At 38.7% G+C, this 125,582-nt stretch overlaps 4 protein-coding genes and 1 long non-coding RNA gene across 7 annotated transcripts; 4 read left to right on the top strand and 1 right to left on the bottom strand.

The window, feature by feature from the left end:
- Nucleotides 1-3,751: 3,751 nt before the first annotated feature.
- cfap157 (cilia and flagella associated protein 157) lies at nucleotides 3,752-14,405 on the top strand. 2 transcript variants are annotated; one of them, XM_051951073.1, is made up of 9 exons: nucleotides 3,752-3,964; nucleotides 6,704-6,975; nucleotides 7,978-8,131; nucleotides 9,569-9,836; nucleotides 11,061-11,182; nucleotides 11,266-11,416; nucleotides 12,170-12,318; nucleotides 12,627-12,782; nucleotides 13,146-14,405. In XM_051951073.1, the coding sequence occupies exons 1-9, from the start codon at nucleotides 3,792-3,794 to the stop codon at nucleotides 13,234-13,236; spliced, it is 1,536 nt and encodes a 511-aa protein (XP_051807033.1). In that variant the 5' UTR covers nucleotides 3,752-3,791; the 3' UTR covers nucleotides 13,237-14,405. The 2 variants fall into 2 exon arrangements, with proteins under 2 accessions (XP_051807033.1, XP_022050738.1); XM_022195046.2 differs by lacking the exon at nucleotides 3,752-3,964 and adding an exon at nucleotides 5,326-5,547.
- Nucleotides 14,406-14,480: 75 nt separating this feature from the next.
- On the bottom strand, nucleotides 14,481-95,902 carry kank1a (KN motif and ankyrin repeat domains 1a). Of its 2 annotated transcripts, none has more exons than XM_051951068.1 (12): nucleotides 95,709-95,902; nucleotides 49,705-49,834; nucleotides 30,594-33,227; nucleotides 27,427-27,588; nucleotides 23,440-23,545; nucleotides 22,469-22,687; nucleotides 21,472-21,559; nucleotides 20,519-20,738; nucleotides 18,497-18,639; nucleotides 17,010-17,210; nucleotides 15,832-15,930; nucleotides 14,481-15,355 (listed from the first exon to the last, which is right to left on the bottom strand). In XM_051951068.1, exons 2-12 carry the CDS (start codon nucleotides 49,739-49,741, stop codon nucleotides 15,293-15,295), a joined length of 3,972 nt encoding a protein of 1,323 aa, XP_051807028.1. In that variant the 5' UTR covers nucleotides 49,742-49,834; nucleotides 95,709-95,902; the 3' UTR covers nucleotides 14,481-15,292. The 2 variants fall into 2 exon arrangements, with proteins under 2 accessions (XP_051807028.1, XP_022050737.2); XM_022195045.2 differs by lacking the exon at nucleotides 95,709-95,902 and adding an exon at nucleotides 85,500-85,600.
- LOC127534828 (uncharacterized) lies at nucleotides 17,108-20,390 on the top strand. Its single transcript, XR_007943405.1, has 2 exons — nucleotides 17,108-17,220; nucleotides 18,455-20,390. It is a non-coding gene; the product is annotated as an uncharacterized LOC127534828 (long non-coding RNA).
- Nucleotides 95,903-99,633: 3,731 nt separating the features above from the next.
- On the top strand, nucleotides 99,634-105,169 carry fbp1a (fructose-1,6-bisphosphatase 1a). The gene is given in 11 exon segments (XM_022195040.2): nucleotides 99,634-99,899; nucleotides 101,341-101,503; nucleotides 101,922-102,014; nucleotides 102,655-102,795; nucleotides 102,898-102,933; nucleotides 102,935-103,036; nucleotides 103,396-103,477; nucleotides 103,480-103,514; nucleotides 104,936-105,010; nucleotides 105,013-105,064; nucleotides 105,067-105,169. Coding segments are annotated over 11 exon segments (1,038 nt in total). The 5' UTR covers nucleotides 99,634-99,729; the 3' UTR covers nucleotides 105,156-105,169.
- Nucleotides 105,170-106,987: 1,818 nt separating this feature from the next.
- fbp2 (fructose-1,6-bisphosphatase 2) lies at nucleotides 106,988-122,774 on the top strand. Its single transcript, XM_022195047.2, has 7 exons — nucleotides 106,988-107,292; nucleotides 108,824-108,986; nucleotides 111,007-111,099; nucleotides 112,416-112,556; nucleotides 113,629-113,766; nucleotides 119,485-119,604; nucleotides 122,021-122,774. Exons 1-7 carry the CDS (start codon nucleotides 107,120-107,122, stop codon nucleotides 122,204-122,206), a joined length of 1,014 nt encoding a protein of 337 aa, XP_022050739.2. The 5' UTR covers nucleotides 106,988-107,119; the 3' UTR covers nucleotides 122,207-122,774.
- The last annotated feature ends 2,808 nt before the right edge of the window (nucleotides 122,775-125,582 follow it).

Genomic DNA, 125,582 nt, shown 5'->3' on the forward strand with positions numbered 1-125,582 from the left:
GATGAGATAAAATATTGATTGTTTGGATTTTGGGAAAACTTGAAGGGAAAACAGGAGACAACATATTTATGAACAAAATTTGCAACTCGGCATGGAAAACACAACAACAAACAAAAACAGAGGAGCTATTTTATAACATAAAATCACAACTCTTAAGGAAACAGAAACAGCAGAAGGCAACAATTTATTAAACATCACCTGAATAGAAACCCAGGTTTTTGGAAAAGTTTGACACAGAAAACAATAGTAAATACGCAACCTTTTACTAAACAACAAGAAAAAGGGAAAAAAACAACACAACATTATAAAAACAAGACAATCACAGTGACATTGCATAAAGCACAAATCAGAAAACCACACAGCATATGAGTAAACAGCTCTTAAACAAAATCAGAAAAACTATAAAAGAAAACCTTTTTTAATAAACAAAAAAGCTTAGTAAAAAGAAAATTGCACATATACAACATTTCTTAAAATACTGTGTCCGATTCTCCCATCATCAATATAACATCTTGGTAGAAAATGGATCAAACTGTGGACAATAATAAATGCTGTGACATTGCAGAAGCTTGTAAAAATGATGCCACAGTAAATGAGTGCCATAATCAAAGCTAAGGACAGTCCAAGGAAATATAAGTGTGTACAACTTTTTTTCTTGACCTGGCAGTGTTGTTTTAGAAAACAGTAATACAACCCATAAAACACCGTTCTAGAAAACAGAAAAAACAAGAAAGCACAGCACTCAAACACAACAATAAACAAACAAAAACTTCCTAGAAAAGAAATGTAAAAAAAAACCCAGCAACCTACAAAAGAAGTCCTTAAAAAGAAAACCACAAGAACATTTTAGAAATATGCAACAGCACTGCAGAAAACAGAAAAAAAGAACATGATTAAATTGCTGAATTTGAAATACCACTTTCAAAAAGTTCTCTCTTTTGTGCTTTGCTTTTTTTAATGTTAATGTTTCATTTTACACATCATGGCCATTGAACATAACACGGTAATTATGCAAATTTACTACATTACAATGTTTTAGATACTGTTTTTAAAAGCAAAATGAACTCAAACTCAATTTCACAAGTTAGAGAGTCAGAGGAGTAGGGACTCTTGACCTTTACCAACCAATTTAACGTCTGTGAATCAGTAGAGTTGCTCAAACTCTCTGGCATGGTTTATTTTTACTAAAATATCAGTACTTCCAAGTCCGCCATCAAATATAAACACATGATTCTGTTGTAAATCTCCAATTATTGGCAGCATTTCACACACTAAGTGTAGTTTTAACTTAACGAGTGCAAGTCACAATCATAAAAGCAGATTTTTTTACCTTAAACTTTTCTTCAAGTCTCTGAAGCTGTTAATTTGCAACAAATTTGGCCCTTCGTAACACATTGGATTCTAACAGAAACACATCAGATTTTATGTTTTTTAATGACATATTAATAAACGGCTGTGGATCAGGTGGTAGAGCGGGTCTTCCAATGATCGAAGGGTTGGAGGTTCAATTCCCACTCTGTTCTAGTCATGTGCTGTTGTGTCCTTGGGCAAGACACTTTACCTGCCTTGCCTCCAGTGCTGCTCTCACACTGGTGTGTGAATGTTGGTGGTGAAGGAGCAGCCATGCCTCGGTCAGTCTACCCCAGGGCAGCTGTGGCTACAAATGTAGATTACCACCACCAGAGTGAGAATGTGTGAGTGACTTAATAATGGATCCACTGGATTGGACCCAAGCGCTGTATAAATCTTATCCATTATTATTATAAACCTTCAGAGATCCCATTAAAAGCCACTCGTTCCCTATTGGGCTTTAGACAACATAATTACATTTGAGCTAACAAATTTAACTCCTCTCTTCTTTTTTAACTTCACTCTTGATGCTAAATAACTCCTATAGCAGCTATAGGAGTTATATATATATAGCCATGACTGGAATATCCCCCATGGGTTTGTAGCTTTGCTGTAGCTTCCTCCTAAACATACGAACTGTAGCTTTGTTTCCCCCCTTTAAATTTCTGCTCTGCTACATGGTGAATTAATACTCTCTTATTAATTTACTAAGCTTGACTGAGCTCCAACTGAATTAACCTCCACACCGGTTGCTCAGTCAGCTGAGTGGATTTATAGGCAGGGAGGTTCAATACAGAGGCGCCCAATTAAAACGCTTGCAGCCAAACGGAGGCCGTAAGAAAAGTTACCGATTATAAAAAGCAGCGTTTACGCAGCAGTGAATCTCCCAGTCAGGATAAATAACCGCCACGCCTCACTGGACCTGCTGCTGGAAGGTTACTGGGGTTGCAACACTGAGTTTAATTGCCTCTAAAGCACAAGGAAATAATGATAATTTTATCATAAATGCTCCAATAAAGTCTGCAGTTTAATACTTTTAACATTTCTATTACTGCTCCACAAGCCACCCTGTAACAAGCTGCAGACAAATAAAGAAATGGAAAGCATATGCAGTAGAAAGTTACTTTATCATGCACACATTATTTCCAGAGAACTGGGTCTTAACACCTGAGGGAGCCAGTGAGTTTGAGATCATCAGAAGGTAAAATAAACAGAAAGTTCAGTTAATGGAGAACAACTTTAGTTAGAGGCCATGAAGCTATCATATATAGTCTGTAAACTAATAGTAATTCATTTGCAGAGTGTTTTTTCTTTATTTACTGTCATTTCAAATTTTCCGTCACTTTAAGATGCATAAAAAATAATCTAGAAGCTTTTACTACCCATAATCAACATAAAACACGGAAATAGAAAATTAGTAGCCTTATTAAGTCATTCATTCTGAGCAGCGACTTAAACGTAAAGAACTGCATGCCTACAAATGTAATAAATTTTGCTTTATTACACTGAGAGACAATCATTTATTTGTTAAGTAATTGGGGAAAAAATGAACAGTGCAACTTTCAAACAGGCGTGAACTAACCGTGACGTCACCCGTTGGTTTCAACGCCGAGAAAATGAAGCCCGGATTTTGCTACTTCCTGGTCGCCGTTTTGGACTTTTTGGAGCCAGTGACGTAAAAAGCGTCATCAAACAGACTGGACCAGAGAGCAACTAGGGGCAGGATTGGCTGAGGACTCTCTTATCCCGCCCACATTTTACCGCAGAGGCTTCTGTTGCTGTCTATCAAGTATAGCCACGCCCCCTGGCTCTGCCAACTTTAACGATTTATTGAAAATTCAGTATTGATTTATTTTAACATCGGCCACCTGATCTCTCATTTTGACCATGAAAATTAATGGGAAAAAATCCTGAGCTGTAGAAAATCAGTCTATCAAATTTTATTTTTTCCAATAACGAATTGAGGTTTATGGAGAAAAAGCTTTTTGGAGCCAACCCGAGCGGACGGCGTGATATTGGAAGTTTTTGACACTTCCGGGTTGGCTTCAATTCTGGAGCCAGATGCTACGTCCACTATATAAACAGTCTATGGTTTCAAACCCACTTTTTCATTTGATTTATCTTGATGATGGAAAATTAAAGACCCACCGAGGAAGATTTTTATGCTCGTAACAAAGTCTCATATTAATGTGGATGAATCTTCGTTATTTACACTTATTAATGCCCCCATTTTCGATTCATTAATCATTTTGGTTTTGTAAATATTTGCATTTTATTAATATTTTGTCGACTCGTCTAGAATTTCCTGTGAGAGACGGAGCGATTTACAGCAAATACGGTGCGCGTGCGCTGACGGAGCGTAGCACAGCGGAGCTAGTTGTTTTTAGCCGAAGCAGAGCGGAGAGTTGGTTGCATAGACGTTGGTTGAGAAGACGGCACACATGGAGCGCAAATGGAAGCGAACGGAGCAAAGTCTGCAAGCAAAAAGGTTGTCAGATCGACAACGAAGCAAAAGAAAAGTTCATCTTGGACAGGCATTTCAGAGGTGGACAGAATTCCGGGAGCAAAAAGGAATCAAAACAGATGCCGAGCTGGCTGTGCTTCTCCTAGACAGGTACGTAACTTTAGCTCTTTGTAAGTTTAATACAATTCTTTTGTCTTTTGTGTGTGTTGCTTGCGATGTGTGGAAGGAATAGAACTACAAAATTTCGAATATTGATGAAAGTGGCATCATAGTAAAGTAAAACCCTCTCCATTGGGTTGACGTAAAAATAGGTGAGTGCTGCCAAAACGTGAGCTGCTTGCAAGTGTGAAAGTAACAATACTGGCTTCCATTTGTATAGCCTTTTTCAAGGTTATCTGCAGGCTCTATCCTGCAGATAAGCTTTGAAAAGACAGAGGGCTGACAAATATGGCATTAGCCAGCCCGTTATAGATAACGTAACCTAAGTAATTTCCGACTTTCCTCTGTATGCTTGTCCAAATAAGAAGCTTGGTAGTAAGTTATTCACAAACGCAACACAAAACAGAGGCTAAGTGCATTAAATTTCACGGATAAATGTATGAACTATGCAAAATTCCAGACAATATATACTGTCAAAACGTTATTAGTGTATAACCTCTTTGTGGCCATTGTTCAACAATGATTTCAATTCCGCCGGCTTTCCTGAGGCTCGCTCGCTCGTTTACGACGGTTTGCGACAGTACGCGCCGAGGCTCACGGGATTTCTGCTAAAATCTTCCTCGGTGGATCTTTAAACAAAGATCTACAAAATGTTACATTGATCATTACAGGATTACTTAAAATATTTTGACTTATGTGAGAAAAAAAACTGATTCAGTGCCTTCAATTTCTTACTCCTTTTAAATCACTTCTTTAAACACATTTTTATAGACTTGCTTTTATGCAATTGTCTGTTTTATTCTATTTATTAATTTTATTATCTTTTCCCCGTTATGTATGTACTTATTTACAAGTTTGACTTACTTATTTACTATTACTAACATCACAATTATTTCTTTTAGCTTTGTTTTTATAGTTTTATCCTCTATTTTGTTTTTTTCAACTTCTTCTATTTCTCCACCTTTGCCTGTCTGGTCTTTATCCTTCTATTTGAATTCAAATATAGTTCTTGTCATTATTTTTTTTGCATGATTTAAAGAATTAAAGTTACCAATAAAATGTTTAAATAATTGAATTATTACTGTTTTTTTGTGGTATTTTGTTAATTTTATCATTTGCTAACTTGATGATGCATTCAAGACTATCAGAGTTCGTTACATTCATTCAACAGGATGATATTAACCAACATAAATGCTACCTTAAACACAGTAACTGTAAGTTATAGCATATTGTAAGTCTATATTACCTAAAACGCATGTTATATGTATCCAACAAAACTACTGTGTACATATTTTTTTCTTGTCCTCAAAGTGTCAGTGAGAAGTTCGCTGTTTCGAGGCGTCTTTGAAGGCATCATTGCTTAGCAACGTAGAGTTTCTCCGGCGGAAACTTTCTCCGACTTTCTCTGACAAAATGCCGAAAAAGGAGAAGAAAACCGGCGAGAAACAAGGAGAAACCAAGAAAGCACCGAACAAGAGCAGTTCTGAAACTTCTGCAGATAAAACCGATCCTGACAACAAAGAAAAGGATTTATATCTGACTCAGATAAAGTATTTGACCGAGCAGTTGGAGAGGTAGGCTGTTTAAAGTTTACTACGACAACAAAACTGTTCTCCACATGGACATTTAAGTCATTTAAACGGGAACGTAATAATATTGTGATAATACGTGTGTTCTTGTGAGTAAATAGTTTTAAGAAAACTTTTTTACACACAAACTAAAAAAAAGCTCAACTAATTTGCATAATACCCTGTAATGCTGTATGCTGGGTTAGCTTGTCATTTGTTAGCCGTGCTAGCACTTTGAAATTAGCAACTTTATTAGCATAGAGACTTGCACCAAAACAACAGCTACAATAATCAAGCTGATTGATTTTAAAGGTTACATTGACCCAGTGGTTCATATTTAATAATGCTTGTAAAAACGACGGTAAAATTTCCCGGTTGATTACTTACAGTACTTACTGGCAACAGATTGACAGAAATTATATGTTTAAAAATGCAAATGACACCTAAAAATACCCTAATTTGCATATATTTCTGCAGTATAAAACTGAACATTACATACAGACAACTTAAAAATGAATAATTGTTTCATTTTATTGGTGTTTTAGTGAGGGTTTTTTGATATCTCGCTATACATTAAAAATTACATATTTTTTGCAGTGTTTGTAGGGATCATTCTATATTTCTAATTCTATAAATAAGATTATGAATGATGTATGAACCTTCAGAACATAGATATGGACAAAAATGTAAAGTTTAGTAAGTTCTATGTACATATAAGTGGAGATTTCTAGCTCATAGTATGAGAATAAACTCATTTTGTAACTCAAATCATGTTTTTCATTATTGTCTACTGAAACAAAGGCACAGAGAGCAGCAAAAATGAATGCATAAATGTGTATTTTGGACTTTTTCTTTCCACTAGTCTTAGATAAGATGTGTTTGGGAAAAAAATTAAAAATCTCTGAATTGACAAATGTTTGAAACTTTGAAGAGTTTTGGAAACTTGTTTAAGATATGACCATAAAGAATTATCATCAGTTTGAAATGAAACACCAGCTTCAATTACAATTTATTGTGGTGCACACTTACTTTTAGCCAGTCACATCTAAGCACCAAAATGAACTGAGAATCTTCACATACCTCTTTTGGACCACTTTGACTGAAATTTTCAAGAAGGAGACAGCAGGTTAATCATGAAACATGTTCTCTGGTTTTCTGTCAGATATCAGCTGAAATGTGACGAACTTGAGAGGCAGAAGAAGGACTTGATCTCCCAGAGCAGCACACTGGAGATGGAGAAGAAGGACGTTGTTGAGTACCTGAAACGATCTCTGCTGGAGAAGGAGGACGAGGTGGACGAGCTGCTGGAGCGGCTGGAGAATCAGCGACGGGCAGCAGATCAGGATAAAGACACTCTGCAGCTGCTGCAAAACCAGATGAGGAAGGAACTCCAAGACAGAATGGATGAACTCACTAAAGAAAACACGACACTTGGTGAGATTTTATTCTGCCGTCTGTGAGCTGAACCAGAGTCCAGCTTTTAGTGTGGCTTGTTATAGGTCCTTGTTACGGCCCTGGGCCTTTCAGTAAACCCACTTTTACTAAGATGACAGTATTGTCTCTGTTACAACAGGTACATTACAGTTCATACTAGGAAGTTAATCCATTAGGAATCTGGTTGGAGGAAGCCCATACAACTGTAGGTTTGCTCAAAATATCACTAATTATTTAAACATCTACATCAGAATTATGTTAATTCATTTACAAACTCTCAAACAAAAAAAGGAATAAATACAAAGTGACAAATGCTGTCATAATGGTGCTAATTCTTGTGTCATTACAAAACTTAAACTAATCTACTAAAACTGTAATAATTGATCTGTAGCTTGTAAAGTAACAGCAGTGTTACAATTTACAAACACTAAATTGTTCTGTACAATTTATAGTAATTATGAGATATTTTGAGTTTGAATATTTCACATACAAAATGTATAATCAATTAAAAAGTATAATACTTTTAATTAAACTAATGAACGGTACATAGAAAAGAAACATGTTTTGTCCTGACTAGCTCCAAGATGAAATTTCTCCTACTAATATAGTTAGTTACAGTTTTAGTTTTGATATTTTGAGCACATTTTGATGAAAACATGCTCTTCTGTACATACAAAACTTAAACTTTTCCAGGTTTTGTGGACATTGTCAGAAAGGTGATAATTCTACCGTATGTGTATTATTGAGGTCATAGTAGTGATATACTGGACTGCATTACCTAAATGCCTCTTTATATCATGTTATTTAACCTGACAGACTGAGGGGATTTAGCTGCTCTGTTTAGGAGCTTCACAAACTAAACACACAACAAACTACCTGGTTTAGTTTAACCTCAGTGAGCACAGCCAAAGAGTAAAAGATTTGCAGAAAAGAACTATATAAAGTCCAAATCTGGACTCTGAATGTAATCTAGACTCTCCTTCCCTCTTCTTCTCCTCCCAGTGGAGAGACTTTCTAGTCTGGAGGAGTTTCAGAGGCAGAAGGAGGAGCTGATGTCCAACATGGAGTCTCTGGAGAAGCAGCTGGAGAATCAGAAGGAGAAGCACAAAGACGACATCCACAGTCTGGAGATGAAAACACTGCTGGAAAAGATGAGGTTGAGCTCACTTAAGTTCTACTTTACTACCTCCATCAGTGACTGTAGCAGCTGTAGAATGTAACTAAGTACATTTACTCAAGTACTGTGCAAATTTGAGTGCTTATACTCTATGCAGGTTTATACTTCTAGAGCCCAACGTAGCACTGGTGCTATGAGTGCATATTTATTTTTGATTGGTGGTAGATTTGAAGCCAGATCAGATAGAGCCATCATTCTTTTTTTGCATATAACATCTGGGGGGTTCCGCTAACATTTCACACATTCACCAGGTCTCAAAGCGCTTTGTCATTGCAGTGATGGGTTTGTAAAAATACACAATAAAGCACACAGAACAAAAATCTTTATAAAGGAGACCACGGGATGATGTAACTGTTTTACATTCACAAATCTGAGGGATACAGCTGTGGAAATTCTGTATTTTGAAATATATCTGAAAAAACATTTTTTTTTTCATTTTTTTAGGTTTATTGCACTTTTAAGCAATTTGTTATAGTAGTTAAGACATAAGTTAGTACATATTATAACGTGGGATGAAAGGGTTGTTTTGATGTAAAGCAAACAAAAATAGTCCATAAAACTGCACTACAGTATGTAAAATTGTAAGAATATGTCCTGGTGGACAATGGTAGGTCTTAAAGGGTTACCCTCCAGTTCATCTCAGAGGTGAATACTTTTTACTAGATTACATTTTTTTGACAGATTCAGTTACTGGTAAGATTCCAAATTCCTAATGTTTAAATCACATAATGTGGTGATTTTGAATGTTTTGTGATAAAACTGAAGGATTAATGGTTCCTTTGCAAGAAACCTTTCAAACTAAATCAACTGTTTAATCATATTTAAGGATTAGCTTTAAAATACAAAACTGAAAACAGGGCTGTTTTTCTGAGCTCACGAAGAAATGGCAGTGATGCCATAAACGTATACAAATATTACCAAGAGTGAGGCATTCCTGTAGAGTAAATGAACCAGCAGCCTATAAAGTAATAAATGAGCTTTAACTTGAAACATCTACAGCAGTGAAATGAAAAACACTTTACAAAAGATTAGATATCACAGTAAAACACCACCAGGGACTATTTCAGTGAACAATCAGTACTTTTGATAACTAAAGTAAAGTTTGCTCTTAGTTCTTTCATACTTTTACTCGCGTATGTTTTTAAATACTCGACTTTTACTTGCAATAGAGCGTTTTCAGTGTGTTAATACTTTTACTACAGTCAAGGATCTAAATACATCTTTAAACCTGAAATCGTAGCACTGATATTACATCGTGTTCTACAGCTGATGATCAAATATATAGAAGAAAGTTGTGGCAGCAGTATAAATAAAAATCACATTTAAATATACAAAAACATAATCAAAAACATACCTACAGTTATTCACCTGTAAATGCCCACCTCTGTGTCTCTTCTTCCTGTTCCCTGATAAAAGACTGGAGCAGGAGATGAAGGAACACGTGGCGGTGATGGCAGCAGAAGTGCAGCAGCTGGTGGACCAGAAGGTTCCAGAGACCACCAGGTCGGTTCTGCAGGAGAACGTGGAGGTGAAGAACCGTCTCAGCCTGCTGTCAGAGCAGACGCAGGCCCTGATGGAGGAGAACGCTGCCCTGAAAGGTCAAAAGAGTCGGCTCAGCATCGACGTGGACATCCTGGAACAAATGCTGAGCGAGACGTCACGGACGAGCTGCGTCCGCAAGAAGGTAGGAGGACGACCGTATGGAAGAGCTCCTCAACTAATGCACCAACATTAGTCTGTCTGTGGAGATTTGGTTTTCTAATGTTACTTTTTAGATGCAAGATTTGTTCCTATTTTAAAAGCAACATATCCTATCAACCCTCATGTTGTCCTGTGGGTCAAAATTGACCCGTTTCAAAGTTTGAAAATGTGGAAAAAAAAATAATTTCACAGTGAAACTTCTGATGTCCACATTTTAAAAATTTTTGGGAAATCTTTGAACATTTTTTGGTGGAAAACAAAAAGAAATGTGAAAAATGTTTCTTAAGAATGTTTCCAAAAAAATCAACCAAAATCCAGTGAATTTGACTGGATTTGGTTGGTTTTTTGTGAATGTTCTTAAAGAAAATCTTAGAAGTTTTACTGATAAATATGTAATCACTTTAGATATTTTTAGGATTTTTCGGAACATTTTTACAATTTTTTTGAAACCACAAGAATTTTCTTGCCAAATTTGGGGAATTTTTTTAAATAAAACTTTTAAGGGAAACTTTTTAGGAATCATTGAAATTTTCTTCCTGAAGGTTTTACAAATTTTAAGAAATTTAGGGATTTTTTTCAGACAAGGAAACAATATTTTTTGGTGCCCATAAATGAAGACAACAGGAGGGTTAAACCTCTTTAGGGTTGCAGGAAGGCTGGAGTCTATCCCAACTAGTGAAGACAGGAAACACCTGGACAGGTCACCAGTCTGTCACCGGACTGCATATAGAGAAGCAATCACACTCACACTCACACCTACGGACAAATAGAATAATAAGTTAACCTCAGCATGTTTTTGGACTGTGTCTGCTGTAAAAATAACAAGCATGCTTTCAGAATAAAACAACTATCACAAAACCTTATTGAAATGCCTTTGATTTATGTAAACAAATATTTTAATGCAATTATTCCCAGTACAGATTTTAAAGGCAGCAGCATCAGAGACAAAACAGAAAATTTTAAAATAAAGGAATTTTAGAAGAAATCAGTTAAAAAAACAGTAGTGATAATCAGAAAACTGCTGAATATCAACACTGATGATTTACTACGCCCTAGTATTTATGCATTTCAGTTTGTTTTCTGTATCCAGTGAAAGCTCCTGTTTCATATTTAAACTAATATTGTAATAAATGCTGTCATTACCAAGTAAAAGATGCTTCATGAAGAAGTGATGGACGACAAACATTCACCGTCTCATCTCCTTCAGGCTGTGGAGCAGCTCACAGAAAAGTGTCAGCAGCTGCAAACGGAGCAGAAAGAATCCAGGCAGCAACTAGAGCAGCTTCAGAGCAAACACACAGCAGACCTGGCTCAGATGGAGACACTCAGGTCAAAGTTTGCTCTGAAAGATCAAGAATCATCAACCAGAGCACTCCGATGAGCTACGACTGAGATTTGCTTCCTGTTTTCAGACGGGACCGGGCCTCGCTGTCGGAGCAGTGCAGTGAAACCAGAGCTGAGGTGAGTCGTCTGGAGGCGGAGCTGCAGGAGGAGAGGAGGAGGAGGAGCAGGATGAAGAGCATCATGGAGGAAGCTGCCGACAACCTCAGAGAAGCCCTGATGGTAAAACAGTATTGTTGACCCCAATTTGCAAGAATTATAACGTGTTTTAGAACTAATTAGCCACATTTATGCCTAAAAATTCAATTTAAAGCATACAGTCTGACATTAATATCTTTATCTGCCTGAAGACTGTGGGGCAGCTTTGCCAGTTTGCATCATTAAATCCCATTTATTGATACAAGGATAGTCATTTTTGCTGCTAAACTAAGGGAGTTTTGCTCATGTAATGTAAGAAGATATAAATGTAACCCTGTAAACACAGAATAGGTCCCACAGATATTTATATGTATATTTAAATTACCAGCAGGAATTTAGTGACAGTTCATCTGTAGTGGCTAATCATTTAAACTTATTTAACCACCAGAGGTTAAGCCTTTACATAACTAAAATTATATTTATTAAATAATAATAAATTTATTTACATAGCACCCGTAAGAACAGCGTTCATAAGGTGCTTTGACAATTAAAACATGCAACACAAGGCAGACAGACGGACAGATTAACAGAATAAACAAAAGTACGCTGATTGTCACATAACTATCGCTTTAATTGGCAGAGTAATAAACAGGACATAATACAGGAAAGAAGCACTGCAACTAATTAAAGGTAAAAGTAAACTTCACATAAAAGCAGGTCTATGAAAGTGGGTTTTTAGAAGTTACTGAGTCTGCAAGCCTCATCTCCTCAGGCAGGTCGTTCCAAAGGTAAGAGGTCCTGATGGAGAAAGCTCGGTCACCTTTCTGTCTCCTGCAGGAGTCTATGGATCAGGACTCGGAGCAGAACTCGTGGAAGCAGCTGATGCAGAAGATGCTGGTGGTTTTGGAAAGACACAGATTCACCAAATCCACTGCCGAGAACGACGGACTGAACGAGAAGCAGAACTCAGACTCTGCAGCAGCCAAGTAATAAAATAAATCGCTCAGTGGACACTTTGTCAGCTACAGACGGATTAAAACCATCAGCTTACAGCCAGGTTTAACAGTGTTTCTTTGGGAGATGTTTTAGTGATTCAGTCACAGCAAAGGAGCTTAAAAGTGTTCACCTTTGTGCTTTGATTAGAGCATCATGGCTAACGTTCAGCTGAAGGCCTTCATTAATTAGCTACGGAGGCCGATTATTACATCAGTGCTGCTTTGAAAGAAACGTTCTTACTGCCAGTTAGAAACCAAAGCGGAGAACAATGTGAAATATTCCATGTGTGTCTTTACAGAGCATTACCTCCAGATCCAGAGTTGAGTTTCCAGTTCCACTTGGCTCGCTACAGACCAGGAGACCTCGGCTTTATCCCCCGACCTGCACCCAAACACAGAAACGCACTTTACAGGACGGGGCTTCCATCCAGCAGCACACATGTTCCTCTGCACAGGTCTGTTAGAACCACAAAACTCAACTTTATAGTCCTTTAGCAGCAGCACTGGGTTAGAAAAAGAAAATCAGTTACTTAATTAAAACTTCAGTATTTTCAGGACTTCAGTTAGAAGCTTTGAAAATGAACACAAGTCATGATAAACGTCAGGAGAAAGTAACTGAACTTTTCTTTAAAGGAGAGAAGTCCATTTACCTTCTACTGAACAGAACCTACACACAATATCAGTGGTTACTTTCACTCATTTAAAAAAAATACTAATCATTTACTGTTTTTTTTTGTAAATCTGCTCTTTAAAACGACTCTACTGACAAACTCCTCATATCTTTCATGTTTCGTGTCTCTGCTGCTCTGTTCACTCAGGAAACCTTCCAGCCAGAAGACCATGAGCTCTGTCAAACTGACCGACTCTGCTGTCGGGTTGTTGATCTCCAAACACTCCAAACTCAAATGAAAGTAACCGGACTCGTTACCTGAATGCTGTAGAAGACAAATGTTGTGCTATAAACGTTTGAAAAATGTCTCAGTTGTCTAAAGTGAAAACTGGAAATGATACCATGCAGCAGCCAACACAGAACACTCATATCTTTTTGTTGAGTCATCTTATTTCTTCCGTTTTCCATCCTCTCGATTGCAAACTAGAAATTCGTCACAAGGAAAGAGGAGTTTGGCCAAAGGAGGCATGATCGAGGACGTACAGGTTTATCCTCACGTACAAAAGAGGCGGAACACGAAGCAAAAACATGGTGGATACAGGACTTTCAAAATGTTGACTTTTTAGTGTCGCAACTCTTTTGTGGTTCATGGCAGCAAAAATCCACATTCTTGTCACATTAATCCTCGTTGTGAACCGAATCAGAAGTCTGCTAATCGTAGCAACAATAGATCACGCCGTATTTGCTGTACGTCTCTTTAAAATGCCCGTTCTGAAGCGAGGACGTCTCGTTCTGTTGAAGTTCGGTTTCCTCGACTGCTTAGAAGCAACGAGAGAGAAGTAGAGGAAAGAAAGCAAGAACATCTGAAGTGTTTTTGGTATTCTTTCTTTCTTTATCTCTCTGCCACGGGAAGGGGGATGTTTTGTTAGAAGATAAAATATGTTAAGTGGAAAACTGAAAAATGGGAGTGAATCTGCCTTCAGGCAACTGGATTTAGCATTGAACTGTCAGAGTAGGTTCATCATTATACTTTCGTGCTTCTGTAAAAACTATGATTTATAAATTAAAATAGTTTGTAAGAGCAGCTGTTCTGTTCGTTAGGCGTTCTTTAAAATTACATGTAACCGTTGACTGTTACCAAAAGGCCAATTACTGTGTAAAATATTTCTGCTTTCATTTGTGTTACTGGGCCTACATTTTTACTACTTTTTGTGCTTCACTTTATAAATCTGTTGTTTTTGTGTCTTGCGGTGAAATGCGGTTTTGTATTAGTTTGTTTTTGATCAGTTTAAATAATAAATCTGGTATAAAAGAGATAAATGTGCCGTTTTTAATGAGCATGTAGCCAGTTGCTGGATGTCAACCTTGTGCCTCAGAAATGAGTAGAAAATAGAACTTAACTGTCTCTTTTCTTCTACTCGGCAGACACGAAGATCCGTTCACAGCTGCAGCTTTTGCTCCACAGAGTGAAAACTGAATCATCAGGAGGTAAGAAAACAGCTACCGTGTGTTCATTCAGCAGCGACGACACTCAGCCTGAGGGTGTTTTTTTCCGATTTAGACTCTTTAATTGATGTTTGTTGTTACATGGCAAAGTTTCAGGCACTTCAATCCTCATTTGAAGATGACAGTCAGTACCTTGATGAATACTAGAGCAGGACAGACGGCTTATTTTACACGAGAGACAAAGACAAAAAAAAGGAGAATGACTAGACTGTGACCACCGTATGTACAATGAAATACATATCTGCATTAAAAACTATACTTTGATAAATATATAACTTCATGGATCGTTAAGTAGGAATAGGAAATATTCAAAATACTGTGATTCTTCTTTTTAAATAGATACAAAGGATTTGTATAAAAGTACAATTTGTCCAGTCTAGATGGCGCCTACTCATTGAGCTGTGGTGAAGAGCTGGATGTGGAGGCGAGTTAGCGATCTGTACAGGAAGTGTTTCCTCTAACGTGGGTGGATTATTCTCCATCTGCTGACGTACTCACAAAAAGAGAAAAAAAAAAAAAATCACAAATGAAGACGTGTTGGTGCTCTTAAATGATCAACACTGAGCTTTAAAAATAATAAAAAGGAAAGGAAATGATGGGAAAAAAACGGCATTTCTTAGTTGGATTTGCGTTGGTCTGAGGGGCTCCAGGCACCAGCTGGTTACATTCATGTTCAAAGGGCACTTTTAGGCAGGTGTGCTCAGAAATAAAAATGATTTCCAGGAATCTCATTGGGTGGTTGGGGTTCAGTCCCTCATCCAGCTGTGGGTTAAAAAAAAATAAAAAAAATAAAGGCGTCGTTCAGCGAGAACCAATAGCAGCGCTGGTTTGTGGGCAGAGGAGGGGCTTCTAGTCAAACGTGCTCCTCCGAGTGGGACTCGGTGACGTTTTCCTGCCGAGGCGAGGCGTCCCCTGGTGGAGACACGAACACATGACGGTCAACGTTGAACATCAATCCAACAGGAAGAGCAGTTTTATGGGGAGATTTTTCAACTAGACTTCAGCTATATTGTAATGCAGATACATTTAAACAAAATGACGTTTTCCTCATCCATTCCACAGTGCAGAAATTAAAGTGTTAATGCTATGAAAAATTAAGAATAAATTAAAAAAGACTAAACTAAAAAACAAGCATACATCAGACATGATCATACAGAAAATAATGTGACTGCAGTAATCTGTTATTATGCACAGTATAACGTACATGAGTCCTGAATGATCAGTTACTGGTGCTAATTTTACACGGTATAGTGCAGGTTTTCCTCACAATTTGAAGGTTTGAGCATAAAGGAGCTCATTCTGTCCAGATTTGACCCTCTGAACCCCCAGCAGTAGGAATTTTTTGCTCCCGTCTCAAAACTTTATTATAAAACTGAGCTGACACTTACAGGCGACTGGGCTTTGGAGAAGTTGACGTGTGCATAAAGTAACACTGCGATGTCTTTATGTCCTGCTTCCAGAGAAATGGACAGAGCGTTGCTCTCATCCTGCAGGGAGGAAAACGAGTCAACATGAGACAAGAAGTCAGAAAAACCGATGGAAGATTGGAACGTACACTGCTGTTCAGAAGTTTAGGGTCACTTAGAAATGTCCTTATTTTAGAAAGAAAAGCAATTTTTCCAATGAAAAGAACACTAAATGAATGATAAATCCAGTGTAGACATTGTTAATGTGGTAAATGACTTTTCTAGCTGGAACACTTCCAGCAACCATCACTCCTGTGTTCTAATGCTACATTGTGTTAGATAATGGTGCTGAAAGGCTCATTGATGATTAGAAAACCCTTGAGCAGTTATGTTAGCACATGAATAAAAGTGTGAGTTTTCACATGCATGACCCCAAACTTTAGAACGGTGGTGTAAATATTTACCAGCATAATCTCTAAATAAGTAGCACTTATATTAGATTTTCTGTACATCTTAATTGACTATTATATCTACCATCACTACTCACTAAACTAACAATTAAATACTGAAACTACAGTTAAATAAAATTTAAAAACTTAAATACTGCTTTAACCCTCATGTTGTCCTCATTTACAGGCACCAAGAAATATTTTCTTGTCTGAAAAAAATTCCCCCAATTTGTGAAAATTTGTAAAACCTTCGGGAAGAAAATTCCAATAATTTCTTATAAGTTTCCCTTAAAAGTTTTACTTAAAAAAATTCCCCAAATTTGGCAAGAAAATTCTTGTAAATATTTTTTAAAAAATGAGTAAATATCTTCCAAAAAAATCCTAAAAATATCTAAAGTGATTACATACACATCAGTAAAACTTGTAATATTTTCTTTAAGAACATTCACAAAAAAACAAAAAAAACCCAACCAAAATCCAGCGAATTCCAAAAAAAAAATGTTGAAAGATTTCCCAAAAATGTTGAAAATGTGGACATCAGAAGTTTCACTGTGATTCATTTTCAAACTTTAAAACGGGTCAATCTGACCAGCAGGACGACACGAGGGCTAATGATAATAATTTGGTTGGAAAACTGTATTTTTCCATCACACTTAGCTGTAAACATAAAAACCAGGTGAGCCTCCCTCCATCTCCTTCCTGTTTACTCACGCTGTCGCTGAGCGTGGCGTCACATCCAGGTTGGGCCAGCAGCAGTTTGACGATCTCTACGTGTCCGTGTTCGCTGGCACACATCAGCGCCGTGGATCCCTCGTCATCCTGGATGTTGACGTCGGCGCCGTGACCCAGCAGCGCCCGGACCATGTCCATCCTGCCATGACTGACCGCCAGCATCAGCCCCGTCTGACCCGCCTGCAGCCCGGTGAGACAAGACGTTTTAATTCCAACTTCAATTAAACAGAAAGAGAAAAGCTGCCGGTTCCTGATGGAATAAATTCAACTCCCAGCCTCCTTTAATACAGTTTAGGTTCAGATTTTAATGCAATTTTTACCAAAACATACCAATGTCACAACTAAAATAGAAAAGTAAGCGCCTTTTTCCAGATTAGTGGTTAATGAGAATCTTTTGTCTTCAGTAGAAAATTGTTTCAAATGTCTGGTAGAATTTCTGAGATCCTGAAACAACCCGTTTGTTTTTTCAAACCAAAAGTCAAAAAGCCTAAAATATCCACCTTACCATCATATCTCAGAGAAAAACATTAAGTTTTTAAAACTGAGAAGTTCAGACATTTGAATTTACAGTTTTTCTGTTAACAAAATGACATTTTGGTTGTCAAATTTATTGATCGCGCTTCAAACCTTGTGTTGGGAATTTCTCTCAATTTGTTACCTTAAAATGATCCTTTATAACATGTTAAAAATACAAAGATTACCCTTAAATCATACAGAATTTAAATACTGAAGAACTAATTATGTCTCACATATATTGAGTGAAACTTCACAGATTCATCCAGCTGAATCAGAACTAAACACAAAGCTTCGTCCTCTCACTTAAAGCACACGTCAACATCCTGACAACAAAAACTGGAACTATTTCAGAATTATGATTACACCTAAAATATTCACAGTGAGACACAAACTGATAGTTACCTTCATTTACCACTTGGTGGCACCAAAGTACGTGTTACTAAACTAAACTGTGTCCTCCTCTGTGTTTAACAAAAATAAAGAGACAGAAAATAAAATCTCATTTCAAGCATTTTACAGCAAAAACATTCCAGAATGTCCAGGCCTAGCTCTGCGTAATATCCTTCTTTTCCAATCATCAAAATGTTCAAAATCTGGTATAAAGTAAAAAATGCGTAAATATTTCAAATATGAAATCATTCTTATGTGGACTGAAATATAATGCAACTTTAATATTCTGAACCAAAAGGACAAAAGGCATTAAAATACATTGATTCTTATGCGGGCCATTTTTGTCCCACTTATGGACGAGTGTAGGGTCCAATCACTGGTGAATCTAAAGGTTAACAGCTGAATTTTATGCTTCTTTAATAAGCTTTTTTGTTGCTGCTGTGTCTGCATCTCTGTTAGCGTTTTGTCATCGTGACCTTCACATTCCCGCCATCTGAAACCTAAACTCTGCCCGTTAGCTGCTGCGTTCTGCCGCTGCCTCTTCACCTCTCGTTTCCTACCTGACTGGCTCTGGCGTTGACGTCTCCCTTGCTGAAGAGCTCCTCCACTATCCTCATGTCCCTGGGCGTCTCCACGGCAGCGAGGGCGGCGAGCATGATGGGCGTGTATCCCGCCTTGTTCTGCTGGTTCACGTTACACACATCTGAAACGGACACACAGCGGCGGGTTAAAGCAGCTCCCGGCTGACTTTTCTCTTTCCATCCTGGGTGGTCTGAGCGGGAATCAAACCCTTCAGGCTGCGATTGACTCGTCCGTGTCGCCGCCTGTCGCTCAGCAGCACAATAACGAACACGGCGTGGTGTCAGGACGGTGATGGACTGTCTGGACACTAAACAGCTCATCTTTACTCTATGAGCTGCCTCAGTGTCAGAGCTACGCAAAAAAAAGAAGAAAGCCTTGAGACATCAGAGCCGGGATGGAAGTGCAGCGAGGGGAGGCCTTAAGGAACTGGGACGGAGCGAGCACAAAGGCTACAATGGGACCAGGGGGGTGGATTTGCTGTCACAGAGGACAAGGACACAAAAGGGCGAGCAGACAAAAGGCTTTTGGAGCAGCGAGTGGCCGGGACCTCATCTCAGTCTATTGAGGGTTCAGAGGGATCTGAAGCTGCATGGATGAGGACGAAACCTGCTCCAGAACTTTAAACAGCAACTGTACTCTCCTTCTGTGCAGCTGCACAAACACCAGTGTGCATTAGTGTCCATTTCCTCTTTGTTTCCTTTTGCTTTTGAGATTTTCTGGCCTCTGAATAAGCTGCACAAATACGACATATTACATTACTAATCACAGTTTAACAGCTACAACCGGCTCTTTGTGACGTTCTTAAAGCTTCCACTCCACAGTTTTACACACTATTGTAGATTTACAGTACTGTTTAATGTTATTTTAGGATAAACTTTTTTGACCTTGAAAGTGAACTCAGTTTGTTTTGCAGTTCTGTCTACAGGTTTTGTAGGACACAGTACATATCTTATGTGTATTTAGATGTTTGTAGTTTGTTTTAGTAACATAAAAACCACTGATTAGATAGTTTGAGCCTTATTCTGTGAAAAACTCTCGACTACTAATCTACTATTTGAAGGTGACAGCAGAGATACAGACAGAAAATAAAGTTTTTTGCCCTTACGTGGACAGGTTTGGAGCACATGGTAAATATCTTGTGTTGTGCTTCTTATGCATGTCTTATATGTGTGTTTAGATGTTTTAATATGTCACAAATATAAGCACCATCGGTAAGACAGTTTTAGCTTTTTTTCCTTTTAAAACGACTGAAACTACTGACTACTCATGTAATATTTGAAGTGGAAATAGACAGAAAATGCAGGAAAGAACGAACAGTTGATAAATGTCTTGTATTTTATGTTCATTGTGTATGTTTTATTTACGTTTTAGCGATATATAAACCATCCATGAGACAGTGTGTGAAAAGTTCAGTAAAAATACTGAAACTACAGACTACTAATCTATTATTTGAAGCAGGGACACAGATAGAAAATGCAAAGAAGTAGAGGTTTTTTTTGGTAAATGGTAAATTTCTAATATGTTACTGTCCGTTGTGCACATCTTATATATACTTTCAATATGTTTTAGTAGTAGAACAACTGTTCAATAGACAGTGTGAGCCTTTGTTCTGTACAAAAAACACCTAAACTACTGACTACTCATCTATTATTTCGAGGTGACAGTAGAGATGCAGTCAGAAAATTCAGGAAGGATAAAGAGAGCAGACTTTGTAGTAACCTGATTAAAGATTACAAGAAGAGAAGGAGCAGTGTGGAGAGTTCAGGAAAAGAAAAGCTTCTGAACAAAAAAGCAAAAAAACAAAACCTTGGCTGCACTTTAAAACAAAACTCATAATCCCAAGATTGAATAAACCAGGAAGGCTTTCAAACATTTCAGTGTTTTCTTTCAACTCATGCCCTGAGCTCAGAACAAACGCGTTCCTTTTTGGGCCACATGACGACTAGAAAATGCTTTCTAAACTACATTTCTGCCGTTTGTCTTCATCCCACAGCTCTCACCTGCATCCAGCAGCTTCTTCACCACCTGGAAGTTGGAGTGCGACACGCTGTAGTGCAGCGCCGTGTTGCCGTTGCCGTCGGCCATGTTGACGATGTGACGGAGCACGGCGGGCGACACGGACCCGAAGGCTCCCAGGTAATCCTCCACCATCGCCGCCACCGCCGACTTCTGGCTGGACACTCGGAACCACTCGTGCTGCACCGTGTTGAGGCAGGCTCTCTGTGGAGGCAGCAGGCGATTACTGACCGGCTCTCACACAAAACACACCAAATAAACGACCACTAAACCTCCTGATGTTCTCATTTACAGCACCGAAAAGTAAGGTTCCCTGGGCTGAAAAATCCAGAAATTCAGGAAGAAAATTCCTCAAACGTTTCCCTTAAAAGTTTTATTTAAAAAAATAAATTATCCCCAAATTTGGCAAGAAATAAAAATTATAAATGTATTCAAACGACGAATAAAAATCTTCTAAAAAAAATCCTAAAAATATCTTAACCATCATGTTGATATTTTAAGGATTTTTTGGAAAAAAAATTTACTCATTTTTTGAAAATATTTACAAAACTTTTCTTGCCACATTTGGGGATTTTTTTTAAAATAAAACTTTTCAGGGAAAATTTTAGGGAATTTTTTTGAATTTTCTTCTTGAAGGTTTTGCAAATTTTCAGAAATTTTGGGAACTTTCTTGATGAATTTTTGCATTTTTTTCAGACAAGGAGAGAATATTTTTTGGTGCCCGTAAATGAGGGCAACAGGAGGGATAAGTGATTCCATTTATATCAGTAAAAGTTCTAATGCTTTCTTTAAGAACATTCGGGGGATCAGCAGAATGTTTCCCAAATGTTCTTAAAGAAACATTTTTTTCTAGCATTTCTTTTTTTCCCCACCAAAAAATGTTCAGAAATTTGCAGCATATTATATTATATATATCCAGACCAAAAGAAGTCCTCACCAGATCTTTACTGCTCACAGCTTTGGGGTCACTGAGGTGAGTTTTGAGAACGCTGCATGCTGACAGCATCTTCTCACTCAGCTCATACCTGTGGGTTAAAGGCAAAGAATGACATCTGTCATCATCGTAACCAAGCTAAATTACAGACAGAATAAGTGAAACATTTTGCAATTAATGCACCTTCTTTAGATTCTGCATTTCTAAGTTCATATCTGAATGTTGTGCTTGTCGTCTACCAGACAGACAGATACTTTATTATTAAAAGGGAAATTCAATTATTTAGGTTACATTTAACAAAAATAACAAAAAGACAAAACAGGCAGGTTAGTAACATTAACATTTAGTATATACTCTAGAAAAAACAATTGCTGTACAGTACTGTAAACAAAACGCTTCTAATTTTAAAATCTAAACAAATACTGATTGTATTAAAAGTCAACATACAGTATTTACACCTTTCAGCGCACAAGTTAAAGCTCTTAAAAAATGTGACTTTTGCAGATATTTTACCAGAATCTTAGTCAAACCAACTTGAAACCAAATGTCACTGAAGCACTAGAAATGGTAGAAATGTCAACAGATAAAAGTTAATGTAAAAGTCAGCACGGATTGTTGCTCAGGTAAAACAAAAGAAAGTGTCATTCCTTCATCTGCCTGTATAAACTTGAACCAGCAAAAGAAAACATTTCTAAAATATAAATATCCATAATAAATAATAATAAACTTTATTTATAGAGCACTTTTCAACAGAAAAAATGCTTCATGTTGGCAACAATTGTATCATCAAGTTTAAGGACAGGAAAAAAGTTACAGATAAAAACCAAAGCAGGGTAGGAAGGTCTAAAAAATAAACGGTAGGATGAAATAAACTGAAATCATCAAATAGCTCCTACAAACTCCCACTCATGCAGCAGAATACTGTGACATCTGAACCAGTTATTTACCAACAGCAGGTCAGTAAAAGCAGTGAGCTAACAGCAGATTAAATGTTCCTCACCTCTCTCTGGTCTCCTGCTTCTCTGAACTTTCCTCCTCGTCCTTCTTATCCACATCCTCGGCTCCTTCAGGCTGGAACTCCTCCCTGATGTTCTTCCCCTCCACGTCCTTGTATTCCTTCTTTTCTCTGAACTCCTTCTCCTCGTCCTCCTCTTCGTCCTCTGACCCAGAGGAGCTGCTGTCCTCCGAGCTCGAGTCGTCACTTGACGTAGTTTCATATCTGGACCATTAGGGGGCGACAAAGACACAGAAACTTTACATTAACCCTCATGTTTGTTTTAAAGTTTGGAAATGTGGAAAAAAAATTCACAGTGAAACTTCTGATGTCCACATTTTCAACATTTTTGGGAAATTTTTGAAAATTTTTTGGGCGGAAAATGAAATATTAAAAATGTTTAAGAACATTCACATAAAACTCAAAAATGTGAATGTTCTTAAGAAAATATTAAAAGTTTTACTGATATATATGGAATCACTTTAGATATTTTTTAGGATTTTCTTGAAGATTTTTACTCATTTTTTGACCATATTTACAAGAATTTTCTTGCCAAATTTGGGGAATTTTTTAAAATAAATTTTTTAGGGAATTATTGGAAATTTTTTCTTGAAGGTTTTGCAAATTTTGAGAAATTTGGGGGATTTTTTTCTGAATTTTTGGATTTTTTTTTTTAAACAAGGAGAAATTTTTTTTGGTGCCTCTAAATGAGGACAACAGGAGGATTAAAAAAAAAAAAAGAAGCCTGCAACATCTCAGGTTTCGTGACATTTGCATGAAACAAGCTCTCATCCGGAACGAGGCAACAGCAGCAACAGGAGCTGTGTCAACGTAAAACAACAGCATCACCTTTAACCTTGTCTGAGATCAAAACACAGGGCAGAATCACACAGGTAAAAATATAATCTACTGAAGTATTCATGGCTGTGAAGTTCAAACAGGAGCGTCTGTGAATACGTTCATATCTTCCGACTCACCCTCCGTTCACTCCGACGAACTGCAGGTTCTTCTTGGTGCCGTTGGAGTCGGGCCGGCCGTCCTTCTTCATGATGGACTTCAGGGTACTCTGGCTGCACGGCTGCCCTGAAAGAGACAAAAACAAACACGACAACATCACTGAGAGATAAAGACTAAATAGCAGTTTGTCATAAAGCTCCAGTATTAAAGTAAAAGTGACATTTATCTGCAGTTTATGCACCGACAAAATAAAACCGCCTTAATAAAAGTCAGTTGCTTCTGTAAGTTCTTAATGATGACAGCAGCTGCTTTTCAGACAGTTAAGGTGCAGTTTCTGGTTGTTTTTCGCACATTTTTAACAAGTAGGGTCGAATTTTTCACTGCAGTATAAACTCCTCCCCTCTATAGAAACAGAACGACGACGACCAGAAGCAGAGAGAACAAAAAAAGTAACAAAACACTAAAAAACACCTGGAATCAACATTTTTCCAAGTGCCCTTAGTTGCTACAAATACTGGAAACACTAAAGGTGTTTTATCAGTCGTATTTTAATCAGTTTTAGTCATCTACTCCATGTAAACACAGCCTGCAGTTCAGCTGAAAAACACCCATTTTTGTTGTTCAGAACTGCTTTTAGTACATGACACAAATTTATGTTTATGATGCGTTTTGTGACTTGTTTTATGATGTTGCTCTGTTTTAATGTTTGCTGATTTTATCATGGAACATGCAAAGTGGGAGTATTTTGAAAATGCTATACAAATATATTATTATTATTATTATTATTATTATTATTATGTGACTGTTGGTCGCAGCTGAGCCACTAAAGGCTTCACAGTTGATCTGAGAAGTGCAGGTTTTTTTTTTTTATGGAATCTTATTGGAGCTTGCGGTTTATTTTTGCCATTTTTTTAAAGGAGACATGTAGAATAAAGTGACTTTGATTAAACATGATTTTAATCTTCGGTTTGGTTACATTTCTGACAGAACGGCATGTCAAAGTGGAAAATCCTATGATAGCTTCTGTTTTTTTACAGTTACTTTCACTGATAAAGGGTGCGATTTTGGCAATTTTAAGAAAAATAACATGCCTTTTGGGGGGTTCAAATGGTTGAAATGCAAAATGAAAAGAAGAAAGATGGATAAGTTGTAAGATTTCTTTCATTTCATTAAAATTCTCTTTATACAGTCCCTGCTTTTACTTCTCTCCTGCATCATTATCACACAAACGAGCCCCATCGGTTCATTACAAGCGGCTGATAACGCCTCAAAGCGCCACTTTAGACCTCCGACATGATCAAGAGCTCTGGCTAAGAGGAAAGTAGCATTAAGTGTCCGTCTCGTCCGTCAGCGAGGAGCTGGAAGTCGCCCCAAAGCCTGAAGTATCTCAGTCATTTTAAGTACAGGCCTGGAAAACCAAAATACCAGCAGAGAGCCAGAAACACCGAGCACATCTGCCAGGACTTGCCCCGATGGAGGGGCCTCTTTACTGCTGCGGGGGACGACCCAGTGTGTGCTCATGCAGCGACATGCAGCTGCTGCACGTGTTGACGCTGAAGTAGCAGCAACACAGTCATCCACACCGTTTCCTCTGTTTTGACAGGTGGGAGCGTGAGCGGCTCACCAGCCTGATGATGTTGTTTTGCCCGTTGCCTGGTTTAGAAATGGAACTCCAGGTGAGGTTTTATACCTTTTGGAAGCCAAACTGGCTCCTGAAAGACGAATATCTCTGTAGAAATGTATCCGTTTTCTATTGAGAAGCTTCTTTTATCCACCAAACCACAGCCTGAACATGTGGTCAGATAACCATCACTGCCTCGACGCAGAAACATCAGATTTACATGCTACAGTGAAGGCGTGTTCTCACCGTTTTGGCTCTGCTGTCTGCACACTGGATATGAATCCAACATTAGCTGTGTTTCTGCACATTTTGAAGCATTACATGAGTTAATGGAAGCGTTTTTTTGGACAGTATTACGCCTTTTGTCAATAAGTTCTGACGGAGTGAACGTTTAACTGATCGTCTGACTCATTTTCTTTCACTGTCTTCACCTTTAGACAGAATGAAACATGATCAATACTCGCTGATATCAAAGAATAACTACAAATTGCCCATTTTAAAACAATTCCTGAAGATTTCTCTCTACATTTCTCATTTAGATGGGCAACATTTTCTTTGTTTATGGTTCTTCTAGATTTACTAGCAGTCAGTAAACTAATTTTCTTGTTTTGTTTATTGCAGTAGTCACATTTTCGTTTGCTTCAGATTTTGTTCGACAACTCCTTGGAAACGTGCCTTATGAGACGAGGAGGGTAGAGTTTAACAATCGTACAGGGTGAATTGAAAGCCACAAATCCTGAAAATAAAATACATTCTGCATCTGAATGATCCCTAAAGGCCTCTAATGTGAGGAAAAGCTGAGGATGGCTGCAGTGAAAGTCTGGCAGAGCATCTCCAGGGACGTCTGTGGACGACGTTTTCACAGTGACTAAAATACAGAATAATAATAATAATACAATTTATTTGTGAGCGCCTTTCTTGACACGCAAGGTCATTTTACAGGAAAAATACAACAGAACAGACAAAAAACAAAGATTAAACAAAAAACATACATAGAGATATGACTTTACCTCAAGTTAAGTCACTATAACCAGGAATATGATGACTTTACTTGAGTTTAATTTCAGTTTTTGCCCTCTAAGAGTAGTGAACTGTGTAACTAAAGCTACATTTCATAAAGAGCTAGGCTCATGTGGAGTGAAAACCCCTCACATTAAAGTAATATTCACCTCTTTAACCTCAGAGTTGAAGCACAAACAACAGAAACGTGTGTCACCGTCGCAGTACATCATGACTGCAGTGAATCTATTACAATCTTTACTTTTTGCTGGGTGATACTTCAAATAAAGCAGCTCTGAAATAAATTAGAAAAAAGACAGGAAGCAAAGGACTGAAGGGTTGAAGAAGACCCACAAATTTGGATGTAAAACGACATGTATCGTATTATTTTAGACCCAAAATGCAGCTGACCTACAGCTCCTTCAGCCAGACCTTTAACTCATTCGCAGCCATTGACGTCTATAGACGTCAATTAAAATCCGAACGTTCGCTGCCAATGACGTCTATAGACGTCAATCATGTTTTTTGACTGGGGGGGCGGCAGGATAGTCTGTCGGAGCTTGTCGGTGAAAATCCTGGAGTTTTGGAACGTGAGAGTGTTGTGGTGGGCCAAAAGAATGACAAAGACAGTGACCATGGTGGGCCACAGCAAAAAGTGCCGTTGACAACAGCCGCTGTCGATCAAAGCTGCGCTAGTTTTCGTTTTCGCCACCACCGCTCTCTTGAGCTCATCTGACGAAGCCGAGTCAGATGAGTTTAGAGAGAGCACACATAAACACACAGAGACACACACACACCTAAAAATAGATGGCTTATATTTTGTAAGATGTATTGTTCTGAACCAAAATGTTGACTTGAGTTGTTTGTTTGTAAATAAATGATTTAGCTAACAAAAGGTTAAAAAGTTGACCTCAAAATGCTTTTTCCGAGTTGTTTTTGTTGTTTCATATAAGTACACAACTGTTCAGTTGTGTGGGATGTCACTAAACTAAAAAGTATTGGCATCAAAGTAATTGATGTGCCTCTCTGTACAAAAAGCTCGTTATCTCTGTTTTTTGGTCAAAAACAGGTGTTTTTGCTGAAACGACCCTATGTTCTGCTGCCAATAACTTTAGAACCGAAAATACTAGAAACAAACTTTTTTTTTCCTGATGAAAGAAGAGAATCTACACTTTCTTTCGATAGTTTCAATGTTTATGTAGTCTTAAAACTTGATGTTCTGTAGATCTTGAAAAATCTGTCAAAATTCTTAAAAACTCTGGCAGTAGGGGGCTCTTTGCTCTGAAAACAGCTGGCAGCCAATGAGTTAGTAGTCATTCAGCTCTTCAAGTGTTTTCACTCTGCTGTTAATGACATTATGATCGTTGTGTTGTGATTGCGGTCGTACCGTGGAGCGCCGTCGACATCTGCAGGTCCATTCGGCTCTTCTGCTCGGCCGCACTGATCTGCTGCTGCGTGTTTGCAGGTTTGTCTGCTGCCGTCAGGCCCAAAGAAGTCCTCTCCATCTGGGACCATTCTGTCCGGACCGACTGGAGCTGCTGGCTGCTCCCTGAAGGAGGAATGGTAGAAAAAGGTTGGTGTCCAAATGCACAGGTAAGTCAGCCTGAATGCTAGTACTGATGTGCAGAAATGATCAGAACCCCCATTTTCTTATTTAGGGGTTTAACATGAACACTAAAACTGGATACAGTGGGTGAGATTTCTGTATTTATCAGGATCTGCCTTTTTATTTCTGATATTTTTCACATATTTGCACAGAAATTTGACGGCAGTTTGTTCAGACACACATACTGAATCAGATTAGCTAATTATAACGATTCTTTTTTAAACTATGCCTTTGATTGCTGCTTAATGTGTCATGACTGTATAAGAAAAAGCAGCACTTAGAAGCTCCAAACGTTCCAGTTTTATTCCTGCTTGTATTCTGAAGCTTTTTGCTCAGAGGTTTCTACATACATCATTAAAAACTTGACTTATGGAGCATTTTATCCTTCAAACTGTGGTAAAAATATGTATTTTCTTCCATCTGTTAACAATATTTTCTGATTTATTGAGTTTTCAGTAAAAACTTTGACTTGAACACGTCAACAGATGAAACAACAAATTTAAAGATGACTTTATCCAATTTTGGGGTCTGTATTTTCGAAATTATTACAAATTAGGGAATTTTTAGATCAATAATGCCTCATTTTGCACATTCAAACTAAAATTTCCTGAAAACTTTTAATAAAAAAAATCAATAATTATTGGATATAATCAGCTGGGGAAGTTAAATGTTGAGATCTGTTAAAGTTTGTACCTTTTTTCCCCCTTTATGTCTGCCCTTACAACAACAAAAAGTTTACATTTATGGACATTTTCCTGCTGTAACTACAAGTACACAGACATTTAACATCAATCGTTACTATTACAGACACTTTTTTATAGCCTGACTGTGTCCAACACTGTGAAATACACTGGATATAGTTGCTTCAACAGGAACCAAGTCTGGTTAGTGAGTCGGCGTTCCAAAAAAAAGGCCAGAAACTGACCAGAAACCGGCTCAGACGCAGCACAGACAATCAGCCTGCATTCTTCTGGCTGCCGGCATGAATGCCTGTTATGTAACTGAGAAGGAGCCATGAATCAGCATCAACAGCGAGGTGTTGGAGAAGGCAGGGCGGCCCGGCAAAAACAACAAGCGGCCCATCGGTGCAGCGTTACTGGCTCCCGAAAAGAAATGAGCTCATTGTTGGTTCATATCCAAAGCCCCCGGCGCATTTTTCAGGGTCAGAGATAACTTTGGGCTGTCTGATCCTATCAGGGTTCTCTGCAGACCGTGTGTGAACGCTCTGACCACAACCCCGACAACCCGCACAGGGTCCTCCACAGGGCAAATCAGCGGCCTTTATTCCTGAGCTGCCTCTTACATCAGATGGTATTTCATTAAAAAGAAGCAGAAAGCAGCCATCTAAACTCATGACAAGGCTGATATAATGAATTAAAATGTATTTTGGAGAGCTTTTAACCCTCTCAACCTTACAACCCCCGAGTTTTTTTTTAACAAAATCACCAAAAATGACATCATTTATCAGAACTAGAAGCTTTAAAAGTAAAGTGTGACATCCAGTTCCATCAGAAAAATGAACTAAATCTGGGCTTTAAATCATTATATTCCATCAAAATCATTTCATTCTACATGTCTGGTTTTAAAAAATGTGCCAATTTCACATACGCATATTGTGTAAAAAAATAGAAATTCTTTGCTCATCGATGTAACCGAGAAGCCACGTAGCTGCGATCAACAGAGACTATTTGGCTGAACAGGAGGCAAATTAGAGATACTGAGAGTAAAATAAAACATCCTTGGTCCATAAAATAAATGCAGCATGGTTCCAAAATGGTGCACAGAGGACTAAGTTGTCAGCAAGTTGTAGAAAGATGCATTCATTGTGGGTACATATCTGAATTATTTGCAAATGTCATCAAGAATGCAGAGTTTTTAGACGCTAAAAATGCAGTAGAAATATTTATTGTATGTGGATTCAGCAGAGTTTCCTGTTTTAGTAACAAAATGCTATATATGCTAATTGCAGTTAATATCAATTGAATTTACTTGTCCTTTTTTTTAACAATTTGAGGCATTAGAACATCCTCAATCTGCACAAAAACATTTTCTAAACTCTGTCATGGTTGTGTTGTTTCTAAAGAGGAGCAGAACTTCATACTGTGTTGAAAAAAATGAGCCCACAGCTTGTTAAAATGTGACAAGAGCAAAAAAAAATGCTTAGAATCTGTTAAAACAAACAATATAGAATGATTCTATTAGGTTCAGACTTAAAGTTCATTCTTTCAAACCCAACTTTAAAGTAAACAAGGACAGAAAAAAAGGAAAACTGATCTCTGAAAACTCTACAACCTGAGAAAGAGCACGTAGCATGATAACAAGCTCCAGATTAGACTGAAGGATTTTCAGCTGAAGGTTCAGCTTAAAACCTTCTAGAGATGAAATAAAAAACATTCAGTTCTTTTTAAGGATAAACAGTGGAGAAAAAAAAAGCCTAAATCTCTCTAGCTGCAGGATTTTTACCGTGATAATTGACCTTCATACTTTCTAATCACTTCTTTTAAAGGAATATATTTCTTATTGCTGCTGGTCAGACAGTTTGAAGACTTGTTTTTTTGTACTTTTCGAGCTCCAAACAGCTAATTGTTCCTCATTAGTTGCAGCCTTAAATTACTCCTCTGTAATGAGTCCAGCCTATAAAACCAGTTTAATCTATTGAGTAATAAACCGCGGGAGAGAAAAGGAACATAAATCAGCCTCAGCACTGTCTTCAGGGCCCCACAGGCACTAAATACATGACAGCCTGTTTGCCAGCTTTTTTTTTTCTTTGCTTGAGCAACACATTGTGTCTATGTGAGTCTGTGTGTGTTTTTAGCTGTGTGTCCTTGAAACTATGCGTTGATTGCAGGGACCGACTCGAAGCATGTATGTTATTGAAACGCTTGTGGAGGAAGAGGAATGTGTTGTTGTGGACGTGATGCGAGGATCACGAGGAGCCGTTGTCTCACCTTTGCTGGAGGTCACGGTGTCGGACTGCAGCTTCAGGATGTCCTCAGAGCTGCCGTACTTCATGACGGAGTTGATGGACGACAGCGTGCTGACCAGCTGACTGTTGATGGAGCCGAACTGGGACTGGGGCTGACCGAACGCCTCTGCTAACTCGCTGTAGTTCTCCGCCAGCAGCATCTGTTGCTCCTGCAGCAGCTTCTGGACCCTCTCGATGTAATGGTCCAGCCCGACGCCGTCCTGCAAGGATGCAGCCTCGGTCTTCACCTCCACCGTCTCCTTGCTGCTGCTCGTCACAGGTTCAGTGAGCTGGGAGGGTCCACACGCTATGTTTCTCGTTTTTAAACCCACCAAGAAGTTCTCGTGGATGTTAACTGGTCCCACCCCACATTCTTTGGTTTTGGTTGAGCTCGGTTTGCAGAGGAACGACTCCACATCTGTGCTCGTCCCAACTGCGACTGAACGCATCTTAGCCGTGGAGTGAACGTCTTTAACGAGTCCGTCCCCAGCAGCGACCGTCCTGGTTTCAGGAGCAGCCGTGTTGGTGTGTTTATCACAGGTAGTTAACGCCATGTCAGTGAACGAGTCGGTCAGAGCGGCTGTTTGAGTGTTGGTCGACTTGCTTGCTACGTCCGTCTCAGTGCTGGTCTGCTGAGTTGCTGACTCAGGAGCAGCCATGACTCCAGAGTCCACTTTACTGACAACATCTGGGTCGGTTCCTCGTGACATCAGCGTCTTCACAGGACTGACGACCACATCCACTGAACAATCTCCACAGCCCACTGACCTGGACTCTTTGCTCAGCTCCGTCATGGGTTTGCAGAGAGCCAGACTGTCCACTGACTCCTCTGTGTTCACTCCCACCTCACAGACACTCAGCTCCACTCCGACCTGCTGGCTGCTCGTCTCCACCCGCCTCCCGACACACTGGTCATTTACCTCCACACGTTCACGCACCACCCACCGGTCCATGGGGGTCTCTGGTCCTGTGGCGACGCTCTGCACGCTGGGGTGACAGGACACGCCGACAGTGTGGGTCTGCAGAGTTTGATCTGTGCTGACATGGCTGAACTCCAGATGGTCGCCCACCCCCTGACTGCGCATCTGGACTTTGGCCTCCACGCAGGCGTTGTACATTTCTGGCCTGACCATCAAACCTTTGTCCGCTTTTTTCTTGTTTGAGCCACCAGCTGCTTGGAGCTCCAGTTTCAGCTTTCCCATCTCCATCTGATGAGTAGTTTCTTTGAGCTGCACCTCCAGGCGGTAGATCTTCTCTTTCAGGGCTTCGATGGTCTGCTGCTGGAGCTCGATCTCTCTCTCAGCTTCACTGCTCATGCCCAGCATGGCCTCGGTCACACCGACTGCAGCGCTCCGCAGCTCCAGCTGCTCCGTTTCTACTCCTGCATCCCGGAAACAAAGTTCTTTTTGTGTCTTCCTCTGACTGACAGGAAGGCTGTTCATATTTTCATCAGTAACGACACCAACAGACTTCCGGTGGGCTTGGTTCTGAACAAGGTTGTGAGGCTGGATTTCAGTAACGTTATTGTCATCAGTCGTCTTCTGCAGAGCTTGAACCTCAGCAGCCAGACGTCTGAACTCCTCCAGCCGCTGAGCGTTCTGCTCCTGGGCTTCAGGCTCCATGATGTGAAGTTCTGTTTCCTTTTGGATCGGGCTGGCGTTCTCCATTTGGTCAGCGCTGCCTACACTGTAGGAGCGCTTGCGGAAACCACCAGGACCTTGATTTTTGGACTGAGCAGCCATTTGTCTTTTCTCCTCCTGCAGAACGGCAATCTTAACCTGTAAGATAGGAATGGTCTTCACCTGCTCCTCCAGCTCTTTGAGCCTCTTCAGGGCCACAACCATCTGCTCCCGGATCTGCTGCAGGTGCAGCGGGCTGACGTTGGTTACCGGGGTGGCCATGCCGGAGCTCATGGGGCTGTGGCGGATGGAGCTGCCCATGGATGCTGGGTAGTAGGGGTTGTACTCTCCGTTAGGTAGATGCCCGTTGATGGGCAGAGGCTGATGGGTGCTGGGGGAGATCTGGCTCGGGGCCATGGAGCCCGAGTACGAGGACAGCGAGCTGCTGGAGCCCATCCCACCGAAGCTGGCGAGGCGGCGGCGGGGCATCGGAGGCTCGCTGGGCGGCTGCATGAGCAGACGCTCCTGTTCGAGCCGACGGCGGGTCTCCATCAGAGTCTTCTCCACCTGGGGGTTGTGGCGAGGGGCGAACCTGGGCGAGGGCGGAGGAAGCAGCTGTTTCTGCTCAGTGATGCTGGAGTAGGGGGCTTCAGAGGACGCCTTGGAGAGGGTGGGGGTCAGCGGAGCGGCGACGTGGGGCCTGGAGGTGAAGAAGACGGGGGACTGCTTGTCGTCGCTGTTGGAGGAGGACAGGGAGTCTGTGGAGGCCCATTCAGCCTGAGCGCTGACCCCGCCAGTGCTGCCCCGAGGCACCGCCACGGGTTTGGTCACTTTGGGCTTCCTCTGGATGCTCAGCTTCTTAATGGTGTTGCCCCTCTCAATATCGTCAACATATTTGAGGAAATCCAGGTCTAACTGATAACCATAAGGAGTCTCAACATAGTAGGGGGCCACGGAGTCCTTCTCGTCTTCTGTGCTTGGGCATCTTTGTCCTCTTTCTGAAACAGACGCCACAAGAACACAACGTTAGGATCACTTTGTAAGGACCAGAAAATGCATTAAATGACATTTGTTTCCCAAAAATGTGACATAAAGAAGAGACATATTTCTTGAGGTGAAAGTTAGTTCTGATGCTCCTGAAGTATTAAATGTTTCTCGGTCACTGACAGTCGTCATAATTCAACAGTACAAGTGCAAACATGCCTCAGATTTCTCACCTCTCTGCTGGAGAAGTGTGAGTGATAATCATTTTGGCATGGAATGCCTTAAGTCAGCTCAAAACTATGTGAGATCCAACTACTGACGCCAATAAAAAACACAAAGTGGCACAGAGAGCTTCAAAATTAAAAACAAATGTTGGGTATTGTTGTGGAATTCAGCCTGGTGTGGTGAGTGGAAACCAGAATGAGACTGACAGATAAACAGTCTGTTGTTTACAAAGCATGGATAAGAGAAGACCCACAGGGCTCAGGGAGACAGAAACACTCCGTGTCAATATTTTCTAGTCCAAAATCCATCCCAGTGTCAACACTTCAGCACTTACAAGCAAAAAATGCACCACAAACTATCACATCTTGAGCAGAGGAATAAAATGCGAGCTGCAGGTCAATCAAAGCTGCTTAAATCAAAGTCCAAACTCCACATGTTCTGCTGAGAATATCTGATCTGCGTCTCCAGCCAGGCCGTTAGGAGACGCCACTACATTCACACTGTTGGCTAAATGCAGCGTCTTGTTCTTGGTATGCCTGGAACTCTCCCCGACTAAAGCAAACACAGGCTGGAAATAAACAGCCCCGCTCTTCCTTTCCAGTCCGCCCAGCTCCGGCAAACTTCTCCCGTCAATCCTTTCCATTCAGCTAAAACAGAGGAGGGAATTACAAGACTAAGCCTGCTGCTAAAACCTCAGAGCTTCACTCACCTCAGAGCTGCAGCATTTCTACCGTTCCTCCTTCACTCCTCGCTCTGCAGGCTGGTTTAGAAGAGATCTCAGCTACAGAGCTGCTGTTTCCCTGCACTCTTTCTCAATCCTCTCTCCATAAGGGGGGGGAAGAAAAAAAAAGTTCCACTATTGGTGTAAACTAAGCAGCAGCAGCACTGCTCTGGCGCACTATTGGACAGCTGCTTCCTCCAATCCTGCAAGGCTCTGAGCCGGGCGCTTCCCTACCCAAATAAGAGTCCAGTTCTTCAGCGCTCCACAATAGCAGTCTGTTCTCCAGACAAACAGCTGAACCCATGTACATGTCAAACTTTTACACTCTGGTTAACTCTCTGATCCAGTTTGCAGCTTTCCAGAGACTGTCGCCAACACAAATCACAACTGGTTTATGTAGGATTATAACTCTTGATGAGGCTCAGATTTATTTTTAAGAAATCATCTAGAATTTTAGACTCATAAAATACAGTTGGAAATACTTAATTACAAGTTTCCAGAGTACAAAGAGATGTTTAAAACAGCTTATTTTGTTAATTTTAATTCCGTTTACAAAAATATAATTCTAAATAAATAAAAAAAGCATCAAATCTATCCCAGTTCAAAAGCTAAAATCGAACCCATTTTTGGCATTTTTGCTTGAAAAATGACTAAAATGATCACTCAGTCATCAAAATAGCAGAAGATATAGATAATTTAATGTCAATAAGATAAGAATTTCACCCTCAATAATTAAAACTCCACCAAATTATGAGTTTAAAGTTTTGGTAAACAAACAAGTAAGTCAACTGGCAGACAATCAAAGCTAAATATGAAATGTATAGCATTATATTTGTTAATATAGTTGTTCAAAGTGTGTTTATATCTCGACAATCAATAAATGTGTTTTAAATGAGAGTCTTTGGAAAACAACCTGAAGGAAGTCGGTGAATTTTATTTGGCTGCATGCTTTCAAAATGTAACTTGTTCTTGCTGGCTTCTAAAATCCTACATTTCAACTTTATTTAATCATTAATTAATTGGTTTTAGATTATTAGAAGTATATACTCTACAGATTTTAGAAAAGTTGTTGACTACTTTGGTCCTGACAACATTTATTCTGCTTACAGCTTGTAAAAGGTGAAAATATTCTGCTTTTCTTTGTCAGACATGATGGTAAAGTGAAATCTTTGGGTTTTAGATGGTTTTCCAGACAAAATGAGACATCTGAAGATACCCCCCTAGTCTCTGGGAAATGATCTTTTGCTGCCAAAATAATAATAATAATAATGATAAACTGCAGAAAAATATCCTCAGCTGCAGCCCTCAACCAAATCCACTACTAATAAAAAGTCAGTTTTAACCACACTGTACTATGTATTCTTGCTGGTTGTTTTGCGCATTAATAAAGCTAATTTCCTTTATTTTCATAGAAAGTAATATTAAATTATCACCTTCAAGACAAAGCCATGGCTGTGTTTTCTGCTGTACGTCCCGTTTTGTTTTTTCTTTCCTGGTATAAATAAAGTGTGAGGCAGCACAGTCACAGTCTTGTGCTCTGGAGGATTCCCCTCGTGGCACGAGTTACTGAGCGCTGACCGGCCACGTCTCATCCACAGAGGAGTGACAGGCGGCGCCGTGGCACCAACGAGACCCCCGACAGCTGGGCGATGACCTCATCAACACGGGACAACTGACGGGGTCACGAAGCCCTGGAAGTTATCAGCAGCTGCTACGCTGTCAATGTGACAGGGATTATTACACAACAGGGAGACGCTGATCTGCAGGATTCGGTTTCCTCCATTAAAGAGCAGCTCAGAACAGGGAGGCTGTTATTTGTTGCCGATTGTGAGGAGTCATATTTTTACGTCTTCTTCTAAAAGCAGCCCTGCCTAAAGCTGGACTGTTTGCACGACCAAGAAAGGAGGCATTTTTTGTGCATGAAGTGAAACTTTTCCCAAACAGCATGACTAAGCCCTCAGAGTATTTAAGGAACTCCAAAAGAGACCTCCGCCCACATTAGACCCCTCTGTTCAGTCCCAGCAGCAGAAAATCATCTAATCAGCTGTTTGCTGCACATCCAAAGATCTTCTACTGTTTGTCCCCTGAGCTGCACATTTATTACAGTATCCTGGTAAAAGTACATACAGTAGTAGTGCTGGTAGTAGAAGTAGTACTTGTAGTCGTGGTTGTAGTAGTATTAGCAAGAGGAGTAGCAGTAGCAGCAGTAGTAGGAGCAACAGGAGTAATAGTAGTAGTAGGCGAAAGTTGCGAGAGACAAATAATTTTCCATTTCGGTTTGAACTGTGCCATAAATTACACATTTGTTGTTTTTTTTACCTCTGAACCCCAAAACCCACCGATAGTATTAAAAGTCAGGTTACCTCTAAAAAAAATTTGCCAAATTTTTACCATTTCTCTGAGCCACAAACTGTAAAAACAGGAAAAATTCTCTGAATTAAACTTCCTGACAGTCCTTGAATTAATCATGTGTGATGTGTGGCTCCATGGGGAAAAATAATCAAATCTCAGCTTAAAATTCAGATTTTTCATCAAAATCACTTCATTCTACACATCTCATTTAACATTTTTTTTTGCCTAAAATAAACCATTTACACCAGATTTTGTAAAAAATGAGTAAAATTCTGCTCTCCTCAGCACAACAAAGAAGCAGTGAGTAAATAAGCTAAAGATTTAAAAATATAAAAATAATCCTTTGCTTTTTCATATAGAAGATACATTTTATAATTTTCACAAATACATAATGTAAGCCCAGATAATTGCCTTAAATATTGAAGCTCATGGTTTGTTGTACGTCCAGTTTGTTCATCCCAGTATTGTTCCAAACATCCTGAGTTTACATACAGACTGGATCATACAACTCTATTAAAACAATAATTAAAAAACTAATAAAAATACCTTTTCTGGTCAATAGGAGCTGAAGAATTCTAATTGCTTCTCTAAACATTATTTAAAGGCGAAGTCAGCAGCTTAAAAATAACATTCAGAGCTTGGCATGCTGCGGTTCTCCTCTCAGCTGGGATATTAAAATATTTCGGACCAATTATCTGATATTAGCTGCATGTTCAATCCGACAACTTGTTCTGTACGAGCTCGGATGTTAGAACACGTCTTCCACAGGCTGTAACAGGAACCACGGTTCTTTAAATCAAGTCTAATTCTTCACACTTTGCTGTGCGGCCAAATTCAACAACTGATGTGACGGAGGGTCCCACATGTTTTATCCATTTCCACTTCAACAAACGTCCTTCAAAACATCCAAACCTCCTCTGGATGCGTCTAAATTTTAGCATTAATTCACTCAAAATGCTGCACCGACTCTCATATTCAGTTGAACTCGTGAACTCTCTCCCTGTTTGCTCTTTTAATATTGCGCTGAAAGCCTTGATGTTGAATCTCGGATGCAAAATATACAAGCAGGGCTTTGCTTATTTTACACTGGCTGCTGTGTAAAAGTTTAAATTTAGAGCTCACAAAAGCCTTTTAACATCCACAGCGACCTCAGAGACAGTAAATTAGACTACTGGTCTAAATGTGTCTGCCAGTTGTTTGCTATCCAACCAGAGGACACGAGTTTCTCTCAGTTTGAAATCACTGATTCAATCTGTGTTTGTTCAGAAAGGTGAACTACTCACTTAATCATGGCTGAATTATCACATCATGCAGATAAAGAAAGCACTTTATACACGTATACTCCAAAATATACAGGTTTTAATGAACTGATGGCCACTTTCAACCCATAATTACTCAACTGTAAAACTTTAGATCTCTTATTTTCTACATTAAGTGTTTTTGTATATAGATGTCATTAATATAAAATAAAAATGTCAGTTTTGACCATCAACTAATTGTTTGGGTCATTTATAAAGAAAAAAAGCCCTAATCTGAGGGATTTTTGCTGCTTTTCATCATTAGAATTTGTAGATTTTGGGGTTTTGTGTCAGTTTGGGCTTTAGAAAATTGTGAGGGAACCTTATCTGTGATTTCTTACTTGCCAGTTGGTTAGTCTGTCTGTGTGCAACATCACTCAAAAACGGACTAACGGATTTGAATGAAATTTTCAGGGAAGGTCAGAAATGACACAAGGATCAAGTGATTAGATTTTGGCAGTGATGCAGCTTATAGTCTCATTGCAAGATAGCGGTGACGGCGTCACTGTAACCATGACAACAAGTGAACACTACGCCTGCTGACGATCACATGATTGTGATCCTACAACAAATCCACCGCTTATCAGGACTCATCTGTCGGAAATGATACAACAAACAATCAATTAAATTCTAGGGGTGTTTCTGAGTCCCATGAATTTCTGCCACCTGCTACATATTTAGGTCACGTGATTTGGTATCCGTACATAACGTACGCCTGTGCTCAGTGCAAGATCATTTTGTTTGTGTTTACATCTATACTAAATGACCACATTCTATGGCGCTGTGATTTCCGCCTTTAATTTCATCAACATTTCATCCGTCCGAAATCATTTGACTGACAGCTTTGGCGGAGTATTCAAAAACTCCGACTTATTTATTGTATTTTACGCTTTAACTATCTTTTCAATATAATTTTATTGCAGACAGGTGACAAATTTAAGTAAAATACCTGAATAAATGACAGGAGAAGCCTCAGAAATAAACACTTTCAAACAGGACATCGCTGAATGATTTGATGAGTAGAAGAATGTTTTAAATCTCCAGATCTCAGCCTAGTTTGATCCTTATAGGAGGTTCAGAACTAAGAAGTGAGACACCGTACTCGACTCAGTCACCAAAACAGCACGGAAAGCCGTCAGGAAGCTTTTAAAACCACCTCCATTTACCTGGCTGAATCTGCTGAACTGAGCATGTGGGTGTGTCCTTAAACAACAACACAGATCCACGTGCAAAACTCTGCAAGTCTGAGCCAGGTGAGATACACACGTGGACAAAATTGTTGGTACCCCTCAGTTAAAGAAGGAAAAACCCACAATTCTCACTGAAATCACTTGAAACTCACAAAAGCAACAATAAATAAAAATTTATTGAAAATTAAATAATCAAAAACAGCCATTACTTTTGAATTGTTGATTAACATAATTATTTAAAAAAAACAAACTAATGAAACAGGCCTGGACAAAAATGATGGTACCTCTATAAAAGATTGAAAACTATTTGACCAGAGTGACATGATTAACTCAGGTGTGTCATTTAATTGACATCACAGGTGTTTCCAAACTCATAATCAGTCAGTCTGCCTATTTAAAGGGAGACAAGTAGTCACCCTGCTGTTTGGTGAAAAGGTGTGTACCACACTGAACATGGACAACAGAAAGCGAAGGAGAGAATTGTCCCAGGACATCCGAAAAAAAATTATAGACAAACATCTTAAAGGTAAAGGCTATAAGACCATCTCTAAACAGCTTGAAGTTCCTGTGACAACAGTGGCTCATATTATTCAGAAGTTCAAGACCCACGGGACAGTAGCCAACCTCCCTGGACGTGGCCGCAAGAGGAAAATTGATGACAAATTGAAGAGACGGATCGTTGGAATTGTATCCAAAGAGCCCAGAGCAACCTCCAAAGAAATTAAAGGTGAACTCCAAGGCCAAGGTACATCAGTGTCAGATGGCACCATTCGTCGTTGTTTGAGCCAAAGTGGACTTCATGGGAGACGACCAAGGAGGACACCACTGCTGAAAAAAACTCATAAAAAAGCCAGACTGGAATTTGCAAAAATGCATGTTGACAAGCCACAAAGCTTCTGGGAGAATGTCCTTTGGACAGATGAGACCAAACTGGAGCTTTTTGGTAAGGCACATCAACTCTATGTTCATAGACTCAAAAACCAAGCATACGAAGAAAAGAACACTGTCCCTACGGTGAAACATGGAGGAGGCTCAGTAATGTTTTGGGGCTGCTTTGCTGCATCTGGCACAGGGTGTCTTGAAAGTGTGCAAGGTACGATGAAATCTGAAGACTATCAAGGCATTCTGGAGAGAAATGTGCTGCCTTGTGTCAGAAAGCTTGGTCTCAGTCACAGGTCATTGGTCTTCCAACAGGACAACGATCCAAAACACACAGCCAAAAACACCCAAGAATGGCTGAGAGAAAAGCGTTGGACTATTCTAAAGTGGCCTTCTATGAGCCCAGATCTGAATCCCATTGAACATATGTGGAAGGAGCTGAAACATGCCATTTGGAGAAGACACCCATCAAACCTGAGACAACTGGAGCTGTTTGCTCATGAGGAGTGGGCCAAAATACCTGTTGACAGCTGCAGAACGCTCATTGACAAATACAGAAATGGTTTAATTGCAGTGATTGCCTCAAAAGGTTGTGCAACAAAATATTAAGTTATGGGTACCATCATTTTTGTCCAGCCCTATTTCATTAGTTTGTTTTTTTAAATAATTATGTTAATCAACAATTCAAAAGTGATGGCTGATTTTGATTATTTAATTTTCAATAAATTTTTATTTATTGTTACTTTTGTGAGTTTCAAGTGATTTCAGTGAGAATTGTGGGTTTTTCCTTCTTTAACTGAGGGGTACCAACAATTTTGTCCACGTGTGTATTTGAATGCACGTGAGCGTATCCAGCAGCATGCCAGACAATGAATCAAGGTCCAACCTGAACAAGGTAAAGAGTCTGACGACATCTGCCAGCGTCTACAAACACAGGAAAGCACTAAAATGTTCAGGTTCAAACTGCAGAAGACATCTAAAGTATTAAACAGAGGATCTTCAAGGTTCATTTGCGACCTTTAATTATCACGTAAAGTTCAATTCAATACTTAGTTCACCACAAAACTAGCCAAAGTAACCACAACTATTCGTCAATGTTAGATTTTTGTTTAAAGTTTGAATGCTTACTTGTCTGTGACGACCTCTCTACTTGTGCACGACGTGTTCCAGGTTCTGTTTTTTAAGGAGCAGGGTTATTACCTGCACTAGTTACACTTTTACCCAGTGTGTTCCGCCCTATAAAACCTGCTTTTATTATGGATTCTGGTTCTCCCTCTGAGGCCCTGCAACACAACACCGTCTAGTCTACAGACATACTGATTTATGCACGTTATTTGACTGACTGGTTTTTTGGGGTTAAAAAAAAAAAAAGACATTTCTCATTAGAGACTTTTTTATGAATGAAACCGGTTGTAGTATCAGTACTTGGTTGTGGTTTATTATGCGTTTCACTTTTCTGAATGAGTGTTCAGTCTGGTTGTTTGGAGAGACTTTAACGAGTGTGGTCACTAGACGTTTTAGGGTTGAGGTAACCTGGAGGGAATAATGAGTCCGAGTTGTTTTGAGGAGGAATGTTTGTGTCGTAAAGCTGTAATGACGGTGACTTCGTGGCTCCGTTGGTCCCGTAGCCTGCGTGGTTTACAGGAAACTGTTTCTGTTATGTCTCTGATTAGACTGAACTTCCTTTGGAAATCGTTGGTGGGTGTCGGAGGAATTAGGAAGTAGCCGTGGCCTCATTGTTTACACCAGTGATCAGCTGTTAGCGCTCATAGAGGTGCTACCTGATTAGAGCAGAGATAAGGAGGAAAAGATGGAAAAGTGGAGCCAAGACTGAGACACTATGAACTTGTTCTTCCATCGATTATTCTGGGCATTGTGAGATTTATCCAGTGTAATTTGGGGAAGTCAGTGGCACCACTGGGGACAACCAGCAATGTGGCATCATGCTGTTTACAGAAATATGGCTAACGGCGCCAATTTATTTGTTTATTCTTTAAATTTATACAATATCAGCAGTAGTTTTTGTATATTACTCATGCTCCAAACGTTTTGCATCGTTCCCACTGCTGTTGTAACTCTGCAAATGTTCCTGCTGGTGGATAAATAAAGGATATTTCATCTGATTAGGCAACTATCCTTTTGATTATTACTCAAGCAAACATGTCAAACATTCAGTGGTTCTCCAACTAAGAGACGTTTTGCACAGTCAAGCCTTACAGCACAGAAAACTGAATATCTTTGCAGTTTTGTTTTTTTTAACACCGTTTTTGGACAAAACAAGACAATTGATGACATCACTTCAGGCTTTAGAAAATAGCATTTGTTTACCTGATTTCCAATGTTATATAAACGAACCAATTGTGAACTCATCTATGTTGCAGCACTAACAATAATGACATCTAACATTATCTGTTTGCTGTTATACACAGCTTGGTTAAGCAGCAGAGAATGGATGAATGATTGAATAAACCAATTCACTTACAAATCTCAGGTCTATATGACTTTATATAAGGTCAGACGTAGATTTTCCAGAAAGCTTTTGCTCAAATAAGTCACATTTTATACCAAACATTACCATCTACAACAGGAAAGACAGAATATATACAACTTTTTAAAACACTCCAATCCAAATTCAAAGCTTCAAGACTTTTCAAGAGCTGCTGAAAGCCTCAACAAATATAGGTTTCCTTTAAAAACGCACAATGCAGCATTCACACTCTGCTTTACCCTGAATGCCAAGCATGATGCAAGCGGCAGGGTGGAGGAGACTCCAGTGGTCTGAAACACAAACGCACACACACAGCGTTGTGTTTCCATCACTTCAGAGGGAATTCCACTGACTTACATTCATTTCCTGGAGACCAATTTCCCCCCAACTCTACACCCTACTTAACTAAAACTAACCTTAAACGAAGTCTTCATGGTAGAATGTAATGCTTGACCTCACTGGGGCTTGGGTTTTGTCTACATAACGCATGTAATGTCAGTATATGCACACACACACACACGTCCCTTTCTCATACACTCAGCCTGGTATTTCCTGGCTCGGCCTCAGAGCTTAATTACTCCAGAGAGAAGCAGAGCCAGCGTTTGATCAACTCTCACACTGCAGCAGCTCAGCACAACGGCAGTGAACACATCCGTCCTCATTCCAGGCCGGGAAACAAAGCGAAGAACAATAATAATAAGAGAACAGGAGCTGGACAGGGCCGAGCAGAGCCGATAACTGGGATCCATTAGCCTCTTCTAGAAACTCTCGGGACTGTGCCAGACGCCGCTGCCAAATTCAACAACTTAACGCTGAACATGATGATGCAGACCGGAGGAAATGTTTGGGCTTCCTCTGCAAACAGTGAGGCAGCTTGAAAAACGGTGCCCATTGCAGGCTTTTCTCATAGATGGTCAAGAAAAACAAGCAGAGTGTACGGGCTGGTTTCACTCTACTGCTATAAATGAAGAGTATGACTAAACGAAGTACAAAATAGTGAACAGAAAAAGTGTTTCACGGTCAGTGTGGGTGTGAGAGTTAATGCAGCGTTTTGGGGATGTTTTGTTGTGGTGGATTTAGTTTCTTCTCCATTTTTCCTCAATGTTGGGCCCCAACCTCAAATTAGAGAAAACTTCAGGAAGAACCAAACAATATTGAGGGTTTTTCTGAAAATGCTCGACTTCTTCAGACATATACAACAAAAAAGAACTGTTTACAGTCTGCATCATCGCTTCAAGTCATTCTAGCAGCTCTGCAAGGTCGTACTGAGGCAAAGGGCCGCCCTGAGCTAAATGCTAACATCATGCTAGCATGCTCACAATTACAAAGCCAAGATGTTTAGTAGGCAAGCTAGGCAATGTTAGCATGCTAACATTTAGTTTTGCAGGTGTTTGGGCATGAAACTAATTCTTGTACTGTTTGAGCGACTGTCAGTCATTCAGGTTGTGGTAATAAGTGCTTCAGTAGATACTTGAAGATGTTTCACCTTCATCAAAGAAGTTCTAGAAGACTGACGAGGAGCTCCAAGCATTTATCATCACTCATGGAGAAGCATTAATGGTGCTGAAACTGAAGAAGGTTCTCAAGACTGCTGTAAGTACCTGATAAGTGGTGTCGCACAATTTGATATTTGTACACATTAAAAAGATTAAACATTGTGATAATTATTAAGCTTTAGAGGTGTTGGTAGGTGGACTTCACCTTAAAGTGAGTCGCAAAAGATTCCAGTTCCTTTGCTATGAACTAACTAGGAGCTTTAATGCAAAAATCCATCCATTTCACATTTAGCTTTGTTGATATTTGGGCAAAAAACGAATTTCTGTACTGTTTGATTGACAGTGTAGATTCTCAGTCATCTAGGTTGTGCTAACAAGGGCTTGACTGATGAGGAGTCCAAAGTATTTACTATCATCACTCTTGGGGAAGCGTTAATGGTGCCGAAACTTCCTGAGGAAGGATCTCAAGACTGTGCTGTAAATACCTGATAAGTGGTGTCATAGAACTTTATATTTGTATGCATTAAAAAGTTGAGACAGTGCCTGATAATTAAGCTTTAGAGGTGTTGGTAGGTGGGCTTCATCACCTTAAAGTGACTCGTAAAAGACTTCTGCTATAAGCCAACTGGGAGTTTTATTGCAAAACTCTATACAACACCAAGATTCTGGACATCTTTTCTTGGAAATTTCCAGTGTAGCCACAGAGGCTACATCCACAATAATACGTTTTCATTCTTACAATGCAATGTTTTAGGACTTTTTGGAAGTGCTCCCTATCAGGACGATTTTAGTCTGAAAGGCTGAAATGGACACTTTTGGAAAAAGATGACAGACACGTGTTTGCCTCCTGATTGGATTTTATCAGTCATGTGTCCTCCTCTGATTCATCAAGAACCTGTTTTCCAGAATAAATCAGTCACCAGCCAAAATAACTAATTGCAACCATTACTGACCTTGTTCTCTTTTTTTAGCAACTGGCATGCAGTTAAATTCTGCTCATCTAGATGGATTTTTTTGTTTTAAACTAAAATCATAGTGTGAATGCAGCCATAGTGTGTTTAAATACTAATAGCAAAAATGTTGTTTATAATTCATGTTAATTCTCAAATGGATGGATGAAAACGGGAACTTCCTGCATCCTGCTTTTGTTCACAATCACTTCACTATTCTGGCTTAATGTAGAAGCACATTTCAGATACCAGCAATTAACGCACAGTGGGACACAGCCACACTTCACAAATCCACACTGTTGTGTAAAGACAGTAAGAGTCCGGAGCAGTCGGGACCAGCGAGCGAAAAACAATTATCCTGTTTAGTTTACAAAGACGCAGCGTCCAGCCCCCTTTGGCACACATCATTATAACAACCTCATAGCTCTTACACAAACACTCGCACACAATGGGAAAGTGACTGAATGGTACCACGGGGGTGTTTTAAGTGGCAGCTGGGTCCATTACTGCTGCAGACACAAAACCACTTCAGTGGGTTCGAATGGGCTGCAGGGGGTCGACTCATTGGAACATGGATCTCTGGACTTTGTCTACAAACTGGAGGCATTCAAGCAAACATTCCATTATAATTTGCTGCTATTTTGCCAAAATGTCAGCTTTATGAAAGCTGTTTCCTCACTGATGTTGCTCAGAACGCAGTTTTTATACTCTCAGGTTTTGAGGCCACATTCAGTAAATATTTGTGGAATAGTATTTTAAGATTGTGGGATCAGTTTTGCAGTAGAGAATAATTGACATCAGCTGAGGTTTTATTAGAAAAATGTGCTTGATGCTCCGCTGCTCAACGCACTGAGGCGCCCATAATCCCACACTGGGCAGTAATTTCATCTGAGAGAAGCCTCACTGCACAAACTGGCTCAAATGTATAAAAAGACCAACATTCTCATGTGCAGATGCTAAAACTACCAACTACCTGCTCAGGACTTGGTTGAGCTAGAATGTATTATACGCCACACAAGTAAAATAGTCCCACTGCACACACATTTCAAACGGTATAGGGTGTTTAAAATTACATTTGTTGTGGACAAAATGCTTACATATATTCTTTTTAGCTGTTATCTTGCACTTTAAGTTGATTATTTCCACTTCCAGCAGTTAAAGACCAACTTTATCGGTCATATTTGTGTCCATCTGAGGATCCAAGTCCACTATTCGCTCTTTTTTTAGCTCCAGTTTTGGTCTCTACCAGCTTCTGACAGAAAATAATTGACTCATTAGTTGCTTAGGGTGACACTGTGTTCACCAGATAGTAACTAACTGTTTGTACCTTCTGTTTTGTGCAGAGCAGGGAGTGCTACTGTGGGATTTTGGTGAAAACAGCTGCAGTAAGGATGAACCAAAACAGTAAAATTAGACCAAACAGTTGATCACAGCAGCTGCAGGTTATTATTTCCATGGTCAGAACTTCTGAATATGTAATTTTGATAGAAAAAAAAAAAGATTTTTAGGAGTTTAATCAATGACCAGGGAAGGACTTCAAATGTGGCTTTCAAAAATCTGTGTATTAGAAATTATCTTTATAGCAACATTTAACATTTGTGAAGATGTTACAAATATGTATATTTTGTCATTACTAAGCTTTATTCTTTCTAAATCACAATTTTTAAAATATATTATTCCAATAATTTACACTGATTACATCTGAATCACTACTTTGTTAAAATAGACCGCAAACATGTTAACTTGTCATTGCAGACACAAAAGGCTTTTCAATAAAATAAATCAGGCGGATGTCACCCTAACAAGATTAAACATTAAGGTTAGAAAGCCAAAAGATTATGAAACAAATATATCTGATCGATTTAAATATGAATGTTAAAACCCTACAAAATTACACATAATTTAAACCACCTGACTAACATAACCGAGCAGGTGTAATTATGACGTTGGCTGAGTTCCACCAAGTGTCTGTCAGCCCAGAAAGAGCTCAGCTAAATGGAATGCAGCGGTCGTTCCTGTTATCAGGTGCACCTGTGGTTTACCTGATATGATCTGGTAAAATATCTGCTGTAAAAAAAAAATAAAAAAAAGTCTATAACCACGAAGAAACAGCAAGTAAAGCAGAAAATGGTGAAAAATGTGAAACGTGTTTTCCAGATCCCATAACGTTCTCAAATGCCTTGTTTTTGCCAAAAAAACAAAAATTCCTGTTACAGAGGAGGAAAGAAACAAGAAAATAATCTAATTTAGGAAGCTAGAATCTGACAATTTCAGACATGTAAAAAAAAACAAAACAAAAAACACCTGGTTTGAGCTATTCTCGACAACATCTTCAGGGATTATTTCCTCAGACTTAATAGAGCTCCTTCAGTAGAAGGAGACGACGTATAAATGTTTCACAGGCTGAGCACCTCCTCATAAACAACAAACTGAACTTAACGTAAAACTGGTGGTAAATCTTCCACTAAACACCTTCAGCTTTGAAAAATCAATCTCAAAGGTCCCCGTTCTGATCACTGACTTAATTTCCAGTCCTTTGTAGCAGCTACACTGAACCATCTCCACATTAAAAGGTTAAACATCACTGTCTTCTTCAGATTCTTTCACCGCAGCAGGTGACCACTTGGGCCTGTTAACGGCCAACTCTGCAGAGGAGCTATTTTTACAGTTTGCCGGAGGATGAGGTTAGCAGTGCTAGCGTAGCATTCCTCAGAATTTTTTACATTCTGCAAAATTGGACAATAAAACTCTTCAGCCCTTTGAAGTGAATCTGCAGTGAAGTTATCGGAGTCGTGTGCTCTGTGGCGGAGGGACGACGCTCGGTACGGCGTTGGAGCGTCTTAAAAAGCATCCGTCCTGCGTGCTGCACATTCCGGGAGGGATTTGGAAGTAAGAAGCTTCACTCTCTCCTGTTAGTCTGAGCAGGAATGCGAGCCGTCTGCAGGTGTGTGTTCAGAGCGGCTGACAGCGATCGTTTCACACCGAAGCGTGGAAATCTCTACATGTGCACCGCGTGAACACAACCACACTGTTTCAGATTGAAGCCAGAAGAAGAAATAATTTAAACAAAATGTGACTTTTTATCCACTTTAAACTAATGTTTAACATTATTTGATCCATACAGCACAGATAGAAATGTGCTTTAGATATCATTTAACTCTCTGAGCCTCTCCTGAGACTATTTTCTGGGTGATTTCACCACCTGTACATCTACCTTGATCATTATAAGCCACACATGCACACATACATGCTGTATCTAGTTTTCACAAACAGTCTGGGCTTTGCAGATCTTCTATCATTTGAAGTGAGAATATCTGCAGATTTGCATATCAGCCTATAAAACTATAACATTCCTTCAGTGAAACTGGCATGTTTTTATTTGCATCTTGCTATAGAATACTGGCAGTACAGATGTCTTTTGGTAACTCTGTTGGGGAGATCATCAGGAATCTGAAAATGTCAGAATCGTGATGGTTGGATACTCCAAGACTATCGCAAATAAATGTCTTACATGCAGACCATGCAAACGAGACCCCTAACATTCTGGAATTGCCACCATCTTCTAGCACACGTTACCTCTGCTCATCTTTTGACCACAACTTTTGATTTTCATTACAATGAAGAGCAAATTCTGTGTTTTTTCTTCATACAAAGTGGAGTATAACGAGAGCCCCATACTGTTGAAAAAGCTAATATTTGCTGTATATTCACAGCTGGTTTGCTGTACAGGGCACAGAGGAGCAACTAGTGTCATCAGAAAGAGAAAGTTCTGTTTATTCTGATATGCAGTAGGCTGATGAAACGATAAAGATCTTCATGATTTAATAAACCAGGAAGCAGAGAAAGTAAAAGATGAGTAAAGAAACTAGTGGCGGTATTACTTTGCTGAAATTTGACATGTCTTCATACCATTATTACTCCAGTATGTACAAACCTCCTGATCTGCTCTTTCTTGTCATATATTATTAAAATATCTATGCAGCGACTAGTTACTGAGTAATTCAAGCAGGAGTAACAGGTGTGGAGTTATGAGTAAATCTGATGTAAAATCTAATTTATTTTTCTTATGTCCAACATATCGCTGTGATAAATACTTTCAGCTCAACAGAGAAGAAGGGATGTAAGTTTGGTGTAAAGTGCATCCGTCAAACTTTAAGGGTTCATTTGTTTATTAAGCTGAAGTAACTGCTGTTAAATTACCTCCTCTAGATAAATATAACTTGGTTCTAGTCAGTAGCATGTGACTTTGCATGCTTTTCAACATCATATCAGCCACAAGGATGCAAAAATAACCTAAAAAGAATATGAAAGAATAAAAATCTACTATTCATATTCAAAGCTTAAGCTCAGCTGCTCACTCATTCTGAATATACCCCCACTGATACATTTAGCATGCTAACAATACTAGCCATCCTGATTTTATCATGATTTAATCATATAGCAAATATACGTAAATTTGGATTTGGATGCTTGAAATGGTACTGAATGAGTCAGCTAAAATAAAATCTTTCAGATCACGGCGTTAAGACACAAACAGATATGATGCAGGACCAGTTAAATATACCTCCATGACGAGCCTGAAATGGGACACCTAATCCAACTTTACCCCCATTGTATCCCCATCCTGCTCCGTTTTATTTAGCCAGGATGACCACATGTTACTCACAAGACAGCCTGACTTCTCATGATAGTTAACAGTGGATTAACTTGTCCTACAAGCTAAACCACATCTGTGATGATTCAGATGAGGAAAAAAAACCAACAAAATCACACAAGACAGAGAACAAGAAGAAATGTTGTCATGTTACTGCATCACAAACACACTCAGAATCCAAATTAAAAGAACAAAAAAGCAGGTGTGATTTAAATAATGTAACATAAATGCTGGTTACCTGGTCCATTGCCGTTCACGTGCATGGTTTGAGCCATGGCTGCAGCTGTGTGTTCTCAGTCCCACAACAAGACTCAGTGCAGTCATGCAACTGCCATGCATCAAGTCCAGACTACCATGCAACCTGCAGCCTGAGACAAAACACAGGAGACATTCATCAGGTTAGTGATGCACACAGGTCAGCAGCCACTCCCAAAAACAAAACAAATCTGCTAATTTAAACACGAAAACTCTCATTTTATCAGGACTCCATCACTTTGACAGCCTGTTGACCTTACAGCACGACTTAAAAACGTACAACTTCATCCCAAGTTCGACATGAAATTCCTCCATCCGACGTTTATTTTTTGATCCGATACACAAAAGCGTTTCTTTGTTAGACCTGAAGCCCACTAAAAGTGAGCGGCGGTGCAGACCTCTGCTTTTCCACAGGTGTGTTTGCATCTGACATTTATGAGCACAGAGCTCCAGTGTGCTCATTTCCAATGGAAACATTATGAGAGGAACAAAAGAGCTGCTGTTTTCTGACAACACGGGTCGACTTCACGGCCACAGAGACGGTCGGTTTGTTAAATCTGGAGGACTAAAGATGCAGACGAGGTTCACAAAGGCGACACAGCCGAGTTGTTTTTATAGACCCTGAAGACTTTTGACCTCAGGCCCTCTGATCTCTTGATTGTTGGTTTCCAAAGTGAGATTTCAGCCATCTAGTGGCCTCTAGCCATGTACGACTTCTACCTTAGCTGGTAACTTTTCCTCACACTTAATAAAAGTTAGTGAGGGAGGAACACGTTAAACAACGGTCTGTTCTCTACCCGAATATGCAATTATGTTCATCTTTTGAGTAGAGATGTCAGACCTCCACCTGTACCTGTTGTATTCTGCTCTGATCAGCTAATGTGTCCGAGGCCACATGTGAGGTCGTTCTGTCAGTAGCCACTTTGCAGAAGAGCTTTCACTCAGCAGCAGCACATGTAAATCCTTGTTTACAGTATGCGACTAAATAAAGCAGCGCAGCAATGTCATTAGGCCGATGTTTCTGAGGAGCTGCTATTATAGATGTGACACGGAGAAGGGAGGCGCGAACCAACCATTACGGAGCAGATGAACTGTTCCAACACCCAAATAGACTGCAGTCTGAAGACCTCCTCCTCCCTCTGACCTGCTTCCACAATTAAAATTAGACACCGCACATCTAATTTGTTATTTTTAAAAATCATTGAGGCCTATAAAGTGAATTTTACATGGTGATATTAGGTCATTTAGGGCAAATAAACAGCAGAAGAATGCCGTTTTTTCCAGAGCAAAACGCCAAAAAGCCTTTGAAGTTTTATGCTGAAATGTAAGATGGACCAAGATGAAAAGGAATAAAACTGAGGGATGAGGTTCAGACTCTGAAAAAACACTAATATTACAGTAAAAACACCACAATCAGTCAGAGAGATGCTAACAATAAATGAAAAAAGGTCATGCTGGCGTTTGCCTTTACTGTCTTGACCGGAATCTTGATGTTTCTGGTGAGAAGTTGTTGCAGCTGTTTCACATCTGGATCCAAACTGACACTGAGGGTCTCCAGTCAGCAGGATCAAAGCTACTGAAACTAAAATGAAGAAACAGAAAAACAAACAAATGGCCAACTTCCATGCAGCTGCTCCCTTAATCTTATTGTATATCTAGATTTTGTTAGGGATGAGTTGAAGCAACATAAACCGACGGGCAGAGCTGTTTTTGACAAATTCATGCAATGTTTGTGAACTTTGAACAAAAAGCACACCGGACTGACCCAACATCTCCCAGGTTTCCTGTTCCATGAGCTGCCAGAACGCAAACCTGCAGGAAGGAGCAGCAAATCCTCAGAAAAACTACAAATATGGACGCCATGAATTCTTCAGCGTTCCACAGGAAGCTTGTAAGAAAACTATGAATAAAGACCAGGATATAAATCAACTAAACGTAAGATTATTTTGCATTTGTGGCCTAATGAGCCTGTCACATAGAAAACAAAACACAAATTTAACACAAACAATAAAAAGAAACTTATATTTTTCAGATTTTTCTTGCCACTAGCCATAATTAACGGCTATTTTTAAATCACTGATTAATCTGCTAATTATCATCTCTACATAAATAATTCAATTGCATGATCTATAAAACTATATATACTTTTATAGACTATATATAGTCATATTTTATTTATAAAATGAAAAAAAACCCTTTCACATTATCCCAGAGCACAGAAATTATTTAAAAATGTTTAATTTTTTGTTAAATGAACACAAAAGCTAATTTTCTTTAACGTCAGAACAATAAAAACAGTAAATTCTCGTACTTGAGAATCAAGAACAAGAAAAAGTCGTGTTCTGACATTAAAAATATTCATCAATTAATGTGATTAACTGATAAGTGATTATCAAAGCAGCTGCTCAATAATTGTTTTTCTTTTAACTAATCAATTGTTTGGTCTCTAAAACATCAGTAAGCATAAAAGAAATCCTATCATAGTACCCCAGAGCAAAAAAAAAAAATCTATTTTTGATTGTCTGATTTTGTCAGTATTTATTTTAAAATTGATTTAGTTTAACATAAGACCAAGAAAAGCAGTGAAATCTTGTAATTGATTTTAAGAAACAAAGATTTTTAGTGTTTTTGCCTAAAAAGTAAGACACGAGTTAGTGATATTCAGTCAGCTGCTCAACAGTGGTCTTTCAGTTGACTAATAAACTGATAATTGCAGCTCTAAAAAGCACATTCAGGATTTTCCTGTGCTGCATCTACAGTAAGAAAACATATAAAAGTGACATTAATGATGTTATAGAAACTTTAGAAGTGCATTTTCAAAGTTAAAAACTGAAAAAGTACATCTATAAACTTAAACTTCCTGCCCTATTAAGATCTTAAAGGATTAGTCTGCACTTTTTTGTTGCCGTTTTTCTCTCTGGAAAACATATTTAGGAATTTCTTCTACATTTCTCATAATTTACACCTCAGCCTTCAGCATTTCTAATAATACTTGCAAACCCGAGCTTCCAGCGTGTTGCATAATAACTTTGTAAAACTGGGTGGAATCTCTAAAGTTTTTAAGATTTCAATGCAATGTTTAAAGAGGTCAGTGGAGCTCATCGGTTTGCATTCCTGGACCTTTAATCCAACAAACGTTTAAGCGGCTGATTCAGTGAAAACACTGTGCTACTCCAGCTTGTTAAACAGCTGCAGAATCTGATGCACATTGACAGCAAATGCCACACTTCTTTGGTTGTTATAAATTAACTGCAACACTTAGATCTGCTCTCCCAACACTCAGCTCATGCAGCTTACCTGTAACTCTCATTCTAACTTCCTGCCGCAGTTCGCAGGTAGCAAACACGACTGAAGCCTCGGACCGAGCCTCTACCCAGCAGCCCTCAGAGCTGGAGGGGGGGGTAAGTTTCACGGCTAAGATTAGACAACTTCCTCAGATGACAGCCAAACGATCTGTGTCCTATAAGAGGAAACAGGACTTTGAGGCGGTTTGGGTAGAAGTGACCCCTCCGCTGGGCCTCCAGGTGAAACACATTAACGAGCTAATGCGGTTAACAACCTCCAGTCAGTCTCCGGCTGAAACGCAGCTAATGAGGCCGACGGCAGAGCGCAGTGGAAAGACTCTTCACCAATAGTTACATATCAACCAGAGCAGCAGCGATTCCCTGAAGGTGAAGACGGAAAGTAAACAAAATCAACAAATCTCAGCAAGCTGAGCCAGCGGCGCCTCGTTTACCTGAGATGAGCTTTCAACAGAAACGACGAGTTAATCAGGTTTATCTGAGCAGCAAGATTAGACTTCTAGAAACTTACTGTGGTCGTTTAAACATTTAACAGATATAGACAACAGGCTATAGAGTATTTGTCCTTATAGTCACTAAGATACGCACAAAAACATTTAGATGAAACATTTATTTAACCACAAATCCCAAATATTCTTCCTCTACGTGCGAGAATTTGCTGCTTTGCTCATTTTTAACATAACTATACAAGGGTTTTCTAATCATCAATCAGCCTTTCAACACCATTAGCTAACACAATGTAGCATTAGAACACAGGAGTGATGGTTGATGGAAATGTTCCTCTGTACCCCTATGGAGATACTCCATTAGAAATGTCCAGCTAGAATAGTCATTTACCACATTAACAATGTCTAGATTTGATTTATGATTCATTTAATTTATCTTCATTGAAAAAAAAAAACTGCTTTTCTTTCAAAAATCAGAACATTTCCACGTGACCCAAAACTTTTGAATGGTAGTAAGTAATAGTTGTCAGCAATGAATTTTTTTTTTTTTTTTTTTTTTTTTTTAAATAAAAGGCAAAATTCTTTGATTCCAGCTTCTTTAATGTGAACATTTTTGGGTTTGTTTACATCTCCATGACAGTAAATAGAATATCTTTGGGAGAAAACAAGACATTTGTCATCTTTGGAAATACTGAATGATATTTTTCACCAAACAGCTAACTGATGAATCGAGAAAATAAAAGACAGCTCATCAACGACAAAAGCAATCATTAGTTGATAACTAATTGCAATGAGAATATTATATTTACATATAAACATCTTGAGGCTTTCAGAAAAATGATTATTTAAAAGAAGACAAAAAAAACACTTTCTGATCATATTAGAATAATTAAACGCCACAAGGTGTATTTTCACATGCTCACTAAATACAAAAATACTATTTAGTTTTAGTAAATCAGCTGCAACAACCAATCGGTAAAACAACTTACTGGCAACTGGAGCAACACCAAAGAGATAAATCTGTGAATTAGAGCTGAACAATTTGGAGTAAAACACCTACTTATGACTTTTCTGACATACATTGTAGCTTGACTGATGGTACAGTTCCTAAAATTTAGCTATAGTAATAAATTAAAAATGTGATGGAGCTTTAGAACATGAGATACCATCAGAAGTGTGACTGAAACAAGGATGATGGAAAGAAAATTGTAAAACCAGCACTGAGACCAAAGTTTAAAGGTGTTGCATGACCCTGACTACAACTGTAAATGCACCAAATGTTACATTACCAGTGAAAAGTTTGGACACACCTCGTCATTCTGTGGTTTTTGTTTAATTATTTTATACATTGTAGATTAATACTGAAGACACCAAGACTATAAAATACACACGTGGACAAAATTGTTGGTACCCCTCAGTTAAAGAAGGAAAAACCCACAATTCTCACTGAAATCACTTGAAACTCACAAAAGTAACAATAAATTAAAATTTATTGAAAATTAAATAATCAAAATCAGCCATCACTTTTGAATTGTTGATTAACATAATTATTTAAAAAAACAAACTAATGAAATAGGGCTGGACAAAAATGATGGTACCCATAACTTAATATTTTGTTGCACAACCTTTTGAGGCAATCACTGCAATTAAACCATTTCTGTATTTGTCAATGAGCGTTCTGCAGCTGTCAACAGGTATTTTGGTCCACTCCTCATGAGCAAACAGCTCCAGTTGTCTCAGGTTTGATGGGCGTCTTCTCCAAATGGCATGTTTCAGCTCCTTCCACATATGTTCAATGGGATTCAGATCTGGGCTCACAGAAGGCCACGTTAGAATAGTCCAACGCTTTTCTCTCAGCCATTCTTGGGTGTTTTTGGCTGTGTGTTTTGGATCGTTGTCCTGTTGGAAGACCCATGACCTGCGACTGAGACCAAGCTTTCTGACACTAGGCAGCACATTTCTCTCCAGAATGCCTTGATAGTCTTCAGATTTCATCGTACCTTGCACACTTTCAAGACACCCTGTGCCAGATGCAGCAAAGCAGCCCCAAAACATTACTGAGCCTCCTCCATGTTTCACCGTAGGGACAGTGTTCTTTTCTTCGTATGCTTGGTTTTTGAGTCTATGAACATAGAGTTGATGTGCCTTACCAAAAAGCTCCAGTTTGGTCTCATCTGTCCAAAGGACATTCTCCCAGAAGCTTTGTGGCTTGTCAACATGCATTTTTGCAAATTCCAGTCTGGCTTTTTTATGAGTTTTTTTCAGCAGTGGTGTCCTCCTTGGTCGTCTCCCATGAAGTCCACTTTGGCTCAAACAACGACGAATGGTGCGATCTGACACTGATGTACCTTGGCCTTGGAGTTCACCTTTAATTTCTTTGGAGGTTGCTCTGGGCTCTTTGGATACAATTCCAATGATCCGTCTCTTCAATTTGTCATCAATTTTCCTCTTGCGGCCACGTCCAGGGAGGTTGGCTACTGTCCCGTGGGTCTTGAACTTCTGAATAATATGAGCCACTGTTGTCACAGGAACTTCAAGCTGTTTAGAGATGGTCTTATAGCCTTTACCTTTAAGATGTTTGTCTATCATTTTTTTTCGGATGTCCTGGGACAATTCTCTCCTTCGCTTTCTGTTGTCCATGTTCAGTGTGGTACACACCTTTTCACCAAACAGCAGGGTGACTACTTGTCTCCCTTTAAATAGGCAGACTGACTGATTATGAGTTTGGAAACACCTGTGATGTCAATTAAATGACACACCTGAGTTAATCATGTCACTCTGGTCAAATAGTTTTCAATCTTTTATAGAGGTACCATCATTTTTGTCCAGGCCTGTTTCATTAGTTTGTTTTTTTAAATAATTATGTTAATCAACAATTCAAAAGTAATGGCTGTTTTTGATTATTTAATTTTCAATAATTTTTTATTTATTGTTACTTTTGTGAGTTTCAAGTGATTTCAGTGAGAATTGTGGGTTTTTCCTTCTTTAACTGAGGGGTACCAACAATTTTGTCCACGTGTGTACATAAGGAATTATGTTGTAAACAAAAAAGTGTTAGTCTTCAGTATTAATTTACAATGCAGATAATAATACAAATAAAAGCATCAAATAAGAAGGTGTGTCCAAACTTTTGACTGGTAGTGTATTTCTCCCAACCAAAAAGCAATGTTATGCAATGCTTAGTTAACTAAATTAGAATTATCTACCAATTAAACCATCAACAATGTCTCGACAGTGCAGATCTGTCCTTGTGTAGGAAGAAGTGGCCACAAATACATGAAAAAACATGTTTTATTTCACTGTATATGTTAGAAAAAATATTAATTTCATGATTTTTAAGAGACTATAAGGTTAGAACTAACTAATATTTTCAATGTCAAGTAATCTTTTGATAACATTCTTGATTAGTCGCTGCTTTATAAGATACAAAAAGTGATAATCAGTGTTTTTCCAAAGCCGACGACCTTGAACGTCTTGTTTTGTCCACAGCCCAAACATACCCACTTATAACTGTCAGAGAGCAGAAAAACAACAGAGCTGGAATGAATTTCTCCTCCAAAATTATCTCACTGATAATCAAAATAGTAGGTCATTAATTAATAATTGACTACCAATTGATTCATCATTCTAGTTCTGGTTCAGTAAGGGACAGTTTGTACAGAAAAGACACTAGTTCCAAATGTGTGAACCACAGTCGACCTAAAGTGGCTGAGAAAGCGCTGCCAAAAGCCAAAACTCCAACGTGTCATTATATTAATAACACCTCTACTCGCTCGCTGTAGCTCACAGTAGGTTTTAATTCTGCTTTCTGGCGTCTTGAAGCAATCATTCAGCTCAGAGAGTCAGCAGTTTCATTGTGTAAACACGGCAAAGCGAACTATCAGCCTGTTCCTTTGACCTTTCAGAGTAATCCAAAGCACTTGAAGGAAGATAAAGAACTCACCACAATTTACTCCGAACCGAAAACGATCAAAGACGCTCATAAGCTGATCTGATCCGAGCTCCACACGGCCGAGGGATGAAAAATAAAAACAAACGGGGTAGCGACATCGGCCGAACCGGAAGAACTCGTTTGGTGGAGCCGTTACATAAATATGACAGGAGCTGCAGGTGTGTGTCGGCTGATTTGCAGTGTCTCAGGTCAGGTTGCTCTTTACTTGGAGGTGTGCCGCCGCGTTCAGAAAACACCCGACTAAATGATTAATTTTGATACCAGACGCTCGGCGTGTATGACAAAGAAAAACAGATGCAAAGGAGCGCCGCTGCGGGAATCAAATACAGCCGTCCATCATGCTGCTTTTCTGTTTGTCATTGTTTAAAACTGAAAATCACACAAGCGAAAAGTAGGAAAACACTCACATTTATAGCTAATTGGACATAAATAGTGTATTCTCAAGAATTTTGGAGCACTTTGCCACAACAGATTGATTCACAATACATGCGAAAAAAAGCACAGTATAATAAAATAGACATTGAAAAATCTATTTGCAATTAATCATCAGATTAAGTCATTTTTAATGCACTGCTCTATTTTAAGTTTAAAATCAATGCATTGTTTTATATTTAATCATCTATATTTTGTGTGATCTATTGTTTTTAATTTACATTCCTGTTTTTTCATGCATTTCTGTGTGTTTTTTGTGTTGCTTGTAAAGCATTTTGCAACATTATTTTAATTATTATCAAAATAGTGCCGTGTTGTGGCTTTAAAAAATAAATATTCACTGCTTTTCTGTGTCATACAGTTATACTATGAATATCTTTTGGTATTATTAGATGGATAGAACAAGAAATCTGGGTTAAGACCGCTCTATATCGGCACAAAAATTGCCCAACATGACAGACGTAGGCTCAGAAATGAGTGCCGGACGTGACAAACAAAGCCACAACTGGACGACAAAAACACCAAACACAGATTTTTTTTGTACCTTCTCTCCTATTGTGGCATAATGAATGTACTGCTTGAGTCATTTTTACAGCTAAAAAAGCCAAATATTACCAGATTCCAGCCTACTACTTGTAAGATTCCCCTGCTTTTGTCACTCAGGTTAAAGCTTCACCTTTCACACATTTTATCAACATTATTATATTGAAATTAAGAAAGTAATCATCAGATGAAGTGTTGCAGCTCTGCACTGAAGTAAAACTCATCATTCAGCTACTCAAGGACACAAATTAGTGACTTGTTTGTCCAGTTTTATAATTAGCCAACCCAAACTGAGTACAAAGGAGAAGGAGGAGAAACAAATCAGGAGCATTAAATAAACCGGTCGTAACTTTAGTGGCTAAAGATGAATCACTGTCATCATAAACCTTTAAACCATGTTATGACAAATAAGAAGGGATGACCTGACAGAGTTAATAATTAACGTAAGAGGAGTTTGATGAGTCAGGTAATGAACAGAGTGACCGTAAAGCCAAAGCAGAAAGGAATCTGTGTCGTATTTTCCAAAAATCTTAGAATGTAACCCCAAAGTCTTCAAACTGAGGGTCAGCAGTGTTTCCAAAAGCCTTTAAAATGCTAAAGTAGAGATGCTAGGAGTAAAGGTAGCAGAAGTTTAGAATAAAAAAAGCATTACTGTGGATGTAGCTAAAGGTTGCCTCTTGTTGACTGAAATACAGCATGAAAAAAAAAAAAAAAAATCAAAGGCGAAGAGGAGTTCTGCTTCCCCAAAGTCAAGCAAACATCCCAACAATCAGCACTGTTCCTGTGAAGACATGAGCACAGACCTAAACACCATCCAGTGCGTCTAGACTCGTATAAAGTGGCCCACTTAAGAAAAAAACACTCGTCAGGATGTGGTGCGACCGTTCACATTTTCCACTGTGAACTTCAGCTTTGGTAATTTGTGTGTCAACACTAAACAGCACGAAACATTCAGCTGTGAAGGCTTCAAACCCGCTGCGCTGAATATTCAACGGGGCTGTTTTTCCCCTAATAAAAGCAGCGGCTGCAGCTTTAATGGAGGGAAAAAGCCTCAAGAGAAGCTTTTTATTTATTTGGAGCATCAGAAGAAGCTCAGCAGCATGAAAACAAAATATGTGAGCAGCAAGTAGAGCGTTTTATCCCTCTGGGGTTTACAGATGTAACCGTTTTGACCCTGTAAAAAAAAAATGCAAAAAGATGTAAATGTGGCAGCAGAAGAAAAAAATGGGTTAAAAAAACTGTAAAAATAACAGTGTATATCAGAATTATATTTTATCTGATTTAAACATGGTAAAAGGATGTAATTTTATAGTACTATGCTGACAAAAAATTCATTACCATTTGCAAAAATACAGACTTGTTATAATTGTTTTCTTCAATTGCTTTTACAGTCAAAATGTAAATTAATACTTTTTAAGATGAGATTTCACTGTATATTAACTATAATTTAACACAACTAGAGACTGTAAATGACATGTAAAAGGTAAAATAACAGCTATCACCTTTTTTAAATCCTAAAATATACATGTTTTTATCAAATTTTTTAAAATAGTTTATGTTGGTATAAATACAGCAAAAAAAAGTTTAGGGTGAAAAATTGTAAAATTAATAATTTCTAAAAACACAGATTTTATGATGTGGACTTTTGGTCTTTGTTAAAAAAATTATTTAACACTTAAAATGATTTTATAACATCTGTAAGACGTAAAAAGAATATTTGGACAGATTTAAAATAAAAATAGTGTAACTTAATGGAAAAAAAAATAAATTAAAAAGAACAAATTACTTTTTGTAAAAATACAGATTTTTTGTTGTGGACTATTTTTTTTAACAGTCCACATGTAAATTATGTTAAAACTCTGGTTATATGGGGATATGATTTGTAATTTAAAACACAGAAAATCTGTGAAATAAAAAAATTATTGAAACAATTATTCACCATTTTAAACAATTTCAATAATCTACATTATTTTTCTATCTGTAAAATGTTAAAAAAAAAATAAGATTTTTGGCAGATTTAAATTCAGCAAAACAGTGCAATTTAATGGTAAAAAGTTTGTAAAAGAACAAATTAGTATTTATAAATATATATTTAAAAAATATATTTTGTTGTGGACATTTTTTTACAGTCAAATAAATTATGGCAATACTCCATATGATTTTACTGGATATCATTTGTAATTCAACAAAACAAGGAAAATCTGTAAAATAAAAAAATAATTAAAAAAATTATTCAACACTTTTCAACCCTGCCTGGCAGAATTTTTCTCTCAAATAATGCCAAACATCTGTTAAAAAAAAGTTGATTTGAATATAGTTAAAAATAATGTACTTTCATTGTCAAACACTGTAAAAGAACAAATCACTATTTATATAAATACTAATTTTTAATATAGACATCATGTACAGCTTTTGCCTATTTTTAAGTTGTAAATTTACACCTTTTTCTGTGCATTTTATCAAAACAGGTGAGTAAATTGTTAAAAGAAAATAGAAACAAACTAGAAGTTTTACCAAACTTGGACCGCCCAGAGACAAAGATGACCCCTGTGACCTTGAAATTGAGGTCATGGTCACCAAATGCGAACTTGACCTGTGTCTTATTATGGTAGACCTGTGTACCAAATATGGTGAGGCTACATCAATATTTTATGGAGTTATCGCGCGGAAACCAAAGTGTTACAGACTAACAAGCAAGCAAGCAAGACCATGCAGGTGAAACCAATACCTTCCGGCAAACGCAGTTTTGCCGGGCGGTAAAAACCCTCCAAAAGCAGGGGAATAGAAGAACACGACCTCCAGAACTCTGTATGTTTCAGTGCTGGCAGTAACATACGTGTGCTGATGCGTACATGTGTGGATGTTGTCAACTGTAAAACAAGCAGTGGCTACTTGTCGTCTCGGCTCTGCATCTGGGCCTCATTAGGAAATGCCTTTGAAGCTTTGGAGGAGAAGCTGCTGTGCCGACTGTGGAGAAGGCCGGGCGAGGAAAAACGCCTCAGCGCCGACGTTCTCCACCGTTTGGCAGCGACGGTCGCAGCGCTGACCTCGTACTGTTCTGTCCGACGGTTCGCTTCCCTTTGAAGTGCCGCGTGAGGCCGCTGGGTTCAGCTGCCCCAAAGCCTTTCAATTATCCCGGAAAGGAGGCAGGAACACGCAGGAATGAAAGGATTGTGTCTTCCACTTTATGAGTTTACTGTCAGGAGGGTGGTATTTTCCCCTGAGAAGGAGTCGCAGGGTCAGAGGCAGAAAAGAAAACGCTCCCAGCTACATCTGGCTCAAAGTAAAGACTTCCCATCTTCAGGGAGGATGAGGAGGCTGTTTCCCAGCAGAACTTTAATATAAAACTGTCTGCTCTGATGTTGCAGTGAATACAAATAAAGTTGGAGGCATTTTATGAAAGAAAGGAGAATTTAGCTGCAGTCTACATCCATGCTAGCAGCTCATTGAGCCACCATTAAGGAGAACAGCACGTCTTCCCACTAATCTCATAATGAAGCGCACATTTCTAGACGTTTTATTTAAAATTCATGGCGGATAGGGTAAAAACAGACCTCGTTTTGAGTTTGTGGTGACCCATCAACAGTTTTACAGAATGATTTTAGGACCACAGTGGAAAATTAGCAGCAGGATCCAGATCTCTTAATCCACCTATTGGCTGTTGTTTTTATTCTCAGTGGAGCTTTGAGCTAAATGCTAACAGGCTAATGTTCAGCAGATGTATTGCTACCAAATTCACCATCTTATTTTCAGGTTTTAGCACACAAACATTAGCTAATGAGCAGTAAACAGTGGATCTGAAAACTTCTTGTTTGTACCAAAAGGTTTTCTTATCAAATTCATTTTTACATCTATATTCATTCACATCTGTCTTCTTAAACTATATTGTATAGTTTATTAGATTTTTTTTAGAGTTTGTATGAGTACGTTGTACTTAAATGATACTGCATTAGAGTTTTTGTGGTTTAAACTGTTTCATATTACTTTAATTCGAATTTAAATCAACCCATCCTTTTATATTCTATCATTTGTGTTCTACTTCATGTTTGTTTCACTAGTCACTGTTTGATTCCTACATGTATGACTGTATATTATTGTGTTTTTTCTGTTCACTGTAAAGCACTATGTAATGCTGGTTTGGCAAGTACAATACCAAAATTATTTTGATTTTTGGTTATTTAAAGAATGCCTGCATATGGCTTCTCAGATGTGAATATTAACTGCTTTATATCATTATAGACCGATTATTTTTGCATATTTAGATACAGACATAGAAATTCCACATTTCAACTACACAATATTAGCACAAAAATAGCCTGACATAAAAGAAAAGGAAAACTGAGCATCTGCTAGTATAATGGACAACAACTAATACCATGACTGGGACAGCAAAGGACAAAAACAAATGCACAAAGTTATTTTTTTCAACGTTTTCTTGCATTGGTATGATGACTTTCACACCAAAAGGAGGACATGTAGGAACCAGACAACCCAGACTGTCCACAGCTGGCTTTTCTTTTTTTTCTTTTTTTTTTTCATGCTTTTCTGAGTACACAACTACTGATACCACACATAGTTGTATCTTTACATTCCTGTTTTTCCATTGTTTGGTCCATGCCACTTCTTTTTCTGATGACTCATGACCAATACAGATTTATGCCAAGTCATGGTGACAAAATGTGACTTTACAATCACCAAATCTGGTCTCACAATGAGTATTGTATCAGACAGGAATACTGCGTAGACTGAACCAAGCACAAAACATCACCACAGACGTTATTTGGGACTTTGACATTTGACAAAGCTGAATTTATGGAATAATCAAGATAATGATAAGATTAACCGGTACAACTAAACCTGCGTCATAATCAGCCTATTGTGGTTAATGACCATCTTAATAATGTTCTAAAGCAAAATCAAAGTAGCTTGTTCTCTGTACTGCATCCAACAGTAATGAGCGTTAAAGACAGATTGCACAAATCCCAAAAGAAAACACTCCTGTCTGTAGCCACTGTAGAAAAATGCACACTAAAAGTTAAAAACCTGCATGCAAAACATTCAAAAGAACCACTGTACCTCTACAAATGGGTCCAAAACAAGAAAAACAAAATCTGCAGCTCCAAAAATGTAATATTAGCCTAATTTCCTCGTAAAACCATCGGGAAGACGCTTTTGATTGTTCACAAGTCGCCTGAAATCAGTACAGAAGTCCACAAAGTCAGATGATGAGTCAACCTTCAGTCTGTCCGGCTGCTGTATAATCACACATCGAGTTATTTCTGGTCCTATCACTTTCAACTCACTGCTATTCTTCCTCCACTGCAGCCACAGGCCTCGTGCACGAGGATAAACACAGGATTCAAGAACGACAAGCATTTGCTCAATTAAGACTATAATTATGGAAATCAAAGGGAATTATACATACACTACGGTCATTATGTTCCCAAACATCATTCATTCCTGACTATTTCTACGTCATTTTATCTCTTTCAATAAATTTGTGCAGCTTGTGTCTGGAAATAGATGCTTGGAAACAGATCCTTGTTATTTGGAGCATTTCAGCATAAATTTTCCTGCTTCTGAGCAAAGATTGAAAATTACAGAGCTTCACATTGAGCCATCTGGGAGACACATGCAGGGAGACCCAAATCCAGCTGAATTTTAAATCTACAACACACTGCACTTCTGAAAATCCAGCAGCAGTTCAAATGCTTTGCAAATGTGGGAAAGCTTTAGGTTGGATTGAGAAGAAGCAAAAGGAGGTCATTTACTCAGAGGTTAATTTGTGGGCTTGGAGCAGGTTAACCTGTAGTTAACGCACAGACAGCAAGAAAGACGACAACGCTGGAGGTTCTGAAGGACTGGAAACCAGAAATACTGAAATCACCACACATTTACACTCAAATAAGTCAGACAGGGCTAAGAGGAAATATTCAGATCCTCTGCTCTTAGCACAAGTTCAGTATTCACTTTAAGTAAACAGCAACTGAAATGACCTTTTTCACTTCCTGCATTTTAATAAATAAGGTGTTTTGATTTCTCATTTCAATTTAAGTATTACTTCGTTTTAAACTTTTAGGGTGAAAATGCCACACTGCAGCTACTTAAGAGTCTAGAAATTTGTGCAATCATCCTTCTACAATACTGCAATCTTTGATATGTATGACAGCAATTTAGCAGTGGCGTTTTCCTCTTGATACTGTGTTGGGTATATTTTCCATAAAGTGACTTTAACTTTTGACATAACTCCATAGATTCCAGAGGTAATGTAACATCTCCACTGCAAGCCTGCAGTATAGGTGTACCGCAGAGCTCTATTCTTGGGCCACTGCTGTTCACTCTCTATATTAATGATCTTCCAAAGATCTGCAATGCCAAAATAATAATGTATGCTGATGACACTGTTGTGTATACACATGGTAATACTGTGGAAGAGGTGGCTCAAAAACTTACAATAGAGATGAGAAGTTTCAAATTGGCTAAAAAATTCTTGCTTAACTTTAAATGTTGAAAAAATGATCCAAATGATCGCTTTAAATCTTAAAATTGTCCCAATGTCATGATAGAAGGTCTACCTATTCAAAATGTTGAACAATACAAGTATCTAGGTGTAATTCTTGATCTGAACTTAAATTTTAAGAAACATATTAAAAGACTAACACACTTTAAAATTTAATCTTTCAACTTATCGGTATATTAGAAACTCGCTAACCACTGAAGCATCATATGTGTATTTAAATGCAATGATTTTTCCACATTTCCGATATTGTATGACAATTTGGTCACAGGCATGTGCAACTTCTCTTAAGCCTCTTGAATCATTATACAAAACTTCTCTTAAAATTCATGATTAAAAAAAACACGAATATATCATCACTGCAAAATTCTAATTAAACATGGTATTTTAAGCTTTGAAAATTGTATTAGATTTTCTAATTTATGTCTATTGTTTAGGATAATTCATGGTACTGTTGCACCACCGCTAAAGACTTTCATCCCTCTGTGTTATGAAGTCTCTTCTCGAGACACTCGGACATCTCTTCGGGGCGAGTGTTATAAGAAAACTCGACTCCGCTTTTGGAAGAGCAACATTTTCATACGTTGCAATGAACCAATGGAACAAATTACCTACGGAGCTTTTGAAATGTACACATTTCAGTGAGTTTTCACGCTTGCTGAAGTGATGGTTGCTCTTGGGTCAATCTTGTACCCATTAATGATGATTTTGAAAGTGCTTTGGTGGTCGTATCTTTTGTAGAGTCGTTGGACTTTAATTTTATGAGTTTCTGTGCGTTTAATGTTGGGAAATGTTTATTTGTTATGCTCATGTATGTTGATGTATGTCCTTGCCTACTCTGGGACTACAGGTGGAAATTAGCATTCGTGCTATAACCTGGCATAATGCATCTCTCCCTTTGGGGTTAATGTTTATTTGTGCAATGTCCCATGGATCAAATAAATAAAAGAAAAAAAAAAAAGGTCAGACTCCTTAGCGCTTATATTTCACAGTTAAATATGAAATTAATTAAAAAGAAAAAGCATCATGATTTTTTTTCGGAAGTTAAATGAGAGTTTTGTTGTAGAGCTGCCTCTCTTTAGTTTAAATATACTTTAAATAGTCAAAAATTTTGGTAAATGATAGGAAGAAACCAAATTCTCAAAGCATGAAAGTAACTCTGGCTCAGAAATCTTCGAATATTTATAAAGACTAAACACAACAACTACAGTTTCTTCACTTTTCATATGATGTATAGCTAAAGAAAACGGAGAATGTGCTTTTCATCAGTCAGTGTTTTTGTTCGGTTTTTCCTCAGACTGTTATTCAGATTAGAGAAACAAGTGGAAACGATAACACTTGCAAGAAGCCGGCCTCTATTTTCATTGCAAATAACTGCATGCATTAAGTCTGTACTGGTGCTTTTAAATGCATCAGTCTAATAAGAGAATCCATTTATGTCTTAGTCTCCTCTTAGGTAAACTCAGCAGAGGAGGGCACATTTCAGAAAGGTGTCTTTGCCTGCTGTTGCTCTATTTTAGGAATGTGCTTTATCTGGTTCCACCATTTATCTTGACAGCTGCTCTCCAGAGGTTCAGTCGTAAGAATTTGGCGCGAGACTGTCGAATGCAAACAGAACGGCAGCAAAAATCTGCAGGTCTAACAGAAAACTCCCTCCATCTTTCCTCAGCGATGTACGAACAAGTGAAGCTGAGACTTCAAAGGCAGCAATAAAATACGTGAAAGGAAGATGATAAAAACATCATCAGTATCTCACGCTGCTTTATTCCACGGTATCTTCGCCTGAGTTCTTTGAAGATGTGGTTGTGATTACTCTGACATGCTTCTGCAGCTGGATCATCGCCTGGTGGGATAAAAATGTGGCAGATTTATCACCCGGAGATTAGTTTTTTCGCCTGCAGCCAAATCAGCTACTTCTGACATGCTACAACTAAAGTTTGGCCAGCTTGTCTCATTGTTGATTGCTTCGATCACTTTTAGCCGTCGGCTCATTTGAGATAACAATTTAACAGAACAAAACAGACGACATTTATCTGCATGATTAACTACTTCTGGAGGACGTTCTTTGGATAATGCATCCGCTTACTGTCAGGTATTATTTTAACAAGACTTTCCTGCTCTTCTTTCACTGCGGTAATGATCAATCCTCAGACGTCCAGGGTTTGTTTTCACCGTTCTCACTCCCCGTTCCTCGGTCTAGAAAGGGAAGGATAACTTTACCCTTAACCGCAGACACTGTACGGTGTATCATTAATCAGCCTATTCAGCTCACTGCACTGAAGTTGCCTTGAGCAGAGATTTAGGAGGTCATTCACTCAGTGCAGGACACAACTCTGCACAGCTTTTCCTCTGAACACATTCATTTCTTCTGCTGACAACATCGCCCCCTAGGGGAAAAAGACGGCTCAGATCTAAAGAGCGTGGGGCTCCGTTTGAAAAAATGTGCATTTCCAACACCAGCAACAGTAGAAAAGTCATCTGCAAGTCATCTAACTTGTAAAATGCCTCAGTAGATCTTAAATCTAGGTCCCAAACTGAACAACAGCTTTATTTAATATATTAAGCAACCCGCTGCATAATTAATCGTTTCATTCATTGATCTGTTTCTGATCGATAAAATTTTCCGTTTTGTTGCAGCAGCAGGTCCAGATAGCAGATTTAATTATTGTGCAATGATATAAAACATAAAAAAAGGCAAAAATCCTTAATTAGGCTTAATTATTTTAGAGACCAATAATTGTTTACCAGATTCAATTTTCTGTCTGACTAAATAAGAAGCCATCCAACAAGTTCCACCAGAGAAAACTGATTAAATAACCAACACTTTTAATGTCACCGTCTTAACATGTGACTAAACTTAATAGATTTTTCAACTTTTGTCTTGTTTCTGGTCAATAAAATCACTCATCTTATCCTAGCAATGGGTCCAAATCAAAGAGATAATCAATGTGCAATGATATAAAACATCTGAAAGAGTAATTTGGGATTTTGGAGACACCTAATTCTTCAGCAGATGTTGCCTGATGTTGAACTTTTGAACTTCTGTGTTGTTTCTTGTGAATAAAAATTGCTTGTTTTGTGCAAGAAACAGGTCCAAGCCCCAGAGATAGTCACACAAAATACAAAAAAAACCCACGAAATATTGCAACTTAAAGGCTTATTTAACATTTTAACCTTTTATCAAAATGCTGACTGAATTTCTGCCAGATTGGAGTAACCATCCAATAAGCTCTAGTCCAGATGAAAAAGCAAATTAAATTAGAAACATTTTTAGTTTCACTGAACTTTATCGATACATTTTAAAAGGTCCGTTTTGTCTCTGGTAAATAAAATTGCTTCTTTTGTGTGAGCAACAGGTTCAAACCCCAGCAGTGGAATGACATAAAACTCAAAAAACAAAACGCCAGCTGATTCATTTTTCTGTTTGATTAAAGAAGTAGTCATCCAAGAAGCTCTAGTCCAGATGGGAAAACTGATTATATAATAATGAATGTTTTTTTAGACATTTTGAACCGTTTTGCGCATCTTCAAAAGAGTTTTAAAGCCCTCAGGGAAACCTAATAAAGACACAGCACAACTCTTTAAGCTTCTCTTACCAACAAAGAGTTGAGTTTTGACCTGGCTTTCCAAACAGCAGCCGATCTACAAAAGCATCCTCTGGGGATTAATCCATCATTTTGCGTCTTTAGTTCTGCTGTTGCTTCTCTCCATCATCCTCTTCCTGAATCACCTGACCAGTCTGGTTTGGCCTATTTTCTGTCTCTTCATCTGTCCCCTTAAACCGATTCAGACTGTCTTCCTCCCCCACATGTCCTCCTCCGTCCAGCCTGTACTTGACCAAGGACAAGCTGGAGCCATTTGTTTGTTTAGCTCTTGAGTGGAGTCACTAAGGCGGAGGGGAGCGATGGGCGGGTTAACACCACCCACAGCTCCATGCAGGGGACCCTCCTCTATGGGCCACCATTAAATCTACACTCAAAATGTCTCTGCAGTTTGTCAGTTTGAGCAGCCTGCTACGGTGCAAGTTGCTCCTTTTGGTGTCATTTAGATTTATGTTGAGCATTTCCACAAGAAAAAAAAAATCTATTTGTCCACAGAGCACAACGGGTAACCGGTGTTATTATATAAGAGAAAATAAAAGCATAACACTGACCAAACATGCATATCTTAATGTAGAAAAACAACAGGCAACTTTACACAAACATACACTCCCTGGCCACTTTTTTCACTGTAAAGTAATTTAATACAACTCTTATGCCATAATAAATCCATGATTATCTATAATTGCATATCTTGATTACTGTCGATTCTTATCTCAAGTGATTAGCCGTTTATGAAATGCCAAAAAAAGGGAAAAAATACTGACCCGTTAATTATAAAAAAGTTGGCAATTTATTAACAAATAGTCAATTATTCTTTGCAGCTTTGAAGAACAAAAAATTATAAACACTGCTCTATATAATGCAGTCTGCCACTTTTAACTAGGATCAAAATAACAACAATATTAATAATCCATCAGCAAAAGTACACAATTCGAACAAGGTCAAATAACTGAATATTTTACATTTTTATAAATTTATGCAGGTCTTCCAGTAGTGAACTACAACAGATTATACCTACATAATAACCTTAATATAATGGGTACTAAAAGTATTTTGGCAGTCCAGGTTTATGATTATGTATCATATCAAATTTTAATATAAATATTTCACCCATCGTGCTATCAATCTTTACAAATCTGTCAAAATAAACATGAAGTGATTTTAAGTAAACGTGTTGAGTTTTGTCAAATGCATTAAGAACGTTCAGACTCCTGCACTCACACGTGATGAATAAATGTATTTTTGGAAGTTAAACAGAATGCAGGAGTCCGTTTGCAACTTTGTGATATGCTCATTCCTCTTTTAAGCGCCTCTCCAATGAAATAAAAGCACTAAGAGTTCATTTGTCTTACACTTCTACCTAAACTTTCAATCTAGCCAGCTACCTTAAATTTACTTCAATTAAGCAAAACCAAATAGCGTGTCTGAAAAAAATAGACAAGACAGCACTGACCAACTGCTGTAACGAAATTGAGAAGCTAAGGTCGTCCATCACACACACTGTAGCACAATCCAGCCTTTAGCTTTCATGACAAAAGCCAGAAAAGGAAAATCCACTTTAAATTAGGCATATACTGTCTGCATCATGTTTACAGCTTCATCTACAAGTGCTTCAACTCTGTAGCTCCGGTGGGAGACCGTCACTCCCCAACGCTTTCACTTGTGTTGTCAACTCGCTCAAAGAGGCATTGTGGGAGAAATTCCCCATCTTAAGTGCTCCCATGTTTGCTTTTGTGCCAAGTGAGCCCACTCTGCTGACCTTTTGGAGACGGACCAATGAGATCCTCCGCTGCCCTTCTCTGACAGCAGCCAGACAATGAAGAACAAGCTAATTAAAGCGATGACAGCATGAAGGGGAGCAAGGAAGGCTTCACTGAACTTTGAACCAACAGACACTGAACACCTTAAAAAGAAACTACAAGCTCATTAACCACTAATAACTGATACTGTACATCCACATGTTCCCCTTTACATACATTAATCTGTGGTATTTGTGCTAATGTGTCTGCAGCACTGACATCCTGCTGGTTGAACAGATAACTGTGTCAGGAATGTTTTGTGTGCATTGATTAGACGTTTTTTTTTGTTCTGCTCTGCCCCAGACACTTGAGCTGCTGGACCAATTATGGTGTTAATGAGTCACACTGTGCTGGATTACTGCCAGAGGAAGACGGAGGGATGCTGGAGGTGGTGGGCTTCCACTAATGCGTAGAGAGGCTCCGGCACCAACAACGACCAAAAGCTGCAAGTGGGAGACACTGTTTTGTTGCAAGTTGTCACGCAAGCATGCAACTGGTTGTACTGCATGTAGCGGAGGCAATGCAGTGGATAATGCAGAGTGTTTGTGACACTTTGAAGCATCACAGCACATCTTTGTCATTTTAAATGGATATGGATCATTCTGCATTTTGTACTTGACTGGGCAAGCTTCAAAACTGATGCAGAAATACAAAGCAGAAATGACTTTGACCTGCTGCACATTATGAAATCCATGTCGCACAGTTCTCCCCTTAGTTAACTCTCTGACATACAGTCCTTCCATTTTGTTTTCCCGTAAATAGCTTTAAAGATGTTTAAATCATTTGACAGCATCAACTTGTTCCAACCATTTAGTCAATCTGAATTACGACTATGGAGAGGAAAACTACAACCGGCTGACCAGTTCATGGTTTCTGTATCCCCATGTGCACAACATTCCATTCAAACAACACTAAGTATATGTTGGTCTGCTACAAAGACAGTCACGTTGCCTCTCATATCGAAGCCAAGAGAGCAAACTAAGCTCTTGTGGATGTTTCTGAAAGGCTGTGACTTTGCACTTTTTACAGGATACTTACAGACTGGGCTGCAGTACCATGTTGGAGATTATTCCTGAGGTGTGTCAGATTCTACGGACAAGAGTTTGTTGTTCAGTGAGTCAACATAGCGCAGAATTTCTGCAGAATTTGTAACTTCCCACCATGTACCTTCAAATTTCAACTGTGACTTTTTGAATAATTCTTAATGATGAATGATAAAAGGTGTGGATGACAGTACATCTCGTTGCAAAGCCTCACCCTACAAACAAGTATTTGCTTTGGGTTTCGTTTGTTTTCTTCATCTTGTCACAAATTTCTGCTGCACACAGATGTCTGCAGACAGATCCATGTGGACCATTGCAAGCAGAGAAAGCATGAATTGGAATTTTAGAACTTCTTTAAGCATTCACTGCAGAATAAACACCGTATAGGATGCCCTTTAGAGAGCAGCAGTGAGTTTATGTCAGAATGAAGCATTGCAGCTTTGGAAAACTCAGTAAGTGATGCAATATTTGTACAGGATGAGAAGATACAGCTTCATATAACCTTATATACTAGTACAATCACACACAGGGAGCCAAACTGAGATTTAAAGACGTTATTCTGGAAAATGAAAATGATCAGCACTCAAAAACTATAAATTTAGGTTTCAGGATGTGTACAGACAAAGAAAAAGTTGAAACTGCATTTTTGTCATTTTATGATCATGCATTGTGGTATTTATGAGCAAGAAGCTTGTTTGTGGAAAGCTTAAAGGACCCTACAGTTTAAGGACACAGCTCCAAGTTCAGGTTGACTGAGAGGACATTTTTTTGGAAAACACATGAAAGAGAGCTTCAGAGATAAAACAACTCTTTCAGGGTCAGACGCAGCAGGAATACACCCACACATACTTCTTGGTTTGTTATTTTCCCTGGTAGCCTGTTTTTGCTTTCTTCCCCAGCTTATCTTTAAGCAAAATATGAACAACAAACTTTTCCTCGGTTGAGGACATCAACATCCTTTCGGATGCTTTTTAGGTTCAGCTGTACATCAGCAGAATGACAAGAATTACTAGAAGCAGCATGAAGTCTTACAAGTCCCTTATTTTTACATCAAAATAAAGAAACAACGCTCATCTCCCATGAAGAACAAGTGTGATAATCATAAATAACCAACAATTACAGCCAAATTCCTACAAAATTACAAAGCAGATGTGATTTTAAATTAGTAACAGGTCATGTATTTATGGAGCTCACTTTCAAAATCAATCAGGACTCCCTCAGGAGCCTGATTTTTATCTCCAAGGTCTCCATCTGTGTCATGGTCCAGGTCCTGGGAACAAAAGACACCTGCCACATTCAGCGGCTTTCAACCGCAAGACGAGCATGAAACAGCTCCATAGATAGCGTGTTTTCCATTTAAAATGTTATCTGAACCATTAAACCGCTTGGCTTCTGAGAAGCAGTCGGCCGTTCAGTTTGATCAAAATCTCCTGACCAGTGTCATCACCCAGACGTGAACAAAAGGTAGCAACTGACTGTGCAAACAAAAAATATGTAGGTTTAGACCAGACACATTAAAGCAGCTTTAAAAATTGCTTAAAAGGGTTCTACATAAGGTCCGTTTTGAATTTTCCACCTGCTCATTATGTTTCACGACAAATCATGTCCATAACATCGAAACTTGTTGTTGTTGTATTTCACAATTTTATTTACATTCATATTATATGTTGTTTTTTAAGTTGTGAAAAATGAACTCCCAAAAAGCTTGCGCTTACTCTCAGAGCTAAAGCTACAAAAACATTCCTTAAGCTCCAAGTTGAAAGGATTTGTTGACAATAAAAACCTAAAATAATGACTTTAAACTCTAAAAATCATTCTTTTAAACCGGCTAAAAGAAGATTCATTCACAAAGAGAGAGTAAATTCACTTGAATCTTTCGCTTTAGTTAAACTTCAGTGAACTCTGACACATGAATATGCACCTTTCTAAAAAAGGAAGCCACTACAGTTGGCTAAAATGTTAAATGTTTCCAATTGGTCATCATCAGATCTAACAAGCCGTGATTGCCGATGTATTTGCAGAGGTATAGAACACTACTTGAAAGAGCCCGATGGCGCCAGATCAGCGTTTCCCACAGAGTGATGGATTTCTTGGCAGACTGCAACAATATCAAAAGTGACTGCCACATATTGATCTTCTGATATTTTACCATTTACAGCTGGTATAACTTCCTCTTTGTGCACACTGTGAATATAAACATGTGTGGGAGGAGCAATTGCTGCTAAAGTGCTGTGGTACCCTTCCATATCTGTATTTCCAAATAATGGCAGGGAGACCTCTGGATCTAAGCCAAGTCTGTTTATTCTTGGGTGACTCATAGTCGCTAACTAGCCTTTGCTGTTCGGACCAACTCTGCAGAGATAAGAGGCAGAGATGCTGTTGTATTGATGCAAAAACTGGGATTTTCTTTGATTTTGCAACCACGAACACCAAACATCTGAATACCTGTTACAGTGAAATTAGGACTTACCTAATTGCAGAGAGCAGTAATTTGATCACCTCCACAAACATGCAACTACAGCTGCCAGTTCCTGTAAGTGTTTGCTTTAAATTGTGTTTTAAAGTTAACCATTTACCCAAGTTGAATTCTCAGTGAGGCAGACCAATAAAATGACAAAAATTGACCTCAAAAGAAAACACTCAACCAAAAAAAAAAACCAGCCGCTAATAGCCGATATATTCAGCCAACTGACCAATCCTAAAAGCAACCACTAAACAAAACCCAACAGCACAATTATGTCTTACATAAGAATTATAAATTGTCCTGTCCTGAAACAGTTGACAAGCTGGCGAGCTAGCTTTAGGAGCCTTTTCAATAACTATTAATGAATGATATTGACAATACTGACAACAAAATCCCAGTTGACGGTCTGTGTTAGCATGTTTCCTGCTTAAACTAGTCCTCAGTAGTCAATACATCAAAAAGAATGCAGGTTTGCGCTCTCAGTAAGCTACTTAACTTCGAAAAAAACAAATATTTCTTGAAGAGATCAAGGCGGCACATTATCAAAGTGACCAATACTTGAAGAAGTTAACATTTTGTCTAATTCAAAGCAATGTTTCTCCATAACCAAGCTTCTAACAGATCTTATTTTGCGAAGAAACAGAGCTGAACTTCCCCATGCTGCTTGCTTTTATTGTAGGCTGCTTTGTATTAAAAAAAACCATCCAATTTAAATGTAATGTGAAACGTATTCACGTCCATCTGTTGAGCACGTCGTCCCCAGCTGGCCTCGACGCTGGCTGGCTTTTGTGATGCTCTCAGCTGGCCTCATTGTTTATCACAGAGAGGGTCATGAGCGTACTGCTTAATGTGGTGACATCAGTGGTTCGGTCTGATTAACTGGCTTCAGTGTCGTTTGTTATCAGGGATATCAAGCATGCTAATCTGGGGGACTCGGCGTTATCCCCGCTCAGCTGCTGGGACGCCTCGTGACGATAAAGCAACCAAACTGCAGCGATTAGGAGTTTATTTGGCCTTCAGAGGGAGCGCCGGTCACCTTATCCATAAGATCACAGCAACGGAAAGTTTAACAGTGAATTCTGCAAACAGCAAGCGGCCGAGAAAGGTGACTGCAGCTCTAAAACCCTCCAGTTAGCCCTTATTAATTCACAGCTTTCCCTCTCTAAACCTCCTCATTGACATGAACCTCTCGTGTTTTTCCAGGAAAAAGGAGACTAACTCAAGGATGGACTTGAGAAAAGAAAGACGACAAGAGACGAAGGGAGGCAGAGAGAGAGAGGACTAATCCCATTAGCTAAATGATTTGTTCCACTGAGAGAGGGGGAGACATGGGGGAGGAAGGGGGGATGTTTAGGGGGAATGACAGTAGCAAAGAGGCACAAACTTCCTCCAAAAAGGAATCCCCTCTTTTCTTTCTCCCCGTTAGCATTGACAGCGCTGAAAGCTGTCTACATGCCACTTTATTCCCAAATTTGAAAGTCTAATTTATTCCCAAGAGGGGAAACGATGAGGAAATACAAGAACAAAGAAAAGAAAGAGGGAAATAGGACACACCAGATTCAGAGAAAACACTGACCCACTAATGATAAATTAAAGAAAGTCTCATTATGTGCCTATAGAGAAGAACCTTAATGATTAAAAACAAATTACTGCACATAATAAACAAGATTAAGACTGTCTAGAACTATTATGAAGACAAAAGACGGCCAACATCAGCAGTCTGAAACAAAACTGCAGAACAAAATTTAAATTTGACCATTTTTTGGTACTTTTGGTATAGACTAACAATTAGTGGTCAATTATTAAATTAATTGCCAATTATTTTTGATAATTTATCAGTTTGAGTCATTTTAAGAGAAAAATCTAAATTCTTTGATTCTAGCTTCATAAACTTGAATATTTTTTATTTTGTTTTACTCCTCTATCACCATAAACTGACTATCTTTGGGTTGTGGACTAAAAGTATTTGTAATCATCATCTTGGGCTTTGGAAATACACATTTTAAAGACCAAGCAACCAAATAATCAAATGAGCTAATAATTGACAGTGTAACTGACCAAACATGACTGCAGCTCTGATACTTGACAGTGTGTCTTGCAGACACCCAGTCGTGCACGTACACATAGAAAACACTGCATCAAGCTCAAATCAAACACCCAAACAATCTGAGACAGTTCCTGACAGACACTTGGGCTGTTTCCAATCAACAGGAACAACAACAAAGAGGCTCCCTGTCTTTTTACAGTAAAACTTCAACAGGTTCAGGAAGTCGTTAAAACAGCAAATGGCTGTTTGACTCAGCGGGTAAGGAAAGACAACCAAAGGAGTGTTGCATGAAAGCTCAAATTTTTTAGGCTGTTTCTCTGCCGAACCAATAAGCTTTACCTGCAAAGCCAATAAAAATAAAAACGTAGTCATTTTATGTCACATCTGATTAACCCCTTTCTATAGTGATAAACTGCTAATGGAGGTATTTTTACAGCAACAGTGTTAGCCAAAGAGACACATTTATAAAACACTTTTATGACATAAAACATTAACCTTTAAAGTAATTGGGCAGGGTCAGTAGTTTACACAGCCATTTCTACACATTTAAAAGGACCATGGAGTGTTTAGGTTTCCTCTGCTATCCAAATGTTACTTATGTGAGCTAAACGACTAAAAAAAATGAAAGGTTACACACCATTAGACTGACTCCAGATACTTGCAGGGGCCTGACATGTGCAGGACTCGTGCTTGATTTAATAGAAACAAAGATATATTGTTGACTTTTGTGTTAAATAAGACTTTACTTTGAGAGGTTTATGGGATTACAGCCACAGTGAGTTACTAGGTTCATTTCAATTTCTTATCCTTTAGGTCAGAAATACATTGTGTCAATATCAGTCCTGGTAAAGCCACTGTTAATCTGTGGATCGTCAACATAATTGCTAAACTTTTCTGACGTTGAATCTGTTAGATGAAATTACATACAGTATATAAAAAAGCCAAGTATTTGCTCTTAATAGCTTCTCAAAATGTGACAGTTTGCAGCTTTTCTCTTTGATAGGACAATAAATGGGGGTATTTAGTGGTTTATGACACCAAAATAAGAAATTTGACATCACAAGACGTCAACCTGGGCAAATTTTAATGTGCGTTGAAGTTTTTTGAACATTTATACACGATATCTTTAATAAATTAGCTTCATAGATTATTGACAGGTTAACAGATTTTTAAAACATTTAACTCTCTAGATAAACAAAACACTGTCTTACAGTCCTGTGTTATACTCTGAAGTGCATTAGATTGATGTTGGAACATTTACAAATTAAACATTAAATAAATTAAAGTCATATATAGATTCGTCAATTATAAACTGTTTTTAGCTCTTTCGCTTCAATGATAGTTTTGCAGTCTTGTGTTATACTCTGATGTTCAGTAGACCTATGTTGGAACCTTTATAAATTAATTTCCTAATAAAATAAGTACGTTGACAAATATATAGATTAAAAAGTGCATCTCTCTCTAGATTCACCAAATACTCAGTTTTAAAATCTTGTGCTCGACCAAAATGGATTACAGAACAAGTTGTGGATATTGGTTGACATGACATACCGTAGTTGTGTATTCCCACATATTTCATGATAAAAACATCCCCCGGACATGTTTAGTCTCCGTGTTTGAATAAAAAAAAATGACAGCTTGGATTGGTTGAGCAGAGGAAGCTGTAATAACTGTGGGACTAACTAATGACTTCCGTGTCATCCTTTTCATCATCCTGGCCTCAGCTTGCGGTCACAGGGTCAGAGGCTACGAAAACAGTAGCATGCCTTCATAGGTATAATGCAACACATTGTATTGTGTGGCAGAGGAGGGCTGAGAGGAGGCGAGGGGGAGTCTTCTTCCCAGTGGGACTCATGCCGGCCGACAATAGCGGCAACATTCCACTGGAAACACTGTGGCATTATGGCCGCCCCCTGTTTGCCGGGAGGATCGCCACTTCCACCAAAACAAAGGGATTAACTCACTGGGTATTCTGGGAATTTTTAATGTCAGCTTTGGTAATGATTCAGAGAAAAAAAAAAAAAGGAAAAAACAATTTCTGCGGTGCTGTCAAAATGATTCAGCTCATGAAATGCCATGTTTTGTTGGACAAAAGGGTTTTTTTTGTTTTTTTTAGACACAAAACCACGACCAACATGAGCTAAATTTAAAAATGTCTTATTATGTGCCTTTGGAGAAAACCTATGATTAAAAACAAATTTAACACAAGTAGTCTAAAGTAAAACTACTAAAGAAAATTATCTAAATCTACCCACCTTCTGTTACTTTGCCACCATTACTCGATTAGTTGTCAGCTATAATCCTGATAATACATTAATTTGTCTGATTTGGTGGACTGGTATGATTTTGCGTAGCCGTTATTGCTCAAGAAAAATGTAATTCGACAAAAGATCGTTTTCAAGCAATAAGTCAAATTCTCACATTTTAACAACCAAATGCATTCAGATGCAATGCAAAAATATGATTACATAAGTGCCTTTAGTTTCCCTTTGGCTTGCTAAACACGGATTGTCGAGGACATTAAAGTAAATTCTGACAGATCGTCGATGCCAAGACGAGTCAATTTAAGCAATTTTTTACAAGACAAAGTATAAATTCCGATTTCAGCTTTAAATTTGAATATTTTACTCTTTCTTAACAGTAAATTGAGTTTTTGAAGGCATCACGTTGAACTTTTTACAAGATTTTTGGATATTTTAGTTCCGAAACGACTAATACTCTGAGAAAGAAATCGACAGAAGACAAGTGTTGGTTGGGGCCCTGTTTATGAAAAAACAAAATTAAAACCTAAATACTTGTTTTAGTAGACAGGGGTAAAATGAAAACAAATAGCTGCAATAATGGAATCAGTTTAACGCTAATACACTAGAATACAAAATTCGGTTATGTGAAATGGTCTAAGGCTCCTGAACATTACAACAAATACTAACTGAGGAACCGTCTTTAATTACACGCTATGAAATATTTTTTTTCTATTTTAGAAGTAGCATCTCTAATGTGGCTTAGTTTGTAGAAAACATCCATACATGTATGTTTTGTATCACCAGGGCAGCTCCTGGCCAGAAGGTATCATCCATTAACAAATATTGACCTGAGCTCTGCTATTATTTCAGCTCCACTGGAGGCCCAGAACAATCAGCATTTGCCGGAGCAGTTTTTTGGTGACAGATGTCGCTAAATATGCAAAACAGACGAGAGAGGAAGGCAGCGTGGCTGAATCAACAATGAATAAGAGATAAAACTGATACCATCAGATATCATTTATTCCATCTGTGGTCAAAACCTGGCAAGAAAACAGTTCACCTCCATGTTTGTTTGTTTTTTTTAAATGCCCCAAATATGAGCTCATTGGAAAACCGACCTCCATCAACCTGCAACTCTGAAAAGTCCAAAAATAAAAACATATTTTCAGACCAGAGAGGCCCCATACACACATGTGAAGGAACTAACCACCCTGATGGGGCTTGTGAGCTGCAAGATTAACTTCACTTTTTATTGTTAATATGAAAATATCTTTGGCTGAGCAAAAACAAAAGTTATATAGCACACAGATTTTTGAACACAGATAGTAGAAAATCCATTTTAAAAAGATCACATTTGAAAGATGACCACATTTTATTTTGTTATTTAGTTAACCTCTGGTATTAACATTAATTAGTCAATTACAGATTAAAAAAATCTGTTATTTTAACTGGACAATCAATGATTACTGGCTCAAAATGAGGTCTGTATTTTGTTGTCATAAATAAATCCAAACAACAACATAACAGCATAGCAGTGTAGAATATGACTTTAAAATAATTTAGAACATCTTTTTAAAGCGTCCAAATCACAGAGGCGTCGTCCTAATTCCAGTCTGCTAAGAAGATAGTTCCTGTTAGCAGCAACAGAAACAAACATCTTGTTCTAGCAGAACAGGAAGAGGCTGTTTATTTTATCTGGACTGTTTATTTAGAACAACACTAATTCACAGGTAGCTGCTTCGCCATTATTGTGTGAACAGGAGCTAGCTTTGGTAGAGTTTGCAAAACCTGTAAAATCCTCAACACTTGAAGGGGATTTAGTGTTCTGTATTTAATAATACAAGTATTAATTTAATAAACTCTTGTTGATTTTATGTAATCGTGTTGTTTCAGGGATGCGCTCGTAGCACCTGTTACAACGTGTCAACGATGTCTTGTATCCCAACAAGACATAAAAGCTGGGTGAGTTATTGAAAGAGCGAGCACTATCTGCAATTTGAATAAACAAAATAAACTGCCATGCAGCTGCCAGTTAAACTGGTTTGGTGATAATGTACCTCAGTGGCACTGAGTCTATCATTTGCAGATAGTTTTAAAATCCACCCTGAACGTATTGTCACTGCGTGCGACTCGTAAGATGGAATATTTACAGTAAGATTAGAAAGTCCTTGTGACTGCTGGGACAACACATCCAGTAAGTAAAGGCTAATGAGCCCTGAGAATATTAAACAATGATGTGATAAGAGCTCTAGTTCACGGAGCACAAACATAAAACAACTCAATTACTGTTTTGAAGAAACATATCAACTAAACAGCCTACAAATCAGTAATCTGCCTTTCCCAGAGTGTTATTAAGTTATCGCTTTACGTGTTTATAAAGAAGTTTCATGATTACAAAATACATCTTCCAACACATGGGATAAAAACTAAATAATTATTGGCTGTCAAATATCTTCAGTCAACATAAATTATTCTAAGCCAAGTCAGTTTTTAATGAAGTGTATTGTAGTTTTAGGAGAATTGATGGATATTTTACTTTTGCCTTCTACATAAAAGCAAAACTGTGGATAAAAGTAGAAAATCAGCTATTTTTTCAGAATTACTGCATCTCAAATCATCAAAGTTTTACAGAAATTTATACTTGACCATCTCTGATTTACCTGAAAATGCTACAGCATAACATTTTAATATTTATGAAGACATTAATGAAATTTTGGATTGATATATCAAATGCAAGATGAAAGTTTTCTGCCCAATTACCTACTTTCAGGACATTTTTTGCGCATTGAAATTTAAGGTCATCTTCCAGTGACATCATCTCAGGAACTATTAAAGCTAAAGACTGAAAATTTTCAACAGTATTTCCCAGAATCTGCAATATTACACCAGTAGATCAAATAGTCTGATTGTGGAAGAGCTGAAATTTGAAAAATAAATTAGACTGTCTTGGAAAATTGCATATTTGTGCCCACATTAACCAAAAAAAATAAATTCGCAGACGTAACCAGTGATATTTTCTGAATCATATACACTACAACTCAAAAGTTTACGGTTTAATATTTTTTAATTCCAGCTTGTTAAATGGCAAATTTTACTATATTGTTTATCAGATGTGGTACCAAGTAAGAAATATGCAAATTAAGGAACGATAAACTCCATGTGACTCATTGTATGTAAATAACTTGTGGCATGGCTGTGTCTGTATTGACCAAAAGTCTCATTTTCATCAGTAAAGCTAAAACATGCGCTGAACAATCGGACCTCTTTGTCGCCTCTGACTTTTGAACGATAGTGTACATCATTGCATGTCACAATAAAACAAAACTACTGATATAGAATGCTTCTTAATATGAAATACTTGGCCACAAAAGTGAAAAAAAAACCAACATTATTTTGCTGATGGCACAGGTACGACAACTTGCACTACAAAAACAAAAATATTGCTAGATAGCCTGATCCAATTCAAACAGATTTCTGGAGTTTTATGATGGTTTCAAATATTCTGTGTTCCACGTATCAAAGAAGCACGTAGTTCTAACTTTTCTTGGCCTAACAAACCTTCCATCCTTCAAATCAGAGGCGCCAGAGCGAGGAAGCCACCTCGTGCTCTCGACTCCTCAGAACAGAGCGTGGGATTGGTCAGGGCACCTGTGGACGACGTTGCCATGGCGACCTGCCCCTCACTTTGTGGAAACTGAAACCCGAGAGGATGCCGAGCCGAATTCACCACAGCTCGGTGATGAGGTCTAAAGTCACACAGGCAAACGCTACGGGCATCGCTCACTGAAGTAACCACTGATTTCCATACTTTAGAGCAAAATAAACACATGAAAGTATTAATATAATACTTTACTGCTATGAAAGAGGGAGTCATTATACATTCAATCCCCTATGTGCTGATTACAGATCATGCATGTATTTTTTCACTGTAATTAATCAGGAATATTGTTGCTTTGTGTAAATGCAGCCTCATATTAAAACGCTCTCCATGTGGTGCGCTGACAGCAGGCCTTTATGTGCACAGAAGCTTTAACCGGAGCAGATAAGATCAGTGGTGTCACCAGGGAGTCAATCTGCACTGTAAACAAAACCCCACTGACCACAAGAGGAAATAATTTACTGCTGCAGTTAACAGTTTACTGAGAAACGCCCGACCCTCTTCCAGAAGATTATATAGCAAAATCAAAGGCATGTGGCCACAGACAGGTTTTATGAGAGACCTCTTGCTAGAAAAGCATTTTTGCTTCCGATTCGAGGACCACTTGAGTGTTTTTGTCTTCACCTGACTGTGGTGACTTCCTATGAGTGTCACATGGCCAGTGGAAATTAGAAGTCTACTTTAATTATAAGAAAAACTCGAAAACTGGTGCAATGATAATTTGCTGCCACAACACTGAAGAGCTCATTTTAACTCAATGGAAGCCCCACGTTCAAAGCAGGATGCTCAACAGATGTGACAACCGTCCTCTGTGTGTATTTTACAGTGATGTGAACATATAATGGGTTTGTGGTTGAAATCGCCGCAATTTGTAAGGCCCCAAAAGTTCCCTGAGCATCCCAGCTAATTACTTCCACAAGAACGCAAAACACGCGCAGACTTTCTTCCCCAGTCGGCAGCTTGCAATTACAGAAAATCTGATATGAAGTGACCTGATACACACCAAAAGGACAGCTGGTCTGCATGTTCTGGTAGGACTGTGTGCAGAAAACCTCCTGCTCTTATTACAATCTACATACTGCATATTATTCTCTAAAAATGCCAATTTAATGATTTAGAACATTTGAAGTTGTAGACATTTTGATGGTTCAGCTTGAAACAATAATGTTGGTAATTGCATTAATTTAATATTGCACACAACTTAATCAGAAATGTCCACATTGGTCAATTTTAAGCTAAATTCAAGTTAAGGTAACTTAATGAAATTGGCTTGACTTCACCCTGATGTTAGGAATTCATGTCCCCTCCCCTACCGACATATTACTGGAGCAACATGTTTTTGTTTAAACTTGCAAACTTAAAAATGTATAATTAAGGTACATAACACAAAATATTTTTGTTTTAAAACATGGGAATACTAATTCTAGGAACAAGAGCCTTTTTATGAGTAAAATGTAGCTTTTTATGCTGCCAAACATTAAATAACTAAAAACACCTTTAATTGTCGAGGAAAAGTCAATTCCAGCTCAATATAGTTTGTTGGTTGAACATAATTTTAATAAGAGTTGTCATAGCTTAAAGAAAACTGATGCAAACTGTTGCACTATTTTGTTGTTGTTGAGCCTGAACACTAGTTTTGAGAGTGTATATCACATCCAGAATTTAAGGCACATCAGCGACCATCTGGTGTTTCTTTGGTATCATAGCTAAAGTTTAATTCGTTTGTACCAGACCAAAGGCCGTTTTTATTGTCGATGCATCATGAGAACTGGATGCTGGACTCAAAGATGCCGACCACTTACTTGAAAGAGAACTGCTCAGTAAACAAACAATTCAATAAAAGTTTTCTAGCTTCCAGGTAAGTCGTGCAGGACATATTTTACAGATCTTTAAAAAAAAAAAAAAAAAAGGTTGAATGGTACAGCAGTATGAAGATCTCTGAATATAACATTGGTTTATATTTAAACAGACCAAAGAGGAGGAAACATTACGTCAGTTTTGATGACCTTCATCCTTAATCACCAGCACAACATTGTCCCATGTGAGGAAATAGCAGCTTCACCTATCTTCTCCTCATTAGTTATTCATCTTTGGTTGTGCCACAGACATAACTGATTACAAGCATTTTTAATCCTGAGGCTGAAACATGTTGCAACTGATGAAGAGCACACAGAAAAGGAAGAAGAGTTTGCACAATCACACTTTTGGCTTCCAACCACTAAATGAACACAACTTGAAATGCTGCACCTTCACAGAAACTGCAGTGATAGAAAAAAGCCCATATAGATAGAATCAGTTGGTTTCAATTTTGGTAAATGGAGTATTAGAATGGCTAGTTTTGCAATTTTCCCAAGTAATTTTTGGTCATATTTCTTTGAGTTGCCAGCCCGGTAAACTGTAGTGACTATTGATTTTGTCTGCAGCAGTGGCACTAAAAATGAAGTCTTATTTTGATGCAAAGTTTTGCACATTAGCAGGAATGTAGCACAGCATGGCAATGAAAGCAGTGCACCTTTCATTCGAATGTGAAATAAGAAATTTTGTCCTCTAAAAATCTATCAATAATAAACTCAATGTTGATCAAAATACTCATGGTTATCGCTTTGGTAACAATCCTGTAGCCCTAATCGGAAAAAACACACTAAGTGCATGGTAAAAATCACATCTAGATCCACGAGATCTCTGCTCTGCTAAAACCAACAGTAATAAAATCTGTGATAAAACTAAGACTTCCTCAAAATGCTGGTCTGCACCAGAGCCTAAATGAAACAATCCAAACACAGCAAACATGTTATGAGTGAAAGCACCTACAAAAAAAAAAAAAAGCCCCTAAAACAAGCAACATCAGCCGGTGTCTTGTTAAAAAGGCCACAACATATTAATTTTTGGACAGCTGCACATGCCAGACAGAAAGGTGGAGCCCTGGTCAGAGTTTAGGTCAGAGTGATTGGATCTTTACTGGGAATGTGTAGAGCAGCAGCTGTAGACACAACAAACACCCCCTCACTCATAAAACCCTGACCAGACCCTTGAACCAGTCCACAACACCTCACATATCTAAAATGCGAGACTCTGGTTCAGCAGTATTTCCTTTGGATGCTTCCAGGAATCAGAACAGCAGTAATCATAACGGAGTGTGAGGCAGATATATCTTAGATGGTCATGTTTGCAAAAATGGCACAACTGCAGAAATAATATTGCCAAGAGTAAAACTTTCCACCTGTGCATGTTTGTACTGGGTAACTTTTTAAAAAAAACAAAAAGTGTCTTTACATGCACACTAGGATCCCAGCTTCGATCACATTCAAAGTATGAAACATGAGATCTGGCTATTTAGCTCCCTATACATTTCATTTTATCCATGTTTTGATCATTTGTGTGTATACTACATGCCACAGTATCTTGGTTTCTACCGGAGCACTTCAGGTAGCATATCCAGGTTTCTCAAAAACAAGATAAGATGCACAAAACTTGTCGAAAACTCCAAAATCCAGTTAAAAGCAGGACTGGTGCATATGGAAATCTACTCAATGGCGCACCACTAAGGACACAAAGCGTTATCTACATATTTAGTGCATTTTTTACGGAAGTTTGTCGCTACTTTTTGCATGCAAACTGTGATTAAAGCAAAATCACCATAAAAAGGTTATCTAAATCCAGTGCAACTTCAAATATGGACACATCTTCAGTAAACACATTGTATTAGCAACTCAGCACTTTCTGCACTCACCTCCCTCAGGACTTGAAAGCCTCAAAGTTATCCCGTAAATGCATTTCACCCACACACAGCAGCCAGCACAACCAGAGTGAACACATCCCAGCGAGAAACGAGGGATTAGCATGGAGACGTCACCCGGCGCTGTCTCACACGGCAGAGCGTGGGCCAATCGCAGCGCGGCCGCTCAGACACCAAACACACACACATTGTAACCTGACAATAGGGGCGGCTGTAATATGAGCAGCCTGGTGGCTAGTGGGCCGAGGCTCTGAGGTTCTCTCAGCCGTAAACAGTGGCATCCCTGGCAGGAGACAAACTCAGCAGCTCTTTCTGTGGTGCACAGGATTATGGAAGTGTGGATAAACTCAGGGAGTTTCCAGTAGCCCTAGGGTAAAAACTTTGATGTTAAAGTGCACCTTGGCTCTTGTTGAAAAAGGACTGAAATTATTCAAATAGCAGCTTTTTCTTGAACGTAAAAACCAGGGCTGTCTTCAATGATCATTTTGTCTTTAAAGAAAGATAAATCAACTCTGGATTTGTTGAGCCAACAGCCCAAACTGAAAGACATTCACTCACACACAACCAACAAATAATATACTGAGAAGCTGGATCTAATGAATATTTGACATCATTGGTTAAAAAAAAAAAAAAAGTCTCCGATTAACCTCCTGGCCATCGACTGACTACTTGTTTCAGTGGAAAACAATGACAAAGATGTGAGAGGACTCTTGATGAATAGATCAGTATTTTCAGAAATCAATCATCAGGTTTCTCTCCAAAAATTAGAAAAGAACATATCAATCTCATGTCTGTATGTTAAGGACAAAGCTACAGTTAAACAGCACAATTAGGGCATACGTTGTCTTTTTAATCTGTACATTACCAGAAATACAAAATGGACCATTTCTTGTTTCAGGGAATTATGTGATGTAAATATTTTCTGGTAAACAACAGCAATGCATGGTGACTTCCTGGAAGCTTGCTACAGAAGTGCCCCCCCCCCCCCATTTGACATTATCCTGCTTATACGGGGAGTCAAACCAAGTTATCGAGTCATCATAATCACATGCCTTGGGTCTGCTGTTTTGTTTACAGAAACAGTAGCTGGTTGAGTCATACGCCCATTAAACTACCAAAGGAACTCAAACTAAAATGCAAGCCTGCCTGTAAGACTGACATCAAAAATAGTAAGATGACATCATTGTATCACATTATATTACCAAGCAGGGCTCCAGAGTGAAACCACCGTGGTCAAAAATGCAACCCAAAAAAAAAAAAAATCAGCCGAGTGCAACTAAAACTGGTTCACTTGATATCAAGGAGGATGTTTGAGAGTGTCTCTGGGTGATCATTTGGTTTCAAATTTGGTATATTTTCCATTAAATCATTTTACACACCTGTCTGAGTTGCTGTGCTGCAGGAACTGAGTGGAGACTAGAGGCTTCTCTGTGCACAGCAATCTAGCTAGCATCTACTGACGGTCTGCATGTGATGCATTTAGGAAACATTGGTAAATTGTAGCATCTATTAATACACAAATCTGTAAACTGTAAGTAAAGAATATTACCTGGTTTAGTTTCTCCCTCCCTAGGCTGCTTCATTCTTGCATGATATCACTCATGTTGCATCACCCATCACCATAACAGTGCAAAGATGCATATAAAGCATGGCTGGGAACAGAGCTGTTGCTATCGGATATCCTCAAAAGAAACGTTAAATATGCATTGTGCACTCCAAAAAAAACCAACAAAAAACACACATTCCATGTTGTGATACACAGCTGGCTGGCAGAGCAGCTCCCCTTTCAGCAGCATTTCACTACCAGGCAACAACAAACTGAAGCTAGGATGATTCAGGAATGTCAATAAAATCTAACACACTGCTTACAACACATCCAAAGAACAGCAACCTTTTGCTACCTTTAGGCCCCAGCTTAAAATAAGTGATACCACACCAAAACCATGGTGCACCTAAACTATGTGTTGGTGCACCTAAATGAAATAGTTAGGCGCATGGGTGCAACCAGTGTAAACAGTTAGTCTGGAGCTCTGTCAGGATGTAAAAATTACAGGAATTTACTGTAACAGATGTGAATCCAAGCTGCCTACAGTTTCTGATCTCTGAAGAAGAAAATTACAAACTTTTTAAAGCCACCATTGAAGTCCACAGAGGATGAGCTTACAGAAACTGTGTCTGTCTTAATTAAAGGCACACATGCACCTACTGAAGGTGGCCAATCAAACCTACGAATTTTCAATCAAATGGCCGCAAGAGAGACTCCTAAATCTGGCCTTGACTGTTTAACCTTACATGAAAGTATCATATTTTGGGTAAACAAGGCTTGTAGGTGACCCGTTTACAGCTGGTTAGCTTTCCAAAGACAGGTTGAGTTCTGGCTAAATTGAATCGGTGCCCAAACTGCCTTCTTGAGGAATGTCTCAACTTGACAAGCAAAGTCTGTGCACGTCTGCATAGCTGAGGGATTATCACAGTATCAGTTGAGCCCTGAATTCCCTTTGCACCTGCCTTGTCCTGCTTAACGTACAAGAAACAGGCGGGATTTTTCACCCCAGTTTTTTTTTTAAACCACACCACTCGTCTTTCATTCACAAGTGGATCTGAAGAGATAATGACAAGCCGGGGGTGAGCTGTTTCTATAAACTGACACTTCCATCTGACATGCACAGCACTGGATGTTTCTGTGTACAGAAGTGTTTAACGTTTCGCCGATCCCTATCATTTCTGCAGCTCTGCAGATCCACCAAAGCTCCACGTTTTGTGGTACTCTTGTGGTTACAACAAGAACACTGCTGGGTTGATCCCTGGCCCTGTGTGGCGGATGCTTGTTATTGATCGATGACACACAACACCACGAGGAAGGCGGTGACTGCCTCCGCCTGCTGCAGCTGGTTGATGGTTACTTTGGGCATCATGAAACAGAATGCAATGACATCCAAGCCAAAGTATGAAAAAGGGAGTAAAGCCAAGAAGTATTCACAGTAAAGCCAAGAACTATTTCAGTCCAATTTCATGGCCTGAAATTGGACTAAAAAGCAAAGAAATCTCACCACCAGAGCAAATAATCACAGGTATTGCTCAGTAACCCAATCAACTCTCAGCAGATGTATGGACATTGTCTCTTATTGGGCAGTAAAATTCTAACTCATTGCACCTTCTGAGCTACAGGTCTGTTTATCTTGAGTAAAAGGTGTTTTGGACAATTCACTTAAGAAAATTGCTCTTACAGTGTGCTTAGCCAATAAATGAAGCTTTACGTTAGTAAGAACTTCTATATGTTAAATAAAAACAGTAGCAAAGAAAACCAGTAGTCCCTGATAAAATAATTCATGAAACACAACCTGGGTAAGCAGCAGACGGATAAATGCATGGATTTATGGACAAATTAAATATTTAACCAATTTAAGGTCTACTAACAGGAGAGAGGCAAGTTAAATTCAAGTAGTCTTTAAGTTTTGGCTAAAATCACACATTTAAAAAAAAACTTAGCACATTTTTTATGATCAGATTTACATGTTTTCCTCAATAAACATCTCTGGAAAACATTGCAACTAAAAATTACTACATTTAAGGGTTAATGACCAGAAATATGTCAGTTTCTGTCTAAAACAGAGCTGCAGCATGAAGATAAATACTTATTGGGATTCTAAAACTACAAGTGTTGCAGGAGTTTTGACATCAATTCTGATTCCCGTCATGTTCATTGCACGCAGAAACTAACTCACTCCCCTCCTTCCTATAAACAAAACATATCGCCCATTCTATAGTCAATAAGGCGTCTACAATCAAAATGAATAATCTGCTTTCCCCGTTAAGGCAGTGAAAGATAATTAGGTGCTTTGGGGTTCCTTGCGTCATTACATCAGTTTTTTTTTCTGCCACTCCTCCCATTGTGGTCAAAATATCAAAACAATAATTATAGCAAGCCTCGTCAAGCAGCGAGCCTTTTCATCGAGCCGTCTTTCTTTCCACCATGCAATTAATTCAATTCACAGGATCGCTCCATTAGCTCTGGCAGAGATCATGAAAGTGACGTCCTACACAGTTAACAAGCACGATAAATGCTGATGCTCCTTTATAAAACAGCAATCATAAAAACATTTATTACAGCCGCTTAAAACTGGCATTATATGCATTTTGTGTAAACATATTGGATAAATAATCAGACAAAGAAAGAAATTCATGACTCTACTTTAAAGTACATAAATGCAAAAATGGCAAATGTCAGTGATCCCTGTTGATCATCTCTGATACAAAGAGCACATGATGACTGAGAGGAGGCACGAATGAAAGAAAGGGATTAACATACCAGGAAACAAAACATCTTTGTGGAACACACTTTAAGGTTTAGCCAGGGTTAATCCCAGCCACACACAGCACTACCTTCACTCATTCATGTTTGCTGTGACAATTTTCTTCCCAAAAAAAAAAAAAAAACTTGCACAAGTCGAAGCACGCAGGAATGAATCATCCAACATTTCTCCATGTGGTTAGAAAGAAGTGGATGAAAGCTTATCCGGGTTACAAGGACAACAGTTCAGTCAAGAATTCGGATATTTAACATGATCGTTTGTGAGTTTTGCAAACGTATCCGGTTGTTCTTTAGTAATTCCTCAGTGTCAAAAAGTGATGTGCTTGCTGAAATGCAAGCTTGAAAGAGTTTCACTTCGTTCTGTTTATATCTTCAGCAGATGCCGCTGACATGGAGTTCAGCTCCACATGCCTCCAAAGCAAAAAGGGGGTTATCAAGTCTACCATCAGCTACACAACAGCTTCCGCGGTTTTTGTACACAAAGGCGGTCAGAGCTATTTAACAAGCCAGAATGAAAGTTAACAGTTTGAAACCTGAGCTCTTCAGACATTTAGCCGTTGTACATTATGTACAATGTCTTTGAGGATCACTTTAAGTGGTTTGATAAATTGCAAAAGTCTCATCTCATGTTTCCTTATGGCATAAGAAAGCAACATGTTGAGCCTACAGTCACATTAGAGACCCTGTAGGACAACAACAAAGCATAGCTGGGAAAAAGCTGCAAAATCTACCGAAGGAAAAGGGACCAGAGATCCAAAAAACATCTAATATGCCATTTATCGTTTAGTTTTGAGCTCCATCGGTGTACAAAACATATCAAAAAGCTCTCCCTACTGTTGTATGCTACCAAAACTTAGAGTGTATAAACCACCTTCTTGTTGTGCAGAAATTTAAAGTATTCCCACACTTTAAAAACCTTGGATCTTTAGAAACTTCTACACTGGACTGACTCTGCTGCAGGTGGCATTTTCTAAAATTGCCACCCAGTCAATAACAAAACAAAAAAAAAATGCACATATTTGGAAAATGGATTCATTTAGAAGTGTTGCATTATAAAAAGTCAATGGAAATTGATGTAGTTTTGATCTTTTCAGAGGAGTCACTCATGACTGATCGGCTGTCCCTCTTGTTTCGTTGTTTGCATCCCCTGACAGAATGAAACATGACCGATAGCAGCTGAAATGAAACAATACTTACAGCTTGCCCAACTGAAAACAACTCCCTAAGACATCTGTTCATTTTCAAGGACTTTTAGCAGTTGGCAAACAGTAAGTTCTGTTTCCAGCTTCTTCTACTCTATTTATTTTACAGTCATATGTAATGTTGTCTTTACCGCCACCTTCTGATGGCTCTACATAGCCAAGTTTATTTGCTTAATAGAAACAAGACTAACATGCATTTTCTCCATTTTTGGGACATTACAAAAGTTTGCTTCAAATGCTAATGTTAGCTGTAAACGTAATAAACATGTCCAGGTCACTTTATGCTTGGAGCTGGGTGTACCACAAAGGAAAATCCTTTATGAATACAGCAAAACAATGACAGGTTCTCGTATGTAAACATATCCAGTGACCGAGCAATCAAAACTGCACCTCAAATGTTTGCCCAAAACACTCAGTGGCATCTTATATAATGTTTGTGATCAGTCATGAAAAAGTCAGACACAGCCAACACAAATGTCTCCCAATCCATCTCAGCCCACTCTGACTCCGTTAAGCCTCTAAACCCTGCAAGAACTCATTTAAAATGATTTTTGAGCAGTTCTGCCAAAGCTTTGATCACTCCAATAAGAACTTCCTTACAAATTTGCAAACTGTGTGGCGCTGGCCTGGCAGCTGGCCCAGGCTGCTAGAAATCTTTTAGGAGGATTCCCTGAAGCTTGATTTTCTTTATTACATTCACCAAGTCTTCCATTTAAAACCTGCAGTGCAGCCATTGTTATTGCAGATATTTCAGGTTCATGCCCGGAGGCTATTTAGGCGATATCTAATCTGATATCTCACTAAACATATGTAGCTTTCATCAAATATGTACTCGTGTGCAGTTTATCTGAAGGGTTTGGTCTTTGCAGGGCAGCTCTAATTGTTCAGTGTCAGTGGATCTACTATTCAAAGTAGATGTGATCTTGTAATAACAGGGCAGTTCCTGAGGCTCATGTGGGTCTTCATTCCACACTTTAAAACCTGAGCAGCTGTAACAACTCATTCACCTCCAACCAAACCAGTAAGAGTGGTTTCTTTGGGGTTATCTGGCAGTGAAGTTCTCACACAAAAATTCATCTTTTCAAGTCAACAGCGCCAAAGAAGTATTATTTTTAGCACTAAAATGTGCAAGTGCAGCACAAACGGGACAGAAGCATGCGCAGATGTTCGACCGAAACTAAAATTACAACTCAGCACCCCCTCAACATTAAATTACAGAGAAAACTTCATCGCAAGGGTTTCACAAAAACTGTACACCCACAAGAAAAGCAAGTCCAGATCTGACGTACAAACTGCTCATGTGAGGCTGTGGAGTGGAAGTCATTTTCTCTAAACAAACATTGGAGGGATGGGAGTACTAATCACAGGGAGGCGGTGGCAAGGGGTGACACATCTGAGCGGCAGAGGCCCAGCTTTGATCTCGTGGACAGCAGGGTCATCTCACTAAGGTGTTAATTGAGAGACCTCTGCCATATGTCCACAGAGGCTGACCGACCGGCCTGCCTGATGATGTGGACCCAGAGCGCCGCTAAGCCTGATGTACCAAGCGACGCCAGGCTGCGTTTCCACCAGATCTGCTTATGTGTTGGTGTGAAACCAGTGAGAGGCCGTGAAATGCAATGAGTGGTGCAGTAAGACATGCACAATGTACAGATTTGGCACAAAGCTTCATGAAGCATGAACAAGTTGGAGCTCAGAGAATGAAATGAAGTACTGATAAACAAGAAGCTTGCACGCTAGAATGACTGAGAAAAGTCAATAAAGTAGCATCGTTTGCTGGTTTTGTTTGTCTTGTAAGATACTAAATCGAATATATTTTGAGTTTTAGACAAACCAAACACTTGAATGTCAGCGTTTTCTGACATGTTACGGTGTAGACAGGTAGTTGATTAACCATTTAAAGTCACAACTGGATTCTTAGCAATACACATCTTAATTTTAGATTGAACTGAAGTAGTCACAAAATAATTTTCTTCAATGTACAGATGTAGCACTAAACTTGATGAAGCATGAACAAGTTGGAGCTCAGAAACTGATGTGAAATATCAGTAAACAAGAGGCCTGCACTTTACAATGACTGAAATAAGCCAAAAAAGTTGCAAAGTTTGCTGGGTTTTCAGGTTTTGTTCATCCTTTATGACTGTAAACTGAATTTCTTTTGAGTCTTAGACAAGACCAAATACTTGCACGCTTGCTTCTCTGACATTTTATGACCCAACAGGTAATCGATTAACTACTTAAAATTATAATCATATTCATAGAAATACACATCCAAACATTACACTGAATTACTAGAGTGATAAAGTACAGATTTAGTACTAAGCTTGATGAAGCATGAACAAGTTGGAGCTCAGAAAGTGAAGTGAAATGCTGGCAAACAAGAGGCTCGTATGTTATAATCACTGAAAAAAAGCCAATGAAGTAGCAAAGTTGCTGGGTATTCTGGTTTTATTAGTCTCTTATGCTAGTAAATTGAACATTTTGAGTTTCAACACTTCCATGTTAGCTTCTCTGACATTTTACAGCCCAAACAGGTGACCAATCAATTAGTTGAAGTCATAATCATGTTCTCAGCAATATACAGCTCAGAATTAAAACACTCACTACATCAGTTTCCTTAATATTGGTGCTGAGACTGGAGTTACAGCAATTATTCCATTAGTTGTCAATTACCAGCTATTTAGATAGTCAATATGACATTTTTTTTTAACAAAATGTTTCTGGTTTCTTTATTTTTATCTGACAGAAAACTGAATATCATCGGTTTGTGGTCAAAATAACACATTTTAAGATGTCATCTTGGGCTTTAAGAACCACCAATTGACTTTTTTCACCAAATAGTAGAGATAATCATCAACCGATTTATCAGCTATGAAAATAATTATTAGTTGCAGCTCTAACAGAGATCTTGAGAAACTAATACATCTCTCGGAACTTCAACATAAAGTTTCTTTGCATGCATTACTTTCTGAATATTGCTTCTGAAGAATGTGCAGACACACCGATAGACAGAAAACACCTTGAAGACAGAAAATCTTGCATAAAGATGTTGTGCCATTATAGTGGCAGCGCAAAACACGTCTGAGCTGTTGTCTGCAAGACCCAAAACAAACTTTTAGGCACCACCACCAAAGTATACTAAGCTACAAAAACGTCTTCCATGAAAAATAATCCAATTTATTAGGGACAACTTGCATTTAACATAAAAGAACCTATTTTAAATGCAGTATTTCAACATTGAAATCATATAAAAGGATGTAACTTGAGTTACTGAGAGGTGTTTCACTTTGGGGAAATACGGAAGTCAACTCAACTTTGGAGTCAAAAAAAAGCTTCAGTGCCAGTGTGTCTGTAATCACTGATATGGAGGCACTAAATGCTTCCATGCCTTTATGAACGAAGCAATTAAAACATGACTTACAGCTACAAATAAGAACAACAGATGAATGGCACACAAGAAAACGCACTCAAGAAAATCAGCATTATGAAAATTATTTCTAGAAATAATAATGTTCTCCCAAAGTGACTTCACAAAAGGTCACCAGTTTCACCAAAGCCACACCAGGTTGGGGCTGAAGAAAAGCTTTGTTTGGCCTGGATGAAAGCACTGCTTGAAATCTGTACTTATTATACCCAAGTGTAGAAAAATGGATTCAGGGATATGCCAGAAGTGCCACACTGGAAGCCAAAGAATTTCATTAAACCGCCTTCACAATGCTCATATTCTTCCCCTTGAAATATCAATTCGGCGCTTTATCTCTGAAGAAAAGTGGAAAAGCCTTGAGTCCTGAGAAGATGAAGAGCCCTCTGTTTGACCCCAGCTCCTTACCGGCACAATAGGGACCACCATCCAGGTCTGCATCCCCTCTATTCTGACCCCAAAATGCCTCAGCTCCCCACCACAACTTCTGTCAGTGGAGAAGATGGAGAAACATAACTCGGCTTTATGATTTGGATACCAGATATGACCAACGGCAGCTTCATTTACACTGTGCGCAACATTTCAAAGTTGATGACAGTCCCTTTCAGCGCCCCATAAAGAGGCTTTTGTTAGGAGTCTATCACTGTACTGTATTTCAGGCTATGAAGAGGAGGCAATGGAAAGGAGTGTAGTGAAAGAAAGACGTTTGAGGTGAGGATTTTTTTTGGAGGGACACTGCAAGTCTGTGGTTTGAGCTCCAAGCAAAGACGAGTTAACCATATGGATTACAAGAGAAGTCGGTGTTTGAGAACTGTTTAATTGGTAAAATCTCTGCAAGGAGCCTCCACTATTGTTTTTGCTTTAACCACATTTCCTTGCACTTGGAGCTCAAAGTTCAGCCACACAGCACGCATGTGAGGCACTTCCCAACACTTGTGTGACACCTGCGAGGCGCAAAGAGGCTTATCTGTAGGGAAGGAAATAAATTAAACAGCGCCAGATTACCACAAACGAGCAGGTGCAACAAACACCATATGACTTTAAACATAATCCCGATTAACCAGCAGCGCTTCATGGGATTGTCTGGTCTGGTCGCTGCAAGATCACCTGACCAAGAGCATGCATCGAAGACACATGGAACTTAAACGAGTTATCAAAGCAAAGGCGTGTGTATGAATATATAATCACAAAACATATTTTAGAGTTCAAATAATTATAAAAAAATAACATAAATGAAGCTCCATGTGACTGCAAAGTGTTGAACTCACCCGACGCCAAGGGTCCCCAGGCTCTTTCTGGACTTTAATGCAACTTCTTCCCTCTTCTGAATCAACAAATTGTCCTCGAAGTGAAAATCTTGCAGGTAAATCGTCTGGACAACGTGGAAACTTGAAGGAAACCTCTACTTTATCCCCTACGACACGCACCACGTCTTGTCTGCAGCACCAGCAGCCTCTTTGTACTTCAGCCCAGCAGCAAGTTGACCCGCGGACATGCGCAGTCGGTGCCCAGAAGAGCTCAGTCCGCTCAGCGCTGATCAGGTCAGGCTGTGCTACAGGTGTAGTTTACCTGCCGCCGGCTTGACCTACTTTTATCGGCCAAGTAGCACAGGGAGCTACGCTAACCAAGCAGGATGTTTACAGACTTATATAGCTTAAAGGTTAAAAGTAGTTAATGAAACTTACCGGCCCACGAATGAGTTAGCTAGCTGTTAGTGTACTAACCAGCTAATATAATAGTCTAAAGTCGCTTCAACACCTCTTACCTGAGCTGTCGAGCAACTTTGCTGCACTATAACCGTATTTATTAAAATGAAATAACATTATTAAACGTCAAATAAATCGAAAACTAATGTCTAACAACATTTAAGTGACATATATGATGTTCAATTAACCGTAGCTAACGTATAAAGTTCTCCTCCGCAAAACAATATAGGTCTTGAGGTGTGCAATGTATTTTAAATGGAGTTTATATCGGTTGGCGCATTAATATCAACATTTTTAATTGTTGTGTGTCACAGCGGTTCTTTCTGGGACTAATTTTAACGGTTTCTAAAATGATTCCGTCCGTTAATTAAAATTAAATATTTCACACTGTTACAACGTTATATGGTTGTAAAAAAATATACAAGGATTATTTTGAAGTTTATTGATGACCAATACACATCCTACAGTGTTTGGGATCAGAAGAAAGAGTCGCCTTGACAAATAAAGCTAACTAGCCGAGGACGCCATCTTGTGACAATTTCTTGTAACGGTTGTAAATTAGGTCCAAATGTAGATCCAAATGCAGATCGTTCTAGAGAAAAAAAAACTACTATGGAGTATAAATGTCCTAAAATAGCCTAAATTTGCGGTCTACATATTTAAATTCACTTCATTCAAGACGGTGAGTGAAAAGCCAGAAGTTGTATTCTATTCATAGTACCAACTGTGTTCAGCTTGATTTTTTTTAAAAGAATGATTTCGATTGTGTTGGACTGACTGAGGCTAAAAGCTAAATAGCTACTAAGTAGCTTTGTGTTTTCGTATTCAGGAACAGATTAATACGAAGCCATACAGAAAAGAATAAAGACTATAGCCTTTCTAGGATAGATAGATAGATAGATAGATAGATAGATAGATAGATTTATATAGCGCAAATTCACAACAGAAAGTTATCAAGTCCTCTCATGTCACATCACATACTACTAAAGTTAAGAAATGGACCCATATAGATCCTTCGAAAGAAACTCAAGAAATGACAAGGCATGGCAACAGTGGAGAAAAAAACTCTTCCCTTTTACCAAAAAGAAACCTTTGGCAGAATCAGGCCGAGAGAGAACAGTCATTTGCCTCAGCCGGTCGGGTTGAAGTAAAGGAGAGACAATCAGACAAACAAAAACAGGAGCTAGCTGGATCCAAAGATAGGTCAAGAAGAGAAGGACGTTAGACTTGTACCTTACTTTGTGATCAATGTCATCAACAAAAAATACCAGTGCATCCTGTTTTATAGTAATTTTAAAAACCTTTAACTAATGGGCTCAGTTGTACATGTTTAGCTAGAATTTACATAATTCTACACTCAACCACCTACTTAACATCTGAGACAATTATATCTGATTGCTTGGCAGGTGATAGCAGCCGTGATATATCTGTGAGCTGCTGCTTGTTTTTATACACCCTGGTGGTGACTGCGAGTTGAGACATGCAGGCACTAAGCCCATTGATTGTCTTAGAATTTTTTGGTGATGACTTACTGACCACAAAGTAAGGTGCAAGTCTAGCCTTTCTTGTTTTTTTGTTGTGTCCCTGGATCCAAACAGAACCTGTTTTTGAATTTGTAAAATCGGACTCCTCAGCAAACCTACTGGGATTTGTTCTTCAGCAATGATGAAATGAAAGACCATGAGTCCACTATCATGCAGTTTTAGAAGTCCACTGCTGAGACAGAGATGGAAAACTTTTCAGAAGGACAACCATCTCAGCAACTTTACATCAATCAGATCTTTATAGTACAACCTAAGACTGAATAAACAGGCCATGTCATGTGAATAAAATCACATGTCTGTTTGGTGTTTTTTGATGCATTGAAAAAAAACGAGAAAGAAGATTCTCAGATCTTATGAGACAAAACATAAGCTCTTTAGGCAAAACTGTGGAGGTTTAAGGTGACAGTAGGGGGTCTTTGAGCATTAAAGACTTAATTTCCTGCATTTTCTTGAATTTTTATGCAGCAATTTTAGCATTTTTTGCGACAAATTTATGGTGGAAATACGTGTATTTGTTGAAAGAAAAACAAACTCAGGCACCACCCTAAATCCAGTGAGTGTATGAGCTCAAATTTGTATTTTTTAAAGTAAATAAAGGACTGCACCTGTTTAAGACCTTGGCTTTGTCTATTAGTAATGATATAGTGGTTTTTCAAAATAAGTCCTCTGCTTCCTACATGTTTTGGTGTTGTTGTTTTTTTTATAGAGAGGGCATAAACGCACATATTCAGAGTCAGAATCTGTTTTTTTGCCAAGTAGGTTTTCAGATACAAGGAATTTGACATGATGTTTTGGCAAAGACTGACAAGTAAGAAAGCAAACTGTTGGAAATACTGCTAAACAAACAGACGCAAGTCAATCCAAGGGTGTAGAAAATTATTAAAAGTAACAAATATTTAAAATATTATTTAAGTCAGATAGCTGTTTAGAGTGTGCAGGAATGTTCAAATTAATCACCTGAGAATGTGCAAAACTACACAGAATATAAACAACTTAAAATATGCAAAAAGGATAATAATAATCCTATTTAACACTGCGTGTTTATGTTCCACATTAAGTCAGTGTTTATGGTGGTGACAGTGTGGGAGAGGAGATAATGTCAGTGGTGGGTCTCTGGGATTATTGAGGCCAGTTGATGTTCTAATACAATAGTGAGGCATGGTGGTGGCAGCATCATGCTAATGAGACTCCGTGCAGCAGCAGACTGGTTGGGCTAATACAGAGAAATTCAAAAAGAAAACGATGTGATGGTTACCTTTCAGCCCCACTATGACCCATGTCAAACAGCCAAAACGATACTGTAGGGGCTTCATGACAAGACTCGGACTGTCCTCGAGTGGCCCAGCCAAAGCCCAGATTTAAACCCAACAGACCATCTGTGGAGGGACCTGAAGACGGCAGCTCAGGGATGTATTGTCAAATCTGATGGATAAATAGGCTGAACTCCCCAAATCCAGGTGTGGAAAGCTTATGAAGACTTACCGAAGAGGACTGGAAGCTGTAGTTGTTGCTAAAAGAGGCCTGAAAGTAGTGAATACTTTTGCTTATGTTTTAGTGCAGACTGAGGGGCTAAAATACAAGTAGAATCATTTAAAAAATACAAAACAAACTGAAAACAAAGCAATATAATACAATTTAGGGTATAAATTAAAGGAAAGCTCAAAAGTTCATCTGCTCAAAGGTTAAAATAAAGTAAATGCACTCTATCAGAAGTGATTGCTCATAGTCTTGGTATCACTGTCAACACTGCTGAAAAGTACACCACCTTTCTTGCGCAAGTCTGGTTTCAAGTCAGGCATGTGCGCCTCCTATTGTTCTGGTCACATCCCTCTATTGGTAATTTATCATTTCATCATCATTTTGTTCAGTATGTACAAAGCGGGTGTTGTTTCCAGCTGGGCCACACCTCTCCTTCAGCTCTGGATTGGTCCCACCGCCCTCACTCCCTCCTCTCAGTTCCGCGTTGCAACGCATATTTAGTCCTGCAGCGTTTCCTCCTCCAGCTTCCACCGTCAGGCTGCAGGAGACTGTCCGCCACCATGTCCGACCAGGAGCCCATCGACACCAACGTGGTGACCATGACCCGCTTCCTCATGGAGGAGGGCAGGAAGGCGAAGGGCACCGGGGAGCTGACCACGCTGCTCAACTCACTGTGCACCGCCGTGAAAGCCATCTCCAGCGCCGTGCGTAAAGCTGGGATCGCCCATCTGTGAGTTCACAGCCCCGCCGAGTAAAAGATTCCATTAAGGTTTAAAAAGTACAGGGCATAGCAAGGGCTTTTTGTTCAATATTTAAACGTGAAGTTGACTAAAAATCCTGCCTCTCGCATCCACGTTGGCACAAACTTCGCAGGAGGGTCAGGTGGTTCTCTGTACGCCAATCAGGAAGCGCATACCTGGAGCCACCACGCCCATTTTCATGTGATGCTGTCTGCCTTAAGGTTAACTATTCAATCAGTGCTAACCACTACACCGCTGTAGTGGTTAGCATTTTGCCTTGCAGCAAGAAGATCCCTGGTTCAAATCCCGGGGTGGTCCTGGGATCTTTCTGCATGGAGTTTGCATGTTCTCCCTGTGCATGCGTGGGTTTTCTCCGGGTACTCTGGCTTCCTCCACAGTCCAAAAACATGCTGAGGTTAATTGGTTACTCTAAATTGCCTGTAGGTGTGAATGTGAGTGTGATTGTTTGTCTGTATATGTAGCCCTGTGACAGACTGGCGACCTGTCCAGGGTGTCCCCTGCCTTCGCCTGAGTCAGCTGGGATAGACTCCAGCACCCCCGCGACCCTAGTGAAGATAAAGCGGTGTATAGAGAATGGATGGATGGATGTTTGGTCATAGAATGTATAAAATTGTAAAAATCTTGCTTTGTCTACAAACCAAAGATAATCAGTACTGTCACAGAGCAGGGAAAGAAGCTGGAATGAAAGCATTTAAACAGTTTTTCATTCAATTTGATTAATCAGCTGTCAAAATTGTTTAAGATTAATTTAATACTGGACAACTAATCGAGTAACAGTTGCAGATCTAGCTTAAATGCAAATATTTCTGCCAAATGTTTAGTTTTCAGGAGAAAAATGTGTTTAGGATACTTTGGAATTTTTAATATTTTCGCATTTGCTTCGATTTTAGCAGTATTGCATGACATAGTTGTTTTTTAGGTTTATGTGAGCTATTGGAGTTTAGAAAAAATCTATGCCTGTGTACATTTTACAATTCTTTTATCTTTGTAAGTGTTTTTACGTGACCTACATGAGCACAAAGCTTTTGTACGAGCAAACATTTGTGGCTGCCAGTTGCGACAGTGAATCAGACTTCACTTGTGTTGTTGATGCAATACTTTACTCAATCACCGGCCAACCGGTGTTGTTCTGAAATGCAAAGTCATGCATCGGTTGCACTTCACTGGAGAGTAGTGATTCTGATTTCATGCAGATCTCTTATCTCAGTGCAACAATGTAGAGCTATTTGGCCTTTTCATTTCGCATTCAGAGCAAGAAAAAAATACAGTCTAACATGGAGTGAATTATCAGATGCAAAAATATGCCACAAAAGTGTCACAAAATTAGAATTATTGACCTGTTCCTGCAGTTTTACAGTACAGAGAAGTGACGTTTTTATCACAACTGTTTTTGTGCTTGCGTCTTTCCAGTTACGGCATTGCTGGCAGCACCAATGTGACGGGTGACCAGGTGAAGAAGCTGGACATTCTGTCCAATGATCTGGTTATTAACATGCTCAAGTCATCTTTTTCCTCCTGCTTGCTGGTGTCTGAAGAGAATGAGAAAGCTATCATTGTGGAGCCAGAAAGAAGAGTAAGTGTGACTGAGTGACCACATGGAGAAAAAAATAGACTTTTGTTGAGGAGTTTCAAATAAAACAAGCAGTCCTTGCTCTTCCTAATGCTGTGCCAGTGACTTGTCCATTCAAGGTTATTTTGTGTCCCCACTGAGCTTGAAAAACCTGCTGTCATTTATTTAAGCATCCCTTCCTGAAAACAAAAACCGGATCACCCAGTAATCTCAGGGTTAATGTTAATGTGTGTCTGTCCTTCCTTAAGTAACTGGCTCACCACAAAATAAGTGTCCATTTCAGTTCCTCTCAAACCTGGTAATGCTACTGTCATTATTTTCAAGTTAACCTTTTGAAGTGATGATGCAATTGTTGCTGCAACTTCCATTTAATTAGTCAATCATTGCTACATGATTCATTTCATCTTTCCTACTTTTTCAGGGCAAATACATCGTGTGCTTTGATCCTCTGGATGGCTCCTCTAACATCGACTGCCTCGTTTCCATTGGAACCATCTTTTCCATTTACAAAAAGGTACTAATACAGGTTTAAATTCCCATTCTGGATTTAGAAACTTAACGCCTAATGACATCAAATGTTTTGTTTGTTTTTAGCTTTTGCTTCATACTCACTGCTGAAAAAGTTACACTGATATAGTATTATCCACTTGAATGATATTATTTACTTTAAAAGACCACAGAAAGATTTGCTCCACTCAAAACCCAGACAGTTCTGTTGTGTGTGTTTTTTAAAATGGTTTGTATGCCTTAAGGCAAAGCTTAATCTTATTCTGGTTTGGAGATAAGATGAAGAAGACTTATTTTATTCCATAATTCTCCTAAGTTTCTCTTATCTGAAGAGCCAAAGCTTGTTAACTTTAGCCTGGGAATGTTGTTTCAATAAATAGTCCAGGGCCCAAAGGGTTAAAATGTAAGTGTGGAAACGCTTTCGAAGAAGCCACTTTACGAAGAGGGTTTAATACATTAAAAAAGAATTTGTACGACAGACCAATCAGATCAGACTTTTATGATTGCTACAGATGTAAACAAGCAAATAACAGCATTCAACAACTAAAAACGCACAATCGGCAAAAAGGTTTTCTCCTCTATTTTATTGTTCTGGATAAAAAATTGGTTTAATCAGCACTGACAGTAGTTCATACTGTTTTCTTCAGACCACAGATGATGAGCCCTGTGAGAAAGACGCCCTGCAGTCAGGCAGAAACCTGGTGGCAGCAGGTTACGCCTTGTACGCAGCGCCACCATGGTCGTACTCTCTCCACTGGCCAGGAGTCAACTGCTTCATGCTCGACCCAGTCAGTGCTCTACCATTTATTATTTCAGCATTAACAATACTGCAAAATGATTTTATAATAAATGTGTACTTCAAGAGTTACTTACAGCATTTTGCTCATTAGGCAATTGGTGAATTTATCCTGGTGGACCGGGATGTGAAAGATCAAGAAGCGAGGCAAAATTTACAGCGTGAACGAAGGTTATGCAAAGTACTTTGACCCTGCTGTTACCGAGTACCTGCAGAAGAAGAAGTTTCCCCAGGTAATGGTTCAAATAAGGAATGTTTTTAAATATCCATATCGTAAATAACTGTTTTAATAGTAAACTGATCTTTGTCCCTCAGTGGTGGCTTTTGAAGCAACCATCAAACCAAACACTGAAGAATTTAGCCAATTCTAAATAATAGTTTCTCTTGTTGTTTATTCATCTGGACCAAAGTGTAATAATCAATATACCATAATAATGGAAATATGCCATAACTGACTGATATATACTCATTTTCATCTGCAGCTCTAGGTGAGATGGTTTTCTGTATTTTTAGTTCTCTGTAGGCATCAAACAAATCAGATATTTGTATTTTCAGTGTTGTGCTTGCTGCTTAACATTTTAAATCGTTACAGGATGGCAGTGCACCCTACAATGCCCGTTATGTTGGTTCTATGGTGGCAGACGTCCACCGAACACTGATGTATGGAGGGATCTTTTATACCCAGGAAATGTGAAGAACCCTGATGGAAAGGTAAGACCTCATTGATGTTGTCTCTTACACCCTGTAAATGATACTAGTGGGTGAATTAACCATTTTAAAGAGTGAACAGGTGTTTATAATCTTGGTCTACTGAAATTGTACCCGCTTTTCAACCAATGCATGTTATTTTTTAGATGAAGGAATAAGCTACAAGCTAGTACGTGCAGCATACTAGATCATTTTAACTTGATGATTTAGTACCAAACTGATAACAACAAATTTGGAGCACTTCAGTGTGAACCTGCTTATATTCATATGATTTCAGAAAGTAGAACGATAGCAGCTGGTGATTATAGCACAAGAACTGTTAAAGAAAAAAAACTCTTTTTAGATTATGTACCATGTTGGTTCTTAAGCTTTAATACTCAAATTGCAGTTTGCAAAGTTTACACTAAACTTTGTGGCATTTTGTTTGAGCAAATGTAGCCCCTTCACTGACTTCTTTAAATAATGTCAAATAATTGGTGGCTGACTCTGCTCTGACTAAATGCTCAATACACATTAGATAAGTCAGTTCTAGCAGTATCCATGAGTCTGCATGTTCAAAGTTGTGAAAATGTTGGGGACGTTCACAGGTAGTCTGCTCCTACTGCTGTGCCAAAAACAACGGATTAGTCCTGGAGAGCTGTGGTTGTATCAGTTGTCCTCATTAAAGTACCAACACTGATTGGCCAGCCAGTGAGAATTTATTTTTTAGAAGAGATCATATCAGCAACTACCAGACCTGGATACTACAACCCTGCATGAAACAAAGCAGAGTGAATGGATCTAGTGGAAACAACAAATTAATTTTTGATAAAGGCTAAATAATTCCTCAAACTGCTGTACATTTGTAGCTTCAGCAACTGCAGGGTTTTTCAGCTTCACTTTTTCTGTGAGATTGATACGTGACCCCATTTGACTGCATATTTTCATTTTAAAAAGAACCATTCCTTGTTCAATTCTGACTCTGACTCTACATAACATGAAATTATAAAGAAGACATGTCACAATTCTGTTTCTTCACTTTCCACATCCCTTCATTAATTTGCAAGACTGAGTTAAACATGAGATTGGGCAACAGAGAGGATGTTAAAACATTGATGTTTCTGCAATATGTTTAAGTAGAGTCAGTGGATATCTGTGACTGTTTGTTACGACACTTTCAAAATTGGAGTCCCAAGGTGCACAATACAAACTCAACAAACATTAAATAAGACTTTATAATATATGACACAACCTGTACAGGTGTCTTTTTTTCCAAGCTTGAGTCACTAACTTGGCTGTTCTTACAGTAAAATAGAGCTTCATCCACAGTATTTATGCTTAAACCATGAAGCTGTAGATACAGTTTTGAAGCTAGAAATGTATTTTGTGAAGGCTTTGATGTCAGATCCAGGATGGACCTGAAACTGGCCGTGTCTCACTAAAAGCTGCGGGCTGGCTGTAGCGAAGGAAAACCCCATGGCCTTCATCATGAGCAGGCGGGCGGCATGGCCTCCACCGGCCTACGAGAACAATCCTGGACATCCAGCCTGTGTCCATCCATGAGCGCTCACCTGTGCAATGGGCTCCTCTGATGATGTGCTGGAGTTCATCGACATCTGCAAGAAACATGCAAGAAGTGAGACCACACGAGGTCGCTCTCATTAACCGCTCCTGCAAAAACCTTGATTCCCCAAAAAACTGTTTTTTTTTTTTTTTTTTCTCCGCTGTTCAGGGATCGAAGAAGTGGATGTTTTTTGTGTAATTTTCAAATGTTTCTTGGAACCAAAAATGTGAAGAGAGTTTTTGAAGTGAAAAGAGCTGAATTTGGGGGTACAAGGTTTTCATTCCAAACCAGCATATTCATGTTCTAATTGTAGAAGTCTGAGTGAAAGAAATTGGTTCAGTGGACAAATGAAGACTGTGGTCATAAGCTCATGTAACAATAAACGCACACATTCCAGAAAAAAATACAAAGATGAAGAAATCTGTGCCAAAAAAACAGACAAAATGCACTTGAATAAACACAACCTGAAGACTTTTCTCCTCAGTTTACCTTTAATTGTGCCTTAACTAGACGTACAAAGGACCGAATGCAACGAAACTTGATGCACTTATTGTGTAACAAAACTACTGTTTGAAATGATGAAGTCTTAATAAATCAAAATGAGTCTGTGACGAGAAAATCGGTGTGTTCATCATTTTGCAAATGTGTGTTCAAAAGTGTCGCATCTTTATCCCGACAGCTGTGGTGAGCTCAGGACTCAACCTGAGGACAGCTGCTATGTAACATGATTTACCTGCAACTTATTAACGGTGACAACCGAGGTGATGAAAAGTTCACTGTGAGACCTGAAGTTGGATCATGACAAAGCTGCTGCCGTTGTTCTACGATAGTAAATCTGTTTAACTCTCTCTCTTTGGAGACACTCATATGTATCCTGATGCTGCAGGTATTTAGGAAAGATTCTACAAACAGCTGGAAGCAACAAACTGGACTTCAGCTCTGGTTAATGTTTTATCAAAGCCTGCATTACATTCGCTACTGGTGAGTCCCTTTAATCTGACCTGTTACATATATATGAACAATTCAGCTGTGAAATTGTACAAATGAATAAGCAGGATGTTACTTTTTTGGTCTCTGTGATGTTTTGAACCAATATTAGTGCTGAAATGTGAAAAAAGACCTCTTGTAATCACTTTATGTAGCTTGAAGTACTTAATTTGTGTGTTTCTATCCATTAATGCAACACGATGCAGTTTGGATGTGTGCTGTGCTGTCATCATTAGGCCTGACCTAATACAGAAATGTGAGCTTTCAGACATTGTGCCAAGTTTTTAATTCCCTTAAAATGTTGTTTTGGAAAAGAAAGAATTGGAGGACATGGCGCCTATTAAAGTTTAGAGACACTTAATCCAGTGGAGTCGACCTTTAAGATAAAGGTCAGTTGAGAAGCTCATGGTGAACTAATGACATTTAAACCTCACTTGAGCTTGTTGTGCTTGTCTGTGCTTCTCCTCTTCTAGGATTAAAATCATAAGGTTTTATTCACATCTGTGTTCTGAAACAAAGTGTCATGTAGCTCAGAAGTCTAAACTGATTCATAAAAGTAGTTGAAATAAAATATGTTGAAATTAAACTGAGTTCAGGATAATACACACAGGCTTGTTTGGTATTAAATGTACAGTGAATTTAAACCATCACAATTTAGCTCAACATCTCATTCAGGATGTCTTAACCTTGAAATAAACACGATTATTTTCAGAAAGTTGTATGTTGTGGTGTGGGTTCATGTGGTTGAAGCAGTGGATTTCTTTTTCTTCCTCTGTTGCCACAGAGCAGCTCCGTTTTCAGGTTTATGTGCAAACAAATGTGGTTAACTACTGAGAAATTCCCCTCACAGCTGTCCTGTTACCCAAGACTTGACTTTCTGTCGTCAAGCACGTTGCAAACATTTTGACTGAATGAATTGAAGAGCTCTGTGGGATTAAACTGCACCAGCTGACACCCGACACCCCTAAGCACACCCACACTCGCTCTTCCACTCGGCTGCACTCACAAATAGATCCCTTCGGCCGGGAGAACACGCAGTCTGCTTTCCAACAGGAACGCCAGAGGAGCCACAAACAGCATGTCGGACCAGTCGGCCTTCGACACGGACGTATGGACCCTGACCCGGTTCGTCATGGAGACCGGGCGGCAGGCGAAGGGGGCGACGGGTGAACTGACGCAGCTCATCAACGCCATGCTGACTGCCATCAAAGCCATCTCCTCTGCTGTGAGGAAGGCAGGTCTGGCCCACCTGTAAGTACGGTGGTATTGGAACAAGCTTGCTGCGGAACACTGATATGCATGCTCCTTCGCAGAACTGACTGAAAGGGACAAATAAAACAAAGATTATTGTGCAGTTGTTGTGATTATATTCTATTAAACATGCATGCTGAGGCTTTTTAAGACTTGTCTTGCTTGCATCCCTGCATGGAGAGGTGAAGGCCAGCTGCAGAAGAGCTGGTAGTGCTCAAGTGGAATGTTTGACATTTTGTTCAGTCAAATGGTAAATTTAGAACTCGTGAGAGTGTTTGTGTTCCTGTGCATGTGTTTAGAAGTTGTAAAAGATAGATCAGATCCGATTTCAACACTATGCAATATGCACAGTAGAGGTCGTGCTGCTCCAACGTAAGCAGCTTTGTGTGATTTAGGTTCATTTCAACACTTAAATGTTGAAGTAATAAAAGATTGTGCAGCTTTTTCTACAGGGTGACCCAAAAGTTTGGAAACAAAGTTTAACTGCAGTGTCTATTTGAGTTGGGGTGCATGAATTCATTCTTATTTTACCCATTTTTGTTATAGCATAATAAAATAACTTAAAAGCATAGTATTTGCCAAGTGCAATAACTCGGAAGAAAATGAATAGAACCATAAGGTCCAGGTATGCTGGAGCAGAACTTCAAAATGCAGGCCATCAGTGTCAGATTTCAAAACTCTTGATGGTAAAGTATCTGACAGTTTTAATTTTTTTAAACATCAAAAAGTACTATGAGGGAACATTTACTGGCCAGTTTGAGGAACCTTCATAAGCATGAATGAAGGTACATTCCAGAAGATACCAGTGTAACGAGGTGGTGGAAACATTCACAACTTTGTATAAGAAATGAACATGTCAAAATAGGTTTGTTTTACACTAATCTGTTACTCTTCTGAATATATCTGTGGTACTGATTTATTGAAATAACATTATATTATTTGGATTATAGACTTTTCATTTGTTTCCAAACTTTTGGGTCACCCTGTAGCAGGGAATAAATTGGAAAACATTTGTGACTGTGGAATAGTAACACAATAAGCGGTTCTTTGTTTGAGGTATTGACTTTGGAGGGTTGCCAGTTTTACTTCAGGGCAGTTGCCTCAGGAAGGCACCTTTTGTTTTCAATATCGGAGTACCACTGAGCTCAGTTTGAGTAAAATGACTTTCTTGCACATTCCCTTCTGATACTCATGCAGTAACAGCAAAAATGTCCCATATTAAGGAGAGAATGAAACTGTGGCGGCTCCTGAAGAATGCATCATTGTTCTGTTTGAGTTATGTAACCGAGCACAAATCAACAGCTGACCCAAAATCAAGATAATTGGCATTCACAAGTGAAGTCCACTCCAATGACTGTGGTAATTAAAGTGCACATTTGTGTCCCCTGATGGAAGCTGTCACTTTATCTCGGCCAGTTTTTCTTGCTTCAACAAGTAGCTGAATATAATCTTTCACTCTGCAATGAAGTTGGACCCTAACCAAGTGTTTTATGCGTGCGACTAAAGCTTGGCTGCTGGTTGGTCCATGCAGGCAGGGCATGGCCGGCTCTGTGAACGTGACGGGGGATGATGTGAAGAAGCTGGACGTGCTGTCTAATGACCTGGTGATCAACATGCTGCGGGCTTCCTACAGCACCTGCTGCATGGTGTCTGAGGAGAACAAGGAGCTCATCATCACTCCCAAGGATAAGAGGGTAAATTGGTGAACAATGGGGGTTTACTAGGAATGAAGCAACATTGTAGGCAGGGTATTTCCTGGCTTAGATCAGGCCTTTAGGGGTTGGCTTTGCATAAAGTTCAGTTCAAGCAGGTAATGAGTCTGTGTTGTCTTTGGCATAAATGATGCATTTTCCTATTATTACTGACTGTTGCATAAACAAAACGTAAAAGTAAATCAATTCACAATGACTAAAACTAATTGAAAAAATTAATTGCTTCCCTTATTCTGTTGACATTCTTCTGATTTTTCTATGGTGCTGCCTAAACATCTGTCTTCAGGGCACCAAAAAGTCCTCTCTGCAGGACAAACCCTGGTGTGGTGATGGATCATATTTATTTCATGCTAGCGAATTTAGAGTACTAAGGATTGATGCTGATGGGACAGTTTCAACTCATCTGTTAAAAATGTGCTTTACATGATCACTGAAAAATTAAATGCATTCAGAGAAGATTTCTGTGCATTTATTACTGGATTATCTACAATATACACACAGTAGAAGACCCTGGTCAAAGCAATTCTTTATATGTTATTGTGCAGTAGTGAAGTTTAAAAATCCATCATGTTGCTGTCATTTTTTACAAACTGATTGTCAGCTGTTGAAGCGTGACATCCTGGTTAACTGTTCTCACAGTCTGGAGGATGGAAACATCTTTTTTTAAGGGTATATTATTAGGGATAAACAATGGTATCATTCAATAAAGGCTTTAGAGGGAAGATTGTATCTTTGCCACACACTTAACATTAACAGACAGATATAACCTGGCAGGCTATAAGTTTACAGTTTAGTAAATATGTCATATTTTATGTGGTGGTTGAAGTAGTTAATTGGAAATTATATTATTTTATGTCTGCCAGAGGGTCACCACTGTAAGAGTAGTAATAATATGTTGATTCTGATAAAGGAAAGACTTGATGTTTTCTGCAATTACATGGAAAATATGTGCATGTGCAGAAAATTAGTCCAAAATTATAAGCACATCTGATATTTGAATAAATCTAATATTGTGAATTCCTAGTTATTACAACTGCAGCTGCGGACTTTTAGCTTTTTATGGAACTTACTGTGCATACACTGCTGTTCAAAAGTTTGGGGTCACCCAGACAGTTTCACATTTTCCATGAAAACTCACTTTTATGCATGTGCTAGCATAACTGCACAAGGGTTTTCTAGTCATCAATGAGCCTTTCAACACCATTAGCTAACACAATGTAGCATTAGAACACAGGAGTAATGGTTGCTGGAAATGTTCCTCTGTACCCCTATGGAGATATTCCATTAAAAATCAGCTGTTTCCAGCTAGAAAAGTCATTTACCACATTAACAATGTCTAGACTGGATTTCTGATTCAATTAATGTTATCTTCATTGGAAAAACTAAACTGTTTTCTTCCACAAAAATAAGGACATTTGTAAGTTACCCCAAACTTTTGAACTGTAATGTATATGCATTTAATTTACAGTGGTAGATTAAATGTACAGTTTGCTGGCAGCTATCTTTGGTTCCATTTATATGATAACAATATTTCGGATGCTCCACTTCTTTTGACTTTCAGAATACCAGCGATGAATACAGACCTGAACACTTCTGAACACTGCTTTGACACAAGACTGCAGTTCTCACACTGTCTGCTGGTTTAATATTGCATATTTAATGTTATCGCAGGCTGCAGCTGCACTGAAACCATAAATTATTCACCATTTGCCACCAAAGGCGCCAAGTAAATTAATGTTAGTTCACGACTAACAACTGGGATGCTGTTTACTGTCACTTATGTTCAATTTAGGAGCATTTTTGTCTGTTTTGATGGTGATGATTTACATTTTTTTTAAAGGGAATGCATCTAATATTTGCAAAATGGCTACATATAAAGAAAAAACAAGCAATTATATATAGGGATATTTTAAAGAATCTATATATTTTTAAATATTTTATGTTAGAATATTGGGTTTTCAAATTTTTGCTAACTTTTTGGTCTGATTTTATTGTTTCACAGGGGAAGTATGTGGTCTGTTTTGACCCTCTGGACGGCTCCAGTAACATCGACTGCTTGGCTTCTATCGGCACCATATTCGCCATCTACAAACGAGTAAGTCTGAGATGTGCAAAGCAAGTTGTCAATCTGATACCACGGAGTGTTCATCATTGCTGCTGCTGAATAACAAAGGGAAGAGGAGATTTGAGGATTCCTTATTTAGTCCCAATATCTCAGCTTAAAATTATACAACTAGTGTCCAAAGGTGGAGAAAGTAACACGAGAGATAGTAAACAAACAGGAGTGCATCAGGAAAACTATTTTCACATCTTATTTATTTGTTTGGATTTAATGTTGTGCTTTTAAGATATTGTTGACTGGTTATATGATGGCAGCTCGTTGTAAATATCCACCCCTGATTGTAATGATTTTATTAGGAGAATTATTTACATTTTATTCAGTTTTGCATGCACAAGCCTTCAATTCAATGCCTAAAACATTAAAAAAAAAAAACTGCACATTTAGCGAAAAAAAGCAAAGGAGACAAATACAGGTATTTTTCGTAACGATAGCAAACATTCACCTAATTTTTTCAGCTGTTTGAACATGATCACTATGAATTTGTGATTTTAAAGTGCAGTAACACGCTGCAGACACAAGAGAGCGCTGCTGTCCAGATAATCCAGGTTTCAGCTTGTTGAACCAGACTCAGAAAGGAATGTAACTGTTGTCAGAATCACAGTCTGTTTAAAACAAACCACAACACTACACCCGTCTACAGTCTGTCTGCACATTGTCTCTGAGGTGAAAGAAACTCCTCTACAGTTGTTTTGACCATAACTATCATAATTCAGATGCAATTTAAATGCAGTTTCTTTGGCTTCTCTCAGCTGATATGATTTGAAAACTGTAAATTAATGTCAGATTGGTATTCTGAGAACCTAAGCTAGACTTTATAATGTCTTGTCTGTTCCATGCCTGCTGTGGGGAGTTTTAAAACCTCAGGTTTTTGTTCATTGACCCTAATAATACAGTGACTGTAAAGAGTAGACCAGCCTTCAGTCTGACCTTCTTAAGCTTTCAGATCCTATAGTTTCCCTCTCACATCCCTGACTTTATGATTAACTAATGACCTCAGCCATTTATGATGTTGTATATGGTATCAGTGAAGAGCTTTTCTGTGCTATCATGTTTGGAGATAAAACGCAAAACATATGATCTGGTTATGAAACAGTAAAATGTTTCTTTTTGACATCATTTCTAAAAAGTAAACATCATTTTCACACATCGCCTTGAACGATATAATCCTTTTTTTAAGTAGACATTCATAGGTTTGTTGTGTCTGCGGTGATTTTGGCAGTCTACAGGATCCCTCTGCTCGTTTTCATTGATTTGCATTTGTTGTTTCATTCCCACCTCGTGATGTTCAGCTATCAGACGGGGAGCCCACAGAGAAAGACGCCCTGCAGCCGGGTAATAGCATCGTGTGTGCCGGCTACGCCCTCTACGGCAGCGCCACCCTCGTAGCCCTCAGCACCGGCGCCGGCCTCAACTTCTTCATGTTGGACCCAGTGAGTAAACACTTAAATGTTGACTGTTCCCCACAACACCAAAAGTGACAATATGTAGTGTTATTTCCACACCACAAGTAATATTCTAATTTCCTTGCCTCTCTTGCAGCTGTGTTTTTACTTTTTTATATGGTTTTACTGCTCCGTAACCGACTTCATTTCAGAAAACAAATAACATCCTGTCAATCATTTCTATATGCAGCATGTGGCCACACTTTAATCAGGGATGCAGAGGACTATAAAGTCACATTAATCCCTTTTTATTTCCCAGGAAGCATCTGCCACCTTATCTAGTTTTGTATAAGTTGGCATAAGTGTGAAATATATTATTTGTTGCAAATGTCTAAGGGGGAAAAAAGCTTAAATTTGAGAATGGAGTAAAGATTTAACCCCTTTTTTATATGCTGTAGTTGTTTTTCCCTCGTCAGTGCCCCTGACATGTGGTCATAACTCATCCCTTATCATTATTTCGTCATTTGTTTTCCCGGTCAGACTTTAATCTTTCACACTCACATGACTTCCTATGTCATATTCTGCCCCTTTCAGATTAAAATTTACCCACAAGTAGCAATCCATAAGAGGTAAACATTGAACTGTGGGGGAGGAATTTGCCCTTTGAAAAGTAGCTTTAGTTGTTAGAAGGTTCAATATATGTTTGAAAGTAATCGTTGTTGTTATGCATCCAGAAATGTAAAAAATAAACAAATATTTGCTGTTTTCTAGCATTGACTTCACAAACCATGAGATCTCCTCAAGGCTAAAGAGAATAATGTTGAACTGATATTTCATAATTATAAGACAGAGCTTGTTTTGTGCTGTACTGTTTTTTTCTTCCAAAAGTGTGTTTTCTCTCTCACTGGGAACTTTTTAATGCAGATTTTTCACGATTCGGTGTGTATAAATGTCCCTTGAGTTTCAGCCTTTACTTATTGAATTCCTCAACTATTACACAGATTTGCAGCTGCATATAAAATGGCACTTTTTCTCAATATCTGACTATTAAATAATGTCAATAAATTCAGTTTTATGTTACTTTTTGTGGCATCTATACGTTTCATTTTTTCCTCTTCAGGCCATTGGCGAGTTCATTCTGACTGAGAGGAACGTGAAGATCAAGCAAAAAGGGAAGATCTACAGTCTTAATGAGGGCTACGCAAAATACTTCCATCCCTCCATCAATGAATACCTCAAACACAAGAAGTACCCTGAGGTGAGAGGAAATCACCAAACTGCACAACTCACAGAAGAACCATATGTGACAATAGCTGCAATGACCTGCAGCCATTTTTAATAAAAGTTAATCCGTTTCAGTAATTATTGTTAAGAGAACAGTCTAAATCCTCTCATCCAGCTCCCAAGATTGAAATATTTCCTGTTTTTTTTAGCCTATATATCAGAAAATTGAATATATATGATTGGTGGACAACATAAAACATTTGAGGACATCAGTTTGGTCAATTTTCTAACATTTTATAGACAAAAAAATAGATTAACCCACAAAATGAACTGCAGTCGTACATGTTACACTTCATGTAAGCCAAAGGTGTGGTTCTACTTTGTGTTTGTGGTTTTAAATCTGACACCTTTCACTGAAGCTAACAAGAGTTATTACCCACGGAGCATCTGTTTTGCTGGCTCACTACTAACCTTCCTGAGGCTCACCCGTCATGTGAGTCCTGATGCAGCGTTTGCTTCGGTAGGATGAGTTTGGTTGGCAGCACAAAAACAGCTGAGCTCTGTAAATAGTTCTTGATGGCAGACGTTATTGAAATTCAAAGTTTATATCTGATATTTTATACTATCCTATACCCATTTTTGTGCAAGAGGTCATCCTTTTTTGTAATTTTCTAAGATTTTGCAAGATCCAAAACTTTACCTGCAGTCAAAAGTAAAATCTAATCTAAAGGTTTCTTAATTTATTTCTATTATTGTCAAAGTAATCACAGTAATCTCAAACTAATTATTAGTATTTCAGTTTTTTTTGCTCTTTATAATTAGACATAACCATCCAGAAGTTCAGTTGCCACCAAGAAGCAATTTCAGCCGCCGCTTAAATGTGACATGTAGCTTTATTGCTGGAATAAACAAACATATAATCGAAAATTTAAGGTAAAAATCTTGCGTTTCAGGGGTTAAAGTGCAGATGCTTCATGCAGACAGGTGAACAAAGCAGAATGGGCAAAGAGTAGCTATGACCTGAACAAAACATGTGATTGGCAGTCAGCCAAGCGTTACACTTGGGTCAGACAGAACGAAGGGTCGGTCAGCTGAGCTGCAGGATGGCGACACATTTACTGCAGGAAACATAGTGTTCCTCAGGAAACTGCAGCTGCTCATCTGGAAACTCCTGTGTCCACACGTGTGCACACTCAGCACTTCTCCTGCAGAGTCACAAACATCACGATGAAGTTTGCTTGGTCATCAGCATCCTTCTCATGGCTTTGCTGATATGCAGTACTTGCATGGAAATCCTTGAATGTCTTCATCTTGTGTTGACCTCAGCGATGCATAATCAGCCTGTAGAGTTAGTAGATACAATGTTATTTTTACCATATACAAAAAAAATGCTGTCTTTGAAAACCAAGACGCAAATTCCAGGGTGCATCCTCAGTGCTAAAAAGTGTAGTTCCTTAAATGACCACTCGAGGCTGCCTCCAAAAGTGAGTCAGTCCCTATAGACCTCAGTGTTAAAATGCTAAAATGTACAGCAGAAATGAGCACGTTTACAGCCTGGAACAGAAACGGTTCTGGTCACTACAGCTAACTGACTCATTGTTGACAACTGTACAAGGAGTGAAATTTTATACAACTCATCTATTTCAATTGTATTGAGGATTAAAGTTGTACATAATTGAGGATGTGCTCTCTTTAAACGACAGGTTGGTACCAGATGGACCCAGAGATGTTTTCAAGATCCATTTTAGCTCCATCTCTTTACTCATTTTTGGATTAACAGGGAGCTAAGAGACATTTCAGAGGGTTTGTCCATCTTTATATACAGGATGTCGCTAAAGTCTGGACACATAGGACATTTCATTAACTATGTTTTTCTTACCTCCACAGATTAAATATAGCTCTGTCAAAATAAGAAAGAATTGAACTCGTACTTTTCAGTGGACGTGAAGGATGGACACACGGAAAGACAGCGTTAGGAAGTGATTTTTTGGGGGCTAGCATACATAACCAATTGTTTGGTTTCTGCTGATACATTTGGTCATCCAGAATGGGGTTTCTCTGTAACACTGCCTGTTTCTTCAAAGTTTTTAACCACCTTCACCACCGTAGAAAAACAAAGTGGCGTCCTCCTTGGATGACGTGCATTAAATTCATCTGCTATCTTTCCATATGTCCATTTTTCACATTCACTCAGAAGTACCAGTTTATCTCTTTCTTCTTTTGACAAAGCCATGTTTAATCTGTAGAGGCCAAAAAAATACATAGTTCATGAGATTTCCTATGTGTCCAGACTTCCGGGACACCCTGTACAGTCAGGAGGTCTAGCATGTGATCCCATTGCTCGGCTGATGTAGAATTCCTGGGATCTTCTTCCCAGACAACCCTCAGTGAATCTAGGAAAGCTGGTTGTGTCTTAAAGTATATTTTCTGTGATCTGACAGAAGTTTACTTTCTGCCTAGATTGATGAAGTTTTTGTTTTGAGGAAAAAACAAGATTTAAATACAACAATTCACCAGACTGCTTTGAACTCATGACTACCATGAGACCTTTGACTCAGACCAAAATCATCACCTCTGCTTAGTGGTTTAGTCAGTGCTTCAACCTATATTTTGATCGTCGGACACAGCTCTGTAAGGCTTCCGTCTTTGAAGAAAATCAGAACAAAATGGAACAAAAGGAGAGAAAAAAGATGTAAACAAACTTTTCAGATCAGCTGCAGGATAAGCATCTCCATCGTTAAGCTCAGTATGTGAAAATGTTGCTTGTAAAGTTATTCTTTATCTTTCACTGATGCTTGGAGGGAAATTTATTCCCTTTTATTAGACATGAGGAACCCAGAATCTTGTAGCTGTGAGGGGATGGTGCCAACCACTGAGGTGCTCTGCTGCTCTGTGGTGTTAGATGCATTTATTTCAAGTTACAATAACTAACAGCATTACTAGCATTAGCCATAACATTAAAATCACCTAAATAATATGGTGTTGATCTGGCGAAAACAGTCTGACACACTAATCAGAGCTTAAATAGTGGATCACTGAGGGGATCTGGTCCCAGACATCATGGCAGTGGATCATTTGGTTCGGTGGTTTTTAAGGTGGATCCGGCTCGTTCTAATGCAACCCAGAAATGCTCGACTAGATTGAGATGTTTGTAGTTGAAGGCCAGATCATTACCTTAGGCTCAGTTTTTGCAATTTGACTAGCCGTATTATTCTGCTGGGGGAAGCTGCAGCTGTTGGGGATGCTCTGCTACGTGTCTGAGTAATGTCACATGAATGCAAAATTCCAAAAGGTTCTCAGGCAGAACATTGCATTGTACCAAGCTGATCAATGCCATTCACTTCACCTGTCTGTTTTCTTTTAATGTGATTGTTGGTGAAGCTTCTTGCAAACACAAAAATACAGTTCATTGAGCTCTGAAATATTTAGAAAAATAAGCTTCTGTCAGTTGTCAAAGTAAGTTGTACAGGATTGAGCTAATTAGAGAGTTGTCTGACATTAGATTTGTTGTCTCAGAACCTTTTACACTACAGCTGCAGCAATTAATCAATTAGTTGTCAGTTATTAAGTTCATCAACTATTTTGACTATCAATTAATCAGTTTGACTCGTCTTTTTGTGGAAAAAACAAACAAACATGAAATCTCTTCGATTCCAGCATTTTAAATGTGAATATTTTCTGGTTTCTCTACTCCTGTTTGACAATAAACGGAATATATTTGAGTTAGGGACAAAACTTTTAACATCTTGGGCTTTGAAAAACACAGATTTTCTGACATTTTTTTGAACCAAACAAAAGTAGTTTGCAAAAAACATGATCATTAGTTGCAGCCCTGTTTCCAACTTTGCAAAACTTTTATTACTCTTTTAGGTGTTTAAATAATGGAGAATGTCAGTTTGACATTGCGTCACAGTTGATCTTCTATCCTTGAACACTCGTGATCATGTTACACTTTGTACATTAGCATCATGACACAGCACAAAGCATCGGTAACCACAGAGTTACTCACTGCCGTTTGTCTGGCACGTTATGAAACAGCAAAAACTTGTATCACAAGGTGGAACTGGAAGGCAGAAGTTTGTGAAAAGACCCACTGGGGAAGTTTAAACCAAGTGCAGATGTCAAGTCTTTAGTTTGTCCTTTAAGTGAGTCAGTTCCAGCCTGACGTTGTTGCACCTGTTGAAGAAAAACGCTGCAGAGTGCTAGAAGCAGGGGGTTAAATAAAAAACACTGAAGTCTAGTTAGTGGAGAATCACGAAAAAATAGGCAGAACAAACATTTCCAGGAGTTAAACCTTTATTCTTTGTTATAGAGCTGCAGTATAAAGTCACATGTGAAGCAGAAAAAAACACCATGTGGCTGTTGGAAGCTTTAATCTCCTTGAAAAAACAAACCAAGTTAGGTGAACATGACCCGATCATATCATCACTTTAACAGCTTCTCTGTCAGCACTTAACACACCAAGTTAATTTTCATACACATCTGACCCTCAAAAACTTTCCCTCACTCTCTGGATGCCACTTCTACTCTTTCCTTTTCAGTTCTCTTACTTTATTTTAGAATGCTGTCATTCGCTGTACTTTTTTTTCCTTTTTCTCAGAGTTTGTTCTATTTGGGAGGGTCAGTTTTGGGAAACACTATGAGCACACTCATTCACACCCCTCCCTTATGATGACGGGATGTGACTCAGCGAGCACATGACTCTGCATCACGTTGTGCCGGTTTGAACATGCAGCTCACGTCAGGTGGTTTAGCAGCAGTAAAATATGGAACAATTGAATGAAACATGGTGAAAATTCATTTTATAAAGAGGTAAACAATGAATGTCGTGTTTTCCACAATTCAAATGATCAATAGTAGAGTTTTCACACGCTGGAGGGTAAGGTTGTGTGATTTGAAGCAGCTTGTTTACTCCCTTTGTCAGGTTTAACGTATGTTCCAGCAGCTGCAGACTTTGACCTGCTTGTTGTTTGCTGTTGAGTTTTACCTCAGCAGCAGGTCACGGCTCAGAAGCAGCTGCTGCTTTCAGATGTCCGTGCGTAATTTAAACTTATTTGTAGCTTTACTTAATAAGAGTTTGTTAAAACCAGCTGTTTAAATCCCTCAGAACCACAGATTTCCTTTAGTATTTATGTGCAAACTGGCTTTCTTTCACACCAAAATCCAATGTCTTTTGGTGTTCTTGCAAAAAGCAGAAATGTAGAATGTTTTAAACATTAAAAAGCATAAAAACTCACATTCATGAAGCAAACAATTGTGTCAAAAGTCATGAAAATCTGAAATCGGTTGCCAAATCACGTCACAGTTGCGTGTTTAGTAAATGAATGAGTGAAAAGTTTGCCTTTAGTGACAAAAAAAACAGCCTGTCTATAGTCTACCAAATAGCAGCTAGGTGACATTTGACAAAAGAAAGCAAAGTACATCAACATTTTTACAACTTTATTCGCTTAATTTCCCTTTATGATTAAAATAAATAACAATCTGTGTTCAATCCAGCTGTTTAAATCCCTCAGAACCACAGATTTAGTGAGTTATTTGTGAGCAATCCAGCTTTCTTTTATACCAAAACAGAATTTTGTGTAAAAACTATGTCCTTTGGGTTAAAAAATGAAGGAATTTTGGGGAAAAATGGGCTTGAAAACTATAAAAACTGTCACCATGAAGTAATACGTCAAACACCAATCTTGACTTTTGCTCAAAAACATTTAAAAACTGTAAGCACTAACATTTAAAACGTCCTCTCCTCCTGCAGGATGGTAGTTCCCCCTATGGAGCTCGATATGTCGGCTCTATGGTCTCAGACGTTCATCGCACCATCGCTTATGGAGGAATCTTCATGTATCCGGCCAATGAGAAGAGCCCCAAGGGAAAGGTAAGCGTTTTGTGTTGGCTTCACAAACAACAAGATCTTGCGCTACTTAAGAACAACATTTAATATATTGAAAAATGCAGAATACAGATGAAAATGACCTGGACATCACTCTCCATAAACTACACTGATTCAGTCCTTGCAGAAAAGCTCAAATATGCAGTTTTATAGCAGCTGCTCATATCTCAAAGTTTTATTTTTGTGACCCAACAGCAGTCGACTTTCTGTCCTGAATGACAGAACTTTTGTTTGGGAAAAACTAAGATTTGAATCCAATATTTCTATAGACTACTACTAACTACGCAGTGAACTTGTTGCTAGACCGACCTTAGACTTTTACCTCGAAATCTGGGCTACATAATGATGGCATGAATAATATCAAAAGGACAGTTAATTCTCATGATTTTACATTAATTTTAGGGACTAAATATTTTCATTACATTTTCACATTTGAATAAATAGAGCCATTATTTCACTTTCGTGTTGTGCTACATGCGTCATAAGTACAAATCTTCACTTTAATATAATCCTCAACAGGATTCAGAGGCAAAATGTAACTGAAATCGTACCCCGAACTGCTCACTTGCTACTCATAATGCTTACTGATAGACACTACAGTTCACCGATGTTCCCTAAACGCATCACAAGCAGGCTTCAATAAAAGGCAGCTGAGCGGCTTTGCACAGAGAAGCTTCTAGTCTCCACTCGTGACCAACAATGACCAACCACATGTGACCAAAAATGACTTGAGAAAGAGTAAAATAAGGTGTTTAATGTCAGATTTACCCAAGTGGTGACCAAGTGATTTTATCTGCATTAACTGTTTTCAAAGAGCAGGTTTTTTATATATGCAGAAGACACATTTTAAACCTGAATATCGCAGATCTTGTTAATTTAACTATGGGACGCTATGAGTAACTGTGCAGCCTCGACCATCAACTACACCTTTATACTTAGGATGTAATTCAAGGCAGCATTTTGAGGTTTGAAACACAGAGTTGGATTTTTAAAACGCAAATAAGGCAGCAAAAAGAAACCAAAGCAGATCTGAACCACAAAAACCTCCAGGGTGCCAGAGGGTCCGAGAGTCAACAGTCAGTTTGAGGTCAGTCTGTCTGACTGTGAAAGAACTATTGCTTCCACTGACAAGTAACAGAGCAGTGAATTTGTCAGTAGTGTAACTGGAGCCTGTTGTTTTTATTGTCCTGTGATAAATAATGCTCAAAGGCTGGTTGTAAAGACAAACTTCGACTTCTTTCCCATTTCTCTCCAGGCCGCTTGACTCAGTGACCCACTTACCCCAAATATACTTATTTACAATACTTCATTACTAATCTACTCAGAACAAATCAGTATCAACTGATTTGAACTGGGGATTTCAGAAGCACTGAGAACAATCCTTTCTCAAGATGATCCAGATCCCAATTAGTGACAGTTAACTTTGCGTTACATTCTGGAAAAACTAAGACACCGTAAACCCGGTGACATAAAAGCAGGACAGAGTCAGCTGTGGAAAGGTTCATTATGAAATTAGATTAACTAAATTTGGGCAGCCCTTGTAAGAAAAACTGCTCGTTTTTAACTGCACATCCACACACAGTCAGGACCTGCTTCACACTTCAGTATCATCATTAAAACACTGAAACAGAACCTGAGAACAAATAGCTTTATCCAAATGTGACCTGGTTTGATCAGCCGGTGCTTAACAGGAAATGCAATAAAGAAAACAGCACAAGCTCTTCCACAAGTAGGTCTCTGAATGATTAGCATCACATAACCACTACGTACCTCCTCGTATAGATATGACAACCTCGTAAAGCAGAAGCAAAGCAGAAAGTGGTAGTTTTGATGGTTTTAATTGGCTTATTTCTTTACTACCACATCCGACCAAGAAAAAGCAGCAAAACCTCCTGTTAAACAAGCTGGAATTAGAAAATATTGGGCAATTTTGCTTGGAAAATATATCAGTTAATCATCAAAATGCAGCATTAAGAGGAACTGTGTGATCTTTGATTTGAAATAACAAATCCTGATTCTGCTCAGTCTGTTCTGCTTATTTCCATAATACTCCTTTGACCTCCACTTCCATTCAAAAGTTAGCTAGAAACATCCTTATTTTTGAAATAAAGGTATTTTTTCAATGAAGATAACATTAAATGAATCATAAATCCAGTGTAGACATCGTTAATGTGCTAAATGACTATTCTAGCTGGATATTTTTAATGGAATATCTCCATAGGGGTACAGAGGAACATTTCCATCATTCCTGTGTTCTAATGCTACATTGTGTTAGCTAACGGTGTTGGAAGGCTAACTGATGATTAGAAAACCTTTGTGCAGTTATGTTTCATGGATAATGTGGAATTCTCTGGGTGACCCCAAGCGTTTAGCGTAAATGTTTTAAAATCTGTCGTTAAAGCTGCGGCTGCTGTACGAGTGCAACCCCATCGCCTTCCTCATCGAGCAGGCGGGCGGCCTCGCCACCACCGGCACCCAGAGGATCCTGGACGTCCAGCCGGAGGCGCTCCACCAGCGGGTTCCCTTTGTGGTCGGATCCGCAGACGACGTCAACGAGTTCCTGTCCTTTGTCAAGAAGTTCCCCTGAAGCTGCAGCAGCTTCGTTTCACTTCAGGAACACCAAGATTCTCACACTTACAAGAAACTGTTGTTTACATCAAGAGTTACCCAAGCTTGTTATGTTCAATCACAACCTCGAACAAACTGCAACATTTATAATCATTAAATATCAGCTTTCCAAAACAAACGCTTCTGATTTTGTTTCATCCATTTTTAGAAAGTTGAGCAACAGAATTTGAACAAAATGTCTCGAAGAGCTGAGATTTTGATGAATTTGCTGAATTTTGTTACATATAAGCATTAATTTGACACGGGGAAGAGGAAAAATACAGTGTTTTTAATCACAATCTTACATTTTTGAGTTGTTATTGATTCAGATATGATGAGATTCTCATTTTGTGCTTCTTAAAAAGCTGGACCTCCTCGATAAAGGACATTTTCAACAGGTAATTGACTTCTGAAATGTTATTTAATGATTGAAATCTTATATTTTGCTGCTGTAGGAATTTTTTACATGTATATTAACAGGCTACAGTCTTATTTATGGATCAAATCAGCAAAACAAGCAAATAAAAACATATTTCTTCTTATCTTTAGGTCAAATGATCACTGGTGGACATCTTTAACCAGCCGTTGGTTAATTCCCTGCAGCTCTTCATAATGAAACTTTCTGTAGATGTTTCTTCCTCCTCAGTTGTCTCTCTAGCTGCCCTCGCCTTTGTTTATTTTGTTTATTTTTTTAAGGTTGCACAACACAACAGCACGTTCCTCCAGCTGCTGGCCGTTCTGTGAATCAGCCTGGACTGAACTCTGAGGTGAAGCAAACATGTCACATAAATCACATAAACACACACATTTGATTAATGTCTTCTGTTATGAATGGGCCATTCTGTGTCAAGGTTGTTGCTGGACCATCTCAGAATCTGTTGAAACTTTGTTGGAATGACCTTTGGCATCTGAAACTGACATCTGTCCATTTTTTATAGCTGAAATTCCAACTTTTTCAATAGAAACTTTCACAAATCTCTCAGGAGTTGGAAGATGCCACTTTCAGACGTCCACATCTCTTGAAGTATACGTCCTAGAGCCTTCAAACTTTCAGGAGATGCTCAGACATTTCTGGTTTCTGGAGAGAATGTGGCAAAACAAGCCTCTGTCCTTGTGCTTAAGACCCCTCAGATTCAGGATTTGTTCAAAAATTGTGAATGAAGTGGATCTATTTGATGAATGTTATTGTGAGAAAACTATCTGGACATAGACTGTTTATATAGTGGACGTAGCATATGGCTCCAGAATCGAAGCCCACCCGGAAGTGTCAAAAACGTGCAATATCACGCCGTCCGCTCGGGTTGGCTCCAAAAAGCTTTTTCTCCACAGACCCCAATTCATTTTGGGAAAAAATAAAATTTGATAGACTGATTTTCTACAGCTCAGGATTTTTTTCCTGTTAGTTTTCATGGTCAAAATGAGAGATCAGGTGGCCGATCTTAAAATAAATCAATACTGAATTTTAAATAAATCGTTAAAGTTGGCGGAGCCAGGGGGCGTGGCTATACTTGATAGACAGCAACAGAAGCCTCTGCGATAAAATGTGGGCGGGATAAGAGAGTCTTCAGCCAATCCTGCCCCAAGTTGCTCTCCGGTCCAGCCTGTTTGATGACGCTTTTTACGTCACTGGCTCCAAAAAATCCGAAACGGCTACCAGGAAGTCGCAAAATCCGGGCTTCATTTTCTCGGCATTGAAACCAACGGGTGACGTCACGGTTAGTTTATGCCTGTATCTGGATGACATTGCCAAGGCTTAGACAGCTTTCATATGTTGGTAGAAGTGGGACATATGGCCACTCAAAGCTGACACAGGTAAAAAAAAAAAAAAAAAAAAAGTCATTAATTTCCAAACGGCCACATGGACATCATGAACCATGGGTGTTGATGAAATTTAAGTTGGTAAAAGATGTATCGTCTACTTTATTGATAGAAGTTCACCCGTTACTAACTCCACTTGACCACAATGGATTTGACATAAAACAATCAAAATGTGACTAAAGTGCAGATTTTCAACTTTATTTCAAGGGTGTTGACTAAAATATCACAGAAACCGTGTACGAATTCCAGATGTAAAAAGTACTACTTGATAAATATCAGGACGAGTACTTAAAAGCACGAAGTTTGTGTCACTGAGAGTCTTAACGTTAAACTCCTGATCATCACTAAATGTAAGATTTCCTCCTTTTGAGATGATTTTAAAGCTTTTTGCTTCAGTTCCTGCTTGTTTGTGGGTTTTTCCGCCCTCAGTTTTGTCCTTATGAAAAGCAGCTCGGTAGGGTTGATGTCAGGTGACTGTTGCAGCCGTTTAAGGACATTCCGCCTCTTTAAGAAGCTCATGGACTTCACGGTATGTTCTGGGTCGTTATGTGTTTGTGCTGTGAAGTGTCACGCCGTGGATTTCACTGAATCTCAGCAGAAAGTATAGATTCGTACACTTCAGAAGTGCTGCTTCCATTAGCCGTCAGTAAACATCAATGACCCGGTTCACTTGAGTTCAACTAAGATTATCTTGGCTTCATTTGTCCAAGAAAACACAGGCTCTTGAGCTGTTTTCTAGCAGTATAGTCTGACCTTTCTGTTCCTGAGTGTTACCAGTAGTTTGCATCTTGAGCTAAACCATCTGGATTTACATTGATGAAGGCATTTTAAACTCCTCCATTGTGTTGCTGTCTTGGCTTAATGTTGTCAAAAGGTTTTCCTGCCTCCTGTACTTGCACCTCTTGCCACATATTGAGGCAAATTCAACACCTGAGCCTCCAGACCTTTTATCTCCTTAATTTGTCATGAAATAACGAGGAAACAGGCAACACCTGGCCATGAACTGCGAACCAGTCGACCATCAGATCACTTTGTTGTTCTTTTTTGTCTGACGTTTTGTTTCTTTTTTTGTCTCGCTTGTGGTTTTTTGTCTTATTTTCTCAATTTGTTTCTCACTTTTGCCATTTTTTGTCTCGTTTGTTTCATTTTTTGTCTTGTGGCGGGTCGTTGTGCCTTTTTCTGTCTCGCTTGTGTCATTTGTTCATTTTTTGGTCACTTTGTATGGTTTTAGTCAAATTTGTTCTCTTTTTTTGCTGTTTAGTGTCGTTTGTCTCATTTTTGTCACTTTGAATCTCATCTTATTTTTGTTGTTTTTGTCTGACTTTTGTCGTTTTAATAATAAAGTACTACATCATTCAGTTCCAGATACCCGTGACTGAATGTTTTGTACCTTTGTAGATAAACTGTGATCTGGAAGTTGTAATTCACAAATGATGAACTGAGGCAAAAGATATTTTCTTAAATGTGAACATTTTTGCACTAACAAGAATGTGGAGTTGTGGTTATTATGCTGATTTTACTGATCACTTGAGATCAAA

The sequence above is a fragment of the Acanthochromis polyacanthus genome, chromosome 7, assembly GCF_021347895.1.
Source record: "Acanthochromis polyacanthus isolate Apoly-LR-REF ecotype Palm Island chromosome 7, KAUST_Apoly_ChrSc, whole genome shotgun sequence".
Classification (NCBI taxonomy): domain Eukaryota; kingdom Metazoa; phylum Chordata; class Actinopteri; family Pomacentridae; genus Acanthochromis; species Acanthochromis polyacanthus.

What these genes read in the sequence shown, in the direction of transcription:
- kank1a (XM_051951068.1), bottom strand. Translation starts at nt 49,741, where the DNA reads ATGGCTCAAACCATGCACGTGAACGGCAATGGACCAG. An exon ending in CGTGAACGGCAATGGACCAG is followed by an intron (nt 33,228 to 49,704) that starts GTAACCAGCATT and finishes CGTCTGTTTCAG; the next exon opens with AAAGAGGACAAAGATGCCCA. An exon ending in TTCGTCGGAGTGAACGGAGG is followed by an intron (nt 22,688 to 23,439) that starts GTGAGTCGGAAG and finishes CTAATGGTCCAG; the next exon opens with ATATGAAACTACGTCAAGTG.
- fbp2 (XM_022195047.2), top strand. Translation starts at nt 107,120, where the DNA reads ATGTCGGACCAGTCGGCCTTCGACACGGACGTATGGACCCTGACCCGG. An exon ending in AAGGCAGGTCTGGCCCACCT is followed by an intron (nt 107,293 to 108,823) that starts GTAAGTACGGTG and finishes TGGTCCATGCAG; the next exon opens with GCAGGGCATGGCCGGCTCTG. An exon ending in AACACAAGAAGTACCCTGAG is followed by an intron (nt 113,767 to 119,484) that starts GTGAGAGGAAAT and finishes CTCCTCCTGCAG; the next exon opens with GATGGTAGTTCCCCCTATGG.
- cfap157 (XM_051951073.1), top strand. Translation starts at nt 3,792, where the DNA reads ATGGAGCGCAAATGGAAGCGAACGGAGCAAAGTCTGCAAGCAAAAAGG. An exon ending in GCTGTGCTTCTCCTAGACAG is followed by an intron (nt 3,965 to 6,703) that starts GTACGTAACTTT and finishes GTTTTCTGTCAG; the next exon opens with ATATCAGCTGAAATGTGACG. An exon ending in TAAAGAAAACACGACACTTG is followed by an intron (nt 6,976 to 7,977) that starts GTGAGATTTTAT and finishes TTCTCCTCCCAG; the next exon opens with TGGAGAGACTTTCTAGTCTG.